Source organism: Citrus clementina, unplaced genomic scaffold (assembly GCF_000493195.1).
Source record: "Citrus clementina cultivar Clemenules unplaced genomic scaffold, Citrus_clementina_v1.0 scaffold_3, whole genome shotgun sequence".
NCBI classification, from domain to species: domain Eukaryota; kingdom Viridiplantae; phylum Streptophyta; class Magnoliopsida; order Sapindales; family Rutaceae; genus Citrus; species Citrus x clementina.
This window is the reverse complement of record NW_006262339.1, coordinates 46,937,063-47,060,790: the sequence shown is the minus strand read 5'-3', so window position 1 is coordinate 47,060,790 and position 123,728 is coordinate 46,937,063. Positions and strand designations below refer to the sequence as shown.

The 123,728-nt window shown below is 35.8% G+C and overlaps 19 protein-coding genes and 1 non-coding gene across 34 annotated transcripts; 9 read left to right on the top strand and 11 right to left on the bottom strand.

Annotated features, from left to right (window-relative positions):
• Positions 1–3,102: 3,102 nt before the first annotated feature.
• Positions 3,103–4,559, bottom strand: LOC18048514 (acyl transferase 4). The gene is made up of 2 exons (XM_024189222.1): positions 4,100–4,559; positions 3,103–3,997 (listed from the first exon to the last, which is right to left on the bottom strand). Exons 1-2 carry the CDS (start codon positions 4,527–4,529, stop codon positions 3,132–3,134), a joined length of 1,296 nt encoding a protein of 431 aa, XP_024044990.1. The 5' UTR covers positions 4,530–4,559; the 3' UTR covers positions 3,103–3,131.
• Positions 4,560–6,298: 1,739 nt separating this feature from the next.
• LOC18048513 (two-pore potassium channel 5) lies at positions 6,299–8,146 on the top strand. Of its 2 annotated transcripts, none has more exons than XM_024187623.1 (2): positions 6,299–7,449; positions 7,695–7,812. In XM_024187623.1, the coding sequence occupies exons 1-2, from the start codon at positions 6,314–6,316 to the stop codon at positions 7,714–7,716; spliced, it is 1,158 nt and encodes a 385-aa protein (XP_024043391.1). In that variant the 5' UTR covers positions 6,299–6,313; the 3' UTR covers positions 7,717–7,812. The 2 variants fall into 2 exon arrangements, with proteins under 2 accessions (XP_024043391.1, XP_006444607.2); XM_006444544.2 differs by having other exon boundaries at positions 6,300–7,449; positions 7,687–8,146.
• A 6,052-nt stretch (positions 8,147–14,198) lies between these two features.
• LOC18048512 lies at positions 14,199–17,223 on the top strand. The gene is made up of 4 exons (XM_006444543.2): positions 14,199–14,511; positions 14,640–15,223; positions 16,212–16,727; positions 16,818–17,223. The coding sequence occupies exons 1-4, from the start codon at positions 14,268–14,270 to the stop codon at positions 16,941–16,943; spliced, it is 1,470 nt and encodes a 489-aa protein (XP_006444606.1). The 5' UTR covers positions 14,199–14,267; the 3' UTR covers positions 16,944–17,223.
• A 2,833-nt stretch (positions 17,224–20,056) lies between these two features.
• On the top strand, positions 20,057–23,593 carry LOC18048511. Of its 3 annotated transcripts, none has more exons than XM_006444542.2 (3): positions 20,057–20,127; positions 20,591–20,960; positions 21,206–23,593. In XM_006444542.2, exons 2-3 carry the CDS (start codon positions 20,614–20,616, stop codon positions 23,130–23,132), a joined length of 2,274 nt encoding a protein of 757 aa, XP_006444605.1. In that variant the 5' UTR covers positions 20,057–20,127; positions 20,591–20,613; the 3' UTR covers positions 23,133–23,593. The 3 variants fall into 3 exon arrangements, with proteins under 3 accessions (XP_006444605.1, XP_024044676.1, XP_024044677.1); XM_024188908.1 differs by lacking the exon at positions 20,057–20,127 and adding an exon at positions 20,282–20,327; XM_024188909.1 differs by lacking the exon at positions 20,057–20,127 and having other exon boundaries at positions 20,869–20,956.
• Positions 23,594–27,698: 4,105 nt separating this feature from the next.
• On the bottom strand, positions 27,699–29,713 carry LOC18048510 (protein RADIALIS-like 3). The gene is made up of 2 exons (XM_006444540.2): positions 28,522–29,713; positions 27,699–28,121 (listed from the first exon to the last, which is right to left on the bottom strand). The coding sequence occupies exons 1-2, from the start codon at positions 28,806–28,808 to the stop codon at positions 28,094–28,096; spliced, it is 315 nt and encodes a 104-aa protein (XP_006444603.1). The 5' UTR covers positions 28,809–29,713; the 3' UTR covers positions 27,699–28,093.
• A 3,866-nt stretch (positions 29,714–33,579) lies between these two features.
• LOC112100018 lies at positions 33,580–34,161 on the bottom strand. Its single transcript, XM_024187587.1, has one exon. It carries the CDS (start codon positions 34,159–34,161, stop codon positions 33,580–33,582), a length of 582 nt encoding a protein of 193 aa, XP_024043355.1.
• A 4,340-nt stretch (positions 34,162–38,501) lies between these two features.
• On the bottom strand, positions 38,502–43,369 carry LOC18048509 (peptide chain release factor 1). The gene is made up of 12 exons (XM_024187635.1): positions 43,151–43,369; positions 42,938–43,029; positions 42,707–42,805; positions 42,335–42,518; positions 42,150–42,198; positions 41,989–42,067; positions 41,703–41,777; positions 41,557–41,634; positions 41,256–41,414; positions 40,473–40,568; positions 40,178–40,386; positions 38,502–38,912 (listed from the first exon to the last, which is right to left on the bottom strand). The coding sequence occupies exons 1-11, from the start codon at positions 43,311–43,313 to the stop codon at positions 40,192–40,194; spliced, it is 1,269 nt and encodes a 422-aa protein (XP_024043403.1). The 5' UTR covers positions 43,314–43,369; the 3' UTR covers positions 38,502–38,912; positions 40,178–40,191.
• Positions 43,370–46,843: 3,474 nt separating this feature from the next.
• Positions 46,844–53,788, top strand: LOC18048507 (chaperone protein DnaJ). 7 transcript variants are annotated; one of them, XR_002906399.1, is made up of 11 exons: positions 47,150–47,236; positions 47,804–47,834; positions 48,121–48,232; positions 48,960–50,346; positions 50,444–51,130; positions 51,222–51,305; positions 51,492–51,567; positions 51,675–51,991; positions 52,133–52,352; positions 52,810–53,068; positions 53,167–53,235. XR_002906399.1 is itself a non-coding variant. In XM_024188060.1 (9 exons), the coding sequence occupies exons 4-9, from the start codon at positions 49,009–49,011 to the stop codon at positions 52,322–52,324; spliced, it is 2,694 nt and encodes an 897-aa protein (XP_024043828.1). In that variant the 5' UTR covers positions 47,150–47,236; positions 47,804–47,834; positions 48,121–48,232; positions 48,960–49,008; the 3' UTR covers positions 52,325–52,525. The 7 variants fall into 7 exon arrangements, 5 of the variants coding, with proteins under 5 accessions (XP_024043829.1, XP_024043832.1, XP_024043830.1 ...); XR_002906400.1 differs by lacking the exon at positions 48,121–48,232; XM_024188060.1 differs by lacking the exons at positions 52,810–53,068; positions 53,167–53,235 and having other exon boundaries at positions 52,133–52,525.
• A 529-nt stretch (positions 53,789–54,317) lies between these two features.
• LOC18048505 lies at positions 54,318–57,778 on the bottom strand. Of its 2 annotated transcripts, none has more exons than XM_006444535.2 (3): positions 57,318–57,778; positions 55,646–57,062; positions 54,318–55,557 (listed from the first exon to the last, which is right to left on the bottom strand). In XM_006444535.2, exons 1-3 carry the CDS (start codon positions 57,610–57,612, stop codon positions 55,362–55,364), a joined length of 1,908 nt encoding a protein of 635 aa, XP_006444598.1. In that variant the 5' UTR covers positions 57,613–57,778; the 3' UTR covers positions 54,318–55,361. The 2 variants fall into 2 exon arrangements, with proteins under 2 accessions (XP_006444598.1, XP_006444597.1); XM_006444534.2 differs by having other exon boundaries at positions 55,646–57,008.
• A 2,676-nt stretch (positions 57,779–60,454) lies between these two features.
• On the bottom strand, positions 60,455–64,578 carry LOC18048504 (pto-interacting protein 1). Of its 2 annotated transcripts, XR_002906415.1 has the most exons (9): positions 64,344–64,578; positions 63,484–63,595; positions 63,066–63,316; positions 62,842–62,968; positions 61,959–62,232; positions 61,436–61,568; positions 61,204–61,290; positions 60,827–61,088; positions 60,455–60,743 (listed from the first exon to the last, which is right to left on the bottom strand). XR_002906415.1 is itself a non-coding variant. In XM_006444533.2 (8 exons), exons 2-8 carry the CDS (start codon positions 63,566–63,568, stop codon positions 60,960–60,962), a joined length of 1,086 nt encoding a protein of 361 aa, XP_006444596.1. In that variant the 5' UTR covers positions 63,569–63,595; positions 64,344–64,578; the 3' UTR covers positions 60,455–60,959. The 2 variants fall into 2 exon arrangements, 1 of the variants encoding a protein (XP_006444596.1); XM_006444533.2 differs by having other exon boundaries at positions 60,455–61,088.
• A 2,446-nt stretch (positions 64,579–67,024) lies between these two features.
• On the top strand, positions 67,025–73,632 carry LOC18048503 (squamosa promoter-binding-like protein 1). Its single transcript, XM_006444532.2, has 10 exons — positions 67,025–68,500; positions 68,665–68,846; positions 69,494–70,017; positions 70,103–70,177; positions 70,264–70,371; positions 70,498–70,615; positions 70,741–70,882; positions 71,012–71,162; positions 71,759–72,394; positions 72,983–73,632. The coding sequence occupies exons 1-10, from the start codon at positions 67,914–67,916 to the stop codon at positions 73,424–73,426; spliced, it is 2,967 nt and encodes a 988-aa protein (XP_006444595.1). The 5' UTR covers positions 67,025–67,913; the 3' UTR covers positions 73,427–73,632.
• Positions 73,633–77,253: 3,621 nt separating this feature from the next.
• LOC18048502 (glucan endo-1,3-beta-glucosidase 13) lies at positions 77,254–78,585 on the top strand. The gene is made up of 4 exons (XM_006444531.2): positions 77,254–77,701; positions 77,894–77,946; positions 78,056–78,314; positions 78,422–78,585. The coding sequence occupies exons 1-4, from the start codon at positions 77,473–77,475 to the stop codon at positions 78,448–78,450; spliced, it is 570 nt and encodes a 189-aa protein (XP_006444594.2). The 5' UTR covers positions 77,254–77,472; the 3' UTR covers positions 78,451–78,585.
• Positions 78,586–79,032: 447 nt separating this feature from the next.
• Positions 79,033–81,691, bottom strand: LOC18048807 (S-adenosylmethionine synthase 1). The gene is made up of 2 exons (XM_006444530.2): positions 81,586–81,691; positions 79,033–80,627 (listed from the first exon to the last, which is right to left on the bottom strand). The coding sequence occupies exon 2, from the start codon at positions 80,616–80,618 to the stop codon at positions 79,437–79,439; it is 1,182 nt and encodes a 393-aa protein (XP_006444593.1). The 5' UTR covers positions 80,619–80,627; positions 81,586–81,691; the 3' UTR covers positions 79,033–79,436.
• Positions 81,692–88,204: 6,513 nt separating this feature from the next.
• LOC18048806 lies at positions 88,205–99,868 on the bottom strand. Of its 3 annotated transcripts, XM_006444529.2 has the most exons (21): positions 99,719–99,868; positions 99,314–99,618; positions 99,129–99,231; positions 98,907–98,989; positions 98,488–98,711; positions 98,283–98,403; positions 97,320–97,402; positions 96,315–96,524; positions 95,682–96,038; positions 95,179–95,350; positions 94,801–94,992; positions 94,019–94,225; positions 93,821–93,913; positions 92,505–92,719; positions 91,747–92,322; positions 91,569–91,649; positions 91,381–91,466; positions 89,972–90,700; positions 89,305–89,458; positions 89,017–89,179; positions 88,205–88,459 (listed from the first exon to the last, which is right to left on the bottom strand). In XM_006444529.2, exons 1-20 carry the CDS (start codon positions 99,837–99,839, stop codon positions 89,095–89,097), a joined length of 4,197 nt encoding a protein of 1,398 aa, XP_006444592.1. In that variant the 5' UTR covers positions 99,840–99,868; the 3' UTR covers positions 88,205–88,459; positions 89,017–89,094. The 3 variants fall into 3 exon arrangements, with proteins under 3 accessions (XP_006444592.1, XP_024044007.1, XP_024044008.1); XM_024188239.1 differs by lacking the exons at positions 88,205–88,459; positions 95,682–96,038 and having other exon boundaries at positions 88,788–89,179; XM_024188240.1 differs by lacking the exons at positions 88,205–88,459; positions 95,682–96,038; positions 96,315–96,524 and having other exon boundaries at positions 88,788–89,179.
• An 80-nt stretch (positions 99,869–99,948) lies between these two features.
• On the bottom strand, positions 99,949–100,021 carry TRNAF-GAA. The gene has a single exon. It is a non-coding gene; the product is annotated as a tRNA-Phe (tRNA).
• An 89-nt stretch (positions 100,022–100,110) lies between these two features.
• LOC18048805 (autophagy-related protein 8i) lies at positions 100,111–102,338 on the top strand. The gene is made up of 5 exons (XM_006444527.2): positions 100,111–100,213; positions 100,337–100,392; positions 100,549–100,601; positions 101,762–101,880; positions 101,989–102,338. Exons 1-5 carry the CDS (start codon positions 100,174–100,176, stop codon positions 102,096–102,098), a joined length of 378 nt encoding a protein of 125 aa, XP_006444590.1. The 5' UTR covers positions 100,111–100,173; the 3' UTR covers positions 102,099–102,338.
• Positions 102,339–102,842: 504 nt separating this feature from the next.
• Positions 102,843–107,415, bottom strand: LOC18048804 (E3 ubiquitin-protein ligase HEL2). The gene is made up of 7 exons (XM_006444526.2): positions 106,884–107,415; positions 106,006–106,305; positions 105,484–105,692; positions 105,326–105,374; positions 105,122–105,211; positions 104,914–104,976; positions 102,843–104,778 (listed from the first exon to the last, which is right to left on the bottom strand). Exons 1-7 carry the CDS (start codon positions 107,049–107,051, stop codon positions 103,156–103,158), a joined length of 2,502 nt encoding a protein of 833 aa, XP_006444589.1. The 5' UTR covers positions 107,052–107,415; the 3' UTR covers positions 102,843–103,155.
• A 2,217-nt stretch (positions 107,416–109,632) lies between these two features.
• On the bottom strand, positions 109,633–111,915 carry LOC18048803. Its single transcript, XM_006444525.2, has one exon. The coding sequence runs from the start codon at positions 111,818–111,820 to the stop codon at positions 109,856–109,858; it is 1,965 nt and encodes a 654-aa protein (XP_006444588.2). The 5' UTR covers positions 111,821–111,915; the 3' UTR covers positions 109,633–109,855.
• Positions 111,916–115,644: 3,729 nt separating this feature from the next.
• LOC18048802 (short-chain dehydrogenase reductase 3b) lies at positions 115,645–116,524 on the top strand. Its single transcript, XM_024187586.1, has 2 exons — positions 115,645–115,658; positions 115,747–116,524. Exons 1-2 carry the CDS (start codon positions 115,645–115,647, stop codon positions 116,522–116,524), a joined length of 792 nt encoding a protein of 263 aa, XP_024043354.1.
• Positions 116,525–118,556: 2,032 nt separating this feature from the next.
• On the top strand, positions 118,557–122,149 carry LOC18048800. 2 transcript variants are annotated; one of them, XM_024188690.1, is made up of 8 exons: positions 118,557–119,016; positions 120,517–120,550; positions 120,685–120,921; positions 121,032–121,121; positions 121,270–121,335; positions 121,449–121,540; positions 121,620–121,667; positions 121,762–122,149. In XM_024188690.1, exons 1-8 carry the CDS (start codon positions 118,676–118,678, stop codon positions 121,877–121,879), a joined length of 1,026 nt encoding a protein of 341 aa, XP_024044458.1. In that variant the 5' UTR covers positions 118,557–118,675; the 3' UTR covers positions 121,880–122,149. The 2 variants fall into 2 exon arrangements, with proteins under 2 accessions (XP_024044458.1, XP_006444584.1); XM_006444521.2 differs by lacking the exon at positions 118,557–119,016 and adding an exon at positions 119,684–120,286 and having other exon boundaries at positions 121,762–122,148.
• Positions 122,150–123,728: the final 1,579 nt, after the last annotated feature.

Genomic DNA, 123,728 nt, shown 5'->3' with positions numbered 1-123,728 from the left:
AAAATATTGTATAATAATATACTTATGAATATTTTATAAATAAAATAGAGTATAAGGTTCTCAGTGAAATGTGACACTATTTCCAAGAAAACCAAAGGAGATTTGCCCGTTTCTCGCAAAATCAATGTATACCACCACTTACTCCCTATTATTTTCATAATAATCAATAAACCCTCAACAACATAATATTATATAGCATTACCTTTATTTTCAAATGCACTTATATTTATATTTACTATGAATTAAATAAATCATATAAATAGAAATTAAAATAAAAAATTTAAGTACTAAAAATAAAAATTATATGTGTTAGTGTGAAAAAAATTAATAAATAAGATATTTTTCTTGTATTTCTTTTTAATTTTAAATATTTTTCTTATATAAATATATATTTTATATTTCCGAAATAAATTATTAAACAAATGGCCTAGTTATTCTTCTTTTCCAGTAAATTTTTTAGTGCCAAAATTTATTTTAATATTAGAAAAATAAAATGAGGTAAATAATTTAAATTAATTTCAGTTTGGAGCCATAACAAACGGTGGGCATATGGCATAACGTCCGCAGTACAGTCGGATCCCAGGCAATAGGGGCTCGCAAGTAACGTATAGAGCAAGGAAAAGGAATTAATTAATTATTCTTGTGTGAAAGTCACAGCCTGCAGGCTTTTCAAAGTTAGAATAGTGGACATGGAATTGTACCTCATGCAGAAAGCCCGCAGGCAATATTTTGGTTGTTGTCGTTGATCTCCACGCAGCCTCGGAGCCCCAATCGTTTGTTGCCCGTCATGCGTGTAGAGCACGGCATGGTTTTTCTTCTAGAATTTTTTTTTTTAAATTTTATTTTTAGGAAATTGTAAAAGCATAAATTTGATTGATTCCCGGGAGGGCCGGATGACGTTGGAATTTAGAAAATATTTGATGAAATCAAAACATTCGGAACTCAACAACTTCGGGGACCACAGTAAGAAAGTTGTTAATGGTGTCATATCATTTTTAATTTTTTTCTTCCAAAGTTTCAATAGGTGGAGAGTGGGGCCACACACAAAACACATTTGCCAGAAATCTTGCGCCCTGCGCCTAACTTTTCATCATCAAAGATCAAGGTCGAGTGGATATGCTTTCCACTAACCCACCAATGTTTAAATTGATGATGACAGTTTGACGAGAAGTCGAGAGGTGGGTAGCTCGGACTCGGAGTGGGAGCTGGATGGAACTACGTTGAACTTTCTGTAGTTGGTGTCGAAAATTCAAAATGCTAAAAATGGGCTGAGAGTTGGGCTGGGCCTTTGAGCTTGGACTGGTCCAACTTTATCTATTTTACGCGGAGTTATGTCCGCCAGTTAGTATAATCTGCGTCGACACGGTTGCTTTGTTTAAATTTTTATTTTTGTGTTTGGAAGGAGAGAAGGAGAATTATATCACCATCCATTCTCAATATCCTTAGCAAATATCGCTTTAAAAAAAAATTAAATAAAGGAGTTGTGCGGTTCTACTACGGCCTGCTGCTAACCCCCTATTTACATCCTGAAAGTTAGTTTGAAAATCCATGACTATGATATTCACAAAACAATTGGTTAATAAAACGAATGATGATGATGATGATGATGTTGATAAAATAGAAACGTAAGTCAGGCATACAATTCATTAACCCTTTGAAATTCTCAAATCGTGGCACAAAATCATATCAAACAAGAGCAACAAAGCAGAAGAAGAAAGGAGTGGAAGAAGATGATTCTTAATGAATTAAAGGGAATTTGTACTTATTTGGACGTGATGAAATTTATTGTGGTTTAAATAAAACATAACAATACTAGTGTTAGGTTTGATTAAAATTATTTTGGCATTAGAGAGGGTGTGTAGAATGAGATTGATTTTTAAATTTTGTTAAATGAGTGGAGAAAGTAGTAAAAGGTCCTCATAGTATCTTTTTTTTTTTTTTTAAAGGGTCAAAATCGCTTCACCTATTTTGTATTTTCACCTTTATCTTAAAATAAAATTGCTCAAATCTAGTTAATTAAATTCATACATTATGGACCAAAGGGTCTTTGACTCAGTGGAAGAGCCATTGCACTTATAACATTAAGAGCAAGGGCTTGAGCTTCCATAAAAGTATTATGAGGGTTAGTTTTAGTCATCTTTCAATTATTAAATAATTAAATAGAGATAATTTACTCCACTCACGAGAGGAGGTCCCAATCATATAATTTATTTATAAATATTAATTGTAATATATGATGTAATATCATTAACAATCTTGTATAACAGTTTTTCTAAAAAAAAATTCATACATTATGAGTTTGTGACAATTTATAACAACTTGGGTCGTAAAGGGCCCAAAATGAGTGGGCTCAAATGATATAATCATCAATCGTTGTACATATCAAGCCAACAGTTTATTTAGACCGGGACTATTGGCACCCTTTTAAAGTTCTAATAAAACTCCTCTTCTAAAAAAAACCCATTAATTAATTAGAAGAATTAATAATTTATAAGAATATATATGTTCTTCCAAAATTAGCCCTAATTCAATCTTTTTTCATCTTCTTTCTTTATGAAAGATGTCTTTTTCAAAAAAGAAAAAAGTAATGCTGCATTAACAGAAAATATTACGAGAGAGAACTACAAATTGCATAAGCTCATCCCCTAGCCAAATACACGACTAGCTATCATTTCAAACACCCCAAATTTCTTATCAACCTTTTCCTTAACAAAAGCAACGAGATTAAGCATGTTTTCATAAGTCGAGTCATCGACATCTACCAAGAAGTTGGCATGAACATTTGAAATCTCCTCTAGAGTCTTGATGAAATTGAGCATAGGTTAAAAAGATGACTCCCTAATTGGCTGGAGCATCCCCTTAGGGAAAATTTAGTTTTCTTATAATGTTCTTTTTATTTTTTTGATGAATTATTAATTTAAAAAAAGAATTTGTTCGCAAAGATAAAGAATCGATTTACTGGAATTGATATAGGGGCAATTTTGAAAGAATATAGATATGCTTATAAATAATGAATTATTTCCATCAGTAATGGAGTTCGTTTAGAAGAGGGGTTTTATCAAGACATTAGAGGGGTGCCAATAGTCCAACTCATTTATTTATTTTTTCAGTTTTAACTTTTAAAGAACGGGTCAAATTGAATTTGTGATGAGATCGAGGAGGGTTTTGAGATGGGCTTCCCTAACACACCACGTCATCAAACGGAGGCCAACTTTGGGCAACGGCATCGAACCCACAATGCCAACCGGAATAATACTCGAGCCTTGAATTGGTACCACGTGGACAGGAGGGCCCCACCCATAGTCAATCTGGTTGAATCCCAGTCGTCCCCACTCTGATATAAACAATGTTGTATAAGCCAGAGGTGGGGCGAATGGGTCCTCACCGTTCCTGGTAAAATCTCCATTCATGTACTTAGCAAATTCAACAGGTAGCTCGGCTTTTGCTTCTTGTATCAGTTTCACAACATCAACATTCGTCGCCTGTGTAAGCCAATCACTTGTTGTAGTAATAGTCACAGGAAAGAAGCAATTGCCGTAGAAGCCTTTAGGCAGTGGAGGGTCCAAAAGTTGACGGCAATTTGCAAAGAACACAAGCTTGAGTTGGGTGTTTGGCCCGAAGCTTATTGCTCTTGTTCTGTGCCTCCACAAACTGGCAGCTACAATTTCAAAGGCAGAGCATTTTAGGCCTGTTGAGTCGTAAAATTGTCGCTTGAGCTGGTTGATTTGATCCATTGGAATGTCTATGTTGGCATGCTCTAGCCGGTAACTGGGCATCGGTGGCGGTAAGTAATTGTGCAATAGTGTGGCATTTTCCAATCGAGTTTGAGGTGTTGATGGAAAGAAGTCCCTGTGCCACACTGGTGCCACCCTGGGATGTTCGAGGCCTCGAGCTAGCTCCCCAACAGCATTCAGAAATTGTGCAGCTCCTAGTCCATCACATATGCTGTGGCAGAATGTCAGCCCAATCACAAAACCACCACATGCAAATTGGGTCACCTGGAAACACGAAGTTACTTAATTTTGCATCAAATATTTTTAATTATTTGGCTTTTGCAGAGTTAAAATTGATATTTATCGTGGCTAGTAACTAATGCGTGCCTGCATTTGAACAAGGGGTTCGACGTCGCCGTCGGTTTTCGGAACGGAATCAGGAAGGAGCTGATCATAGGGAATGGATGTAACATCATTGAAGTAATCAACAGAATCCAGGGTACAAATAGCAGATGCCTCAACAAACCATGCACCGTCTCCAGAACATTCAACTTGAAACTGGCCTTGGCTAGACTCCTTTAGCCTTCCTGCCAGAGGGTAATAAGGAACCAATGCCCTAGACAAGGCTCCTTTTATAACATGTGCTGCTGCTTCAGGTTCAGGGCCACGTCGTTTAAACACGTGCAGTGTTCGAGCATTGCATCTTAGAACTGGTATTTGATCAATGGATGACAGGTCCAGCGTGCCAGATGGTGTTGGTGTGTGCTCGGCTGGCCTTACGAGGCTTCGGTTTGATCTGATTACGGGGAGAGCCATGAGGGAGCTTATGCAATAAAACTTTCTGATTCTGACCACATCGTTAGAGCATTGCTTGAATTCTTTTATACGGACCATATGCAGAGGATAGTGGAAGTTAATATTTTAAATAGGTGAACTTGACTTTAAAGTCTAATTCTGGTTTGGTAGTGTGAGACGATAACTTGGCAATGTAGGATTCCGTATGACTTGTGTTAGGAATTTTGTGCACGGTTATACCATCATTGGATTGAAAATTTGAAATGAATTATGTTCATTGTTTAGTAGTATTTTGGTGAAGACGGAATTGGTTGTAAACATAATTTTATTTTTCAAATTTAAAAAAAAATAATAATTTAGCTATCATATATAGATACGTTTATTTTATAAACTAATATTATTGAACACGTTGAAATTAGAATTACTAATTAAACAATAAAAAAACTTATTATTTTAGTAATTAAACAATCTCATTTTAAATTACAATGTATTTACTTATTAACTAATGAAACTTACTTATTAAATAATAAGGAACTAAACAAAATAATTCGAATGTCAATAAACTCTCACACTTTTTTCCTTGAAGCAAACAACCCCCTTATGTTTCAAATAGAAAAAGAGGAAATTATAAGTCAATAATTGCTTTCATAAACGAGAGAACGAACAAAAAAAAGTTAAATAACTGCTGCGCTGCAAACGTCATAACTCATACTGTATTTTATTTTTCTGCTAATTTTTTTTTTTTTTTTTTTTTTGGTTCCCTATATAAAAAGACATAACAGAGCAAGAAAGGATTTTCCTCTTACCTCTTTTTAATATGATTTTTCCCTCTATTATGCATATGGAACAATGACAGATTGTTTACAACGAAAGAAATGAGACAAGCAAAGCTAATAGAATAACCTGAAAAAGAAAAGAAAGGGCAAGGGCTAAAAATAAAATAGGGAACTGTCTCCATGAATTGGCTTTGTCGTCTTCTCCACCCCATCTCTGAATCTGATATTTTTTATTCCTTTTACCGGATGCTTTCCCTTGGGGCGCTCCTTTGGTCATTGTCTATCTCTCTAATGAGTATGTGACTGACATTCAAACATTCAAACGAGGCTCTATATGTACGTATAAACGGAGGCCGCGCTAAGAGTAATTTACATAAACTTAGAGATTGCATTTAATAACCTAAATATTGTTTGATTTAATGGTTGTCTTAAATTATTGAATATAACTGGTTAATGTGTGTATATATAATCTTTCTCTAGTCTAAGTGTCCTTATTTTTCTTTTTATGCAGATACATTTTTAAATTGTGAGATTTAAAAATAATAATTTTTAATTTTTTAAAATTGCATAGTGTGTTAACGTTAAAAAAAAAAAACGAATATATGCACTTGTGAATGATTATATATATGGATCATGAATATAGTAGGCTATGATGCACAACAATTCAAGTGGCTACATCTACATGGCTTGTGAACTGTCATGTGCCAATCAATAATTGAGCCGAGTTAGTATCTTCGCGTACGACGTCAGCTTCAAATTACCGTTTGGAATAAATTTTCAAGGCTTAAGCCTTAACGTCAAGATACAAAAAAGCGCAAATATATAATTTTTGTTTCCCTTATCAGTAGTTAGTTATTGGGAGAAAATGGCAAAACTCAGTCCTCAGCAAGATGTGTACCCGGGGAGAGGCGAGAGCCACCAATGAACTTGTCATGTTCACGGACCCACACCCACATCAATCTTATTTTGATGTGGGTGTGGGTCCGTGAACATGATAACCTGGCAAGAATATGATAGGGTTGGTGGCTTATGCGAACAACCAAAGCAACCAATCGTACTCAACATCATCAACCACTACCGCACACCCATCAGGCTTCTCGTTTAACCTTCACCACCTTCTCTTTTTACATTTTCTCTTTTTCTCGGATGGAACAAGAGCCTTTTCTCGGCTCCCAAACTCGACCCCAACACCAACTCGAAGCCATCCTTGAAGAAGAACACGACCATGACACGTTGCATACAGTCCCACAGTCTCTCTCCTCTCCACACATCTTCAACGAAATCGAAAACTTGGACCAACCACAATCACAAGCACCGCCTGAATCCTCAACAACCTGGAAACCCGGTTCGCTTCACCGGTCCAAGACTGCCCCAGCCTTGGTTGTTTTACGTGATGTGCAACAACAGACCTCCCAAGTTCCAAAGCCGAAGTCAGAGTCCAGTTTCATTATCAGACAAGCTTTTGTCTTGCTCTCTATTTACCTTTTTGTTGGTGTTGTTATATATTCCTTTAACACAGATCACTTCTCGGGTGTTGAAACTCACCCAGTCGTTGATGCTCTTTACTTTTGTATTGTCACTATGTGTACCATTGGTTATGGTGACATTGCTCCTTTAACACCGGCTACAAAAGTTTTTGCTTGTCTATTTGTATTGGTGGGATTTGGGTTTATTGATATTTTGTTAAGTGGGGTTGTGAACTATGTTCTTGATCTTCAAGAGAACATGATTTTAACTGGCATACAAATGGGCAAAGTGAAGGAAGGATTTTCAGCAAGGGATTATATTGTTGACGTGGCAAAAGGAAGGATGAGGATAAGATTGAAAGTTGGTTTGGCACTTGGCGTGGTGGTTCTGTGTATTGCTATTGGAGCTCTGATCCTTTTTTTTCTTGAGGATCTTGATTGGCTTGATTCGTTTTATCTGTCAGTTATGTCAGTTACCACGGTTGGGTACGGGGATAGGGCATTTAAGACCTTGCCTGGAAGATTTTTTGCTGCAATTTGGCTTCTGTTTTCCACCCTCATGGTTGCCAGAGCGTTTTTGTATTTGGCAGAGGCGAGAATTGATAAGAGACACAGGAGAATTGCTAAATGGGTGTTGCAGAGAGAGATCACCATTGATGATTTGCTTGCTGCGGATATGAACCATAATGGCTTCATCAGGTCAGGATTCTGAGCTTTTCTGTCTATAACAAATTTTGATATGTGATTGCTTTTCATTTATGGAATTACATACGTAGTTGCACGTTTATTAACAGAGGAATTTAGTGTATTCGTTGTGAAACTTAGATAATAATAATAATAATAATAACTAAAAAAAAATGATCTTTTAAGTAGCTTTTGTAATTAAATTTTTGAAAACTTAGGTCCATTGTTTTTTAATTGAAAATTTGTTTTCAGCAAATCAGAATATGTTATCTTCAAGCTTAAAGAGATGGGAAAGATTGGAGAGAAAGATATATCACAAATCTGCAATCAGTTTAACAGGCTTGATCCTAACAACTGTGGAAAGATTACACTGCCTGATCTCCTGGAGAATCATCTTTGACATGGGATGAATTATTTTTCGTTTATATTCTTTCCTGGAAGAGACATTGAAGTTGCAATGATCTTCTCGCCAGAAAAAGTAGATGACAAAAATTAAGTGTATAGTATTTAGCCTCTTAGGATAGGGGGGAAGATTGTAGTTTATCGACAACAAATTGCAGCTGGCTGCTGCATGAGTTGGTCATTGAAGGAGTATATAAACCTTAGTAATTCTTTTTAAGATAGTGCACCTTTTCGAAGAACAAGGAACTTGTAGAAACTGAACATTAGAAGAAAATATAATCCCATGGCTTCTGGGGAATTCTGATTTTAATTTAAATGATTTTGTGATCGGTGATATATGATACATGTGTCAATACTGTAATCACATACGGTGAGAAAATTTCAAACCTAGACAATGATCATCTTTTCTCTTCTTTTGTTATTGTATCTATCGGTAATTGAACTTGATAGCTTCAGACTCCAGTGAGAAATAATGCGTGAAAAGGAAAGAGAGGGACGTCTGTGTATTTTATCAGGTCCTTCATTGAGCGTCTGGATAAGAAATTGACGTGTTGCAGAAAGTAATGTTTGCTCTCTCTCGAACGTAGTCATGGTTTTCCAGAGCCACTAAGGATTTCGCTAGTAAATGATCACCTGGGCCTTTGTTTTTTTTTTCTTCTTTTAAAGCTTTAGTATTAAAATTAAGGAATATAATCAAAGTTTCTTGATATATAAATTCGCCATTAAAATTTTCTAACAATTATATTTTATTACTTAATATTTTGACTGTTACCATTTTACCATTCAAATCTTGACATTGTTAAAAAAATTTTGCGGTCACGAGGATGAGAATATTTGAGAAATTTCAAATTGAAGTTTTTTTTTTATTTCTTGTTTAAATTTTTATTTTTTCTCTAGACATCTGATTTAAGAGATTTTTTTTTCAGTAATTAGAATTTTGTTATATTAAAATATTCTCAAAATAGAATTTTAAGTTTTCTAATAGAGTGACGATTAGTGAAAACTATGATCATACATTCATAAACAAAGTAATTCATGATTAGTAATTTATTTTTTTATTTATTATAAAAACAAGCCAAAAGGAACAAAAAATAACGGTAGGGGTGTCAAAAACTTTATGATAAAGATTTTTGAGGCATTTTTAAAAATAAAGAGACAAAACGAGTACTAACCTCAAAATATAGGGATTAAACGAATTTTTACTTATTTTAATAAAATGAAATTCTAATAACTGAAATAAAGAAAAAACTAAAAAAAGGCTTGGAAATCGGATGTCTATAAAAAAAATTTTAAAAATTAAAAAATAATTAGGAAAGTAATATTAGCTGAAATTTCTTAAATATTCTCGTAACCTTAGCAAAATTTTAAGTTTTTGATGAAAAATGGTAACAGTTAGAATATTAGATAGTAAAATTTTAGTAAGCCAAAATTATTTGTTCTTTTCAATTATCATATATCATCTTGCCTTTTCACGTTTTGTTATACAATAAGAGAAGGTAGTAGTTGATGTAACTAAGTAAGCATAAGCAGCAAGTAGTCGCAAACATTGACGCTATGGATCACTCACTATATTTGGCTCCTAATCTGTGTTCGGGTCTTTAACATTATTCAGTCATAAACAAAACTAATAAAGTCGAATAATCTGCACAAGCCGATCAATTTCATTTGCAAGCACAGGCCAGCAAATATAGCCTGCAAAACATGCAATTTCCAAGTAGAGATCGCCTGCCTGACAACGATAACTCAGAATGAATCTTGAAAGCATAACTAGTGATGACATTATTGACAAGCAATTTGAAGAATTACAAACATAAATGAAATAAGATTTTACAAGTTTTGAATTAGACAAATTAACAAGTTCGATCAGTCAATCCAGTCGGTGAACAAAACAAAATTGAGCACAACGCAAGGGGAAGTCCGAAGGGACCCAAGTTTATCATTTATCAAGCCCCGGCGGCCAGCTTATCTTTCTAAAGGCCCAGTGATTGGTCGACGCTGACGATGACAGTTGAGTTGACTGGATGATCACGGCTCGAAAAATTAAAATGAGAATAATGAAATGAATCTGTTAGTTAATAGCACTACTCCGAAAATAAATGGCCATTACGAAGAGTACGACGGGTAATTTTTAAAAACTTCTCATGGTATTTGGACTTGTTGCAAGTAGATGGTGTGAATTTATTTATTTATAAAAAATTTTCTACCGTCAGTTAATTTTAACATTGACCGTTAGTTGACTGTACAAAGATAGTATTACCTTTAATAATAGTTTGTAGACAGAAATAACTAAAAAAAAATTAAAATTATTGACTATTTTACCCTCTTTAAATTATTGATATTTTCTTAAAATTCCTATAAAAAAGATAAAATTAAAAACTTGAAAAATTATCTTTAAATTATTGATATTTCCTTAAAGTTCCTACAAGAAAGATAAAATTAAAAACTTGAAAATGAAATAGTCATAATCTTTACCTATGATGTTATAAATCTTTGGAATTGACAAGGATAAAATTGTCAAAAAATAGGGTTTGTGTTTTTCGCGCCAACAATTTTAATTTTTTTTAGTTATGTTAGTCTACAAATTATATTTAATGGTAATATTATCTTTGTACAGTTAACTAGTGATCAATGTTAAAATTAACTGACGGTAAGAGATTTTTTACAAATAAATAAATTCTCGCCATTTACTTACAACAAACCCAAATCTCATGGGAGATTTTTAAAAATTACCTAGTGTACGACCCATTTACATAACATAGTAATGGACTAATGGCAATTTTCTGATCACATGGGTTGAGTTTGGGATGGAGAGGTAGGCCGAGGCCATGCGCCAAACAACTGTACGCCACTACGCGTGTTAATGATTTAATTATTTATAGGTACTTGCCATGCGTCTGTTCCCAACAAGGCTGGAGCGGTTGTCCTTGTCCACCTCTTCATAAATTCAACATCAAACCAAACGGAGGACAGCTGTTTTGATTCTGATTTTTTTTGTTTAAGGAGGAGGAATGAAATATTTGAATTTGAGATATACCCATCATCGAACATACGTAACTTATGAGAATTGAGGGGCGTATAGTTACAAATAACAACAAACATATGTAGCTTGTAGCACATACGGAGAAGTGGGTCAGAAGATTTCTCAACAACTTGAAGAATGGGCCGGGGTTTGTTGTTATTTTATATTATGTCGAGTGACTTTGAAGCTTTATTTTGCCCAGGGAAAGGCAGTCAAATTATAAAGCAACATCTGTATTGTATTTGTATCCTCTTCCCGACAAAAATAACACATTTTCACATGTATGTGGCCGCCGGTTTCATGAATATCCCAAACAGGGAGCTTGCTACGGTACAGTACATTATCTGTTACGTACTACGCACCCAATGGTGGAAGGACACGAATGCACAGGAGAAAGAAATTGCTTCCCAAATCCACCCTTTGTGGAGCTGGCTAAGGTGCAGCTGTTAGGTACAGCGTCTGCAACGTAGCCTTATCCCCCCAACACTACGTCCTTCTTTCATCATTGATATTCTAATGATTGATAGGTTGCCTAAGTTAAAACATCACGCAAAGAATTAAAGATTGCCCAGCTAAAGGGCAGATTTTTTTTCTCTCTCTCTTTTTTTATTTTCAATATATTTATTAAAAAAAAAAAAAAAAACGGTGTGTAAGTATCACATTCTGAATCGCTAACGAATTATTCCAATTTGTTTCGGTTTTTCTTTGCTGGTGAAAACAACTTTCTTTGTTAATCAACTAAACTAACAAAGTTGAGACTTGAGAGTAGGAGTCATATCAAGTAAATTCATTAGGAAGTCAGTGGCACATGTGTCGACCTTCTATTCTTGACTAAAAATTGTTTGCTCTACCAAATTCGTTACCAGTTCCATTATCAATTGATAATTATATAAGTCCCCCTAACGTCGTATGGATAGGTTCACATATGTCGGCTTGTTTTACAATTTAGATTATTATTATTATTAATTGTCAAAGATGTCAAACGGATTAAGTGAACTTATTTAAGGGTAAATTTCGGATTATTACCTTGTGAATTGACTATTTCTAAATCATTCCTTTTTATTTTTGAAAACTTCAATTTATTTTTATATTTACTCAAAAGATAAGAAAAAAAAAATAAAAGTGGGTTAATATTTTTTTTGTTTTTTTTTTCAAAAAATGGGTAAATTAAAGTTTTGAAAAGTAAGAGAGATTATTTAAAGATAATTAATTTATGAAGGAAGTAATTCGAAATCAATCCTTTTATTTAATTAACAGGTTTTAAAAACTCACCACTAGATACCCAAAGTAAGTAGAATACCAGATGTACTTGCGAAGAAATACAATAATAAATCAACAGGTGCAAGTAATTCTATACATATTTATTGGGAGTCCACTCCACACCAGAAGTTGCTTCACTGGTTAATTTGCACCCGGTTGCTTTAATCATATCACAAAGCATTTTAAATCGTTTTAAGCATGCTGGATAAATACTGGAAACAAATGTACTATAAGGCGAAATCTGCAGTTTTCAAAGGCACTCTTCTTGTAAATTAGGCCGACGTTAGTAAAATGGTAGAGCTGTTTTAACTTAAAAAGTCTTGTAACATGTCGTTAATAAGACAGAGACTACAAAGAAGTTGAATTTGGATTTGTAATGTTTCATCCCACAGTGTAAAATTCTGAATTAACTAACAACTATCTCCTCCAGGAATTGGTTAAATTAAATTTACCCAAAAACTAATTGTATTGTCAATAATTTTCAAATTTTCAGACTAATTGGGAATACATTTTTTTATATATATTTTTTCAAATCTTTTCTATATTTATTAATTTTATAAATAAAAGAATTAATCTTTAAGGATTTGATTGAATGACTTTTAAGTGATTTTATTTTACTGTATATCTAAATTTAAATATAGGATTTTAGGGTTATGTTCGGATGTTGGATAATAAAAGGTGGGGTTAGACTAATTTGAAGAATAAAAAAAAAAAAAATCAAATCTAGTGTCATATTTGACTGTCGTGACTAATAATTTAGTCCAACATTCATAGAATTATTAATGTCTATTTTTACATGGGTTTAAATAGGATTAAATATCTTATAATCTAAATTTGTTGCTAATATCAAAATTTTATTGCACAATTTATTTTTAATATTTTAAAATTTAAGATTAAACTATATTTATATTTCAATAATTTATTTTAACTAGTATGTAGTATATTAAACATAAAAAATATTCAATCATTTATTTACAATAATATTGAAATTTAAATATTAAATTTAACAAACAGTTATATGATTTAGAAAAATATATTATTTAAATATTATTTTAGATTCATTAAATTAAATTTGACATACCCCTGTCCAACACCATACCAAAGAAAGGACAATACTATATAATTCAATCTAATTAAAATTAATCTAATTTAATTCAATTTTATTTAATTTTAAGAATTAATTCAGTCTAATCCGACCTCCCAAAAATGACTAACGAGAACCAGAAATTGATTTGATTTTCAGTCGCTACGTACATAAAAGCTTTTTCCCGTGATCCGTGTCACTGCGTTTTAGGTCAAATGCCGAATGGCACAATTCACTTTTGTTGACCCCACACGGAACATAGTGCGAGCGAGATAGGTTGGGACCAAAAAAGCCCACCGAAATGGGGTGGACATTCTGTCATTGTTAATGTTAACTTCAAGTAAAAGTCAAACAATCAAACAAAACTACTTTCCCGGAAAAAAAATATCAAAATGATTCCAATTACTTTTACTTTTACTTTTATTTTTATTTTTATTTTTATTATAAAACATTATGCTTACAAAATTGCCAGATATTTATGACGGCAAACCTAAGAATGAATCATTTATATTTAGAATAAAATCATATAATACTTGGTAGAAATTAGAGAATCAACCTAACGTAACTGACAATGAAAATAATTTTTCATCCAACTCATAGTTGATATATTTTGAAAAAAAAAAAAATCGACCCCACAAATATATTTAGCAACAAAAATTGTATAAGGAAATTAATTTATTATCCAACTATCAGTCATCATATCTTACTGTATCACAATAAATGGAAAGTTGTATTTTCAATGATCAGTTTAATTACTAGGACAAATCTGTGGTACCACTGTTGTATGGTACCACAGATAGATCCAACCATTGGATCTAGCCCACAGTTGTCACCAGAGCTAGATCCAATGGTTGGATCCAGCTGTGGTACCATACAACTGTGGCACCATAGCTGGATCCTAATTACTAATACATTATCAATTTTAAAAATTAAAAATATACATGAGAAGGCCAACTTCACCTTACCTGCAGGCTGCAACTGAGCGAGCAGACCCACATACAGAATCTCCAGTTAGACACGTATATATAAATAACACCTTCCTCTGCCTCGCTTTTACAACAGAACACAATGGGAACGGCCATGGAGGAGGTCCGGTGGTTGAATTTGATGTTTCTCTTGCTAAATGTGTTCATAGTGTCGAGTGCTGCAAATGGTGCAACTGGAAATGAATTTGTCTCAGCTGTGGGAGACCCAGGAATGAGAAGAGATGGCTTGAGAGTTGCGTTTGAAGCTTGGGACTTTTGCAATGAAGTCGGCAAAGAAGCTCCTGGCATGGGCAGCCCTAGAGCTGCTGACTGCTTTGATCTTTCAAGTAAGCACAATCACCGTAGAAGAAAAATCACATTATAAAATTATTGGGTTCTTTCTTTTTATTTTTTCATTTATATTTATTACTGTTTTTAGCAAGTCTTGAATCTTTGTTGTGTTGGAATGGAGCAGGTTCTTCTTCTCTTGTGCACAGAGTATCAGAAGCTGATAACAAGCTTGGTGTGGGGATGGCATTTTCCGGCTTGAACCCAGAAGCCGTGAACAACCCAGACCTTTATGCCGCAGAGAAGGAGTTGTATTTGGGTTCATTGTGTCAAGTTGAGGACACCCCAAATCCCTGGCAATTTTGGATGGTTATGTTGAAAAATGGAAACTATGACACGAGGTCTGGTTTGTGTCCTGCAAATGGGAAAAAAGTACCACCTTTTAGTCCTGGAAGATTTCCTTGCTTTGGAGCTGGGTGTATGAATCAACCCATTCTATTTCATCAACCAACACAGCTCTTTAGAGATGGTACACTGAGAGGAAGCTTTAAAGGTACTTATGATTTGGGAGCTGACATCGAAGCCGGACTTGATGGAGTTTCCTTTTATGAGGTGGCTTGGGAGAAGAAAGTTGGTGCTGGGAGTTGGGTTTTTAAACATAAACTCAAGACTTCTAAAAAATATCCTTGGTTGATGCTCTACCTCAGAGCTGATGCAACTAAAGGGTTCTCTGGAGGTTACCATTATGAAACAAGAGGAATGCTCAAAACTGTAAGTATACCATTACTAATTGGATGAGTTAATCGTTATATTGATAATTCTACCACGGATATTGACCCATCTTTATTTCTTTTTTTCTTTTATTAATATGCCATTACTAATTAATTGTTATATTGATAATTCTATTATGGATATTGACCCGTCTTTATTTCTTTTTTATATTAATTGTGGCTCTCGTCAAGTGAAAAATAGATAGGTAGCTAGTCTTATTGCTTGTCTTAATACTAAATATGTATTCGTCTAATTGGCAGATATTGATAAGAGAAAGATTGTAAACTAGATAGTTAAAGCATATTCCTGCAACTCTAATTGGAATGATTTAAATTCGGGTGTAGCTTCAAAGATGGGTAAGTCATTAACAATTAACCTGTCATTATCCAGCCAGTATAGATTAATAACTCTTCCCAAATAAAGTTAATATGTAAAGCCTCAACAGATATTTATTCTTTCATATTCATAAGGAATTGTTTCCATAGACCTTGAATTAGAGTAGTGAAAGTCACAAGGTCATATTATTTATCTCTGTATGTCATAAAAGCCATACAGCTATGGTTGGAAGCTGTATTCATGTTCAGCCTTTTTGATTCCCAGGACTGCAATCTTGAGGTAGTCAAATCCCAACTAATTCAACCAAAAACTTAATATATGATCAATGGACCCATCTTCACTCATATTTCTGTAACCTTTAGAACAGGTCAAACTGAAACAGAATTTTAGATGCAGTTACAAGAGATACACATTACTTTCTTGGCTCCCCTTATGGTAGTTAGTTAAATGTAAATCACACAGTTAGATTACAAAACCTTGGATCAAGTTGGAGTGACCCAATTTTTGTAATCAAATGTCCATATTGTTCTGATTGCTTATGGAGATAAACTTCAATTCCGTCCAATTCGGTTAAGTTGAGTTTCTCTGTTGTCTTCTGTGTGTTGCTATATCTTCACGGTTGTGTGACATGAACAAAATGGTTGTTTTCCAGCTTCCGGAGTCACCTAATTTCAAGGTAAGATTGACTTTGGATGTCAAACAAGGGGGAGGACCAAACAGCCAGTTCTACCTGATAGATATGGGCAGCTGTTGGAAGAATGATGGCAGTCCGTGTAATGGGGACGTGTTTACTGATGTAACCAGATACAGTGAGATGATCATAAACCCTAGAACTCCAGCTTGGTGCAGCCCTACAGCTCAGAAGAACTGCCCACCGTATCACATTACTCCACACAACAAAAAGATTTATAGGAATGATACTGCCAACTTCCCATATGGAGCTTATCACTACTATTGTGCTCCTGGGAATGCTCAGCATTTGGAGCAGCCAGTCGACACTTGCGATCCTTACAGCAATCCTCAGGCACAGGAGATAGTTCAGTTGCTGCCGCACCCTATTTGGGCTGAATATGGCTATCCAACCAAAAAAGGACAGGGTTGGGTAGGGGATGCAAGAACTTGGGAGCTTGATGTCGGTGGCCTATCCAGTAGGCTATACTTCTATCAGGTTAGTGTTGCATAAACTACCTTAATGACAATGCATTACATTTCATTATCAATCAATTTTAATTTATGGAAATGGCTTCCTTCTATTTAGGATCCAGGCACCCATCCAGCTAGAAGAATATGGACATCACTCGACACGGGTACTGAAATTTTTGTTAGTAAGAAAGATGAAGTAGCAGAGTGGACACTTAGTGACTTCGATGTTATTCTAACATAATTCAACATTTTATTTTACCTTGGTAGCTCTAGGCTTTCTAGCAATGTCTTTCCATTATTCTAAGGAAAGAAAATCTTTATGAAGTAGGTAAGATTGCCAGGATTGCGATTTGTGAAGCCAGAACAAGCCCACAAGGGCAGAGCGTCCTCATTCCAGATGTTTACAGTCATTTGTATTATTACTAGTTTTCACTTTGAAAACTCTAAAGAAAGAATTTTTTGGTGACTTTATCAAAAGTAAAAACTCGGTTCTGGAGAGGCGGTGACGCCAAGGTTCTTTTAGGCAGTGCATTTATTTATTTATTCATTTATGTTTTTTGGTTAATGTTTACAAAATATATTAGAATCTGGGTACATTAGGAATTTAGATGCTCCAAAGTCTATTGAAACTTGATCTCGAGTCTTAACCTTATGCAATGGACAAATTTGATACTGTTGAAGGGACCGCCATGGAGTTCACATAATAACAAGGTCGATTGATAGAATACGGTGGACCTACCCACCATGTGGTTAGACACCAAACACGTACCAAATATTACTACCGTCGCTTCAAAACAAAATAGCAATAATATTTCTCTAGTAATAAAGGGACGAAGCTTCACGCCTCCACGGGATCCACTCCAGCAGCAAATTTTATAGTTAGTTGACACCCGACAACATCACGTAAAGCACAAGATGTCATGCTTTCCGACAGATTAATTAATTGATTTTGTTGCTTTTCCTTCAAATTGAGCCATTACGATTGTGAAATACGAACCTCTGTCCCCGCATTCCAAGTCCCATGGTGCATTTTTCACCGCAATGAGAATCTGGGCCTTCTTAGGCCCAATTGATTGTGAACGATTCCTTTCTCACCCACCCACATGCCCCAAGTTATAAAATAAATTTAGTGCCGTCGGCACCCTGGCGTCTTTCTCATCGAACTCCTTTTACTTAAAATCTTTTACGTCACGCGTATTTACAAGAATCAGGTTGGGTCAGGCCTTTTATTCATCAGTTCTAAGCTACAAACTCGTCAATTAGATATATTTTGTAATTTGTGCCCGCATGTTTAGCTTTGATGTCATGCGTCCATTGTTTACATAAAGTTCTAAGGTTCTTCTTATATTGAATTTGAGTGGGAATATTGGCACGCCTCCAATATCTCTTAAGACTCATTTAATTATTTTACAATTTTTACTTTTATTAAAATTACATAATAAGATGATTTCTAATTAAAACCCCACTCAAAATTTAAATAATTTTTTCTTTTTAAAAAATCTAACATTCTAGAAATTAAAAAAAAGTTGTTTTTTCCTCTAATTTTTTGGTGAGGAATTTACCACCGGTGATTGCAATGGAGAGAAGAAAACCGATTGTTTTTTGTTTCTTTTGAATTGAAGAAATCCTATTGTTGAAATGAGATTTAATAATGAAAATAAACAACAATTAGAGAATGTGGTTTACAATAATAAGTTTTAATTAAGGGTATTTTTGTCATTGATGGAGGTATTAAAAGAATTTTATAATTTTAAAAATATTTTAATGGGGTTAATAAAGAAAAGGGGTATTAAGAAATATTTATAGGGGTGCAAATTAATTTTTCAAGTTTTCACCTATCTCGTTTGATTTTTTATGTATGATATTAATTAATTTTATTATTGATTATTAACATGCACTCAATCAATAGATGACACATAAAATAAAACATTAATTATGATATAAATTAGGTATTCCCACAAAATAAGCATTATGTTACTGATGGGCTTAACTACAACCTTAGATATCCTGGGGATAAAACAATTAATAAAAGATAGGTGTTAGTAACAGTGTACTCTAAAAGGGGTAAAAAATATTAATTGAATTGATGTATTAAAAAAAAACTAATTAAGAAGTCTAAAGTACAATTTTTTAAATTAAAAAATATTAAATGAATTGATGTATTAAAAAAAAACTAATTAAGAAGTCTAAAGTACCTCTAAAAATGATTTTAAAATAAAAATATCATCAAATTTTTAAAATGCAAATTCCAACATTATGCAGACACATCATCTCTCATGTTTTTTTTTAACTATAAAAAAATTCAATCACAAAGATTTTGAAAAGTTCACTAGTTTGAATTTTCTTTAAAGAGGGTATTGTAGAGTATTTTCTAATAAAGCCATATTAAGGTAAAGTTGTTATCCATGAAATTCTCAAGTTAAAAAAAAAAGTGAAAAAAAGAAAATAGTTAGATTCATTAATTTTAATTGCATACTAGAATACTATTACGAGAATAAGTAAAGTACGTTTTATTGGATTTAAAGCTTTTGAAGTTTTACGTAGTATTTTCTTTTAAATATATTTTTGTTTATGTGCCTTGAACTATTTTATTATAATTTTACATGGCATCAATTGTGGTGTGACTTCAATAATTATTATGATTTACTTTTATTTTTGAAAAATTTTGAATTATATAATAATTTCAAGATATAAAATTTATTTTCTAAATGACTCTTTTGCATGAAAAAAATAAATAAATAAAACTCTTTGGGTAAAACTTTTTATGACAGTAATGTATATACTATGCAGCTCTCTTAAATGTGCTTATTTTATGAAATAAAGGCATATCTTGTCAATTTCTATCAAATACATTCCAAACGCAATGCTGCTGGGAATAAAAATATTTTTATCACCAAACTAGATCACATGGGTATTTAGCCACTAGGCTAACCCTAACCTCAATATTATGGGGTTTTAATTTCCTTCCTCAATTTAAGTGAATGTAGTCTTCTCCTTTTTAAAAATGTAGTAGACATCCTCGAATATTAGAGAATGTTATATATTAAAATTTGAGCCGTGCTTCATAAAAATTAATGTGTAAAATAATCTTAACAATATTTGATTTATAAATATAAGTTATAATTTCATGTAATGTGAGTTGTACTCTTAAGCAATAGTCTCATATAATAAATAAATAAATAAAGATCACATGGGTATTTTAGTCATTGCTGTAAGAATTAGGACTTATGTGATATAAATAGATAAATTATGTTTTGTTTGTAGAAAGTTCAGATATTAGGGACCATTAAATGTTATACCAAATTTTGATTAACCTCGTTGACGGGGGCTATATGCAATTTAGCCTCAATTTCACCATTGACCTCTTTCTCTTCTTCACTCTCGTCTCTCCTCTTCCGCATGTCGAGCTAGGGTTCGTGGATCAGGTTTGCTATTCTAATTTGTTCTTCGAATTTTACTTGTATTTTAGTGTTTAAAATCTCGTCAAAGTTGTTTTAAACAGCGGTGCTTAAAAACCCTTGATTGCGATTTGGTATCTAGGGTTTGGGGAGAAACAATAACTTGAAGAACCTCTAAAATTACCATTTTTATGGATATTTACATAACGCATTTTGCTCAATTGTAGGTTAGTATTTTTGCTTTCTTTTCCCCCTTAATTGGACCTGAAACAATTAGATTATTTTTCAAGAGTATGATATCAAATAGTTGGATACGTGAATTCTAAATCCTGCATCACTTTCTGCTGTGAATGGAGCTAATATTTGATGCAAAAGAAACTTGAATGGAGCATTGAGTGCTTTTAAGCAGTTTATGCCTAATGTGTCAGATTTTGATATTTGATGGAAAGTTTCTTGTATTATTGGACTCATTTGATGTTGGTTTTCACAGATATTGGCACTGGGTGTGAAGCTATGGGTAAGGGAAAACTTATTCTTATATGTCAGTCAGGTGGGAAGTTTACAACAGCCAATGATGGTTCATTGGTGTACTCGGGTGGGGATGCTCATGCTCTCAGTGTAAATAAAGAGAGTTCATTTGATGAATTGAAGTTAGAGATGGCGGAGATGTGGAAGTATGATCCTAATTCCATGATTGTCAAGTATTTCCTCCCTAACAACAATAAGACTCTCATCACAATATCTGGCGACAAAGATATAAGACGCTTGATTGATTTTCATGAAGATTCTGGAACTGTTGATGTTTATGTCATGGTTGGTGAGAAGCCGACAGATGATGCTTTGACCAATCCTTGCAGTAGGTAGTGTGCACTTGTTTAAGTTTGGATTAGCATAAAATTGTTCTGTCTTATTATGTTGTTTTCTTCATATGGTTCAGGTTCATGGTAGGACTCTTTAGTCCACTGGTCAATCATCAAGTTTTGATAGCAACCTGAAAAGGGTGCTGCTGAACTATTTGCACATTCAGGGCTCTTGGTCAGAGTTTAGCCAAGTATAGATAGTTGTCACTGTTGCTTTTTTATCTCATGGAAACTTGTTCTTGCAGGTCTAGCAGGACAACAGGGGCTGAGTCCGTCACTCCGTCTGACAATTTAATTCCCCTTCCTTCTGTTTCTGGAGACATGGTGCTACTCAACACCTTGTTTCCAGCTGCTTCAGATGCTGGAGATACAAGGCAGCTCAGTAACTCAGCTCCAGCTGGTTCCGATCTTAGGCAGCAGAAACTTATCAAATCATGGAAAAATTGCATAACTGGTGTACACCAGCGGTTCAATAATGTTCATGACTTTCGTGATGCCTTGTACAAATATTCAGTTGCTCATGGCTTCACTTACTGTTTTAAGAAGAATGAGGGGTTGCGTGTAACCGCAAAGTGCAAAGCTGAAGGTTGCCCATGGAGGATTCATGCGTCGAGAGTCCCTACAACACAATTATTTCAAATCAAAACAATGAATGGAATGCATACATGTAAAGCGGGCCCTGATCCAACAACTCGTTCCAAAGCCTCTAGGAAATTGCTGGCATCGATTGTAAAGGAGAAGTTGCTGGAGGCCCCAAAATGTAAACCAAAAGAAATTGCTGAAGAAATTCGCCGAGATTTTGGAATTGAATTAGGATATGTTAAAGCATGGCGTGCCTTAGAGAATGCCCGGGGAGAGTCTCAAGTTTCATACAAAGATTCTTACAATCAGCTGCCTTGGCTAGTTGATAAAATATTGGAGACAAATCCGGGTAGTGTGGTCACTCTTAGTACGAGGGAGGACTTGAGTTTCCATCATTTATTTGTTGCCTTGCATGCCTCATTATATGGGTTTCAGAATGGTTGCCGCCCTCTTATTTTTCTCGACTCTTTTCCTATAAAATCAAAGTACCAATCAAGTTTACTGACTGCTACAGCATTGGATGGAAATGATGAAATTTTTCCAGTTGCTTTTGGTGTGGTAGATGCTGTGAGTGATGATAATTGGCATTGGTTCTTGCTTCAATTAAAATCTGCACTTTCAACATGCCAATCAATAACATTTGTAACAGATAGGCTGGGGCAACTGAGAGCGTCTATTCTCTCGGTTTTTGAAAATTCGTACTATTGTTATTGCCTTCATCATCTGACAGAGGAGTTAAAAAGAGATCTGAAAGGCTCATATACTGAGGAAGTTGTTAGTGTGATTGTTGCTCACTTGTATGATGCCGCTCAAGCTGGCACACTTGACGAATTTAGCAAATTCATTGACAGCATTAAGAGTGTTTCATCTGAGGCCTTTGATTGGATTCTGCGTAGTGAACCTGAAAACTGGGCAAATGCGCTCTTCAAAGGTTCACGACACAACCAAATGACATCACACATTGCTGAATCATTTTATTGCTGGGTGGGTGAGCTTCCTGAATTGCCAATAGTGCAGATTATCAGTACCATTTGCCGTAAGATTATGGAGCTGATGTACAGCCGGAGGATGGATTCAAATCAGTGGTTGACAAAGTTAACTCCATCTTTGGAAGATAAATTACAGAATGAAATGCTCAAAACACATTCTCTCCAAGTTCTATTAGGACTGGGTAGTTCTTTTGAGGTCCGTGGTTTGGGTACATTCAATGTTGTGAACATTGATGTCTGGGACTGTAATTGCAGAGGTTGGCAACTGAATGGTTTCCCATGTGTCCATGCAGCGGCCGTCCTTCAGCATGTGGGTAGGAATTTGCCTGACTATTGCTCCAAGTTTTATACAACTGAAGCTTTCCGGTTGACATATTCAGAATCAGTAAATCCAGTCCCAGCAGTAGATCAGCTTTTGCAAGCTTCGCAATCTGCGCAAGTTCAAGTACCAGTTCAAGTTCGCCCCCCTCCGCTTCTACCTTTGACTGGGCCGCCAAAGAAGAGAAGAATAAGATGGAGAGGGCGTCCTAAGAGAGAATTGCATTGTAGCAAGTGCAAAGGAGCAGGGCACAACAGAAAAACATGCCATGTATATGCATAGGCGCGGTACATTTTATGAAATTGATGATTAATTTGTATAGCACCTGATGATATTGGTCACCTGAGTGCTAAGGCATGGTGTTGCAGAGACCAAGGAATGGAAGGGATGGAATATAGAGTTATTAACTCTTGACACAAGGGAATTGGGAGTGCTGGCTTGCCAAGCATTTGGGTACTACACTGTGTACGCCAGTGTTCTCTTCACTCTCCTCTCGCTGTAGGCTTTTATATGTACCTTTTAAAGTAGATTGTTATTGTATAGCCGCATTGAGGGTTTTATTGATTTGTATTGACTGACTCATGAGAATGGATTATTGTCTACTTGTTGAATTATTTATTTTGGTCTTGCATAATAATAATGCTCATCGATGTTAGTGGCATTCAATTGTATGGTAGTAGATTGGTGAATGCGCAATAACCTGTTGTGGACTGTTTCTGTGTATGTTATTAATTTTCTCAGCGTGCTGCTTAACTTTTTCTTCGCATTATCTCAGTACGACTGTTATGCTCCGGGTTTCGTAATAAAGTTATGTGAATTTATTAAGTGTTTAGTTCCTTGCACTATAGATTCTCTTAGCTGTAAAATTTTATTTAAGAAGCCAGGCCAAATAAATATAATAATGGACAATTATCAGATAATTATTCACCGACTACCTGTTTTTTTAGATTTTTTTAAAAATGCATATAACTTTTTTTTTAATTAATTTCCACCAGAAGTTATAAAATGTATCATTTTTTCATTGTCGTCTAAATTTCGTAAGAGAAGTTAACAAAATATTAACAAAATGATTATTTTACCTCTTAATGTAAAATTACTATTTCACCATAATTAAATAAAAAAATTAAATTGCTTCACTTTTTCTTTGCAATTTAGACATTAAATAATAAGTTAAACAAAATAATCTAGAATATTTTCACTTTTTTTTACTCTTTTTACCGCATTTAAATGACGTTTATTTTTGCTATGTAAGTGAAATGACAAATTTACCCCTATAACATCAGTAAAGTTACAACAGAATACAAACGGAAGTGGAAAAGTGCAAAAAAAAAAAAACTTTTAGTAGAAATCAACTAAAAAAAAATGTGTATTTTAAAAAAAAACTAAAAAAAACAAGTGGTTGGTGAATAATTTCCCATTATTAATTGGTTGGGAAATCCTTTAACAAGATTTACCGAATTATGGAAAGGGATCAACAGTGAGCTGTTAGCCTAAGCTGAAAAAGAAATAAGAAATAATTAATAATTAGTTTGTTAGTGAGAGGGAGAATAGTGGGAGTGGATGGAGTACCATCATAATCCATGAGTAGTACAAGAAAGTAAGCGCGGTGCGTGTGTAGTACATGGGGAAGTTTTAGGTGCTCCTCCCGATATTCAAAATCAAAACATTTATATGAAATTGGTAGTACACGGGCAGCTAGTCCACGGAGGATGCGATAGTACATAACATGCGTGTACTATTTAACATCAACACTTGTTATCTTCCTTTGTGAGCCTGAGCCTGAGCCTGAGCATTGTAGCCCAGGTAAGGTTTTTGAGGGAGTGAGAGCCGGACTCTGAGACGGCAATGGTAAGGGGGGTACGAGGTAATAATAACTCTTTGGTGTGTGCGTGAGAGAGAGGCAAGAAGCAAGAGACAAAAGACGGGGAACAGGCAGAGCATGGATGGAACCATTAACAGGTTCTCTGTTTTGGCTCCTCCCATGCACTGCCTCTTCCCTGGCTCTCTGCCTTCCTCGTCTTTTTCTCTCCATTTACTTTTTCATTTCTGTTGCCTTGCTGCTTGGCATTCATTTATTTGATGTTATCTGCAATTTTTACTTTTGTTATAACAGTGTGTGTGTGTGTGTGTGTGTGTATTTATATTGACATCTTTTTTGACAAATTTGTGACCTTTTTCATTGCTCAAAATCTAGCAACCTCATTAAAGATCATGCAGCAGAGGATGTGAATGCGGCTATAATTATTTAATTATGGCTTCAGCCCCAGCAGCACGGCGGCCGAAATACTTTCTTGTTAAGGGCTTTCTTTTGTAACAAATTAATAAATCGTGCAGCAGATTCTTCTTTTTTCTTTTTTCTTTTTTTCTAGTCAAATTAATAATTGTAGATCTTAAATTGTTTCAAACAACATAATAATAAAATGTATACATCACCAGAGAAAATTTTGGAATCAGCGTTCATATATTGTAAATTATTATATAAGTTGTGAGCGGATTTGCCATTTATCCAACCACAGGAAGAAAAATCTCTCTCCCTTGGTTGGCCGTCTTTCTAATTTTATAATTTTATTGTCCATCTTTGGTCACCAACTTCCTTGTCAAAATAATGATGTTCGTTGACGAGTAACTACCTTAACTGGACAAATCGCTTGAAAGTTTCTTTCGCGGTACAACTCTCCAATATAAATTATAAAATACAGCTTGCCCCTTTTTTTTTTCTTTAAAATATTTTGCACAATTTTGCTTGTATTACAATTCCAAATAAAAATATAAAGTTACTCATATTTTACCACCCATAAAACTATTGAATCCATTCTCTCAAAATTATGAAAGGAGTAAAAGTGGACCTTTTAACACCCCTCCAAAATTCTTACAACACTTCTTTTGAATTGTATTTCTTAAAATATTCTCAATTTAAAATAAATCATCTTTTTTTTATAAATTTTTACTCAGAAAAATATTTTTTAAAGTTTTATTTATTATAAAATACATACAAATCCTAAAATTTTAAATTATTTTCTTCATGTTTTATAGTTTCATTTTCATAACTCTAAACTCTTACAATTTTCTCAACAGAATACCTTATTAATAAAATTAAAATATAAATATAGATTTCAAAATGGTGTCATGTAAAATATTTGTTAAAAGAAATAAATTATTTTATTAAAATTTAAGAAATAAATTAAAAATACCCTTGATTATTTAAGCACTTCCAATTAAAATGAGATTTTATAAGGAGTTTTGAAGGGTGTAAAAGTTTTAAGTCAAGAAATAAATTTAACTTCTCTCGTCTTTGTTGAATGGCTTAATTTTCCAATGTAACTCAATTTAAGTATATAAAAATACATGGTTTGAGTCATTAGAATAAGATTTTATGAAACATTGGTTTAGATCTGCTGGAAAAATAGTTAGATTTTCCTCGTAGAAGACGAATTGCAAGGTAATGTTTGACAAATAGGACACGGTCGGTGACTCGGTGGTATTCAAACTAAGTGGGCTTCTTCTTCTTCAACCCAAGTGAAAACCCACAAGCTAAGGTGAGATGGTGATGATGCGAGAGCGTTTGCAAGACGTGTTTTGAATTCTGTATTGCTTTGTAATTAATGCCTGGTTCTACAGGGGAAAAAGGAAATTAAAAAAAAATAATAATAAAGTTTCTTTGTTCCCATTTTTTTAGATGTGTTTGAGGGAGAAGGGTATTGAGTATTATTGTCGTAAAAGCCAATTTTTGGCTACAGCCTACAGGAGTTAGTAAAATGGTGACGTGGGGGCCATTTTTATAAATTAACCAATGATTTAGGCCATTTCGAGAATTTTCCCTCAGAAGAATAAAGCACAAGTCTAGAATGGCAACGACTTAAAGCATTTGTTGCTCCTGCACTTGTGTTCATGCGCAAGGGCAAGGCCATTATTTTTTTCTTATTTTATTATTGTTTTCTAGTGTTAGCAGTTTTGGGGATAATTCAAACGTTAGAACTATTGCACGCACCCATATAAAGTCCGAACACCCTCCTCTACTTATACTTTTAATTAAAGCAAAAAAAATTATTCTGTAAACCCATTAAATGACTCTTTTGTTGTTGGTGTTGTTGTTGTTGTTGGAGTGGAGCTCCTATCAGACTAGTCTTTATAAAATTACATAAAAAATATATATATATATATATATTTTTATAATTTAAGCATTAAAAATGGAGTTTTTTATGATTTGGCCCCTGCAAAAATATTACTTTTAACGATTTAATTCAATAGTTGAATACAATTTTTCAACTTTATCTCGAATAATTTACTTTTATAAAATTTTTGGCCCCGTCAAAATTTTAATCTTAGCTCCGCCCCTACTCAGCCACTAATCACCAATATATATCTATTACTATTTCTTAAACTCTGGTGATCACAGACACAAAACACTCCCACGGCCAGCTGAACTACCTTAATAAAAAGTGAAAAAGAAAAAAAAAAAACATAGCCATTAAACTTTAGTAATACTCAAACAAAACTCGTTGGCATATGAAGGTTCAACTAAAAAAGCTAGTGCAGGAGCAGGATGTTATACACAAAAATAAATAAATAAATAAATAAACAAATAAGAAAAAAAGAACACACCGTATCATATTTTCTGTGGCCATTTGATTCTTGGCTCTCAGGGAATGGAAAACAACTAATTTGAATTTGATAATCTACTCTTCAATGCAATTTTTCATCTTACGTATTATTATGATTTTGATACTGCTCATTTCCGCTGCTTGAGACTGCCAATAAATTGGAGAATCAAAACATTGGTTGCTTTGAGCTTAAGATCAATGAGGTTTAACCGCAACTTGATGTTTATGATGATGTTATCGGGTAAAAAAAAAATCAAAATCAAAATCTGGGTTTAAAAGTTAAACTGAAGTAGGCAACAAAATAGGTGTCGTTTTATTTAATTATATGTTTCATTGTTCCAAATGGCAGTAAACTGCTTATGGCATTTCAGTTATAATCAGCTAGCAACCAAGTCCAAGTGGGAAACAAAACACTATCAATAAAGCTCAAGAACCAAAGATATTTACGGCTAGGAAGGTCAAGCTTTACGGCATTTCATGATCACTTCCAAAGTTCCAATCTACTAAGTTGAGACAAGTTACCTTAACAAACCATAGATAGATACCGTAGAGCTCTGGAACTCCTGCACTCTTAGCTTTGTTCATTCTTGCATCACTAAGCCAGAGCTTTGATAAAAATCAATCTGCATGCTTTGATAGAGATCAATTTATGTCCAATTGAAGCAGCAGGCTGCAAGCAGAAAGATATAATAAGTATCAGAATTATAAGGGCAGAGCATAAGTCTCCAGTATCTAACAGCACCTGTAACAACAAAATTCACAAGCTAAAAACAATTTATCACAAAATTTATTCCGACGAAATTATAGAACCAATTTTAAAATCCCCCCAAAGCTTATTCACTTTGTTCAATCAACAGCCAACAGCAGATCGATAAACCCGATACCAGAATAAAAGTGAAAAGATGATAATAATAATAATAATAATAATAGAATTAAAGCTTATTCATTTTATTGCTGTTAAATGTCTCCCTTAATGTCTTTTGAAGCATCAATAGAGAATGCTTTTAGAAAAAATAAAACGAAAAATTAGGAAGCAAAGGAAACAAAAAGCAAAAAAAAATTTGACATACTTGTTATCCTCATCTGTCCAGCAAACAGATTGAGTACAGTCAACATGAACGCTAGGCTGAAATTCTGCAAGTTTATGGTCCAATTTACCAGACTCAATGAACTGCAAATCCTCCAGAAGAATCACATAATGTTTCTGCACATCCTCAGCACTCTTAGTGCCACCAACCATAGCTGCAACAACTTCCCAGCGATGTGGGTCTTGTTCATCAACAACTGCTAAAGCAAGCTCAAACAGCTTGTTCTCCTCCCAGCTCCACCCACAAAACACTTTTGGGAAATCTTCCATGTCAGCGCACACACTTCGGCCCTTTTTGAGTTTAAAAAAAAAAAAAAAAGACAAAAAAAAGGCCCTTTTGTCTTATTTACATTCTAGAATAATTCATCAACGGAGAAAATAAGAAAAAAAGAATCTTTCAGGTATCTTGTTTGATCCTCTTGATCAAATTCTAAATAACACACCCCCAGAGTTTCGGGAAGAGAGGCAGAGATGTGTTCCTGAACTGCAAATCTCTCTCTCTCTTTTTTTGTCTCCTTTATGGTTTGTGTCAGAACAATTTTGCTCCTGCTTTAATTAGTTGAGATCTAACTACAAGTGCCAAAAACAAATAACAAAATTAAAAAAATCAGCTTAGAAGAAAACTATTGTCGATCCTCTTGGTCCAAAACGGGAAACCACATGATCATAACTCCATAAGCGAACAATACCAAATATTTTATTAACCATTTGTTGGAAGACCCGGAATGTCTTTTTATTTCTAATTGTAGCATCGGATTCCAATTGGTATTAGATCCGGAAATACAGTCACGTATGTATAAATAAATATAAATGATGGCTTAATAATACTATTCCGAGTAAAAGATTGAACCGACAGATTTCATCTTAAACCAATCGAAGCCTTTTTCAAAATTTCCCAAATTTCAGCCTTGCAAGAAACGAAAGAGACTTTTGTGGGTAGCATTACACGTTAGCAGATTTTTGTTTATATCTTGAAGCAATCACAATTCACTGCTGGCTCTGGAGGGTCATTTTCAAGGACTTTTTAACGAAGAAAGAGTTGGCTGCAAGATGATAAGGGGAGTTGGATGCCCAAGCCTCACGAGATAAATTTGGAATAGACTTTGTAGGTCTTATTCACATTATCTTATCTGCTCTAAATAAAGTTCCCTTCTACTTCTAGGATGGATAATGGATTTCCTTTACTCTTTAACCAAGCGAAATTTCTTTTTCTTTTTCCTTCTTTTAAGTTTCCAAGGGCAGCTTTGCTTTTTGTTTAGATATGTAATATGTTAATATGTCTCCTTCAATCCGGACAGTTTTGGGACCCATGGGATTCTCACCATATCTTCGCTGTTCAATTGCTAGCCACACAATCTTTGTTTCAACATATATGAGGGCCCGATTCAAATAATTTTTCAGTTGAATTGTGGCTCACGGCCTTATATTAAATCTCCTCAATATTGTGGGATCATATTTAAAAATAAATAAAATTAAAAAAGAGACCTGAAGTTATCCTCGAAAATACAAAAACTATATAAAATTAATGAGTAAATCACTCTGCCTAATGAAAAAAAAAAGAAAAAGGGAGAAGATTATATGGGTTAATAAAATAATTGGAATACATCAACTAAATTTGCCGATCTTTCTTACTTTATTCTTCATTTTTCTACTTCTACCGGGAGACAGCAAATGTTGTGAGAAAAAGTGGAGACATTTTTTTTTAATTTTTTTAGGTCAACGTTGTAATTTAAACCTTCACCAAATAAGAGCTGAGAAAGAAAAGCGCCCCCGTTGCCCCACAGACACAGAGAGATGACAGAGAATTCTCTTATCGCGCCAAGCTTTTTCTAGGCATTGTTTGTCCGAATCAAGATTACAGATCCAGCTGCCATGCACCTGGTGCGTCTACCCTCGACTTTGTCCTTCTGTGGTTCAACCATCAAGCAGTTCAATGGGAAGGATGGGTTTAATTGGTTTTCAGCATTGCAGTCCTTGTTGTTGGATTTAAAATCATAAAAGCTGAGAGTTTCAAAATTTTCACACAATTTCAGAAATTTTAATTTTTTTTTACACATAAGTGATAAGTGCATGACCAGTTGGACAGTTAAAACGAATAACAATACAAGGACATCAAAGCATTCTTACACAAGATCTAAAACATATGAAAATTGACACGTGTTAATAATATATATATTTTTGATTACATGAGACTATTGTTCAGATTACAACTCATATTACATGAGAGTATAACTGATATTTACAAACCAACTTATATCAATGCTAATGAAGCTCTGCTCAGATTTTAACCCTTACAAATATTCGAGGAATATCCACTCCTCACTCATTAGTAAGGAAGAGGAATGTATTCACTCAATTTTTAATTGAGGAAGGAAATACCCCTACAATACTTTTGTGGGGGTTCGAACTGCTGCCCTCCAAGTTGGAGGGCAGCAGCCCTGACCACTCGGTCAAAGGCCGAGTGACTGAGTTAATAATATTGATACAAAGTGTTTGGGAGAAATATTGGGATATTAATTTATACCAATGGAAGTGACACGTAGTGGTGGAGGATAAAAGAGAAGAAACTTCCACACCATAGCTGGATAGCTTAGGACAAGTCAGAGGAACACCTTTAAATGATAGATAGCTCCTGTAAAATTACCTCAATTTGAAGGGGCAAAATTAAAATTTATATATTATATTCAAAGCCCTCACATGTTTGTGTTGCATGCCAGTAGAATAGAAAAAAGATAAATATATTTGTCCATTAAGCTAAAAAAACAAGGGCCACATAAAATCTTGTGTGTTTATTATATTTATGCTTGTTTTTACTTATTACGATGATGTTGATGCCTAGATCGCATTTCATATACAAGCTCACTTGAGCTATCTCTCAAGCTCACCTAAGATACATCTTAGTTCACTTGAATTTCCCATATTATTAACTTCTATAAGCTCCACTAAGCTTCCCATATTATCACCTCAGTTCACTTCTCAAATCAACTCAGCGTCAGTATCGCTTGCACAAAATTAGAAAAACACACCTAAGCCCTTATTAGGCTAATTTGCTCCTGAAAATAATTTTACTTGTTTAAATTAAAATTAACCTAAATCTGGTGAGAACAACTACTAAATTATTTAAATTAGATCCTAATAAAAAATTAATTAAAATATAGAGTAAATAATTTGAATGTGCAATAAAAGTATATTAATTTTCTTCATTTATTTTTTTGATCAACTATATTTGATTAATGGATGAATAAGTTTGCCCCTTATTTAATCTAAACTTAATAGACAGACAAAAGTACACTTAAACTTTAAAAAAAAATTACACGTTTCTTTTTTTTTTCTCTTTTTAAATTCTTAATTCCTTAATCATAAATTTAGAAAACAGTCCTTTTTTTTTCCCTCTGTTTGGAGGCACAATTAGATTATGCATATGCACCACAGCATTTACCACCATTGTGAATCCTTAAGAGGGGTCTAGTATTTATTTTTTTTTTTAGAAGAAAATAAAATTCATTCCATAAAAGAGTTTAACAAATTCATGACTTCTGAGGGGTACGAACCTACCCAAACAACAGTTATACTTTTCTCTAGAGCTAACTTTGCTAGAGAATGAGCAATGGCATTACAAGACCTTGGCGTGTGCAGTGTTTTCCAAGAACAAAACTCCTTCAATCTATTCTGAACTTCCAAAATTAGCCACTGGATCTCTGTTCTGCTACTCTTCCTGTTGTTAACATAATCTACAGCTTCGAGAGAGTCTGATTCAATGATTATGTTTGCCAGCCCTGCATCATAAGCTACTTTCAGTCCCCAGTTCATTGCCTCTGCTTCTGCAAAGGTAACGCCACTGTACAGCTTTGTATTCTTGATTGCAGCAGCCACAAAATTCTTGTTAGCATCCCGTATAACAATTCCCAGCCCAACTAAATAATCCTCCAGATTTACAGCTGCATCCACATTGATCTTACACCAATTTGGAGGGGGGGGGGGGGGGCTCCAGCATACATGATTCTCCAATGTATCTCCAGTATGGGCCATTGTCCCAGTACTTTGGATCCTTCTAAAAGACTCCACAACAACCTCAGCCTTAGCTGCTGCTATGCCAGGGTCCTCCCTCTTCCCTTTGAACAAGCTTTGATTTCGAACACCCCAAATTACCCAGAGAAGAGCAACCACCAACTCTGTATCTGATTTCCCCACTCTTTTCACCAGCACATGCAATATGCCCAGAATGTCATGGCCACCAATGTGTTTAAGCTCAGCATCAAACTTGGTAGTTTTCCAGATTTTGCGAGCAGATTTACACTCCACCAGTGCATGACCAACAGTTTCCATGCTGATTCCACAAATTTGGCATTCGGGTTGTGGCACTATTTTCCTCCTCCATAAGTTCTCAGCTGTTGGAAGTATGTTTTTTGCTGCTCTCCAGATGAAGATCTTGATTTTTTCTGGTAAGGACATGGACCAAATAATCGACCATTGGTTGGCTGGCTGCTCTGAACAGGAAGGGGTATCCGAGAAATTAATCCTCAGGGCCACTTGGTATCCGCTCTTGACAGTGTAAATTCCTTTCTTATCATAGTGCCAAAGAATTTGGTCAGCCATTGGTGTGCTAGGGAGAGGAATTCTTAAGATTATGTCAGCATCCTCTCTCAAAAAATGTTGGCGGATCATATCCTCATTCCATTGGTTATCCTCCTTGACCAACTCAGCTACCCGTGTGTCACTTGGTAAAGATGGAGGGGAAACTGGTTTAAAGGACGTGGGCTTTGGAATCCAGTTCCCTTTATAGATTTGAACTTGTTGACCATTCCCGATCCTCCATCTAATCCCCTTATGAATCACTTGTCTCCCCCATAGTATGCTTCTCCAAATGAATGAGGGCTTGGAGCCCAATTTTGCAGTAAGGAACTGGTTATCCTTAAAATATCTCGCTTGTAAGACTCTTGCTACCAGGGACTCAGGGAACTGAATAATTCTCCAGCTTTGCTTAGCTACCAATGCCTGATTAAAGCTTGCAAAGTCTCGGAATCCTAGCCCTCCCCTCCGTTTAGCTTGGCTTAGCCTCTCCCATTTTGCCCAGTGAATGCCCTTTTTTCTCTATGTTGCTGCTCCACCAAAACCTCGCAATTGCTCGCTGAATATCTGTGCAAATGCTCATGGGGATTTTGAATACACTCATAGCGTATGCTGGAACCGCCTGAGCTACTGCCTTTATCAATATCTCCTTCCCTCCGCACGAAAAGAACTTGTGCTGCCAACCCGCAATCTTGCTGGACACTCTCAGCTTAATGTCATTGAAGAATCCCGATTTTTTCCTCCCGACCATGGATGGAAGCCCCAAATATTTTTCATGTCTAGAAACTACATTCAGTTGGAAGATGTTCTTAATTGCCGTAATGACCCCATTGGTTATGTTGCCGCTGAAAAACATGGAGGATTTGTCGTAGTTAAAGAGCTGACCTGAGGCAGCGGCATAACACTCAAAGATTCTTTTCAGGTGCATACAATCATTTTCTGAGGCTCTTGTGAATATAAGGTTGTCGTCGGCAAACAAGAGGTGAGATATGGTGATATCTTTGCTGAACTTTAGCCCATGGATGACTCTTTTTTCTTCGGCCCTGTGCAGCATGTTCGAGAATGCCTCTGCACACATGAGAAATAAATAAGGGGAAAGATGGCAGCCCTGCCTTAGCCCTCTTTGCGGGTAAAAGCTGTCCCATTGATAATAATAGAGAATGAAGATGTGGTAATGCATCTCATGATCAAGTTGACCCAAGGTTCCGCAAAGCCTAGCTCGAGCATTACTTGCTTTAAAAACAGCCACTCCACCCTATCGTAAGCCTTACTATTGTCTAGTTTCAGAGCTATAAGGCCATTTTTTCTCCCTTTACTGTGCCTAATCTTATGAAGGCATTCATATCCTATAATAATGTTGTCAGTTATGAGTCTATCCGGTATGAAGGCACTTTGGGATGGAGAGATCACTTTGTGGAGGTGTTGTTTTAGCCTATTTGCAATTGACTTTGTAATGATTCTGTAAATTACATTACATAGACTTATGGGTCTAAACTCAGACACTTTTCTAGGCTTATTAATCTTTGGAACCAGAGCAATGTAAGTGTGGTTGAGAGGAGTGATATTACCTCGCTCATTCAGGATATGGAGACATGTGTTGACCACACCCGTATTAACTGTGTTCCAGTGCTTCTGGTAGAAGGCCGCTGGCAGTCCATCGGGCCCTGGAGCTTTGGTAGGGCACATCTGGGACAGCGCCTCCACAATCTCCTCTTTCGTAAATGGCTGCATCAGTTGCTCATTCATCTCATCGGTGACTCTTGGCTTCAAATCTTCTAGGGCTGCATCCACCTGCTTCTGGTCTGGTCTGGAGGCGGTGAACAAGTTAGCAAAGTAGCTACAAAATTCTCGTTCCACCTCTTCCTCTTCCTGCATCCAGTTACCTTGACTGTCCTCTATACCCCAGATTTTATTTTTTCGTCTTCGAGATGATGCTTTGGCGTGGAAATACTTAGTGTTTTTATCACCCTCCTTCAGCCAATCTGCCCGAGACCTCTGCTTCCAATAAATTTCTTCGTCAAGCAAGATGTTCTGGATCTGACTTTTAACTCTCTTAATTTCCTTCCCGTCACTATATTGCACACCATTGTGTCTCAGCTCCTTCAGTTTAGCTGTCAGCTTTTCTAACTTTTGCTGCCTCCCTTTAAATTCCTCGTTACTCCAGTTATTAAGCTGAGCCATCGAAGACTTTGTTGTTTGTTTAAAGAGCCAAACCGGGTCAGCACATTTCCAGTTGCCATGCCTCCTCCATTCCTTATCAACAATGTCTTTACAGCCCTCATAACTGCTCCATGCATCCTCATAATGGATTCTTGAGGTCCTTTTTGGCGCATAACTTAACGCACTACCTTTAGCTTGCACTTCCATGATGATAGGACAGTGGTCTGAGGTCCACGTCTCTAGATTAACAGCTGCACAGTCCACATACTTTTCTCTCCATTTCTTATTACACAAAAATCGGTCCAACCTCTCCTCTACAAAATGCTGGCCGAACCTACCATTACTCCATATGAAGGGGTACCCTTTACAGCCCAGATCAATCAAATTGCATTCACATAAAGCTTCTCTAAACTCACTAATCATGTTAACATTTCTATCATTTCCTCCTAGTTTTTCATTCGGGTGCAGAATCTCGTTAAAATCACCAAAGCATAACCAGGGAATATCAAACAAATCTGCTAACCTTTTCAGCAATATCCAAGTGTGATGTTTTTGTGACATCTCAGGATGTCCGTAAATGCCAGTGCATCTCATCCAGCTACCATCCTCTCTCTGCACCCGGGCATCAATATGATGATTGCTGTACGAGGTGACATGCACATTAGCCTCATTATACCATAGCATAGCCAAACCCCCTCCCTTGCCGTTTCTATTCACTGCCAAACAGTTATCAATCTTAAGCTTCCTACTTGTTTCATACATCTGCTTAGCCGTTAATTTCGTTTCACAAACAAACAGAATTAACGGCCTTTGTTGTTGGAGAATTTTTTGAAGGGCTAGAAACGTCCGGGAATTCCCCAAACCCCGAACGTTCCAGCTGAGGATTTTCATGGCTGTCGGCGGGGCTGGCCACCAGCCTCCGCCGCTGCGTCTGTAGTTTTTGGGGTTGCCATCTCTAACTCCTCTACTGACATCGTTTCCCATGCTAGCTTGAGCATTACTGAAGGTGAACTCTTTTGCTTTTGGTTCGGCATTGGCTTAGTCGGGCTAGCCATTCTAAGTTTTTTCTGGTTTGGGCTTATTCCATATTGTTCATGACATGGTCTCTTCTTTAAGTATGTCTCCAACTTCACTGCACCTTTCTCGCATTTAATCCGAGCCTGGCGCTTCCAATTTTTCCCCTTGGGCTTTTGACGTACTAGCTCTGGCCCATTTTCCATCCCTTCCTCTTCTTCACCGCTATTCTGGGCCTCATACTCTTTTTCCAACCTCCCAATAACCAAGCTCCTTTCCCGGGTTAAATTTTCATTTTCCCTCCCTTTTTTGCTTGCTGTTCCCGCTCTGTTGGTCAGAGCTTTGACATGTGTCTCATTGCTAGCTGTCATAGCTGACTGGTTGCAGTCCATTTGTAGGTTTCTCGATTCCTGCACGACAGGCATTAATTGATCTTCCCCCATCTCCTTAGCAATGCCTTCTTGGCTGACTGCCACGTGTATGTCCTCTTGGTTGGAGCTTGGTTCGCTTGTGGTTTCACTGGCCTTGTTCCATTGAGAGGGCTTTTGACGTTGAGGGTGAGAATTTCCCCTTTGCTCCTGGTACCCTGTCTTTGTTGGGTGATTGACCGGTTTGCTACTACCATGTTGCCCTCTTTCATAACTGCTGTTAACTCTGGATTTTCCATACAACTGGACTGCCTGCATCCACACCCCATAAGCAAGTTCATCCTTCGTTTGCCCTTCGTACTTATCACATTCCTTATATGGGTGTCCTATCCGACCACAGCAGAAGCAAAATTCTGGTAGCCTCTCATATACCACTGGAATCGGAATTTCTTCTCCCCCTGCATGCTCTAGATATATTATCTTTTTTAGAGGCTGCGTAATATCAATGGAGATCCTTACTCTGGCAAATCGGCCAATGCATTCCCCTTCTTCATCAGCATCAACTTCTTCAACCTTTCCAATGGTTTCCCCCAGCATTTTCACAATTTCTTGCTCCATACATCCAACTGGTACATTGTGTAATTGCACCCAAAAAGCTGACTGTGTAAAGGATTGCTTTGCTATTTATTACTAGTGAAAGCACACGTAGATATGTAAAAGGTCATGTTAGCAATTAAAACAAAATTAATCAAGATAAATAAGTGAAAACATCCATGTAGTAACAATAGTAACGAGTAGAGAAAATAGAAATGCATTGAACTAGACAGGCGAACCCATATTTTTTTACTATAGGAAATCTTTGATCTCTTTTCGCTTTCTATGGAGATAAGAACATTGAAGCACTGGCCATGGCAAGCATTGGTTGGAAGAAAAAGAAATTGAAGTTGTGTTGGCTCTTCCTCTACTGTTGTTAGCAAGATGAGCGACAAAGTTTGATGCGGAGGTTGCATTAACAGCTGCGACCATAACTGACATCGTTTTAGGAAGAAATTTGTTGGATACACCTCTCGGAGATGGAAGTGGAAGGATTTCAGGTTGAGATATAGATTAGCTAATAGTATGGTGTACAAAAATGAGAATGAAAGGAGTAAATAAAGAGTAAGTTAAAGTTAGTGAACACAATTTTTACATGTTTAAGCAATACCCTAGCTGTGATATTGCTAAAAAAAATCACATATACTACTTAATGCTTTTAGGTTGTTATCAATCTTCCTAATATACTTCTCATTAAGCCATTTCAATTTCATAAATCCAATTCTTTGCTAGCTACGAGATATTTAAAAGTTGCATTTAACACTTAGAGTACATTTGGAATTGAAATTGAACAGTTATAATTTCAAAATTATAAAATTAAAGTATTTAATAAACACCAGCTACTGTAATATAAAAATTATCTGCAATTAAACAACTGTAACTTCTTAAAAATTACAAGACTAAAATATTTCGTAAACACCAATTGATGTAACTTAAAAACTATATTAATATGATTTTTTAGTTGTATAATGAAAAATCTATTATATATTTAATAATTTCATAAAAATTATTATTTAAAATTTATATTTAATACATATAATTAACTTTTATTTTATAATTATAATTTTTTTCTACAACATTAATTCCAAACAGGATCCCATAATTAAATAAATAAAAGAAAGAAAGTAACTCCATGAAATTTAGCAGTAGTACAATCACAAAAGTCAAAAGGTGAGGATACTGTATGACGGGGGACCACAGCTTTGTCCTCAAGATTACACAACTAATCATAATTTTATCAAACTTTATTATTATATTAGACAACTTATCATGATTTTATCATCTACATAAATTAGTAAATAATTTGCGGGGTCCAAAGGATAACATTTATAATCTAATCTAATTTTATCATCCACTTGGACATGTGGGCCGATAATTGTCCCAACGAGGCGAGAATGACGATGAAATAACTCTCCATCCGCGCTATAGTTCTGTGGGTCGTCATTACTTAAATAAGAACGTAAAGTTCAAAAATAATAATCATAAATACTATACGAAGAAAGTAACTTGTAACTTATCCAGTAACCAAGGCGAGGCACTTAAGCCAGTAGTGCGCTGTGGAGATTGAGGCTTAAATATCATGTATTGTATCAAACATCTCTATTTGCTGACTCTGCAATATAGGCCTGATAAAACGGGTGCCAATGCTTTCCTAACCTGCATAACCTGCCTGTAAAATTCACGATTCATCCAAGAGCATTTGCTTAGTCTTCTAAAACACACACACACACACACATGTATAAATGCTTTGACATTGATTTGAGTCACTACAGTAACATACGGTCATATGTACTAGTAAGGAGACAGATGTTGTTGAAAAATGAGACACCGCTCTTCTAGAAGAAGGTACACCCAAAGTATCACACGGCCTGCCATTTTTTGTGGTGCCGCAATACTTGAAGAAGAAAAAAAAAATAGAGACACTGTTTTGACAAAGAAAAAAAATATTAAACTAATAGCCAATTTTGGCTATAAATAGAGGGGCTCACCCCTTTATTTTATCATCCCATTCTTCAATTCTCAATCCATTTTGTGAGAGAAAAAATTAAGAATTGTGTGAGAGATTAAGAGTTCTAGTACTCTTGTGTAATTAGTGAGTGAGGAATTAAGTGTATTGAAGTTCTAGAAGTGGGCCAAAATATTACAATATTTGTAATCCTCATATCACTAGTAAAATATTTTCCTTCTGTCTTCGCCCGTGGACGCAAACTAAAAGTCGAATAACGTAAGTGGTACCACTGTTGGAAAATGATTAGGTGAAGTAGACACGCAACTAAAGTAAATTTGAGAAATAATGAGACAATAGAATCACACAGAGACACCAGAAGTTACGTGGTTCGGCTTTTAGCATGCGTCCACGGACGAAGACATAAGGAAAATATTTTATTAGTGATATGAGGATTACAAATATTGTAATATTTTGACTTGACTCACTACCCAAAACTCTAATACACTCAATCTCTCACTTACTAAATTCAGAAGAACTTTATAAGTTTAAGCCCTTAAAATCACTCAAGCTCTCTGCTTTCTCTCTCACAAAATTGAATGCCTAAAATGAAATGGGGAGCTCCCTTTTTATAGCCAAAATTGGCTATTAAAATATTAATTTTTTTTCTTTGTCAAAACCGCGTGCCTGCATTTTTCTTCTTCAAACTTCTTTTTTCTTTTTTTCTTCTTCAAACATTGTGGCACCACCAAAAATAGCGGGCCATGTGAGACTTTGGGTGCATTCTCTTCTAGAAGAGCAGTGTCCCATTTTTCAACAGATGTAAGGTCAGAAAAGTTCGACAAATCTTGAAATCAAAAGTAATGAAATATTACTATGTTACTACAAACAGTATAACACTAAATAGTGAAAACTATTTGAAAAATAAATTAATCTACAAACAAGAGAACCATGAGCAGTACCACCAAAAGGAGGCCTCAGTTACAAACCTTTTTGAGTAACATCACTGAGTAGAACCGAAGGATGCAATTGCATCCATTTCCTGCTGTAGAAGAAGAGCATCAATGAAGATATCTAAATTTTCTCCTTCCATCATGTCACTTATTGCATGATGGGTGATCCCAACACGGTGATCTGTGACACGCCCTTGAGGGAAGTTGTAAGTGCGGATACGCTCAGATCTATCTCCACTCCCAATCTATTTAAGGAGACAAGAGCTCTATATCATCCTGACTCAAAATAACAGTATTAAAATGCTAATCTTCCTCTTGTAGATGCTTTTACCTGCTCTGATCGAAGTTTTGATCGACTCAAATGAATTCTAGACCTTTCCATTTCATACAGCTTTGCACACAGCACCTTAAGTGCTTTGGCTTTGTTCTGTAAGAGAGATTCAAAAAGCAAAAAGAGCAAGACTTAGGGAAGAAAATCAGAAACAGATTAACACAAAGCACATAGCTTGCAGATTACCCTTGGTTCTTGAAGTACTAACACAGCTTACTGCATATATGATATTACAAAGTGGCAAATGGGTAGAGAATGTAAGGTTCGAAGTTCCATAACCACATACAACTGATTGTGCGTGTAAGGATCAGATGCAAGGATAACAGAACTACCAAGTCCTTGATTATCTCATTTTTTCCCTATGGACCAACCCAAAAAAAAAAAAAAAGGACCTGAAAGACCTGAATCAGTTTATGGACTTGGCTCCAATCTTTAATGAAAAACTCATCTCATTAGAGACTTTGCGAGAGGACAAAAATGTCAGGAAAATCTAACACTGCAATATAGGCCTTACACTGGCTATTACATAGTACAGAAATATGACTAAAACTGTTGATCAAAAACATGAACAAGCAGTTGTACTTTAATCAATTATTCATCAATAGATACATTCTTTTCTGCAGTTTGATCATCCGGTCCAGAAGTGAAAATGGGGAAAGGATCAAGGGATGCAAATCAAACAAATCTGCTTTATCTTGAAAATTATACATGGTGAGAAAGGGCAGTTTAGTTACAAACTTGAAGTTAGAGGACTCCATGAATGCAGAACTAAGAATCTTTTACCATATGTTGAGATCGTTCATCTTGGATGGAAATAGTCATCCCCGTTGGGATATGAGTTACTCTAACAGCACTATTGGTGGTATTTGCATGCTGACCACCAGAACCTCCAGATCGATAAGTATCAATCCTCAAGTCTTCATTCCTCAACCGGACATCAACCTGAAAGATCCAAGAACCGAAGAATGGTGATATTGAACATCATAAAGCATTATAGTAGTCCCAATACTACACTAGTGACAACTGAACAGAAACTGTATCAATTATTGTGATTAAAGAAAACCTCAATCATGCAGTTTATTACCTCATCAGCCTGAGGAAGGATGGCAACAGACACAGCACTCGTGTGAACTCGTCCAGACTTCTCTGTCAAAGGAACACGCTGTCAAAGGAAAATTGTCAGAAGTTCTGCTATAAATCATTAGTAATTGGGATAGTTGGTAATGCAACCTGAACTCTGTGAATTCCACTCTCAAATTTAAGTTTCCCATAAACACCAACTCCAGAGATTGCCGCACTAGCTTCCTGGCAAGAAAAAGTACACCCAGGTAACTTGATAAACAAGAAAATGGGAATTCCAAGTGTGGTAGAAAGATATAAAATATCAATTATGCCATATATAGGTGGTAAATCCTCCATACCTAACTATTGAACAGTGAACATTAACCATCTAATAAGATGGAGGGATGAGGTACAGGAGGAGATACTTAATATCCATGAAGAATGGAAGTCTTACCTTGTATCCTCTGAGATCAGACTCTGTCACACCGACAACTTCAAACTTCCATCCCTTCTTCTGTGAGTATCTCTCATACCTGTTATGATTCATATTCTCAATAAGGAACTTGATATGCAAGACGTATGACTGAAGTTGCTAAACAGGCAGTGGAAATTTACATCTTAAACACGTCTACTGCAAACAAAGAGGCCTCTTCCCCTCCAGTTCCTGATTAAAAACAAAAAGGAAAAAGAGTTACCAAAAAGAGGGGAAATGCCAAGAAAATTAGGGTGCCTATCGACGTCAAAACACAGGAAGTAATAAAACTCGTGATCTTCCAATTACTACTATCGTTATCACTTACCAGCTCTGACTTCCAAAATGCAATCCCTTTCATCAGCATCGTCCTTAGGTAGTAATGACTTGAGAAGCAGACTTTGCAATCTTTTCTCTTCATCAATTGCTAGGCACAATTCCTCAGTAGCCATATCTAGCATGTCTTTATCTTCAGAACATTCATATATCAGGGATTTCAACCCATCAATCTCCTACACATTACAATCCAGATAGATGACTCAAATAGCTTCATTAACCAAACATTAGCTAAAGTAATACAGCGCCTGCCATATCATACTTCCCTAATCATTTTCATAGAGAAGCAACAGTATTTTCTTCGATCTTTCCCCCATATATATAAAGCCAATAGCTCAAGAAAGATGCACAAGAAGTAGTTCACCTTTTGTTTGGTCCTCAACTCACTTATAAGTTGCATGGAATCCCTGAGTTTCCGCAGCTCTTTATTAGCCTTAGAATACTCTGCTGGTGAGGCTTCTGGCTATCTTGAATCAACACCGCAAATTCTTATTAAACTTAAACCCCACGAAGTGCAGTGCACACCCCACTCAATAACCATTTAAATGTATGCAACTAATTTTTTTCAAAATTAAGGAACAATAATTTTAATCACCTGGTTCACCAGATTCTCAAGACAAGCACTTCTCCGCTCAATAGCCAATACCCTTTGCTCCATTATCTTTATAAGGTCATTCGATAGCATTTCTAAAACAATAATAATAACAATAATCCATTTTTAATTTCTCAAAATTATCACGTTTAAGTTTTAGCCAATTACACTAAAAACAAAAATTAAAAAAAAAACAAAACTGCAATACTCGCTCACCGGTTGAATAAGAACGAAAATTGGAGAGCGAAGGGGTAGCGGCTGCTCTTTGGACAAACCATCTCTGATGTAATAAAGGATTCCTATGTGAAATTGAAGAACTAGATTCCAGTTGCCTTAACGCTCCTAGATGTAATGCAATTGCCCAGTTCACTTTTCTCATTTCTTTTTCTCGATTCTTTATTTTTCTTCCTACTCTATCAAACCAAGTAGTGCACAAACGATATAAAAAAGCGGCGCTTAGTACAGTTAGATTTATGGTCTGATTAGCGGCTTTTAAAATAATTACAATTAACTGTATTATAGAAATAATTAATTATAAATAAAATTAATTACATATTTAGTAATTTATTTTTCAAAGTGATATTGTTTTAAAGCAGTATCGTGTGTTTAATAAATCTTTGTTAAAATATTGTAAAAAAATAAATGATGGAATTAGAAATAATATTAAATAAAATTTATTTTTACATTTATAAATGTACACATACATATAATATTTTTTATTGTGTATTTATAATTGATAATTAAAATAAATATTTTATATTATTAATTTTATTTTATATTTTATTATTTCAATATAATTGATAGTACTGTTTTATTTCTTAATTAATAACGATAGGTTTGAATTTTTAAAATATAGATGAGGATATATTAATTATAAATTTAATTTTTAAAATCATATTTTCAAAATCTGCTCTTTTCCTGTTGCTGAAAATCTCTGTCATTTTACTAAAAAAGTTTCTAAATGAATTTATTAAATATTTAAAATTAACTTTTAATTTTTTTAAATCACTTTTCAACCTCCCATAACCATAAGTAATCTCAAACCCCCTTAAACCCTTTTACTTTTATTGGCAGTATTGAACGATTTCTTCATCTTTTTCATTTTCTAATTATATTTTGGACGTGAAAGATGAATGAAGTTAAATAAATTCAAAAGACATGAGTAACGATGTAGTACAGAGTTTACAATAATTTTCAACATCATATCCACTCCGTACATCACTTATTGAGAATTATAAAATTATTTATATGATGAAAACTTCTCCTAATGATGATTTTAATACACACACACACCATATGACGCTTTTAAAGAATTATGGTTGTAGATAGCAATATGAGTTATTTTTGAATCACTTTCCGTAAAAATGATAATTTTCAAAACATTTTTAAATTGTTATAAACCTCAACTTTACCCTTTATTTTTATAATGAAAAATAAAAAGTTATCAATCCACTCTTGTTTTTGTTTATGTTTTAAACATCATAAAATTTACAATAATTTAGGAATATTTTAAAAGTGATCATTTTAGGATGGAGTAATTGGAAATTTACGCCAAGAATATTTGTGGTGGACAGTCGACCGAAAAAGAACTATTAAGTCGGCTTTTTTTTGGTGGTGGTGGGGGGGGGGGGGGGGGGGGGGTGGAGTGGTTGTACGATAATGGAAACGATTTGACCAAATATATATATATATATATATATTGTTGCCGATATGTCTTACATGCTCTTGTAAGCATACATATATATAGCAATGTTGAATTTTGACGATTTGGGTTTCGTGCCTCACTTCACCCTCGCTATATTATATATATAGTATATAGGAAAATGAAAGGAAAATACTCGTGAACAGAGTGTAAGATAGTATGGAACTGACATGTGTGCCGATCATTTATCTTCCTGAAGCAATGGCGAAGCAATTAATTGTAGAGCTTCAATCTTGTCAATGATTCTAACACTCCATTTCATCCTATCCAATTCGAACAATCTCTGTACGGCTTCCTGGGCTCTTAGGATTATAGCCTTGACTAGTTCCTTCGAGTCAGATGTAATTTGCATTATTGAGGGTATGTATTAATGCAGGTTCCCTCTTGAATTCAGTTTTTTGGCGCACTCACCGCCCGTTTTGGCTGTGGAATTTTCTGTGTCTCGTTTCCACTACTCCCGTTGCTTTGAACGAAAGCAATGACACCAACAACGGTACCTACCACAAGGACGAATGAAAACACCGAGACAACTATTCTAGTTAACTATTCTTATATTCTTTCAAATGTCCCACTCCGATGAGAGGTCCTAATTAACTAAAAAAAAAAAAGGATCAGAGCAATTAATGAAGAGACACCTAGCTAGCTAGCTAATAATTAATTAATTAGATAGAGTTTTTCCTCTTTTAATTAAAGAATTAATCAAGTTTTGTTAAACTAATTTTCCTTGATGCCTAATATTAATTGTGTTTTGCATACAGGATTTTATAACATAATCTTTTTGCTAAAATAAAACTGGATCATGTTTCGTATGGAGTACTGAACTTGAGTAGCTACTCATACAAAAAAAGTAAAATTAGTGGATGTGGGCAAAGGTTTAAAAACCAGCAGACCCTAAAATTATTTCTAACATTTGAAGATTTATGGATGGACCTGACTTTCAACTACTTTATAGTAGTGGATGAGTCGGATGTTGGTCAATGTTGTAGCTGGGGGTAAGCATGCGACGTAGAAACAATACACTCTATAATTAGTTCCAAATAGCTTCTTATTCAGTGAAAGTGGTCATTCCTCCCATGTTAAATTTAGAAGCCATGCTTATTAGATAGCTGACATTAATATGCTAGCTAGCCATCCTTTATTAACCAATTATTTAATTTACTTCCACATACTGAAGAAGGTGTTGTGGAGTGTAAACTTGAAGTTTATCTTATTATTTAGGGTAAAATTTAAATTGCCCTTTTATTTTTTAAAATCTTAAGTTATTTCCCAAAATTTATTATCTTTTCGTTAATTTTAATAGTTAAAAAGAGTAATATAATACCTGTACAATTTGAAACAGTTACGAAGAAGTCAAAATTTTTATTTTTTTTTCACTCTTATATTATTGTATATGTATTATTAGATGAAATGATCATTACCCCTTATATTTTTACTTTGGAGGACAAAAATGCGCTTTAACATTAATTTAATTTAACTATTTCAAGCACTAAAATTTTTAAAATCATTAGCTACTGTTCATTCATCTTCATCTAATAAGACTCACAGGTTCTTGTTGTTCATTCATCCTCGTTTAATAAAACCCACTTTCTTTTGCAAACAAATGCAATACAACTTCAATATTCTCTCTCCCAAAATTTTTTGTCAACAAATAATTTCAAATAAACTACCCGTAAATAAAAACTAAAGTAAAATTAAAATCTACCCGAGTTTTACAATAATCCAATTAGTTTGGAAGTCAAAATTCCAGATTTGAATTCTCTGAATAGTTATCAATTACAGTTGCTTATCATGGTTAAGAAAATTCTCAGAACTCAAAGGCAACCAAACCCCACCCATGGCTGCATGCAGCCATAGATACCAAATTAACATATGGCATGTCACACGTGCAACTAATGCAACTAAACCCTTAGCCGCTCAACTAAACCCATGGCTGCCCGTGACAAAGACAACCAAGTCCTTTAGAGCGTAGCCATGCCAACTAATTGAAATCATGAGATGAATTATGAGTATTTCAATTAGGGTTTAGTGTGGTTCTAATTTTAGAGAGAGGAAATTGGGAAGACAATTTTATTTTTTCCAAAATTATGACCTCAAGTCACCTTTATTTGACTGTTTTATTACTTCAAATAGTATTTTTCTAGTGTTGAAATTGTTAGTTATCTAAAACGGTTAAAAAAGAGATGTTTTAATACCGTTTCACCTGTGATGTCGCTCAAGCAGCAAGCACACGGGGGAAGCCCGTGGCCTGTGGGGTTGATATACATATATATACATATATAGTTTTTCCAAATTTGTTCATCATGAATAATTTATGCCGACCAAAAGCCAATGTGGTCGACGAGCAGACACACGCATCTTCGCATACACACAACTACTTTCAACTTTAATCTTCGATCACCCACTAGAAATTAAACACTTGTCCGAGAAAGCGTTCACACCTAAATTTTTTTTCAAAATTTCAAAATTTATTCAAAAAATTTAAAGTCCAAACTAAATCATGAGGCATTTCACAACCCGAAAGAAATAATAGAAATATGCAGGGCGATGAAGCCAGGGTTTTGCTAGGCTTCCCCCCAAATTCTCGCCCCAACGCTTCTCAGGTACTTTTATTTATTTATTTATTTTCGTTCTTTCAATTTTGATATGATCATTGATCTTCTTTGTATTTTATAGAAACCGAGAACATTAGGGTTTACGTTCTAAGTCTGATTGGTCATTACGACCAATGAATCAATTGGACTCACTCTACTATCAGTTTTGATTAGACTTGTTGACCTTGAGTCGAATGGACTGGTTTCCTGGACTTTGATATGGTTATGACCGAGCCAGCTTTTTGGTGTTGTGGTAGGTTAAAGCAGCCTATAAAAGGAAAGTATGGGAGTGTCATCCCGATCTCTTTCCAGTTGGGAGAAAGACTGATGCTGAGTCTAAGTTCAAATTGGTATGTGGCTAGTTGCTTAAACTGTTTTGAAAGCATTATGTTACAAGATTTAAGATATAATCTTGCTCCATTATAGTTCAACTAAGGGTCTGATTTGGCTTCTTAACTGTAGTTTGTTTTCGTATTTTCAAGCTGTGCATTAATTTGTTCTGAATATCATCTATATTATATGTTTACTTATCTAACGCCGGAGGGAGTCTGACTCTGATATATGTATTTGCTGCAGATTTCAGAAGCTTACACTTATCTGCTGTCTGGTAATTTTCATCTCTTCACATTTTTGTGAATATTAATAGAAGTAATCCAGAAAATCATGGTTTGCAAACTCACCAGTGGACTTCTAGTGTTGCTGGATAATCATTCATGCCTGATTAGAATTGCTGTCTGGATCTTCAAAGTAGTGAATTTATGATGCTACATGCATTCTATGTTGAAATGACCTTGAATGTTTTGTATATGCTATGCTTTTGAGCTGTCTGTTTCTTGACTAATGTCCTGTTCTCAAGTTATCAACTTACCTGTTATTGTAGTTTTGGTAATTAGATCCTGCTTCATTTGATTCTTCCGAGGAATACATACAAGGCAGTTCCGTCTTTGTGGGGGCATGTGACAAGTGATTTGCACTTTGCAAAAGGTTTCCTGTGTTTCAAAACAGGCAAGTTAGTGTACATCTGAAAGTTCTTGAGTCCCTTTCATCTGCTTGAATTCTGCCACTGTCATTTTTTACGCTTGTGAATCTAGGAAAAATTAGTGGAAAGCATTTGATCACTTTTACCTGTGACAAGTTGAGATGTGGTCACTCAATTAGTCAGAATTCGTGCAGTTCTGATGGTCTTCATTTTGGGAAAGTTTTCTTTGATAAATAATGCAGTTCTTGTATACTTATGTGAGTGTTCCTTAATAAATATTTCGAAGATTTCAATCAAGTGGGAGACTCTTTTGGTCTGATCACGACTGGAATTCATGTAAAGAGATAATAGTCGAAGCTTTAGTGATTGTACTATGAGATAATGTTGTCCTAGTGAATATCAGTTTGTGTCTCTGTGTGTGTGTGCGCATTCTTTATTTTTATTTTTATTTTTTTTAATAAGGGAAACAAGACTTGTATTTATGTTAATAACGGTATGGGATGTAAAAATAGCGTACATTGAATGCTTTAAATTGACAGATGTTTCGAAACCAACATTGTTTGGCATGTCTGATAAATATAACACGAAATGCCATGTCAAGAATTTTTCTTTTTCATTTACATCCATGTGCTGAAAGCGTATGACGTCTCTTGAAACTTGAATACTCTTTTCTATTTTTCTATTTTTTACACTTTAAAAAAAAATCTATTTCTACGTTTACTTAATTTAATTTTTCTTTCAATCATATAACAGCCAAATAAATAAAGTTTCTGTTGCAAGCTGCTTGTTATATGATTGAAGGATGGCCCCACTTCGATCTACAGGATATGTTGACCCTGGATGGGAACATGGCATTGCCCAAGACGAAAGGAAAAAGAAGGTTAAATGCAACTACTGCGGGAAAATAGTTAGTGGTGGAATATTCAGATTGAAGCAGCATCTAGCCCGAATGTCTGGGGAAGTTACTCACTGTGAGAAGGTTCCAGATGATGTATGCTTGAATATGAGAAAAAACCTGGAAGGATGTCGGTCTGGTCGGAAACGAAGTCAATCTGAAAATGAACAGGCTTCTTTAAGTTTCCACTCTAGTGACTATAATGACACAGAAGATGCACTTACAGGTTATAAGCACAGAGGCAAGAAAGTGATGAGTGATAAGAACTTGGTCATAAGATTTGCTCCTCTTCGATCATTAGGATACATGGACCCTGGATGGGAACATTGTGTTGCCCAAGACGAAAAGAAGAAAAGGGTAAAATGCAATTATTGTGAAAAAATTATTAGTGGTGGCATAAATCGTTTTAAACAACATCTGGCAAGGATCCCTGGAGAAGTTGCATATTGTGATAAGGCACCTGAGGATGTGTATCTCAAAATCAAGGAGAACATGAAATGGCACCGCACTGGCAGAAGGCATCGGAAACCAGATACCAAGGAGATATCTGCCTTCTACATGCAGTCAGATAATGAGGATGAAGAGGAAGAGGATGACAATAGGTTTTTGCAATGTGTAACCAAGGACATAGTGGCTATTGATGATAAAGTTTCAGATACTGAGGTCAGATATAATGTCAAGGGTAGATCCCCTAGTAGCAGTGGCAATGGCACTGAACCACCTGTGAGAAGATCAAGACTGGATTCTGTGTTCCTGAAGTCACTCAAAAGCCAGACATCACCCTACTCTGGGCATGTGAAGGCAAAGACGGGTATTGAGAAGAAAATCCGCAAGGAGGTGATATCAGCTATCTGCAAGTTCTTTTATCATGCTGGAATTCCTTCAAATGCTGCAAACTCCCCATATTTCCACAACATGCTAGAGCTAGTTGGTCAATATGGCCAAGGTTTACAAGGACCTTCAAGTAGATTAATATCTGGTCGATTCCTCCAGGATGAAATTGCTACAATTAAAGAGAACTTAGCAGAAGTTAAGGCTTCTTGGTCCATTACTGGTTGTTCAGTTATGGCTGATTGTTGGAATGATGTGCAGGGTAGGACATTAATAAACTTTTTGGTCTCTTGCCCTCGTGGTCTATATTTTATATCTTCTATGGACGCCACTGATTCAATAGAAGATGCTGCTAACATCTTCAAGTTGTTGGACAAAGTGGTAGAAGAGATTGGGGAGGAGAATGTCGTCCAGGTAGTTGAAGTTTTCAATTTTATCTATCCACAATTCAACTTTTTAGTCTACTTAACTAGCCACTTTTTAATCTGATATCTTCAAACTTCTATCACAGGTAATTACTAAGAATACTGCTAGTTTCAAGGCTGCTGGGAAAATGCTTGAAGAGAAACGAAGAAATCTATTTTGGACGCCATGTGCTGTTGATTGCATTGACCGAATGCTTGATGATATCCTGAACATAAAGTGGGTAGGAGAATGCCTAGATAAAGCAAAAAAACTTACCAGATTCATTTATAATAGTACATGGTTGTTGAATGTTATGAAGAAAGAATTCACAAAGGGACAGGAACTTCTTAGGCCCGCTACAACAAAGTTTGCCACTAGTTTTAACACTTTACAGAGTTTGTTAGACCAAAGGATTGGTCTTAAGAGATTGTTCCAATCAAACAAATGGCTTTCTTCCCGCTTTTCCAAGTCTGATGAAGGTAAAGAAATGGAGAAAATTGTCTTAAATTTAACGTTTTGGAAGAAGATGCAGTATGTGAAGAAATCTTTAGGACCGATTGTGCAAGTTCTCCAAAAGATAGATAGTACTGAAAGCCGGTCAATTTCATTTTTATATAATGACATGTATAGAGCTAAGCTTGCCATTAAGGCAATTCATGGTGATGATGCACGAAAATACGGACCATTCTGGAGTGTGATTGACAGCCAGTGGAACTCATTGTTCCATCATCCTCTTCACGTGGCAGCTTACTTCCTCAACCCATCCTATCGCTATCGTCCTGATTTTATTATGGTATGAAAATGTTGAAATAACGGCTTTCTAATGATCTTTCTTACCCTGCACCCTCTTTCTCTAATCTTAATTTTCAACTATTTAACTGTAGCATCCTGAGATAATTCGTGGTCTAAATGAATGTATTGTTCGTCTGGAAGTGGATAATGGGAAGAGGATATCTGCATCCATGCAGGTTTTTTATTTATATTTTGGTAGTTTTTGTTTTCCTTTGATATGGTATTTAATGTGTGATGCTAGAGCAATTTGGTTACTTGATGTCTCAAGGTGAAAATGTTCCATGAGCATCAATAGATTGCCATAGAATCAACTAAAAGAAGTCTCTCGATATCTTGATGATGATTGGCCATTATTTTACCAGATACCTGATTTTGTGTCAGCTAGAGCTGATTTTGGAACTGATTTGGCTATAAGTACTAGAAGCGAGCTTGATCCAGGTGATTCAATGGGGACTCCATGAACTTATTTATTGAAAAATTTGTTAAAGGCAGTACACCAAATTCATGATGATATAAATGTGGACTGTTTATTATTATCTTATTAGCTGCATGGTGGCAACAACATGGGATAAGTTGCTTGGAGCTACAGCGAATTGCCATACGCATACTAAGCCAGACATGTTCGTCTGTTGGGTGTGAACATACTTGGAGTACTTACGATCAAGTTCACAGCAGAAGGCGTAACTGTCTGTCTCGGAAGAGATGGAATGACCTTACTTATGTTCACTACAACTTGAGACTTAGAGAGTGCCAACTGGGAAGAAAATCTGACGATGCGATATCTTTTGACAATGCCATGTTGGAAAGCATATTGGATGACTGGCTGGTGGAGTCAGAGAGACAGACCATACAAGAAGATGAGGTATATTACATGATTGCATGCTACATTTTTTTCTTTTATGGGGGATTGGCCACAAATTATCCTGCTTGTATTTTTGCATGGGTTCTCCTTGGAATGATTGCGATGTTGAGTGGAATTTCTTGTTTCTTTCCCCTTTTATAGGAGATCCTCTATAATGGGATGGAACCATTTTATGGAGATGAAATAGATGAGAATGAAAATGAAGAAAGGAGATCTGCCGAAATGGTTGCATTGGCTGGTTTGGTTGAACCTTTGGAGGTTAATCCTGCTGCTGGAGGTGTTACCACCGATGATGATGGTCTTGATTTTCTTGATGATGATTTGACAGATTAGTTGATTGAGAGGGGTCATCATAGTTGAAGTAAGCAGTGAGATAAGATTCTGACAGTAAATAATTGTTAGTGGAAAGTTATTTGATGTTGTCAATTTCTTGTTCTTATCTTGTAATCTGTTGTGCAATGTCTCATAGTAAGGTGCTATTTGTATACTGTCTATTGACCTTGAGCTATATGTTTCAATTTCTGATTTTCCTTAGATATTCGTATCATGTCATCAGAGGATCAGCATATTCTGCCAATAGTCTTAAAGTTGATCCTATCTTGCCCATACTTCCTGTTTGTACTTTGAACTTTGGATCAACTGAGTTGTCCCTGTTAGTTTGCTGCTGCAAGTTTACTTGTTATCTTTTATATCAATAGAAAAATGGTTTCACTTGGTGTTGTACAGTAACCACTCTCATCCTGTGACATTTATATTGTTCTTTGTTTGAAATGTATGGTAATTTCTTGTCTTAGCTTTACGAGTTATTGATTTTGTAGGCGAGTTATGGTTGCCAAGGACAATACAGCCTGCAATGCGTACATATGTATGCCTATTTACAAATCTGAAAGAGAGAGAAGTATCTTGGTTGGAGTCAGTTATTGGTTGTCCAACCTACTATCCAAGTCCATCCCGATTGAGTTTGCAAACCATGATTGGAAACTCTGATTGGTTATAAGATGTTAGAATGCTAATATTTTGTTGACATCCTTGTTTTCTCAATCTTCACAGGTGCAAAAAGAAATGGTCCAGCCTCAGGTGACTTCTTTAATGAAATTCTTTTGAAATGCTTATTCTTCTGGCTATATTTTTTCTGTCTTGTTCTGCCTGTAGATGTAATATTATTTCTTGGTTAGCTACAAGCGTTCGAGTTGTCAGAACTGGAGTACCAATGGCAAGTGGTGGAAGAAGAAACCATCCTTTGATTGGAATTCCCTTCCTTTTTATTATCTTGGGCACTGTTGGACTCGGGGGATTCAATGCTGCCAGGTGATTAGCAGTATCAATCTAGATGATGATGATCTTTTGTTTTGCGTAATCGCGTTAGAGGATTGAACTGGTGATAAATTATCTTTTTATTGTTTCTTCTCAGGGCTTATAAAAAGCAAAAAGAGGCATATCCTTCTCACAATCCATTCCTTCCTTGATCTGAGACTGAGAAGGTTTCAGTCAATAAATTCTCTTTTCCATGCAAAAGGAAAAGGCCAGGTTAAATCGGTGCTTGATCTGAGACTGAGAACAGTCAATAACAACTTCAGATTGTACCTGTGATACAGTATATTTTTGCAGTATGACGTGGGTTTGTTATCGTCCAAATTGTTATTATACCTTTATATGGTTCTTAGATGTTAGTAAATACATGTAATTTTCTGAATCTCTCTTTTCTAATGTCTGTCCCCGGAATATTTCTGGTTATCGTGATTTCAATAAGGTTACTTGGGGCAGTAGTAAGTGTCTTGTCCCAATCATCGGCCCTAACAGTGCTTTTATGTAATATAGAATACCGGTTGTTTTATTTTATTTTTTTGATGGCAAGCCAAAAAAGAAAAAAAAAAAAAAGAAAGAAAGAAAAGGTTCGTTTATGTCCCACTAATATCATGTACTAATTAACATGCTCATGCTTTGGGGTGAAATCTAAGCATAAACCCAGTATCCATTGACGTGGTTGAGAGGTAGTGTGGACAGTTTCCTCTAATTTCCAGCCGAAGTTAGCATCGCTATAAATAATTGATTTTGAACAAACGACGCTTCCTACTATTTCATCACCAGAAGAATGGCACATCTTCTGTAGTATTGACGTTATAACTCTTCTACTCGAGGGTTTTGATGTTTCATGAAGTATCAGCCGATAGATTACATGCTTTACCAAAATGGATGAGAAGTGATACAATCATACAAATACGAAGAAGAGAAACCGCCAGCCCCTCCCCCATCGTATTGACTATTGAATTAATAATAATGCATAGAACTCAAACGTTAAATCACTAACAGAGCTGAAATAATAAGATAAAGTAATCTCATTTAGAGAAGCATACCATATTAGATTTATATAATACAGTGACCCAGCCATAATCTTTTAATCCATAGCTACAAATTTAAGAATACAAGCATTCCCAAAGTTGAAAAACCATCCAAGTTTACGCGATAAATATGTTCTATCATCATAGTAGATATGGACCCGACGACCTAGAAATCAAATGTGCTTTCAATGTCACCAACAGGACATTTCCTGATAATCATCCCTCAACATACTTCAATACATCTCACCAACAGGTTATACATTCTTAGAACTGGTTTCCAACACGTGTACTTCCAAGAGATTCATTTTCGTCGATATTGTCATCTGCTTCAATCTCTTTTCTCTGTTAACTTAGCACCCCAAACATCACATATGCTGTTGAATGCCTCATTGCATTACTAACTGACCAATTACAAGTCCACATAACCTGTTAAGTCCATCTTGAGCAAGACTTGTCTCATTTTCCGCATGGACTGGGCTAATAACACATCCGCATAACATAATAATTCCAGCAACACAGCAGATTATGTGGACTGTCTGCAGTAACAGCAACTACATAGTTTGCTTATAAACCTAAGAATTCAAATTAAAGATCTCCGTTATTTCCTAGCAGTGCCATTCTAAGCACAAGCTATTGTGCAAAGATAAAAGGCTTTCGCTTAGTCCAAAGATGGATGGCTGTAGTAGAAAGTCCTCATAATCCAGCTACTCACAACTTTTGCAGCGTAGATCTAAGTCCAGAGCGCAATTTACTACAGCAACTCTGTCCCTGAAGAATTTCAAATTCCTGTTAATAGCCAATCATACATGTGTGTAGCTTTCCTTCCCCCAGCATACATCCATCAGAGATTCCCAGGAAATAGGAGTAGAAAAGAAAAAAGGAGTCGATACCTACTTGTTCCATGATCTGCAAGAACCGTTTACCGTAACTTTTAAGACACTCAAGACAGCAGCTAAGTGGCCCTAACATTTTTTATAATTTACTTAGCAGCTACAACCATTTAGAGCCAGTTCTGGTACCAAAACTGATTTTTAATTTGATCCAGAATCAATTTCAGAACCACTATCACTTTTGTACTCTGCAAGGGTAATAGTTACTGGTTGCCATCCTGACTGATGGTGAATAATCCATTTCTTGGGAGTGATTACCATATTCAAGATCTTAAGAATTTCACCAAGTGCAAGCTCTGGCAAGCATGAATTTTTAAGAATCAAAGCTGCTTCATACCTGTTAAGCGCACAAAATTACACTTCCAAAATTGTTTTGCCAGCAAAATTACAACTATAGGAAAACTAGTGTTATTAGACAAACTTACCTGCATTGAGAGGCCATTATTGCTGATCTTCCAGATGAGGAAGTTAGAAACTTTTGTATGCGATCCCATACCTCTTTTGGGTACTGATTAGGATTACCATATAAGTTCTCGCAATTCCATAGTTTCTCATTTTTTGGAACATACAACGGCAATGCACCGAGACTTCGCTTTATAACCATATGTTGCTCAATTGCACAATTCAATGCTTTTCTTACGTCCGTATTGCGGTGTTTAGGTTCTCCATAACGTATGCAATCAGTTATGTTTGCTTCACTCGGCACAACTCTCTCAATTTTCAGGGTGTTTAAAGCAAGTAAGATAACCCCAATAAGGCCTTGTACATATTCAGAAGGAGTCAAGCGTCCCTGAGTCCCCCAGCCGCCATTACTAGAAGCAGGAAAAGTTGTTGAGGACGATGATGAGGGTGGACCTTCTGGACCACGGGAATGCCTACTGTTTAGAGAATCACGGTTACTTGCTTGGCCACCAGGCATGGCATGGCCTTTTTGTGGTACATTTAGGCTAGCTGGATTTGGGGACTCAAAATAGCTTGATTTGAGTTCTTCTCCACTTTGAGGATGGAAATTAGGACAATTTTGAGCATAGTTCGGATACTCAGACATATTTAGCTTACCAATATCAGGCAAATTTGCAGGTGGGGCTGGAGGGAATCTAGGGCCATTGGAGCTGGGAGGGATGGGACGAAAACCATGGTTTTGAGAATTATGAGGTAGAAAATTATCCTGAGGAAAATTTGGTTGCATAGGGAAGTTATTTGGCCTCAAAAGATGCTGATTCCGAAAATTTCCGGAGAAATTATTTCCATTGCCCCCTGAAAGATCGGTATGGCAAGGGAAGAAATTAGGATTGGACCTGGGCTCACCAGTGCCACCAAAGAACTCATGTGGGGCTTTCTTAAACTGCTTTTGTTGTGAATGTTCAAACTGGTAAGAATAATCATTGTTCTTACTTTCTTGCATTGGAACTGGTGCACTTGCAACTCTGGATATGCTAGGCTGATTTGTGGGCTTCTTTGTGTACTTCCCTTTTAATTTTGTATCACTAACTCTTCCAGTATTTGAGTTTCCCATTGGTTGGCTTACTTGAACAGGTTCATCTTCAGGGTTAAAGGTACCAAAATCATTAGTATGAAGCAGAGATTCACCACTAGCAAGTGGGGGTCCTCCAGCTACAAGGCTTGTCCAAAGCCATACACTCTTAGCTGCTGCAACAAGTGGTGCCGATGCCTTGTGTGGCTGTGCCAAAAGAATATTATACCTCCTCATTCGCAATTGATGGAGAGCATTAGAAAAATCTCTATCTCCGGAAATCAGCAGATAATTCGAGGGAGCAGGGTTGTCCACTGCCCAAAATAGCATGTCAACTAAAATCTTCTTGTCACTTGCATCTTTAACACCTATATTTTTTTCCGTTCTTTAACACGTAAGTTAACACCATACAACACAAACTAAAAAATTCAAAAAAACAAAACTTTGAATCGATTAATTCTAAAACAAAATCAAATATCAGGGATCAATCAATCAACAAATAAAACCGATCTTTTTTGGTATGAAATTCTACCGTCAAAGTGAAGATTCATCATCGAAGTCATATTCATAAAAGAATAAATAAATAAATTCTCAACACATAAAAAGGGTGAAAAATGATATACCAGCAGGGACGTGATTGAGAGCAATGCCAGTACTGGAGAGCGCGTGCTGCACAGACGCGGGGATCCGATTGGTGTCGCCGTAGGCGGAGATAGAGACGGGACCACAGTAGTTCATCTTGACCAGGGCGGAGCTGATGTTCTGCGCTATCGTGTGAGGATCACAGTTCTTCGGCACCTGGCAGTTCTCTATGTCCCACCACACCGACGTCTTCGCAGTCACGTACTGTCGCTCCGCAGTAGACGCCATGGGCGCAGACACGGAGGCGGTCACGGTTCCGGTCACATCTCCTCCCATCTGTTGCGGCGCACGATAGCGTTCTGACAGGCGTAGGTTAGCATGAACCTTTCGGCCTTTTTCTTTTTTGCTTTGTTTTGGACTTCACATGTAACTTCTAGGGCAAGTACTTAAGAAAAGCGCGTTCAGACGGTCGAACGGTAATTTAAAGAGAGAACTTTTGTGCTGACTTACGATTTTGCCCCTGAATGTTAAAAAAAAAGAAAAAAAAAAAAGAAGATCCTTCGTCGGATAATTGGGCTCCGTTTGACTGAGTGTTACAGCTAATGCGGCACTGGCAATGATATCATCATGGAGCAGTTGTGAGTGATTTTACAGGCACATCCAAGCTGAAGAAAAATGAAAAAAAAATTTCAACTTAGCGTCCTGACAAGGGCAATTAAGATGAATTTTCCTTCTTCTTTTTTTTTTTTTTTTGATTGAGGTGATCACGGTGCTAATTGTTGACTTTTACCGCAACTGACATGTATTACGCAACTGGGAGAATGCTACGGTACAGGTTATGTTACTTACACATCCAATGGGATGATTGCACGTGTCCTGCAGGAGAGAGATAGAGCATGCATTTGGTTTCAAAGCCCTTTAGTAAAGGTAGGTCTGTAAGTTACAGATTCCTACGCAACTTACTCGCATCCGTGTATTTAAAATGTTATGAAGTATGTTTGATAGCAGTCATAATCTTTTAGATTTCATTTTGAATGAACGTTGACTCCCAAGTCCTCCCGATTTCTTATGAGTGGTAATCATCCCTTTATTGGGTCAAGCTCTTTGGTTTCAACAATTATGTTATGGACAACTTTCTTACGATTTACGAAAGTCTTCAATTTGCATTTTTAAGGGATAAAAAAAAATAATAAAAAAAAAAAAGAAAAAAGAGAAAACATAATTCGTAATTAGAATTTGAAGGTCGAAAGTCTATTTTATTTATAAAAAAAAGAAAAAATTATTTGTTTGATGTCTACCTTTTAATTTAGAACATTATGATCTTCATGCCTGATCAATTTAAAGGTTTTCTCATATATTTCACGTATAATATGTATGATGGACTAAGGCAGCGTTTACTTTTTGGATTGGATTGGGAATCTTAGGGAGTGGGAATCCTAGGATTGGGAGTGTGGAGTAGGAGTGGGAGTAGGTTGTTTACTTACACTGGAATGGAAGCATGGAATGGAGATCAAAATCTAATTTATGTGTTTACTTTGTCTTGGATTGGGAGTAAATAGTTTCAAATTACAATTTTACCCTTATTTAAAGAATTATAATTTTTAATTACAAAACTAATAAAAAATATATTTAATGAATAATATTTATTTTATTATATTTGTAAATTTATTATAATTATTAATATTCTTAATTATGAACAATAAATTATTAATTGTAATTTTAATATAAAATAAAATGTTATTTTATTTTATTTAATATAATTATATTAAATTTATTATTATATAAAATAATAATATAATATTATTTAGTACAAAATTAATATTTTCTTAGAATAAAGTATTTATTATTATTATTAAATAAATATAGTACTATTATTTTTAAAATAAATATAATAATATTATATTTATTAATTTTCTATTAATATAATAATATTATTTTAAAATAATTTTAACTTAGAATCAATGTAAATTATTATTTAGTTAAATATAATATTATTTATTTTATTTTATTAATTATAAAACATAAAATAAAAAAAGGGTAGAAATGGGAGAGGTGGGAGTGGATTCCCACTCCCACTCCCCACTCCAAAAATGAGTGGAGCCCACAAAGTGGAACTCCCAATCCCTCTCCATTTTAAGTAAGTAAACGCTGGAGTGGGAGGAATCCACACTCCTCACTCCCACTCCAGCAAGTAAACACAACATAATTGTGATTATGTAAATATGTTTCTTGAGGAAAAAAAGAAATAAATATTTTTGGAAGATAATTTCTTTCCCACGTGCTCTGCTGTTAATGATAGTTTAAAGTCTTCAACTTTTCTACATCTTTGCTTTAATAATGGCTGTTGTTTGAATTCCAACTCAGGACCTGTCTATGGTACAGATTCTGTAACAAACATCTCCCGTCATCTCACCATCCGATTTTTTATTGTTTAGTTTCTCACTCCCAATTTAACCACATCCAACGGCTGATGCTGCAGTCTGTACCTTACAGATTCTGTAAGCTAGTCGAGTCCTCCAACTCAATAAACTAGTGTGAGATGACGCATAAAATGGAAAAGTAGACATCTACCTAATAACCTAACACCCAGCTTTTAGCTTTTAACATGGATATTTTCCATCTGTAAACTTGTCTTTGTTAGTCAGCATGAAAACTAGTCGAAAATTAGATCATGGACAAGTGAGAAGGAAGGGGCCAAAAAAAAAAAAAAAAACGGAAAAAAATACACAAACACACGCGCGCACATAATAAAGGGGTATAGAGCCCACCAACTGTTTGGTCGGCGGACCAAATATTTAATTTTCTCCACACAAGCACATGCTCAAGCTACGTTATGTGTGAATTAGAAGTCTCCCCGTAACTTGTAATAAAAAGATGCTCAGCCAAAGGTCATAATATTTCTTCGTATAAACTATAAGGAATATGGTATTTACTTTAGCCGGCATAAGTAAAGGAATTGATCCTTTGATTTCAAGTGGGGAAGTAGATTGCCGATTTCAACCAAGATGAGAGAGACATTCTCGAGGAAGGAAACATATTTAAATTTGTATCTGCATTTAAACCAGGATAAAAAATTTATTCCACCTTCTGCAGTTATTACTTGTTAGCATTGATATTATTGGACACCTACAAGATAACTTTCTTTACATGTGCTGGTGGATTCATAGAGAATTTGGGTAAAAGGAAACAATGAAAAATGTCTACCATTCATTTATTCTTGATAGCTTCACTCTTTCTAAGATCCTTAAATGGGACTGCGTACTGATTCATAGAGCACTATCAGCAGGGATTTCCCTGCCCAGTTAGTATCAGTATTAAATTTTATACTCAGGCGACCACCTGGATAGGATTTAAAAATGAAGAATAAATTGAAGTTAAGATGCCGACCATTGCAGGCATGAAGGTCAAGGTAAAGGACAGAATTTGAAGCCAACAATAAGCATTAGGGGAAACGCTAAGGCAGCCAGCTGTAAGAAAGAAACAATCTCACATACTATGAACAAAACCAACCACAAAAAAAATTACAGTGTATAATGGAAGGATTTCGAACCTTGCTCAGATAATCTACCAGTGCTACTAAACAATCTCTTTTTTTCTTTTTCTTTTTTAATAGTTTGCAAGCCTGCATGTGTGCGCATACTTGCCCACACACAAATGGGGGAGAGAGAGAGTCACTAGCTTGACTAGCTTGCTGATTCACCAGCAGGTCCAGGCCGTGCATTTAGCAGGGGCTGGAGGGCTTTGACAACAATGCTCATATTTGGACGGAAATCAGCTTCATACTGAACACACAGAGCAGCAACTGCAGCCATCTGTAATCAGGCGATACAAAAGCCACAGATTATAAGATGCTAACATTCATAAACTATTTCTCTTTGATCTTCAACCACAAAAGTGAAAGAAAAAGAGAAAAAGCGGAACAAGTACCTTTGCAACTGCCTTGGGAGGATAATCTCCTCCTAGTCTTGCATCAACGCATTGCCTAACCTTATCTTCACTAAGTTTCGGTGTGGCCTAACACATAGTGAAAAAATTCTCAGTGGCATCAAAGTTTTCACGTTCTTAGAAGAAGAAAAATAACAGATAATTATGCATCTCAGTAGCTTGAAATCAAAGCATGTGATAGGAATAGAAACTTAAAACAGCATCAATCTAGTACCCATGTCACTAGACTCTGCTGTCCACGTGGTAGTGTATGATCGACAGGTTTTCGACCTGTCAGAAGCTCAAGCAGAACAACACCAAAGCTGTATACATCACTCTTTGCATTCAACTGTCCAGTCATTGCATACCTGCAAACCACAAGAACCAGATGTTTATATTATTGAGATCAAGTATCAAGGTACACATGCTCACATAGATGCTATTAAATTAAGAATCCTTTAGAATATTACGGCGGCTCAGATTGGAGGGTACAGGGAACGATACACTGAAAAATAACATTTAATCTGGGTGCACAAAGGTAAATTCAAGTTCTGTATTTCTTCACTGAAATATCCTGACAATTAAATGGAGCATTAGTATATATTAGGTTCATTCATAGAATATAGTTATTGAATGAAAACTCAGAGAGCCAATCCCATGATATTCTCTAGTTGCCATAATTTTTAGTGTAAACAAACGGATCTGTGATATAGCACAAACATAATATGAAAGCCATACAACAGTTATATATAGCTTACTCAGGAGCATGATAACCAAAAGTTCCAAGAACACGAGTAGAATGAAGGCGAGCTGCCATATCAGGAGCTTGATTAGATAAATCAAAGTCGGCAATCTTTGCTACATCATCATCAAAAATTAGTACATTGCTGGACTTAATATCGCGATGGATAATATGAGGATCTGCCTTCTCATGCAAGTATTCAAGCCCTTTCGCAGCCCCTACAGCAATTTTCACTCGCTGTTGCCATGACAAAACAGGACCAGGCTGAGCTCCTTTTACACCTTTCCTCCCTGCATTAATAATAAATAGGTAATATCAATAATTAAATTTACCACTTTTTTATCATTTTGGTGAATGAACTAAGCCAAGCAGGGAGGGCAGTGAGGAAAGAATTCTCACTGCAGTCAATCAAGCACTATAAATTATCTTGGCCAGTAAAAACTATCCCCACAATAGCAAAGACAACACTGCTTAACTGATTGACAAATAAGCAAGTAATATAACAATTCAGAAGCATTACCGGTAAGTCACACAACAAAGTCCAAGTGGGGATTTGCAAGTCCAATCATTCAATATCAGAACATCAAAATAAAATTCGCAAGGTCACACCATAATGCATCCAAATGAGAAACATGAAGATATATAATTAACATGGCAACCATCAATTTGTATAACTAAATGAATCTATGCTCCTTAGAACAGAACTATATCAGATACTGAATTGTGAGGCGGAACTAGGAGAATTCCTTATTTGAGCATACGGTGATTTTATTTTACTTTTTTTCCCATAAACATATAATTATATGAAGTTTGCCAGAGAATCAACTATTATTGCAGCTCAAAATGTCAAATATATAGTAGCCTCTCATCTTGGCAATCTGAAGCATAATTACACATACCATGAAGAATATCATGAAGAGATCCATTAGATGCAAACTCGTAGGCAAGCACACGGGAAGTCCCATCAACACAATACCCGAGCAGCTGAACAAAGTTTTCATGCTTCAACCTTGATACCATGGAAACCTGCAAATTTATGCATCAATGGATGTGTCAATCCGAACATATAACACAACGCCATCATTAGTAAGTAAATAGAAAAAGTTTTGGTTGCCATCTAAACCTGTGCTAAAAACTCCTCATCAGGTTGCTTGCTGGCATCCAACTTTTTTATTGCTGCAGCATGTCCACTTTTAAGAATCCCATAATATACTCTTCCATATGAACCTTCTCCAATCAAAGCATTAGTCCCAAAGTTCTCAGTAATTTCCTTCAATTCATCCACTGAAATTGCTGGGACTTCAATGGGCTGGACTTTCACAGCTTGAGCACCCTTAGGTGCTGCTTCAGATGCATGATAGGCTCCATCAGTTCCTGCTCATTTAAATTCAACAGAGGTTATACCAATCACCATGCTGAAGTAAAAAATACAGCAGTAAACAGCTAAGAAATAACCACTGAGCAATGCTCTCATAACAACAATGTGCAATAAGTAGTCTTGCTATATCATCCTCCAAGTATACTTGAGATGAATGGATTACCTGCTGAACTTTTAACCATGTATGCATTGCCATTGTCAGCAGCTTTATGCATATCATCTTCTTCACAACAGCCGAAGCAGCTCATGATTCACTGCCACAATAATGCCCCTCTCTGATTCCAAAATTTCCAATTTAATTTAGTTAGAAGCAGCCGAATAAACAATTTGAAGATGTTGATGATTAGATGATGATCATTAAACCTTTTCTAACAGAAGACCTCAACAAATATTCAATCATGCTATCACCAAAAGAATGGATTATATCATCCGATTAGAGTGCGTAAATCATTTGATTGAGTTGTGAATAAAGTATTCCCACCGTTTCAAAATTCTGAAACTAATTGGAAATAGCTGTAAGTTCATTACCAACCACATTCTCGCATATACAACAATTTGATGGGACATCCAAACATGCCATGCATGCTTATAACTCTTAACGAAATCTATGTACACAGGTAAGAAGGGCTGATCTATGTAGAAGAATACGCAATAGTGGCAGCCAGGTTAAAGCAAAACATGGCAGTATACTTTTCAAAATCTAAGCAATGGAAATTGTGAATAGTTCACGTTATCAAGCTACAGTTCAATCAATCCAATTCAGCCACCATAATTCTAGATCGAACCAATAACAAAAGCATATTAAATAAAATAATATTCAAAATTACAGTAGAAACACATAATTCAGTTGCAGCCTCCCGTGAATTAAAAAAAAAATAACATTAATTTTTTGAGCATAAAATTTTCGTAGGGCATAAGCCGCCACTAGTTAATTTCAGATTGATGGCCTGAATGTTGCTCAAATATTGCAAAACTTAAAAAATAAAAATACTCATAACAGAAGTTCAATTGATGGATCCGTACATGAAAGCTAGCTGAGATATAGAGAAAAGCAACGAGCTGGATATTTTGAATGAATCACTCTGGAGCCGGCGTGAGGTGCGCAGGATAAGACGACGATAGGTGCGCAGGATGAAGAAAAACGTATAAAGCGCTTTTTGACTTCGGGTTGCTGTCTCGGTCCCGGAATGGAATTATTAAAATGGCCTTGGTTTAATGTTTAAAAATAATTTTCAGTTGTAGTATTTTTTGTTTCTAATTTCATTTCTTGTTTGGCTGCGTTAGCCCAGACTTGACTCTTACCGTTCAGGTTGATTTTTCAATAAAGCAGTAATTGTAGGGACTGGAGTCCACCGGAATTGATTACGTGTCAATGTCTCACTGGTTTCTCTAAGGTAATGTCGGATGATGTTGAATACTCTGTCTTAAAAGCAACGTAAGTAGTGCCAGGTCAGCTATTACAGTTTTTTTTTTTTTCAATTTTATTGATTTTGGTTGGATTTAATCTGAATCGGAAGCTATATGGTAAACTTCTTATCCTTTTCCAGGCACCTTCCAAAGTCGTTTGTCTGAACGCCGAAAGTTCCATGCTCTATATTATCACTCTCAAATCTCAATTAGTTCATATTACTCCCTGTATCCTTTTCCTTTTTTGAGTTTTGCACACCGCCGAAAGGGCACACACACACTGTATCAAACCCGCCGACACAGCCCAATCCGAATTTAACGCTCATCTGACATGTTTGTGCCGATAACTCATTTGGGCTGATACAAGCATCTTTTGGCCCATTAAGAAACAACTTCTAATTTGTTTTTTTTTTTTCCTTTTGATTACATATAATGATAGTTTAATTTTCTCGTTATAAGAGCGAGATTTGAACCAAAAAAAAAAAAAAATCTCTTAAAAAGATTTTTACTAATTGGTCCAGTTAGCATTCACACTAATAATGTTATGTTAGTTCATTGATTGTAAATTATTATTTAAAGAAAAAAAAACTAGAAGTCTAAAATGAAGAAGGTTGGTTTGGTTGATGTACCTACAAATCATTGGAAAAACAGCATTACTCTGTAATTAGTAGTATGAAATGGACAACAAATCTATATGATTTTGATTAATAATAATAATAATAATAATAATAGTATGATTGCAGCTATTTATTATTCTAAGCAACATGTTCACAGGAATCATATTTGTCAAATATGTTATAAATTTGTTTGCTGACAATATGATTGGTCTTACCAATTTCGAGTTTCCTGAGAAACAAGAAAGGTTGTCAGGTGGGAAGGGATCAAGACAAAATTGATGCCAACTGCTGCATTCTTCACGATTGTGGAGTGTGCTTAACTGAACAAACACATGAATTTGTATGATCTCTTCTATTAATTATTAAGAAAAGGCCTTTGAATAATTCAGCAAATTATAAAATGTTGCAGTTCTGCTTGTATCTGTGAGTTGCACTCAGGTCATGTGGGTGGCTGTGGACATAACCAAGTGCGACTGGTAATATACAGGTTGGAAATAAATTGAAGGACGATTGGCGTCTCTTTTGGTTGGATTCGTGGGCTCATGTGCCCACTACCAACCCATAAACCCGCCCTTAATAAATATACCCACGCCATTAATCATATCATAATTACGAAAGACGAATCAAACAAGATGATAAAATAATAATAATATTAACAAACAATCACCGATAAATTCTGTTCTTTTTGGACACATCACATGACGAGTGACGACGAACTTGTTCGGTACAAGGCCATATCTAATTATCTAGTATTAAAAATTAATCAATTATACGGTTATACGATGCATTAGTCTGATAAGCAAGTGGGACAAGAAATTTGCTCAATGTGACTGTCAGCTGGGGTTGGGGATATCTCGCGATTTATGTCAATTTCAATTTAGGCAGCCTGCCCTGCGGTCCAAGATATCGTATATTTTGAATTTTTTTTATTACTATTGATATTCTATGCTATCTAATACGCCCATATTGCATTAACTCATAACTTTATGTTTGTTTATGGGATTATACTTCCGTAATATGAATGAATCCAGAGATTAACCCGGACCCGGTTCCAAGTGGGTTAAATTTTGGATCTGGGTATGATTTAATTGGACCGCTCCTTCATTTCTAAACAAGACGACCACCTGCGGACTCTTTGACTGAAGAATGGCTCTCTCCTAACCCAAAGTCAAAGATTAAGTTTTGTTTGTTTGATTTATGATATTCGGCGGTGTTTTCTTTTCTTTATTTTATTTTATTTATTATTATTATTATTATTATTATTTTAACAAACATTGTGTAATGCCTGATGCATTGAATCCAAATCGCCTTCTAATAATTTGCCGTTCGTATTCGAACAATAATATCCCGTAGATCTCCTTTACTTGTTTCTTTCGTTGTTTCTGTAAACGGCTTTATTTTAATTTAATTTTTAATTTTATTTTTAAAGATCCAAATATATAAGCCTAATTTAAAACTTTAGAAAAATATTACTTTTAAGTATAAGTCTAGTGATCCTAGTAAACCGGTTAGGAAACTTAGGAGAAAAGAGAGAGGAGTTATACTAGGTAACTAAGAAGGATTCGTTATCAGTTATCGCACGTTGTCTTTTACCAGAGCCAATAGTATTATAAATCATTAATCCAAACTAATAGAAAATAAAAAAAAGACTTGCTTCAGTGTATCCCATCATAGGGTAGCGTCAAGAAACTTTCCAGAAGATGTGTCTGTTGTCACGTCGTCAAGTCAACTGTTTAATCCCCAAATCGTCACGACACGATAAGAATCAGCATATCGACTTCATCAACGTCCGCGAAGCACTGGAAAAGAGCTCTGCAAAGGGGTAGCACGGAAACAAAAGCCGAGGGCGAGGGGCATCTTTTTTTCCTTGATAATTATGGTGAGGTCGAGTGAGACACGCAGCGTGGGAGTGGACCCACCCATTTGTGTTGGTTGTGGTGTGTCGATTAAAATATAATCTCTTATGAGCTGTGTGAACGTATCATATCATCAAATAACCAAACTGAAATGAAATGAAATGCAAATAACACCCAACCAAAAACACGTTTACATCACCATCAGCGTCGTCCTACAAAATTTCATCCACTTGCTTCGCCGTACGCGACACTCTCCGGCAGCTCCGGCGTTTGTTAACGTCCGTCCCGGCAAGTGCTGCTATTGCTCTTTTTTGACCTTTTCTTTTTTGTTTGTTTTATTAGAGGTCTTTTATGAATCTGAGTGTTGGATTTGAAGAGCTCAAGTGTGTTTTTAAGCTTCGAATTCCATGTGTAGGGAGGTTAAATAGCTGGTTTTGAAGAGTTTAGTGGTTTGATTTTCAATTTAGTGGTATGTGGGTTGCTCTTAATTGGAATCATGGATGTGTCGGTGTACTATTTTTGGACTTTTGGGGAAGAAGTGAAGCTGATTAGATACAGTTAGGGGGTTTAATTATTTTCGGGGGGTTTTAATCTCTGGTCTGTGACTGAAAAATTAGGTGCAATTTTCTGGGGTTTTTACTATTTTTGTTTTATACCGAGCTCAATTGCTGGATTTGGATCTTTTGTTTGTATTATCTGGGTGGGTTTGATCAATGGAGACTAGATTTAGAGGTGAAGCTCACCATTTTTATGGTATGAATTCCATGGATTTGCGAGCAGTGGGTAAGAAAACACTAGAGTGGGACTTGAATGATTGGAAATGGGATGGTGATCTTTTCATTGCCAGCAAATTGAATCCAGCACCTAATGAAAACATAGGCCGGCAATTTTTCCCTCTTGCAGTTGGAAATTCATCAAATAGCTCCTCCTCTTGTTCTGATGAAGTGAATTTAGGAATTGAGAATGGGAAGAGGGAAGTGGAGAAGAAAAGGAGGGCTGTTGTTGTTGAAGATCATAATTCGTATGAGGTGGCAGCAGGTGGACTTTCTTTGAAGCTTGGTGGGAATGGCCATCCACTTAGTGAGAGGGAGATGGGAAATTGGGCAGGAAGTAGTGGGAAGAAGACTAAGTTTGGTGGAGGTTCTTCAAGTCGTGCAGTTTGTCAGGTGGAGGACTGCGGGGCTGATCTAAGCAATGCCAAGGATTATCATAGGCGGCATAAGGTCTGTGAGATGCACTCTAAGGCTAGTAGGGCACTTGTGGGAAACGTAATGCAGCGGTTTTGTCAACAATGTAGTAGGTGAGTGGTTGTTTTAAATGTGCTTTTAATTTCATGTCCTGTTAAGTATAAGGAATTTACCTTAGCTGCTGATATAGACAATGGAAAATATGAAATATGCGCAAATTTCTGTTGATACTTCGGCTTAAATCATTAGATGACATTTTCTAAAAACTTTTTGGCAGGTTTCATGTCCTTCAAGAGTTTGATGAGGGGAAAAGAAGTTGTCGCAGACGTTTGGCAGGCCATAATAAGCGTAGGAGGAAAACTAATCCCGATGCTGTTGCTAATGGAAGTTCACCTAACAATGATCAGACTAGTGGCTATCTGTTGATAAGTCTCTTGAGAATACTTTCTAATATGCATTGTAAGTATTTCCTCTCCCCCACCCCCCCGCGATAATTTCAAAACCTAGTTCTATGTAAGATATTTCTAATTTCTTGGTTTCTCACTTTATTACTACCTTGAATTGCCTGTTGGTGTCATGGTATTTCATGGTTGGTGTTTCTGCTTCGGTATCTCTCTCTTCAACCTGGTGGGGTTACATTGAGATAAACTTGTGTTGTCATATTGGGAAAGATAGAATCAGTTTACAAAAAGGAAGAGATGTTTCCTGGATTCAATGCATGTGAATGAAGCACAAATGTTGCTTTGATCCTCAATAGGATGAGAGGAGTGTGTCTATGGCATGCTCTGATTGGAGGTTATATTGTAGATTGTTTAATTTTCTAGATTGTGCCAATATGATCAGATAGATCATGGACTAGCATATTACTGTGCAATTCCGATCCTTCAAGTTCCAATCTCTATGAAAGACTCTCTGTTGATAGTTTTCCTTTTCATAACCAGTTAGCTTTTCTTCATTTTTTTTCTTGTTTGTGGGGTGGGGTGGGTGGAGTGATGTAGAAGTGCGGAATGACATGATTTTTTGTGTCTCTTGCTATTTTCTGCCTGGAAATTTTCGAAAAGAATTGCCGCAATATATTGGGTAAGTAATTTTTCCTTGCATTTCAGCCAGTAGATCAGACCAGAGAACAGATCAGGATCTGCTGTCTCATCTTCTAAGGGGCCTTGCAAGCCCTGCTGGTGAAAATGGGGGAAGAGGCATCTCTGGCCTCTTGCAGGAACATCAAGATATGCTGAATGAGCGAACTTCTGCTGGAAATTCGGAAGTAGTTCAAGCTTTTCTTGCAAATGGTCAAGGCTGTCCTACTCCATTTAGACAACAATTAAATGCAACTGTATCTGAGATGCCACAGCAAGTTTCACTGCCCCATGATGCTAGGGGTGCCGAAGATCAAGATGGTAATGTTGCGCAGATCAAAATGAATAATTTTGATCTTAATGATGTATATATCGACTCTGATGATGGCACAGAAGACGTAGAAAGATCACCTGTCCCTGCAAATTTGGGGACTAGCTCCATTGATTGTCCTTCATGGGTTCGACAAGACTCTCAACAGTCAAGTCCACCTCAGACAAGTGGGAACTCAGATTCAGCATCAGCTCAGTCACCTTCTAGTTCAAGTGATGCTCAGGTATATTTTTTTCTGAATGTACCTGTTATTTATGAAGTGCTTGAAAATTTAACATACAACATTTGTATTTCTTCAACCATTTCAGAGCCGTACAGATCGAATTGTGTTTAAGCTATTTGGGAAAGAACCAAATGATTTTCCTCTTGTGTTGCGAGCACAGGTACAATTTAGGACTTAATGAAGTGCAATCTTTTGGATTTTTCCCATCTCAGTAAGTAAATTTATGTAGAATTCTTGAACTTGCAGATTCTTGATTGGTTATCTCACAGTCCTTCCGACATGGAGAGCTATATTAGGCCTGGTTGCGTCATTTTGACAATTTATCTTCGTCAGGCTGAAGCTGCATGGGAGGAAGTAAGCATTGACTGCATGAATTTATGATCATGAATCTGTTACTTTTTGTTAAACTTTTAGAATGGTCTATTTCTGAGACAATATTCCCGGCCTTACAATTGCAACTGTTGCTTGCCTTCTGCACAGCTTTGCTGTGATCTGACTTTCAGTTTGAGTAGGCTCTTGGATCTCTCGAATGACTCTTTTTGGACAAGTGGATGGGTTTATGCTAGGGTGCAGCATCAGATAGCATTCATTTACAATGGTCTGCTTGCCTTTGATTTTTATATATGTCTTTCCAAATTTTGTATTTTTGATTTAACTAATAATTCAAACTTAGAGAATCATTTGCAAGTTAATGCCTTTTTACCAGCTATTTCAATGCTGCAGGTCAGGTTGTTTTGGACACGTCATTGCCTCCTAGAAGTAACAACTACAGTAAAATATTAAGTGTCAAACCAATTGCAGTACCTGCATCAGAGAGGGCTCAATTTTTTGTTAAAGGCATCAATCTGGGTCGGTCAGCTACAAGGTCTCCATTGTTCATCTTAGAATGAATGTTTTTGCTTAATATGATATAGATTTGCTTTATTGTCTCCTGCGGTCTTGTTGGTCTTTATGCTGTTAAACACCACTGGTCTTGCCGACACCTATTTTGCAGGTTACTCTGTGCTGTAGAAGGGAAATATATGGTTCAAGAAGCTACTCATGAGTTACTGGATGATGTTGACGGCTTCAAAGAGCTTGATGAGCTCCAGTGTGTCAACTTTTCTTGCTCAATTCCTGCTGTGACTGGAAGAGGATTTATTGAGGTGCTCTTTTTTTTTGTTGGGGGGGGGGGGGGGGGGGGTTTATATATTGCATTATTTTTTCCCTTTCCCTTTCATTTTTTTTTTTTTTGAATAGCAGTAACTCAGCAGCGTCTAATCATTATTTGATCTGTTTAGAGTAGGAAACTTAGGCACCATGAATACAGGATAGATGGTCTGGAATTTAGCAGCTGCCCCAACTTTTGTTAATTTCCTTGTTTGCAGTTATCAATTTGTAGCAGAAGGGAGAAATAGTTGAAGTATCAGTGTTTCTTCTTTTGCTGTCTCTCTATTTTGTCACTCTCTGTACTCTTTTCATGGAGTGTAGCAAATAATATACTGTGATATTTCTCATAATTTTGATTATTTGTATAGTCTTGTGCACATTTAGTTTATTAGTTCTGGAATTATACTAATTCATTTTAATCAGACATGATCTAATTCCGTTTCTGGTGAATGCAAATTTCAAAGTTGGTTCATCTTGTTCTTTATATGTCTGCATAATTCAACAGTACAAGCAATGCTGTCTACAGAAATCTACTACTTTCTTTCGAGTGACTTCTGTAAGCTGAGTTTAATGTCTGCTTTGCTTTGTCCAGATTGAAGATCATGGTTTTAGCAGCACTTTCTTCCCGTTTATAGTTGCAGAGGAGGATGTTTGTTCGGAGATCCGTATGCTTGAAAGTGCATTGGAGTTTAACAGAACTGATGCAGATGTTGAGCGATTTGGAAAAATAGATACCAAAAACCAAGCTATGGACTTCATTCATGAAATTGGTTGGCTCTTTCACAGAAGTCAATCGAAGTCTAGACTTGGGCACTTGGATCCTAATACAGACCTCTTTCCTTTACGACGGTTCAAATGGCTCATTGAATTCTCCATGGACCATGAGTGGTGTGCTGTAGTAAAAAAGCTCCTACATATACTGCTTGATGGAACCGTGAGTTTGGGGGAGCACCCATCTCTGGACCTTGCACTGACAGAGCTGGGACTTCTTCACAGAGCTGTGAGGAAAAATTCTCGTCCTCTGGTGGATCTCCTTTTGAGATTTGTTCCGCTAGAAGTTTCTGATAGATTAGGATCTGAAAACAAGGCACTTGTTGATGGTGTCCATAAAGGCTTCTTGTTTAGACCTGATGTCATTGGCCCTGCAGGTTTGACCCCAATTCACATTGCAGCTGGTAAGGATGGCTCTGAGGATGTACTGGATGCATTAACTGATGATCCTGGAATGGTAATTTCTCTGCTAATTTTTTTCCGAAAATAATAAAAAAACAATTGTGAAATTAGTTTTCATGCTTTAAAGTTTGAGTCTGGAACATACTAGTTTGTTTATATGTCTGAAAACCTTTTTATGTTTCAAATTTCTGGTTATTTGGGGCATTTGTAAAACTGTTGTGAAGGGGACAATACTAGTGACATAGGCAACTTAAGCTTTAGAACTGCAGGCGCAGCTTTACCTTTTGCACTCTGATACACGAGTGTTATCTGCAGTATCTACCTTTTTTTTTTTTGGGTTGGTCCTTTTCTTTTCTTTTGTTGAATAGGTAAGGAGGGCAGGTGGGTAGTTAAATGGATTTCAGAGTGAGCATAACTAATCTCCTCATTACCTGTCTAGTGTGATAGCTGGATCTTTGAGCTTCCTTACTTTCCAAGTTAATATTATTGGTTGTCCTGTTGCTTCCAGAGAATAAATCCCTTATTTTCTCGGGTATTTATTCCATAGATTGGGAATCAAAATCATCTTTTTATCTGCAGTTAAGAATATTGTGAAATTGATCTTATCTTTTCACAATATCCATATTGGTCTTATCTGTTTCAGGTGGGAATTGAAGCGTGGAAGAATGCTCGTGACAGCTCAGGCTCTACACCCGAAGATTATGCTCGTTTGCGTGGCCACTATTCATACATCCACCTGGTACAGAAGAAGATTAATAAGAGACCAAATGGTGGACACGTAGTAGTGGACATATGTGGTGTTGTTCCTGACTCTAACATATACCAGAAGCAAAATAATGAGTCGACTGCCAGTTTTGAGATTGGGCAGACTCCAGTAAGACCCACGCAGCATAACTGCAAGCTCTGCCATCAGAAGTTGGGTTATGCAACAGCCAGCAGATCTCTTGTGTACAAACCTGCTATGCTCTCAATGGTGGCTATTGCTGCTGTCTGTGTGTGCGTGGCTCTTCTATTTAAAAGTTGCCCTGAAGTTCTGTATGTGTTCCGTCCATTCAGATGGGAAATGCTGGACTATGGAACAAGCTGAATTCCATTTCCAAGCTGAATTCCATCAACTCCTAACTTTGATAATAACAGCTGCTTATAGGTGTTTGTGTACTTGTATGCGATTGTAAGATGTAGATTGGAGATTCTTATATAACCAGGCTTGTAACTGATTTCGGAGTCGATATTATCCTTGGCATATTATTTATATATATTTAAACTTACTAAGGAGAGCTAGCATTTGTAACATTCCGAATTTGCAGCAAAGTTTTCAGATTAACCAGTGCTTGAACCTATGACTGTTAAGCCCATCGGTGAATTGAGCATTATTTGAGTATTACCATTTGTCCTTAAGGAGAAATTTTATGATATAACAGAGGTTTTGAAGTTTGAAAAGTTTTTTTTTATTATTATTATATGAGATTATTACTTAAATTATAATTTATATTTTATGAGATTAAATTTTTATGATATATTAGAGGTTTTGAAGTTTAAAAAGATTTTTTTTTATTGCATGAAATTATTACTTAAACTACAATTCATATTATATGAGATTAAATTAGATTATTATTGAAATTAATTTATATCAATATTTATAGAGTTATACCCATATTTTTAACTTTCATTAAGATTCAAACGATGTTTACTCCATTCACACTTAATAAGTAAGAAAGAAGACTAACTTCACTCATATAAACGAATTACCCCCGCATTGCGCTCGTTATTTGAAAAGTTTTGAAACAAACTTACGTTCTACCTTCATTTTGTTATCTGTCCAAAATTTTCAATTTTTAAAAGGAAGGAGCAAAACGTAGATGTTCCTTTCTCACACTTGATTAAGGGTGTGTTTGGGATTGAGGTGCTGTACCTTTTGAGCTACAGTTGCTGTATAAAAAAACTGTAATTATAAAATAAAAGTTAATAATATGTAATAAATATAAATTTTAAATAATAATTTTTACAAAATTATGAAAAATATAGTAGATTTTTCATCATACAAGTGAAAAATCATATTAATATATTTTATAAACTACATCAGTTAGTGTTTACCAAACACTTTAATGTAAAATTAGTAATATTAACCCCCCATCAACAGCCATTATTTAAGCTTTCTCTTCTGCTAGCTTCATGGTGAATCCATTAAAACTCTTCATGTAATTACGAAGAATCAATTCTGGACTTTTACTGCTAAAATTATTTACGTATAATACATAATCAATAAGTATTGATATCTTTTGAAAAGGACCAACTATTTGCCACGAAAATTTATCTTTTTTTTTTCCCTTGTAGGAGTTAATAAATACAATTAAAATAATCTATAATGAAATCTAGTAATCTACAAGTTGCTGCAGCAATCAACAGTTTAATTTAATTTGTCCATAAAAAAGTTTAATTTATTTAATAATGCCACCAGTTTCAAAAATCATCTTCTTCTTCATCAAAAATCTTCTCCTTTGCTTGTAGTGACAAAAATCGGCTAAAATCTTCTTCTTCTTCATCATCTTGTTTTCAAAAATGGCAGCCACAACAGCAAAGATGTTAGATGAAGATTTGAGAGTGAGATAAAAAGAAGAAGATTGAGTTGATTAAGTGTAACATGAAAGTACGGACTAATAATAGCTGGATACATGGTGATATTGAAAAATAAAAATTTAAGTTTTACTTTTCTCAATATTGCTTCAAGAGTTGACTGACTCAGTGCTAGTGCTAGTTTAAGGAGACACCATCCTTTTTTGTTTATTATTTTTACGCATACAATTTATGATGAAAGAAGTCCTTATTGGTCATGCCTAATTACTATATTATCATTTCATTCAATTTTTTTTTTTGAAAAAAATAATATTCTTTTAAGAAATGAAATTGACTACAATATTTGTTTGACATGACAATAACACCCTTATAAATATTTCTCAATCGAAATTTTATTTTTCTGAGATAAGACCAATACGCCATTATTATTTTTTTCACTTCTTATTTTAATCCCTCTTGTTTATTATGATATTTACAAATAATTTGAAGTTAATAAATCCTCTTAATTATTATTGGAGTAAATTTAACTAATTTTGAGTACTTCGAATAATTGATTTAGGGTTTGTATTATAAATATCACTACTTTTGTCAAATAATTTGATGACTTACAGTGAAAAGTCATTTTTACTTGTATAATTTTTTCAATAAATTTAATATAGTAATAACTCTATATTTTTATTCATAAGCCTCTCTCTTTTTTTGGTTAATTATTTGTCTCAAAAAATAGATTAAACAAATATATAAAGGACGCTTGTGTTATAAAGGGTATTATCGATGATCCACACTAATTGCAAAAAATGAAACTATAACAAAAGCCTTTAATCAAGCAAAAAAAAACAAAACCGTGACAGAACCAGGACAAAAAGCAAGAAAAGGGACACTTGTCCCCTGTAGAAGCAGCGAGCAACTTGTGCTAAGCACTGCTCTATTTCTAAATAAACTCAGCTCTCCCTTGCACGATTCAAGAAGCAATCTCCAATCCCTAATGCCTGCCAACCACCCAATCTCAAGTCCTATTTTTGGGATAAAAAGGAAAAAAAAAATTCGAAGAACTTGTGACCAAAGCCCTTGTGACAACTATCCAATTTCTTTAATAATGAGTTTGTTGGCTCTGTTGAATTCATCATCACAATTCACAAATAATTATGTCAAGATGGCAACTTGCTTTCTCATCTTTCCATTTAAAGCCTAGTTGGCAGTTGCGAAGGATCTATTGGCCGGCGAGTAAGTGACGAATGGCAGTTCAGCGGCTGGTTGACTGTCGATGCGACGGCTCTGTACACAGAGAGATAGAGCAACGGGAAATTATTTCTTGTTGAAATTGGGGCTATTGCATTTTAGTTTTTTTTTTTTTAATTATTTAGTTAATTTATATTTTTTTAAAATTCAGCCCAAATTTTTATTATTAAAAGTCAAAGTAAGACCTCATGTGTTACGAGTGAGAAAATTGGGAAAAAAAATGTAAAAGCTGTTAATGAGAATAAGGGTAATTTTAGTATTAAAACAAATATAATTGAAAAGGAAATTTCATAGGAAATTAAGAATTTTAAAAAGTGTTGGAAGCTCAACTCTTCATTAAAATTGCATTTGCACTTTGAATTCATGACTTTGATTTGCTTCACGATATGGGAGCATAATAATAATAATAATTCTACAGCACTGGTTTTTGAATACCATTAAAATAAAAAAAATGAGTTTGTTTATGTTCCGGTAATCCTATAGCACGCATAACTATGATATTATTTATACGATCTGATTATATTAAAACCATTTTAAAATAATTATTACTATTCGTGTTTTATTTTAAAACAGTTCTTAAATAATTGTGGTCTTATTTATATTATAATATTGTAGAATATGCCATACGATCAAATATCATCTTTCATAATTTTATGGCCCAATTTCCAAAGACTCCATCTGTTATTCCAACAAAATTACAAAAGGAGTAGGCCCCTAATGGTTGGAGTACATGAAAGAAATTAAATGTCAATGAATCTGCTGGAGTCCCATCAATTATATCATGAAACCCCACTTCTACGTGCTATTCACAAAAAAATTCTAAATCCCAATTTAAAAAAGTTAAGTTTGCATGAATTGAATGTATAAACCTATCAAAATTTTAAAAAATTTTCTGTTATATGTATATTAGTAGTAGTGTATAGATAAAATATATTTTTATTTTTTTTTTTATTTATAAACTACTAATAGTAATTGAGTTATTTATCAGTATATCATCGAGGGAATTATGATTAACCAGTGAATCATGAGTTAGTGAGTGAGTGTTCATTGTATTGGTGTTTGCTAAACAGAAGAGAAAAAACAAACAAATGAAACAAACAGTCACGGACTGAGAGACAGTGGCTCTGCATTGGAAAGCTGAGTCTGGACTGAGAGACAGTAACTCAGAAGCTGCATGAATGACAACAAAGCAAAAGACAGCTGTTACTTATCTCAACGTTTAGTTATCCGTCCATCGTTTTTCCTTTGATGATAAACCACGCATTAGCATAATGCAATGCGATTAATCCCTAGAATCTCCCCCAGTTCTTATATCCGTGAATGTTACTCAAAGGGCATTGTTTATATTTTATATATTTTGTACCCATCTCCATCTGTAATGCACTCTCTCGTTTCACTATAAGTACCAATCTCCTCAATATTTACTTGCACATTCCCCAGCGAGGTAGGATTAGGCACCAACGCAACACAACAATGGAGGGCACAAGACACGCTTTGGCGTTTTTCCTTCTAGCATTAGCTTTGCTGTTCTGGTTTGCGGATTGTTCAGGTGCGTTTTCTTCGCCATTACTTTTCTTATACACGCTTTAATATTTAATTTCGTTAAGCAATGCTAATTAATTAATTAGATGAAATTTTTTAAAGCAGCAGCTGCCTAGGCCTAGCTTTGTATGTTTGTATTTGATTTTAGCTGCAGTTAGCCTACTCAACTTTTAACACTACATGGTAAATGTGGGTTTAGGGCATGCGGAGTTAAGTAGTACGCATTCTAATGGAAGAGTCCAAGAAGAGAGGGTAAGTCTTCCACTGTTCCAAGCATAATTGGAACAGCAATTCTTCTTTTTTTTTTTTTTTGGGGAGAAGGGGTTGGGGTTAATTCAAATAATGTTTAATTTAATTGTAGAGAAATGAAGGCGTGGTGACCAGCTGGTGCATTGCTAAGCCATCAACAGACGATGAGAGCCTCAATCACAACATTGATTACAGCTGTCGGCAGAAGGGAGTGGACTGTAGGCCAATTCAGCCAGGTGGCAGCTGCTTCAATCCAGACAGTATCATATCGCATGCTTCTTTTGCTATGAATCTCTTTTACAAGTCAGCTGGCAAGAATTACTGGAACTGCCACTTCAATGGCACTGGTCTCATCGTCACCCAGAATCCATGTTAGTGTTTCGCAACTGCATATGGACACAATTGTTTCTACTTTGCTGGCAGATGTTTGGGCTGTTACTGACTTTGATTTTTTTCATTTTCATGTGTATTTTGGCAGCTTGGGGCACCTGCAAGTATCCAGCATGATCAAAGACACCACAATTAGGAGACGAAAGAAAGGCTAGCTTTTCGTTTAAATTAATCAGACTATCTCATTTGTAGTAACCAGTTTTAATAGTAGTAATTTGCAAGTCTCTCGTGTTTTCATTATCAATATCAAATTCGGACTTCTTCAGTTCTTTGGGTGTCCTTTTCCAATGGAAAGGAAAGGTTTTCCAGCTTTGATTTGTTGGTCGTGAATCCACCAATTTATCGTTTGAAACGGTGATGCATCAATGACATGTCATTGAGGATTAAGAAATCACCATAAAAATCTTTTTGCATGGTTAAAAAAAAAATATGGTTTTGCCTACTTGCAAAGCTACGCATTACATACACCAACCTGCCATTTTGTTGCATAATGCGCTTTAAAATAATGCCAACAAATTTAAGCAGACAAGACTGTTGAAAATGGAAGATGAGGGGGGTAAAGACTAGAAGCCCCGCAAGAAAAAGGCAGCCAACCGTTAGCTGTCTAGAGGCATACTTTGGCTTCTTCTGGAATTAAGGATTGAGGCTCTATTGCGCCGTTCAACCGACAATGATCAATGAGACAAGAAGAAAAAAATGTTTAGGCAAACCGCACACACATAGAGTGATATTAATAAGCAAAACAACTATTGGCTTTAGCCAAAGTTACAAATTAATACAACTCGCTGCTGCCTTCATTCTACATTCCAAAAATAGTCGTAAGCAAAAGGAAGAATTTTACTAATTCCAGGCACCAGTTGAGCAAAATTCTCAATCGATATCACTACACAACAGTGGTGACATGGTACATTAAACCAAAACCAAAAAAGAAGTGGGGAAAGAAGAAAAAGAAAGGAATTGAATGGGGAACATGTATGAGTTCTGAACACAGGAGATTTGCTTAGTATTACAAAGCAGCAGCAAGATAATATTCAAATTATTCATCCACTACCAATAGAAGCAAACTTGAACAGCAGGGATAGTTTTCACTTTTCAACTCAAATTTAAGCTTGAGGCTTTTCCCACTTGAGGGGCTTCACAACTTCCCAAGTGAAGTCTGGGTCATCCCTGCCAAAGTGTCCATAGGCAGCAGTCTTCAAGAACCTGCCATTACCGCCCCTTTTGAGATCCAAATTGATGGTCATCATTCCTGGCCTGAAATCAAAGCTTTCCTTCACAATTTTGAGGATCTCCTTGTCAGGAATCTTGCCGGTTCCATATGAGTCCACAAAAACAGACAATGGCTCAGGCACACCAATGGCATAGGAGACTTGGACAATGCACCTGCGAGCAAGCCCGTTTGCAACAATGCTCTTAGCAGCCTGCCTAACAATGTATGCACCACTCCTATCCACCTTAGTAGGGTCTTTTCCAGAGAAAGCACCGCCACCATGGGCTCCCCAGCCACCATAAGTGTCGATGATGATCTTACGTCCAGTGAGACCAGCATCACCATGAGGCCCACCAATGACAAAACGACCTGATGGATTAAGGTGGAAGATGGTCTTCTCATCAAGGTACTTCTCGGGGATGACAGGCTTAATGACGTGCTCCTTAAGGTCAGCAGCAATTTCATCATTTGTGACAGTCTCATCATGCTGGGTTGAAATGAGGACCGTGTGGACACGGACTGGGACCATGGCACCATTGTCGTTGTAGTACTCAACAGTGACCTGGGTCTTCCCATCGGGCCTTAGCCAAGAGCAGGTACTATTCTTCCTAACCTCCGTGAGACGAGCACCAAGTTTGGTGGCAAGGACATGGCTCAAAGGCATAAATTCAGAGGTCTCATCAGTAGCATAACCAAACATATGGCCCTGGTCACCAGCACCAATGTCCTCAGGGCGCTTTGTAAAGTGGCCATGAACACCCTGGGCAATATCCGGGCTTTGTTGCTCAATATTGACCAGGACTTTGCAGTGATCGGCGTCAAGACCCACATCATCAGAAACAAATCCAATGGAACGGCAAGTGTCGCGAACAATCTTCTCATAGTCTACCTTGGCCTTGGTGGTAATCTCTCCAAAGACCATGACCATGTTGGTCTTGGTGCATGTCTCACAGGCAACCTTGCTCTCAGGATCCTGCTCAAGGCAGGCGTCAAGCACCGCATCAGAGATCTGGTCGCACAACTTGTCGGGGTGACCCTCGTTCACAGATTCAGAGGTGAATAGAAAGGTCTCCATCTTATCAAGCTACAGAATAATAATAAAAAAAAAGCATATCAGAACACATCGTATAATTAATAACAGGTTCCAAGTGAAAAGAACATCATTGGTGCGGTAGATGATAGGTCTTGATATCTTAGAATACAGAATAAAGAATAGAAAGAAGTATAGTCAAGATTGGATGAAATTCCTCAAACATGGAATATTTTACAAACAAAGCAAACCGACTAACAAGCACTGTCATTTACTTTCAAGGGCAAATATATAATTAAAGGAATAACGCACTCACACCAGATTCCTTAAGCACTCAATGACATAAAGTTGCAAAGAAGAAGGAATCAAGGAACAGATTGATTTTTATTTAAAACAATGTCAACCGCAATAGCCTCTTATCATCAATCACTTTCTAGATGATGAGGAAGAAAATTCTACTGGTATTAAAAAGTTAAACTACTCAAACAAGAAAAATTAGAAAAGTGTACGGTATATAACTCCTCCTCCACCTAGTTCATTTAAGATCCCACAAACTCTCTTTAACACGTTCGAGCACCTGCTAGACTTCAATTACGCGAAGAGGTCCAGCAGTCGATGCAATGAAAATGACATAAGCATCCAGTAATTAAGCATTTTACAAATCACATGCTCAAAATAACGACAAGCACCAGATCCATTAATCAAAACGTTCCATTGCATCAGATCTACAACTTCCCAGTGTGTTACGTCCGTAAATCTAGTAAAAACAACAAGTTAAACTCAAGTTCACGGAATTTCAATTAAACTTCAAAATCTCAGATCCTTAATTCATGAATGTGAGTAGGAAGTTAAACAACTATTAGATAGAGTTCAGATCTGGAAAGCATTGAACTCAAAAATCAGGAACTCAAGACGCTTATTAATGAGCAAAATGAAACAGAAATAAAACGTGAAAGGGACGGAGAAAAATTATTCTAACCGAACCGGGGAAAAAAAAGAAAAAAAAAAACACCTGTGGCTGGCAAGTGTTTCGGCGCAGATCTAAGATTCAGACTTAAGACCAGACCTCAATAGCAAAGCGGAACTCAATTGAGTTTGGGCGAGTCTTTGAAGGCTTGAACGCGCTATATTTATAGATAAATGGGCTTACTTACCCGCTACCGGACTGGGTGGTTAGGATTCTTGGTGAGAATATAGGCCCGCTGGTATCTCTATCGCCGTTCGATTTGATGTCAGGATTATTAGAGACGTTGTTTGGTGGAGTTGGTAGGAAATAGGACATGTGGCTACCAAGCTACACGTAGTATTATTTTTTTCAAACCGAAAATAGCCGGTTATTCACCAACTCTTGTCGGTTGATGGCTTGAGGAATCGTGGGTGATTGGGCTTATTCCAAGAAAAATTGGTGAACGGTGGTGATCCGATCCCCCTTCTACTTGGATATTGGTTAGGTAGGGCTACTTGTTCATCCGGTAGCCCACACAAACGATTAGGTGCGGTTGGTTGTCCTTAAGTTTTAGATGTGCCGTCTACTACTTCGTTTTTTTCTTCTTTTTTTTAATAATTTTTTTTCCTTTAAATATGGTTTAGATGTGCAGTTTAATTGATGAACATGGGACCAGTAAATAGTTGATCAGTTCATAACAGCACACAGAAATTATATTTCAGTTTGTTATAATTTTTATATACCCACCACAAATGTGAAAAATCCTAACTTGTCATAATGTTACTACATAAATTATATTTCAGTTTGTTATAATTTTTATGCTGTAGCTTTTCAACAGTGTCGTGGGTTTTGAAAGAGTTTATGTAGCGTTTATTTTTTGGATTGGAGTGGAAATCCTAGGATTGGTAGTGTGGAGTGAGAGTGAGAGTAGATTGTTTACTTACCGGGTGGGCACAAGAATCTTTCTTTTTCTTCCTTTTTAAGGGCATATGAAAGAATCAAATATGAAAACAAGAAATCAAGAAATCAAATATGAAAACACTATCTTACCCTTTTTCGCATGGTTTGGGTAATGATGCTTCGAAGGGTATTTTGGTCGGCGCAACGAAACGCTGCCGACAATTTTAGGGGCATACTGTTCTCACTCTGGAAATGTAACGGAGAGAAATAAGTGGTGCTGTTATGTAATAATCAAATATTTATTAAGATTGCTACGCTTCAACCCCATTTCAGATCTTAGCCGTCATGGTCAAGTAATAGATCATTTTGTCAAGTTATTTATCTCTACATAGTGATGAAATCAAAAGATATGGCACGTAGCCATTAGGCTTGTACTAAGTTTATAAAGAGGCAGTTGACTTGTGGTCTGTTAGTCTTCAAGAACCTCGGTGTCTTTAAGGTCGCAAGTCATTGTAAAAAAATGAAGGGGGAAAAGGAAAATCGCAGCACTCTTTATTTATTTACCGATAACGCAAGTTTGGGTTTAGGGTACCGACCAAACAAAAAATATTTTAAAATGAAACAAGAAGCCATGAGGTGAAGCCAAGCGGAGAAGCAGCGAAAGCTGGAAAGGCCCAAAATGATGTGGCAGCAACTTGAAGCCTAAGGGGGAAAGTGAGTGCGAGTTGGGGGGCAGTTGGGATTCAATAGGGGCTAATATTAGTGCGTTCTCACTTCTCACGCAAATAAATTCAAAAAAGCAATTAGCGCGTATTACTCTTTTTAATTAATTTATTCTTATCAAGGAACTCCCAAAAGGTTGGGGCATTGTGTCTGCGGCAGTGGCACGTGCCAGTTGCATGTGGAATGGGGTTGGTGGGATGTGATGTGATGCGATGCGATGTGATGACTTATCAAACAATCAACCAAAACCCAAAGCAACTATGACTGGATGAAATTCAATAATCTCGATGGAAAGGCAGAACAAAATTTAGAACCCAAAAGTTGCTTCTTGTTTATTAAGTGAATTTATTAGTGAGAGATCATTATTACATGCAGCAAAGTTATAGTACCTCAGTTGTATAGTATCACAACTGAATTTAATTATTGGATCTAATTTACAATTGTCATTAGAACTGAATTCAATAACTGAATCTAATTGTGGTACCATAACTGAACCCCATTATTACCCCATGATCACTTCAAGTGCATGTAATTTTAAAATATGTACTTATATATGTATATAAAAAGGAATGGTGAACCAAACGCTGGTCTGGCAGCTGGTGGATTGATCCACGATCATAATGGGAAATGGATTACGGGCTTTGTTATGAATATAGGATCTGCTCAGTTACGGTGGCGGAATTATATGAACTCTATCATAATTTAAACAAAGCTTAGCAGTAGGAGCGAAAATGAATAATTTAATTATAGGGGCAAAGTGAATAATGTATATATAATTTTGAAATATTTTTTAATTTCTATTATAATTTAGGGGATATCATGTATATTTAAAAAAAAGTTAACCTTTTTACAGGGGTCATGGTTCACTGTAGTCTCTATTAAGATATACCCCTACTTGATAGCATGGTATTTGGTAGTTGATTGTAGAAGTTGATTACTTTTGTGTTACTCTGTTGGTTAAGAAGCCATTGAAAGCTGCTGATGAGTATTCTCCTCTTATCTCCTCCATTAAATACCTCATCAAGCGTGATTGGAATGTTGCCGTTAATTATTGTTTAGAGAGGCTAACTTTGCTCCTAACTTTTGTGCAAACTATACCTTCTCTGTCCCTCAAGTGTTTCATCACTTTTCTACCTCCTCTTAGTGTGGAAACTTTTATTAATCATGACATATATGAATTCTTTATTCCCGTTTAGTTTTACTTTAGCTCTAATTAGAGCTCTTTGTATTAATATATGTGTGTGTGTGTGTGATATTTATAGTTAAATTTAATATAATTATTATTTGTAAGATAATTTTTTAAATAAGATATATATCATTTATTTGTTATCTAATATATTTCTAAAGAGAGGGCTTAAGTTACGTTAATTTAGCGCATGCTATTCCAAAATCCTCCGTCATCGTAATTAAAAAATGGTCCCTGATTCACACAAAGGATAATGATTTATGAAGAAGAGGAGCACATGGCAGCATGGGTGCCTGTGCTGCCTATTGGCAATATTAATGGGTAATTTTTAAAAATTTCCCTTGAGGTTTGAGGCTGTTACAAGTAGATGGTGAAAATCATTTTATTTGTAAAAGACCCCCTACCGTTAGTTAAAATTTTTATTGACTAACTGTTGACTTTGAAAAGACAATATTACCCCAAATATTTACAATTCTAAATTTTTACAATTTCATAAGTAATTAAAACAATTATTTTCACCATGATCAAGTTATTGATATTTCCTTAAAATCTTAAAAAAATAAAATTACAAATCTTAAAATAATTTTTTTTAAGTTTGTAATAAAATTACAAATCTTAATTATTTGATATAAAAATATAATTTTTTTTAAATTTGTAATTTTATTTTTTTTAAGATTTTAAGGAAATTTTAACTGATGTAAACTATTATTGGGGGTAATATTGTCTTTTTAAAGTCAACAGTTAGTCAATGAAAATTTTAACTAACGGTAGGGGGTCTTTTACAAATAAAATGATTTTCACCATCTACTTGCAACAGCCTCAAACCTCAGGGGAGTTTTTTAAAAATTACCCCAATATTAATTGATTGTCTTCTTTTCATTTGTTCATTGAAGCTGAAATCTATGGATTCCCACAGAAAGATCATCGATTAATTTTTTATTATTATTATTATGTACTTCAGCAATTTGCATTAATTGATTGTTATCTCTAATTTAACTTATTTATTTTATTTTAATAGGGTGAAGTGAAGATCTTCCAGATACTTTATATGGAGCACGCTACACGCCTTCAGATCAGGAGGCCGGGGTTCTGCTGTGTCTTTCCTGTTGCTTGTCGTCACGGTGGTCGTTGGTTTTATTTTTTTTGGGGAAAAGGAATTAATATATTCTTTCATGCAGCGCACTTCTAATTATGTTGGTGTTTTTTTAACAAGTAAATTCGTTTTTGGGATGGATAAAATGTTTTATGAATCTTATTAGCACAGCTTAATTCATGAACCGCACACATGATGCATTGACTTGACCGAGGATCGATGACCATTTGATTTTTGTCAACTCATCAAATGGGATGGTCCAATGCATGCTCTCAAAGCGTAACATCCGATTCTGATCTGCAAATTAAATGACTATATGTACTACTATTATAATTTATAACCAACAAGCGCGTAGATCAGCTGGTAAGGGGCTGTTCTATCTTAACCAAGGTTCTCGGTTCGAGACTTGAGAATACAGTTGCGTTAAATATTTATTGGGAGAAGTTTACCGCCTTAATGGTCATAACCGGCTCGAATCTAGATCAGCCGAGACTCAATGTGATTTTCGGATACCAGATGGTTTAATATATATATATAATGCGAATTTATAAATAATTAAGCATAACATTGCGTAATGTGTTTTGTCTATGTATAATATTTTCGATCAGGATCCACGCTGTAAGTCGCATTAGCAATAGCAAGCAAATGAAGAGAAAGCATTAGGCATGCATGACTGGCTTGCTGCTTCAAACCCTCGCATATAAGATTGTGGCTTGATCGGGAGAATAAAGAAATGAACACCGACTTTGACCATCTAATATCTATCTGTACGCGCATCTCGCTCTCACATGGGATATATACGTAGTGATCAACACGATTGACCCCAAATCTTTAATTATCTCAAGCTGCTTCCTGCTTGGAATCTATGTATATCTACTGCTTATGTAAGGGTATCGAATATTGATCCACTGTGGTCTGTACACACTAGACACGACGAATTATATATTCAATTATTTTCTCACTTTATTACAAAATAATCAATTAAAATAATTAACTCAATTATGACAGTATTACTCTAAAACTTATACACACTATCTAACGCTATTAACATTGGCAAATGAGACTCAAATTAAGATTTAAATATTGAGATGCCTGATATTATTCTCTTTTCCTTCCTTTCTTTCTTTTTTATTTATTTTTTTTTTCTCTTTGTTTTCAACCAAAAAAAAAGAAAAAAAGATTGATATTTGCCTAGCAGCATCTATCCTTAATTATAAGAGCAAAATACCACTACATTTTATAGGAGATTCAAAAGAAAGTGTGTTGCTGATACTTTTCGAAATAAAAAAACGTTAAAGATCCTAAATCTAATGATTCACAGCAAAGATAAAGGATTATGGAACAAGGAAATACTATTTTCAGTTGTCTCAATAATTCGATCCGAATGAAGAGTCCAAAACTTGATTCATTTGGAACAAGACAAACAAAAAAGGGCTTGAGACTGCTAAAAAGGATTTTTCATCTATTAAATAACACCTTTTAAAAATTATGTTTAATAGCGCTCACGAAGTGAGTCCTAATAATAGAAAAGCAAAGATCTATAACCTTATGCAGTTTTATAATAAAATAGATTCCTAAAACCTGTCTTTAATTAAGGTCAAATAATAATTAAAATAAAAATGATAATTGGGGTCTAATGAGATTGTTAAAAAAAAAAAAAAAAAAAAAAGGTGGGGGCAGTAGCTCTGTCCTAGCCCTAAATCTAGAGTTCATTAAAATAGACAGCCGAATAAGTAGAAAAATCACAGCCTGGGTGTATGACTATTAGGCCTCGTTTGGTTGCTGGATTAAAAGAGGGGATTAGACTCTTTTTTTAAATTTTATCCTTGTCTCATGTTTGGTGCTATCAAGTATATTGGAATTTAGTTATCCTGGGCCCATAAACTAATCTAAATTTTGTAAAGGAAATTATCCCAAGGGGAGCTATGGGATTAGTTAGTATTGGATTATATTGATAACTCAATTAAACATAATAATTTATAAATGTTAAAATTATAGTAATATGTGATAAATGTAATAAAAAATATTGATTTTAATAATGTAAATAATAAATTATACTAATAATAATAACTTGTAAATTATAATATTATAATATAAAACATGATTATTTATAGTCTAATCCAATATTGCACCAAACACAACATAGTATTATATATAATTCAGTATTATCTAATCTAATCCTATCTTATCCAATCTAATCTAATCCAATCCAATCTGGTATACCAAACGAGGCCTTAGGGTGTGTTAGTAGTGGGATAAAAAGCATAGGATTGGACTATTGCAAAACAATATTATACATAATCAATCATAGATCCTCCGTAACAAACGTACCTTTAAAGTGCAATCTTTGGGCCATTTTCACAAGTACACCTAGCTCACCATTTTCTTTTTTGGAAATACCAGAAGAGTAGAGCTTTCCCCACCCCTCTGAAATAAATTCTTAAGAAAACTGTCTTATATTTACCATTTTATCCTTTATTAAATTACATATTTTAACATACATTTTCATACACCCTGCAGACCATAACCATTATTCTTTCTCCTCTATCATCCCCTTTGGATTTTAAAGGTCAAATAATTGAGACTATCATACCGCTTCATGTAAGAAAAGAGCGCAAGTCGATATGGATGCCTTTATGCGTATGCATCAGGGAGCTCCCTATCGCAAGCCTCATCGAGTTTTCTTCCTTCATTTATAAAAGACTATGGTTTTTTAAGACAAGACAAAGATGTTTGCATTTAGAGATTTTTATTTCTCGAAACTTTCTATGAATTTTGGGTTTTTATAATGTATTTGAATGGGTTTTAGCCGCTACAAACAATTGGCTTTACTTTCATCAATCAATTGAGATTTGTCTAGTCATAAATTAATGGTTATCATCTTTACCTTAGAGAACTTAAACACGGTTGTGACTTGAGCTTTGAATGTTAATTTCCCAGGTCCTACAAGAAGCGAATTTCTTCTAGATTGGCACGCAAGATGCATCATCATTGGGGAACTGTTCGTGAGCTTCTTTTACCTTCATCAGGACCGCAGGCTGAGGATAATACACAAAGATTTGCAACTTATAAATAAAAACTGAAAAGCTGATGATATAATTTAATAAGGAAACAACAATTCTTAGTGTTTGCTAGAAAAAGTGTTATTTCTGGAACTAAGGTGGCTGTGATTAGAAATATTTTGTTTTCATATAATTTGGTTGCCGTATACTTAGAAGATCGGTTTGACAAAGACTTTGGAGGGGTGGCCGCAGATCGATAGCAGCATAAGCCCGCCCAAGTCCTAACCGTTGGATATTCTTATAATCAGGAAAAAACGCCCCCGGGGGGGGGGGGGGGGGGGGGAGAAGAAACTGTTGGATAATCTTTACTTGCGACTGCATCTTTTTATTGACAACACCAACCCTCGCGTAACAGGAAACAAGAAAGAAACTGTTAATCAGGCTGAGTCAACCCCAGAACTAAAAAATTGGTTGACCAACATGCGTTAACAGACATGGATCCTATCTGTGACTCTTTCTAATGTCGTACTGCCGATGATGATGACATTCCCCTTGAGCATCATGTGAAAGAGTTTAAAGCAGCAATTGTACACCTGGTTATGCCGAATAAATTGAATTTCTTCTTGGATGCTCGAACATGGATCAAAATCACAATCACCAAAGACCACTTTTTATTGTTCCTCATCAATGTCAGTCGATGCGTGGAACTCAACCATTTGCATACCTCTTCCAGCTACAGCAATTTCATAGTGGTTCCTGCACAAGGAATAAAGGATACACACAAAAAGAGCGTGGAAACAAAATTCAGAATCATATGTTTATGATTTTGTCACATGGGACTTTCCTGGATTTGTAGTCAAGTATAATGATGCTTCACTCACCTGCCACAGGCTCTGGCACTCAATGCTTCTGGCTCTGGCACACTGACAACTAAATGAGCATGCTGACTTAGAATACTGTGTTCCTCTAGGAGCCAGAAACGGATACGCTGATCAAGTCCAGTAGAAAACACCCAGGTGCCATCCGTCCAAATGCCTTCATGTACAGAAACCCATTTGTAATTCATCAAAAGCAAAAAAAATATTAGCATGAAAGACCTTGCTTTAAACCCCCCAAAAGAAAAAGGACCTTGCTCAAACATTATTAAAAGGCCTGTATATTTGTTCTTCCAGGGCAGCATGTCATTTGAAAGGAATACAATCCTAACTAGAAGATTATACAGAAAAGATTATTTATAAGATGATCATTCATATTACATAATGTTTGATAGGAATAATCAGTATATCGAGTAAATGAGTCACAAAGGTATCAAATAAAATACCAGCAACACACACAAGGGAAAGGAAGAAGGAATTTCAGTAAGACATGATTATGAGATTATGAGAAAACCAAAACCTCTACTGGAAAGATTTTAGCAATAGATGGTAAAGAAACTGCAGGAGAAACATAATAAAGCTAGTACCGTCATTTTTTTTCAACCATGAAAAGCAAGAACACTAGACCAGTCAAAAGATAAATGATTGGATCACGAGATTAAGTTATTTTCACCTTTTATGGCAGAGCTGTGAGCAGAGGTGGCTCTGAAATAATTGTAAAATCTGATTCTATAATTTTGGTTCTGCTCCTGCCCATAATAAATTAAACTCTTCACATCTTCAGATTCAGAGTTTGAATTTATGACATCTGCTGCTATAATCTCAGAATCCGGACCTCTTGATAGTAACGATAAATCAACTCTTAGACAATGAATTGCTTGATCATCGCCCCCACTTACAACATAGAAATGGAAACCACATTCAGTACTCCAACAGTTCTTTATCTTTGAAACATGAAGGCAATTAACACCAGATTGATGAGCATTATTCAAAATATGTATTGGCCGAATTTCAGAAGTCTCAGAAGTTGAATTGACTGCATTTAGTTCTGGCTCACAAGAAGCAATTTGTCCATCTTCAACAGTGCAGTTTTCCGTATCATTTACCTTCGCAGACACTCCACATGCATCATGATTTTGTACTCCCCCTTCAGTTCGCACACTAACTATACTGCTGCCACTTTCTTTATTAGGCCTGGTATGCCTTAAATTTCTCCACCATCGTCCACCCTGGCTTCCTCTTCCTGTACGTGGCCGTTTCTGACAGTCTATGAAGTTCTCAATATGAAGAGTAGACACTTGCTGCACAAAAGTTTCAACATGCCCAGTCACGTCCCAAAAGGCAATGCTTCCATCAGTGGCTCCACTAATGACAAAATATGAGGATCCAATTTGAACATTCTCTGTAAGAGTAGTTTATAACATTTAATGACCCAACGCAAGAAACGAAAGACATTGAAATGCCAAAATGTGGTACGAGTACATAAAAGGCTTCAATTATATACTAAATCCACAATCACTTGCCCTAAGATTTAGTTTCATAATAGCAACACCAAAAAATAGCACCCATAAAGAGCCCATTCAGTCCAGATTATACTACTGAAGTCCCAGCAAATAGCCACCCTTGAAAGAAAAATCAAGATAATGGAGAAATAAAATTGCACTTAGTTTCACAAGGGGAAGCATACCCCTCATGAGAAAGAAGCCTACTCAGAAATCTCTTAATATCTGAATTTATAATTTTTGAATGTTCAGGAGTGCAGATGAGACAAAGACTTGCAGGTCATCCAAAGATACTACTAATTAGACAAGGGTTAACAAATTACGTGTTGCTGGCTAAAACCAATTAGGAATTTAGGAGAAGGCAACCTCAAGACAATCAAATTGCAAGATTTCTGAAGCACCATATGTGTGTCACTCATAACAAATATGATTTTAAAAATATACGAAAAAATGACAAATATATACCAGAAGGGCAGTCATTGCTGGAAGAAAATTTTCATATTTAAAGAGTCTTTTAAGGATAAAATACTATACTGGCACTATTTTTAACACAACTAAAGATTTTTAATGATCAACTAACCCTTAGAAGGAAGATGTATAGGCATGATGACATGCTGCAATGCTAACACTGGTGATGACAGGGGAACCAACATAGCAACTTCAAACCTGGGATGAGGTAAGAAGAAAAAGTTAACACTAAGCATGACAGGGAGTGAATGACTGCAGACTTATCGAAAATCCTAAGTAAATTAAATTCCGAGAGCCTACCATAACCGAAGCGGTAAAATGAGTGCCCGTAAGGCAAGTGTGGCATCCGAACAGGCAACAACAACAAAACACACAGTTAACCTGACAGGAGACACATAAGAGAAACTTTTCACATACCAGGATTTAGGTACAGTATAGAACATATCAAATCGGCAGCACAAAATGAAGTTTGTCTGACCTGGAACCAGGACATTTAACAAGAAATGCAGTGACAGCCAGGTATCTCCAGTCATCTTCATATTTATCTCCAAGGAAAGCTTTTGCCTCTCTCTCCCTGCTTTCTGAAGAAATCGATCCAGTCTTTGCATTAGCGTTCATACTAGCAATGTTTCTGGTAATGTGATCCACTTTCTTCATGTCTTTCTTTTTCCCATGAGTGCTGGAATTCTTGGTTGGCATGTCAGTGGAAAGCCATTGGAATGACAATGATGAGGATGCTCCCAATGAGAGTTCCAGGTCATTTCCATTTCTATTATATTTACTTTCAACAGTTGTTTCTTCCATCTCGTCTATCCCCCTGTGTCTCAGCAGCCACGAAGTTAGGACCCGCTTTGCTCCAACTGATATCAACAAGAATGGATTCTCTTTGTCCTCTGCAACACCATTTTGTCTATTTATCTCTTCAGATACGTTGTCCACAACTGCAGAAATTTGGTTTATTTCTGAGACAAAACATATAGACCTCACAGCTGACCCACCAACATGCTCCCCAAGCAGTTTTGATGAGGACCAATTCTCAAATCCAGGAGAATACCTAAGTAGAAAAATAGGTAACTATGTTAAACTTCCAGATCACTACAGCTGTAAAAAAAATAATGTAATAAAAAAAGAGAGCTGGTAAGTGGGGAGTTAAAACTCGGGTGATGTTAAAACATCAAAAAGTTAAGCACATCCATTTTATGTCAGATTTCTGGTGGAAAATAGTAAACAGCATACCTTGTCAACCTCACAGTCCCATCTTCACATCCAGTTGCAATCCAACTCGATTTATTCAAAGCACTCTTCTTCACGTTTGCTCCAACTTGAAAATTTTCAGACACAAAGCATAAGGTGTGTATTTCTCTACCGTGAAATTGCATATGCAAATTCTTTGGGAACATCTTCCTCTCACCATTTGATATCCAGTGTCTATGAATATGGATAACTTCATCCTTAAAAAGAAGATTGAATGAGGGGTAGGAAACAAAAATGAAAACGAGAGAACCATAAGAAGTGCACTGAAAGATGACAGATGAATCCATACAGGAAAAATAGCCACAGGGTCATTTCAAGGCCAATTTTGACAGAATTGTAGCTTAGATACAGTAAGATTGGGTTAAAGGACCATTGAAATATCATGGGTTAATATTTAAAACATTAGAATATGATGAAGAGCCCGATATGTTGGTCGTAAGAAGTTCAATGCAAATCCATGCTACCTTGTAAAATTCTTTTGAAAAAAAAAAAAAATGAAAGCACCAAAGATCATAAGAATATTGAAGAGAAAAAAACACAGAAAATGTCAGAGTCTATAGTTTCATAAGGAAAAGGACATAAGATCATAAGAATATTGAAGAGAGAACACAGAAAATGTTTATATAGTTTCATATTATGTAGGTCCTGATGAAGAATCCACCATATTAAACTACATAAGTCTCTCAATCGCCAAAGCTGATTTGCCTGTAGTCCAAAGTGTAGAACATTGTCACCATTCGTTCTCAAGAAAGTAGGAAAAAAAGGGCAGATGGAGGCACGGTTTAAATAAGGATAGACATGTTAGCAACAAATATATCATTAAACCCTACTACAGTAAGTGGGGCAAAAGCAAGGAGGATAACCAAGAAATTTCTCCAAATACTGCCGCAGGAAACACCATACAGATGTTACAATATCTGATTAAAATGGAACTGTCGGACATGAATGAAAAGATTCAGCTAGAACCACAGTCAATACATTTTTGTTTGACTTTACCAATGTTTAAAGCAGATTTACCCCACTGTGCCTATCTGGCAACAAATAGACCCAAATTCAATTTCATTGGATAATCCCTAATTATATATTCTCTCATTATGCATATGATGATGTTCTAACTGTGACATGTTGTACAAAATCAATTTGTAGTGTCTTTGGTAGCTAACATTACTAACTATTTTATAGTTCCCACTTCTAAGCGTGCAGTTGCCATGCAAGTGAATCAACAATTGTTATCTTGTAATACTTGATTTCCTGACTTCACACCAAAGAAATGTTTGAACTAGGGTAAGTAAACTCACCTTGACATATGCAAAACAGTTCTTTATCTCTGGTACATCACCAAGAAAGTAAGAATGAGGGCGCCGCCATCCACCACATGGAATTTGCACAACCTACCTCAACATCCACCCTAAGGCATCAAAAGTACTGCAACAGGACAATAGCAAAGCTGATTTTTTTTTCTTTTTTCTATTCAGCAGAGGGACTGAGGAATTTACCTTTGCCTCAGTTATTAAGTTCCATATTATGAAATCTGTTGATGCAAAACCAGCTGCGTAGTTGCAACTTGCCAAATCAATGGAATTGTTTTCAGCAGAGACAGATTGAATCAAACTCAATTCTTTCACTTGCTTCATCCCAATAAATTCTAGACTTTCACGATCCTTGTCATATTCCAAATAGCATATGCAACCGTCTCCCCCAGTCTGAAAAGGAAAAGTAAAGAAAAAGACATATGGAAATTCTCAATCACATATTCATATCAGGAAGTACGCAAAAATGCAGGCATGCACACATTTCCCAGATAGTGGATTGTCAATTCCTTAAAAAAATGCCGGATGCTGCCAGTCAAAGAAATGACATCTGTGTGACACTCTTCTCACATCTTTTTAGTTATGTTCTTTACGTTTCTTTAACCCCTTCTATATTGGTAACTAATAAATTCCTCAGCTTGTTATCTGGGTTTGAAAATATCAATTGGTTGTTGGGAACTTGATGGGATAGATTATCTAGGCAGTCAGTCCCAGAGAGATTTGAACCCATGACCACTTGATTGGAAATGGAGTCATACTAATCAACCATCCCATGGGTTATTTCTTTTAATTATGCTGATTTTTGTACTACTTTCTTGATGACATTCTTTTTCCATGTCTCTAATTGATAAAACAAATAACAATAATTGGGAAGTATTACAATAGTTTTCCTTCTTAAGAAAAATACTTAACAGCAACATTTGTGATTGATTCGTTTGCATATCTGAAAGGTTGATTTTGGGTCATACCGAGCGTATTTCAGTTTGATTGGATCTCAATTTAGCAACTGAAAGAGTAGAAACAGTAGATATGCCATGAGCTCCTTTAAAATAATTTAGTGGAGATACTTCCACATGTAAAGCAACAGATTTGTCGTTCAAGAGGTCCCTCAGCAAAGGGAACAAAACCAGATTCCCACGTAAATCTCCACAAAACAGCACCTGCACATATTCAAATACTCTTAACCAGTAAACAAAATTCTCTTTGAGAAAGAGAAATGCATCAATTGCATGTATGTACAACTGAACAATCAGGAACAGTGTTATTCATTTAAGTATTTGAGTTACAATTCCTATCTTGTACCTAATGCAAATGAAATCAGAGAAAGAAATGAGACAAATAGATACCTCATCCTCAAAGGACGCATCCAAACACATTATTCGTGCCCCAAAACAGGAAGAAAATTCCGCAACCAGAAAGACATTGTTAGTCTTTGAAGATTCATAACAAACAGATGAGAAAGGATCACATAACTGCCAAAGCTTCAACCTTCCTTTAGGATCTGCAGTGAAGATAAACCTACAGTACATGAACTAGTGTCTTGTTAATACCTTGAACTTATCTAAAAGGAAGCAAGAAGATTCAGATATCTCTCATTTAAGAACAGGCAGGACTTACAGCATGGCATGGAATTGTCACTTAGAAACTAATTGAACAACACCACAACCTAAATGTTCTTTTGACCCATCAAAAGAAATAAAAGCAAAGAGGCAATTGATTGATCAAATGATCAGTTTAACATTGGAACTTAGTAATTAATGGGGCAACACATTCAAAGCTATCCCACCTATTCATACTAACCAGAAAACCTTAATTTGTTATCTTGATAAGGTGAAGAAATAATTAATACCTATGTCCCAGTGACTTGCACCAGTAGGTTCCCAATAGCTGTCTCTCAATGCCAGCCGACCAAGTAAAGGTGAAGCTCAATTGAGGAGTATGAACATCACCAACTACTCTAACAATTGTCATATTTCCTTTACCGTCTCCAAGAGCAACCCAATCATCAATTCCACAGGGATACTTAGGCTCATTTGACAACAGATCCATACAAATAATTGGCATCCCTTCACTAACTTGCAGAATTTTATTCCAGTTCACACTATCCATGTCACATAACTTGGTATGGTACAGATAACCATGGTTTGTGGCAATATAAAGGGTATCTTCAGAAGTCAAATGCAAACAACGCACATATTCACTTTTGCTGCAACCACAAAGTCAACAGTGCACAGATTATACACAAAGATTAGAACACTATAAAATACCAAGTAGACATGAAGGGATGAGGCATCGAGGAGCATGAAAGTTTGTGAATTTCCAACTTGTTTGTTCACACATTGAAGATGTCCAAACAATACAACAAGTTGAGAAGTCCACACCATCTATATCTTTGGCTTGAGGCATGGAAAATAGAATATATGGGTAATTAGTGATGTAGGAGTCAACGTCTGAGATTTCCAATAATAAAACACAGGTTTACCTGTCTGTAAGCCGAATCTGCTCTGAGAAATTTGGGATTTTTATGCTGAATATTTCAGTTCTCCCATTAAACTCTTTTGCTTCAGGATGTGACTCCAAGCTTCCAGGCAAAAAAGCTTGGAACTGATGCACTTTGATTGCAGAATCAAACCCAGCAGTAACAAGAAGAGAAGATAATGAATCATACAAACATCGCCATATGCCTCTTCCTCTGTGCAACAACAAAGCTGTAAATGTCTTCCATCTATTCTATCATGACATGGATACTAAATTACAAGTTAGATGAAGACTAGCCCCCTTTATACTTGTTGGTTAAACAGGTAGTCACGAGTCACAGAGGCTGGCAAAGTCCTAAGTACTTACAACCACTGACTAGAAGAAGAAGCTCAAGAAAAGTTCCTATTTTACTTGCCAGGAAACCAGTCCATATAGAGCAAAGAAAGCACATATGCAGATACGCTACATTATCTGAAGCACCAGCAACAAGAGAAAATTGAAACCAAAATCATAGAGTTATTGTGAAGACAGTATATGTCAAAATGCTTGAACTCCATGATGCACTCCATAAAGGATCTTAGGGTACAGCAAAAGAACCAAAATTCCATCATGGTACCACTCAGTGTATTATGTTCCCTTCCGTTTTCATGTTGACTTTATCATCCTCATGGCAACTAGAAGATTTTAAATTACCAATAGAACCCCCTCCTCCAACACCCCCCCCCCCCCCCCCCCAAAAAAAAAATTAAAAAATTAAAAAACTGTTATAGAGCATAGGGGCCTACAAGTAGGTCATGCTCTAGGTAGTCTAAGGAGAGTCAGAATCTGGTAGACACCCATATAGTTCTTCCTGAGATACTTCTATCCAGCACCCGGACTACATGGTCCAAAGATGTAATAAATGTATACATCAAACTTATGGTTTTAAGGTCATACATCACGAAAACTAAGCTGTAAACACCCATTAAATCTCAAAAACAAAAATTAAGAAAACATATCAGCAACTTACATGTGCTCCTTAATCATCTTAAGCTGTTTACCATCTGATCCCCACACACGACATGTACAATCCTCGCCAGCGGTGATAATGAACTGAAAAGTATGCAAGAGAACTCAGCAACATATCCTAAAGTTCATATCTGAATAAAAAGAGGAAAACTCAACTTTAAACATTAGTTCCAAAATCTTATTTGAAATTCAAGAAAAAGACGAGATGATGACAACCACAAATGGATCTATACCAATAGCACATAAGAGTAGAGCATTCGCAGCATATCTCCAACAAGAACCAGCCGGAACATAAAGAAAAGACAACCATCAACAAATTGCATGGTCTCTAAAGTTACCTAGAATTGATACAGGCGACAAAAGATCTTATAGTTCATAACATAAGTCCATATTTATTAAGCCAAAAGAAGATAAACACTTCCAATTAAATAATTCCATGACGGAGTGAAAGGAAACATTTTCAGCTATACTTAATTTTCTAATGGAAAGTCATTCCACAGACATGGAATATTTTTTTTTTTTAAATCGACAAAAAATCTCAAGCATTTAAAAACAAAAAAAAAGACACTGCCATCGAATAGAGCTTAGAACAAAGAGACTGGTGAATGCTGCATATACTTGTAATAACTTGTTCCCAATAGTAAGCATGTTTATTCCTTTGCCACACTATTTTCATGCAACTTGTCTGCTATGCATTATCTAATGTTATTTTCAATTATTTATCTACCTCATAAAAGCCCATCTGGCCATTAGGCATGGAGAATTAACCATCTAAAAACATAACCACCAAGCACACCAATATAAATCCATCATAAGCTAATGAAAAAGGTGACAAACCAAACAGTGGTGCACATATAGAAAGGATTTAAACCATTTTAAAGAATATAATTGGATCAGAACTTCAGATCATTGTGAACACCAGAAAAGAACACCACATAAGTGTACTGAAAATTACAAGACTTACAGAATCAGTTAAACAGCAGTCCCAAACTCGAGCATTGTGACCATATAGAACAGAGCTGCCAACCTCCTCTATGCTATCAGAATCTTTCCAATATTCAGCACGGACTTCCCAGATACGAGCACTGTGTGAAACAAGCACATGATGCATCGAATCACTCCAAGAAAGGAGTAAAAAGAAGGATGATAGTACTTGGAAACTTATTCACCTACGATCATCAGAAACAGAAACCAATTTTGATCCACAGGACGACCATTCTATTCTGAATATAGAACCTTCATGTCCAACAAGTCTAAATAAATTCACTGCTGTATGCTGCTGATCCTGAAGTTTGAAGCACTTAAAGTCTGAACTGCTTCCATGAGCATGGTTTCCCTCAGGACTATTAAGAAGAGGAGCAACATGTTCCCAATCCACTTTCCACACAATAATCTGCAGAAAGTAGACCATTCCAAAGATAGCTAGTAACTCAATGATCAAACTGAAAGCAACAACTCCAATCTCTAAAGCTTAATACCAATGCCATTCTTGTTGTATGGAAATTTTTTTTTTTTGGGTTTTTAAAGGAAGTGTCTATGAGTGATAAAATGGAAATATAGAATAACAATCACAAGGAAGATTAGCCACCTCATTATAAATGGTACCAGATGCAATTCGGAGAGCTTCAAGATTGTCACCCCATAATTTCATCGAGTACAGAAGGCACCTCTCTACATTTAAAACCAAAGGGGCAAAAAAAAAAAGGCTAAATGAATAAATAAATTTTATCACAAAAAGAAATTGTCACGCATTAAAAAAAATAAAATAAAATAAAGCCAGTTTGAGGAGTAGAACTAAAATTAAACGAACCTGGAGAATGAACTTCAAGAATGATACTAGAGTTAGAAATATCCCACACACGTATAGAATTGTCACTACATCCTATGGCTAGAGAACGGTTACCGTTGCAGACCTAGCACCCATAGAAAGGGAGCCGTTATAGCTTGCAGCACTTCAAAAATAGGTAAGAAATATACATGTTAGACAATGAGTACCTTTAAGAAGCAAACATCGAACACCCAATGACTTAACCTCGGCAGTGACTGAACTAAACTCAAATTCACACATGTTTCTGGTTGATATTGAGAATTCGGCGACAATTCAAAATTTAATTCAAACAATTTCACTCTCTTTTCACCAAATAAGGCCACTTCAAACGTGACCCTCGTAGAAACTGATCCTTCAGTGCAATTAATAAAATTACAAGAGATGCCGTGTAAACGAATCCCATGAAAGACTTGAAACGGTCTTATCAGTGTTCCCGCTTCCAAGTCATAGAGCAGCACTTGCGAACCAGAACCTTTTTAAAGAACATAAATTAATCTTTGAAGTCAAATAAGAGAAGAAAAAGCGTAAAATCCAACATTTGATTTAGAGAGAGAAATGAATAGAAAAAGTACCGGCCAGGAGAAAAGGAAGTGAAGAGAGGTGAGAAGGGAGATGGACAAAACAGAGGGCTGAGATTTCTCCGAGGTATTGGCCAACGTCTGGGCGCCATTCACTGAGATCCTTCTTCCCCATGGCGATGTTCGCGGCATGTAGTCTATGTTTTTGATAATATACGACGGCGCGGGTCTTGAGAGTTCATGATGTCACCTTGAAATTTAATTTTTTTTAAAAAAAAAAAATTTGCGGTGAGCGTGGATCGAACACGCGACCTTCAGATCTTCAGTCTGACGCTCTCCCAACTGAGCTATCCCCGCCCGATGATAAGATCTCGTCACTTTTTTAATATATTAATAATATTTTATTTATTTATTAAAATAAATAAAGATTTATCCAATTCTATCTTAGAGTTGACGGGTAGTTCAGCCGTTTGGGTTTCTCTTTCCTTGAGAGTTGAGACGATACGGAGATGGGAAAGATGCAATCTTTCAAGGACGAGTTCACATTCGGTTTGTTCCATTCTTCTTTTGCTTCTGATATCTATAACACAACCTCTATTTTAACATATTTTCAGTGCACCTGCTGACTCTCTATTTTTCTTTCTTTTTTTCCTTTTTAACAAAACATTTCAGAGCAAAGACTTGAAGAATCGCGCGAAATCATTGCGAAATACCCCGATCGAGTCCCCGTAAGTCCACGCGTTATGAATTTACTAATTCATAGGCTCTGATCATTTGGTTGGTGATCAACTAATTAGCAACTGCGAACTATTTACGGCCATTATTTTGTAATTGATTAGAAATGGGGAATTTTGTATGTTATAGCTTTGTTTTTATTTCTGCAGGTAATTGCGGAAAGATATTCAAAAGCTGACCTTCCTGATATGGAAAAGAAAAAGTAAGTTTTAATCTCTAGTTTAACTTCCCATAGCATTTTCAAAATAATTATGTACGCCTTTTTTTATATTCTTTCTGTTCTCCTTTAAAAGAATTGATCTTTGCTTATGTCTACTTTAATTATGATGATGATGCTCTATTGTGCTTTTACTGGTTTGTTGGTATCTGTTACTATTGGCATGACAAAAGTGAATGAGGCGAATAATGGTGATATTCGTGTGAACTTGAAACTTGAACTTGGGATATTTTATGAAAGCCGGATATTGAAGAAGAATCAATCAGTATTATTATTGTGATATCTCGGAGTTATTAACATTTTTCTTGAACTGATTGAGAATTAAAATTTTCTTCCAAAGTTTTGACTTTTCATTGGCCTCTTTTAGTAACACAATCATGGATTTTACTGCTGTGAGAGAATGTGAAAAACATACTGATCAAGATTATGGATCTGGTTTGTTGCATGGGTACTAAACACAATCAACTTCAGTGTAAATATGAATAACCCCATATATTTTGACATATGTTTGTGTTTGGGGGAGTGCGGAATAATTGTGTTTAACTGCCCAAAAGAATCTGAGTTGTGTTTGACAAAATACTTAGCGGTGGTCAATTATGGGGCTTAGTCTGTTATGGTGCACAAGTTCATGTTAGAACTACTGTTTCAATAGAGTAAAATTGCTATTGAAAACAATTTCTGGACCTAAATTGTTATTGAATGTCCTGGGGCCTATCCCAATGGTTAGAGTGTTACCTCAATGGGGCTGGAGTAGCCAAACTTTTCTCTGGGGATGGATGAAGGCACAGACAGAGCTGAATTGCTTCAGAAGGAACTGACACATCGCTGCAAAAAATTTTCAGAAAAATTTGTTTGTGAAATTTCTGTGCTTTTTCTTTACCAAGAGTTTCTAGAGAAGACTTGATCTTGTTATTTAACTTTCGGGTTACTTCTTCAGGTTTTCACTTTCTGTGTACTTGAATGCTTTTTTCTTTTAATAAGTTTACTTATTTATTAAGCTAAAGAATAAAATAGTGGATGGAGCATCGCATGCACTGATTAATATTTCCTTTCATGATCTTTAATCTTTTGTTTATTCTTCAGAACTACTCTAACTTGGTTTAGATGGTCTCCATAACTTATTTCTGTTGGTTATTTGATGATAGATTTCTGGTTCCTCGGGACATGTCTGTTGGGCAATTTATTCACATTTTAAGCAGCAGGCTTCACCTGACCCCTGGAAAAGCTCTCTTTGTATTTGTGAAAGATACTTTACCGCAAACAGGTGAATTTCTGGAAAAAATAAAATAAAAAATTCATGTTTTTTGAATATTGTATGGAGCTATCTGAGAGAATATCTACTGATATGTTAATCTACAACTATTATCTGCAGCGACTTTAATGGACTCAGTCTATGAATCCTTCAAGGATGAGGATGGATTCCTGTATATGTGCTACAGCAGTGAGAAAACCTTTGGTTATGAAAGAATTCAGACTTGTTAATACTTGAACTTTGTTCATGGCTGTGTGCTACTGTGCTTTACATGCCACTCCTTGTTGTGAAATGATGTATATAACTCAGCATGGCCATTGATGTTGTATTATCTGTCTTAGTTTATTCTGCAGATTGTTTAAACATCAGAAATGTCTCGTGTGTGGATATAACTTGCGTGTGGATATAACTTATGATTCCATCAACCTGCTTTGACGTTTCATATGCAATCTATTTTTTTTGGGCAATTAGTTTCAGTACTCTATAATTCCATGTCTGAGAATCATTTGTATTGCAGATAGTGGTTGAGGATGTGCTTTTTATTTATATATCTGTCTCCTCTTAGAGTTATGTGGGAAAAAAGAGTGAAAAAAAACACCAAAGCTCATACAAGTGGAGGGAATACTGTATTTCGTTTGGGTTCGGAGGGAATAAAATAATAAATCGCCAACGGAGCTCAACATCTACAATGTATTGTTTAGTATTCTGATAAGCTTCGCGGCCTGGTGTGGGATTTGCGTGGGCCAACAAATTTGTTATTATATTTTATATATTTAAAAAAGGAAAAGAGAGAAAGGGGGAGAATAAAATGTTACTTGAAAACATGTACATTTGAGAAAAACAAAAAAATCAAAAACAAAAGGAGTTGGGCGGGCGAGAATGAGAGTTCAATCACTACGATTCACCGCACCAGTTCGCTACCTTCGGAGGTCATCATATATTTTCCGAAAATAAATCCGGTACTTTCTATGAAATACACAAATTTATTGCATTTAATTATAAGAAAAACTCGTACAAATTATATCAAACCCAAAACACAAGACCTCAAATTTTGTAGTATATTCTTATTTATGTAGTGTATATACACACTTTCATATGTGATGATGATACTTCGATGAAAGGCAAAGAGCCCATTCAAGCAACAAAACTCCCTCGCCGACAGACTTAAAACGGCTTAAACGCAGATGCCAAAACAACTTGAAAATGACGAAAAGCTTTAAAATCCAAGGATCGATACAAAACATATTCCCACTTTCCAAAAATTTCAGATTTCATATAACCATCACTTTAAGAGAAGAGTTTGTGACCTCCACCCCTTTTCCAAACACCACGCACAGGGACTGGTAATCCTTCAGCTGGATTCTGGTTGCCATCTAACCTGCTGTCCAATGGCTCAGGATCAGGTCCAGTATCAGAATTTTTTAGATCCAAAAGTGCAGCCATTGAGCCATCACCAAGCCGTACTCTGTGGAACTTTGAGGTTTTCTTCCGTTGCTTTCCCCCACCACCCCTATCCACAGAAGTTTGACTAGATCCACCCCCAGCAGATGTCAAGTCATTCTGACCCCTAAGCTGCTCATCCACCATTGGTTTTGATTTTCCTTTAGCACCACGATATCCATCCTTAGACAATACCTCCTCGTCTTCTTCTGAAGGTTTGAAACTTGATTGCAGTTCCCTAACAGTGCTTAAAAAATTATTCGCTACTGCATGCTTAGAATTACTGTCATTAGCCACGGTAGATTTCCCTTTATCATTTTTACAGGCTTCAGTAGCCACAGACTTCCCTTTGCTTTTTTTGCTGCCATTAGTATCTTTCGCCCGGACACTGATGTGAGCCCAATCATTGTCTAACTGATTATTCCCTTGCAAAGTAGCATTGTAGGTCTCGATCAACTCTTTCTGTTTCAGAGCATCAGGACAGAGCCTGGCCAACTCAAGAACTAAATGTGACAAGCCATATTGCTTCACATATTCCAGATATTTTCTCGTGTCAATCAAACCTTGCCGGTACTGTGCAGTTATGTCTTTAAAAGCAGTATATTTGTCTTCATCATATTCAAAAGCAGCACGCATCCTTTCTACCAAAGATCTGTTTGCAGCTTGAATATTCTCAACACTCGGCGCAGGCTGGCTTATCGAAGGCATTTTGTCAGTTCTCATTGCAGAAACCGGAGGGAAATCAGAAACAGAAGGTTCTACTGATCCATTTGCAAGATTTGGAGCTGATGCAGAGTGGGTTATCCTTCTGATGTTGCCTGAGTTCCTTGAAGAAGCAGATGAAACTGCTGTTGACTGGGCCAGTACCTGAGCCTGAGCAGAAGCTGCTTTACACGACACAGTACGGCTACCACTAGAACTTTGTGACACAGCAGATCCAATGTTTGCTGCACGCCTAGGTTGGGTTGAGTTATTAGATGATAGCACAGGCCTTTGACTTGCTGATGGCCAACCAAGGCCTGCATGGAGAACAGTTACATTTCTGTTATTTTTGCGCCGCAGATGTGCTGCCATGCTATTAGGCAAACCTTCCGAATTACTTCTGGGATTTTGTTGACTGCTGCTGGAAGCCATGGGAAGGGGAGGAAAAGAAGACTCTTCCAGAGGTGCTGTCCTTGAGTTTTGACCCAAGGCTTGAAGGTATCTTGAAGCTAATTCAGAATCGGTTGTTGCCAATGATTCAAATGGCTGAATGAGTGTATCAATATCTTCTGCATCTCCATGATCAGAGACTAGTGATCTGGAAGATGATGGATCATAAGAAGTGCTATCAGCACCAACTGTCTCCAGGCTTGCCTGAATGGCCATAGAAAGTTCATTAACATCAGATGACTCGCGATGAAATGTCCGTCCCCTTCCACGACGATGTTCTTGTTCATTATTTCGACGATAACGAAAGCAAATTGGGATCTGATACACAAAATTTGTTAAAAATAAAAAATAAACAAGCAGGGAAATAGAGGATGCAAGAATTCAACTGCAACAACAAAGATAATTACAAAGGATCAGATCCCCTTGCATTTACAAATGGAAGAGAAAACATGCCTGAAGAGCTGCATTACGTTTAGCACGAGACATACGCCCACCATGTTCAATTGCATTATGCCTCTGGAAAAGAAGAAAAAAGTCAAACCATGTTCTAATGTGGTAAAAGATCAAAAATGAGATTGATAGGGTTACACCAAGAACACACAGAAGTAACCCGGCAAAAAAAGCATACAACCTTCAATATTCATATGGTCTAAGAGGTTACCTTCATCTCTGCTTCAGATTGAAAGACGACAAACTTTTTGGCAAGACACGCTTCATCCTCACAGAGAAAATGATCTCGACGAAAGTGAATCTGTGCCAGTCAACAACGCTTGTTAATAAGGCGCTCTTAGTTTGAAAACAATCACGAAGCAGCATAAAATTTTAATGCCATTCAGAATCAAAGACAGAAGAGAATATATCTCGCCTCTAGGTCATCATAATTCTTGTAATATTCATATTGACCTGGATGCTGCCTGCATATAACAACAAACAATCACAGAAACAATTTAAAGTCCTAATGGTTCTAAAATGAATATTCACAAAGTTTTCATTAGGAGGAGAGAAAAAAAGGGCACACGTTACCTTTGGCATATATGACAAGTATAGTGTTCTGTGGACATATGTGTATACAGCTCATTATCCCCATAGAACGGGGTTCTACAAAATTCACACATAGGATGCCCCATAAAGCCGCCTCTTTCACTTTCAGTTCCATCAACCACCGAATCACCTGAGTTTATATGTTGATTCAATTGAGCTCTAGTATATAATTTTTGTTCACAAATAAATACCTGTATTGTTCAAATAAATTGGTGAGACAATAATGCTTTAAACAGAAGGAACATAGATTTAGTTAACTAATACATGCAAAAAAAATATTGAGACCATGCAACCCAAGGCCAAAATTTTATTTTTTTTAAAAAAAAGGTGTGTGGCCATATTTTCATTAAGACAGTAAACAAGGAGCCAAGTGGCATCAATTTTGAGGACTATTTCTTGGAAAAATAACACTAAATAGATATATTTCTAACACTTCTGTAGGGCAAACACCCAAAAAAAAAAAAAAAAATTCCATGAACAAGATGCCAGACATATAAATCTCACCTTTCGTCCTTCCAAACATAGACTGCACATAAGCAATTTATGTCGATGAAATAAATGGCCCTTCAACTGCTCAATATTTCTAAACCTAGCCCGTCGCTTTGACCCATCATTTGGTCCCTCCATGTTGTCACACACACTACATGAAAGCCGGCACATTGCCTTGATCATCTTGTAGTGATCAACATCATCAAAAAATGCCTGTGTGTCCTCGTGATACCAGTATGAACCTACTCGGCCTTCCCTCAATTCAGTTGGCAAGACTGAGAAGTCACTGATCATCCTGGTATAGTCACCTAAAGCCTGAAAAGAAATCAATCAGAAGGGAAGTTCGTAAATTAATCAGTACAAATGGATTTCCATCAACATTCACCAAACTAAACAGAAATTAGTTGTCTAAACATTTAAGTTTAGTAATTGACATCAGTAAGAAAGTCATACAAACATCAAATTTTAATAACTAATATAATGCCACAACACACAACTTCTCAGTATTAGTAACGTGTTCTATTGGCACATCATTAAGCAGAGAGAGACGCACTTAAATCAAAGCTCAAAAGCCATCATATCACGTTCATCATTTCAAGGGAAATCCAGTGCTTGGATTTACAATATCTAGCTTGTATATGAATAACATTAAGATTTGTGTGTCTTCAAATCTATAGCACACTTTTAGAGGGCGAGTTACAACTACTCATACCTAGTAAATACAACACAGTAGCATAGCAATATCAATTCGAAAAAAGTGAACGCCGACAAAGACATTGACAAGATACAATATTGCAGCCGGGAATTACAGTTGAAATAATGTATAGCAGAATTATGATGAAATCTATTTGTTAGTGTTGACGGTAATTGAAAGAGGGAAAACCCTAACAGACCTTGGTGACAAAAACGACGTTGTTTTCGGTCTTGCAGATGCAGCAACGGCGGTCCTGGCAAATGAATCGGAGCCGAGCCACGCATGTCGAACACACTTCTCGATGACCGCACCCCCCGTACGCAACCCATTCCAAAGTATCGGCACACACCGCGCAGCTATCGTCCATCTTCTCTTGATCAAAACCTAATTTCACCTTCAAAATATAGATGACAATACAGAGAGGATACGTATGGCAAAATCTTTATAGACGCGGTCGGATGATGATTTCAGATGAATCTGGAACGATGGTAGATTTTTTCGATGGCGATGTATACAAATATTAGTCTCCGAACAATAAATAAAAAGGGGCTGTTGGGGCTCCGCAATAATAATATACTTGCCTTTGCCTAGGGGAAGCCCGGAAATCACCTTTATTTTGGGATTAGAATTTATTATAGATTTATCAACGTAATTGTGGACCGGGATCAAACCAATCGGTTGACTCTATAAGTGAAGGCTGAGGTCTTTCTTTCTTCCTTTTTTTCCCTTTAAACGAAAGAAGTATCAATAATTGTTTACATACGGGTCCATGACTGTAATTTTGACATGAGAACCAATTATATACAATTAGCTATTTAGACAATCATAATCCTATTAATTATTTAATAAATTATACAATATTATCTAGTTCTATCCAAATATATTAGTTATGGTTAAAATATATATATAAGTAGAACCTTGATAAATTAATAGTCTTAAAATTATTAATTTAGTCAATATTAATATATTGGTAAATTAATAATCATTAATTTTTATAGAGTAATATCATGTTCCTACTATAAATTTTTATAAAATATAGAGGTAGTGCAATTAAAGAATATAGTGATTCTATGAAGCTGTATGATACGATTATAATTTAATCTTATATAATTGAATGAATCATTCACTTACTAATCCTTTGGCTAGACCGTGATTACATAATAACTTATAAGAGAAGACTTTTTGGAGCCAAAATATTAAGTTGATTCTCTCTCTTATTTCTCTTAACATAGCACATAGAATATAACAATAGCTTCTCATCTGAAAGGTATAAAGAAAGTAACAATGACCAATGAAATGCGTAAAGCATTATACCAGTATGACACATAAAATCATTGATAGATTATACGTATTTAGTTTCAAATTAGTTAATTATTAATTTATGTATTATTTGAGGCCTGTTAAAAAAACAAGATTTTTTTAAAGTTATCATTTAATAAACTTATCAAATTATTAATTTACCATGTTAGCATTAAGTTGAGACTATTAAAATCTATCATTTAATCGAGCTTATAAATTTATCAAGTATCAATTTAACGAAGTTTTCTAGAGAGCTTTTGTGACTGTTGACGTGTCCCCTGGAGCGAATTTAGGAAATTGTACCCTACGTTTTTTTTTTAAGCAATAATACTTTTCATGGTTCTAAGGAAGAATACTTGCAAAACGACACAAGAAAGAAAGCTAGAGAAAAATATGTTAGGAAAATATATAATAAAGGGATCACACCCGAGGAATATGGTGCGGGGGCTGGAGGACCGTCCATAACAAAAGGCTACTCTAATTATTATTTCTCTATAACTTATTAAGTTGTTATCTTTATATGAATCACAATCCCCTTATGTGAATTATAGTTCAATCATTTCTCTACTCTTTATATCAATAATTATTGACTCCTTTTTAATACTCGTTGTCTCTACATATATAAGTTTATGTGTCTATGATTCAAGTTTGCATTAGTGAATTGAAGAGTCACAATAGCATGTAAATTGTGATATTATCTTTTAAATAATCAGATAGTGTGTGTGTATATACACACACCCCCTCCCCCACCTAACAAGATAGTAAATAATTACAAAATGATGATCATCATTTATGCGATATATATAATCTTAGAATTTATTAAAAGAGTCCTTAGTTATGTTAAATATTAAAACTTAAACCCTTGGCTAATTATATTATCCAAAAAATCATGAGCCCATATCCCCCAAGTGGATTTAGGCCGTAATAATTTTATTAGATAATTAGCTTGGATCGCTCTCTTATCTTCTATATCACACCTCTCACAGTGAGTCTTAAAGGAGTGGCTTGCATCCTCTTGTACTGCACGAGAAACACATTTATCGCATGATGAGTGACATGATGTAAGGCATATATCATGTATATGCTTTTGTACGACATCAATAGCATGAAGCATAATGCCTTAATTTTTTAATGTATGACCATCACATGAATTTAATGATCCCATAAATCTGTTTTGCATGTCCTCTGTAAAATAGGAAAGTATTTTAGCTAGCTTGCATGTTTGCACGGTGTGATTCTATACATGTAGAATGTTACGCGGCAATTCGCACGACAACTTTTTTATTAAATTGGTAATGAGTCTTAAGTATGTTCATTAGGCCTTATGGGCCTACTAGTCTCGTCTGCCTAATCTTTGATTAGAACTTATTCTTATTTTACCTTATTTTTGGACCTAAAACCATGGACATTTGCTAATTTGCTTGTGCATTTTTGTGTATATCCAACATTATACTGTATGTAGTTATATTTTAACAAAAAATTATTAGAGTCTGACTGAGTAAACATAATATACTTGAATAGTGAGAGATTCAAAAATATAAAAATAAAAAATAAAAGTGGTCTAGTAATTACAAATTTTGATGTGTTGGGAGAAAATATATAGTACATTAGAGATAAACAATTAATTGTTACATGTGTGACATGTATAATTGAAATCAAATATTTTAATATTAATGTGGAACAAAATAATAGAGACAACAAGCAGCCATTTATTCAACTATGTTTGTACGCGTACAAACATTATATTTCTTAATCTAAAGATTATTCAATTTAAAGCGTACATAAATTAGCGATAATAGACAATACACAACTCCAATGAAATGAGTTGTACTCTCGATATCGCAGCGAACATAATGGAGGTGAAAAATAGGTTTAAAAATCACAAGAGATCCAAAGTGGCTCATCAAATTGGCCCCTCAGTTTATCTCCAATGTCATCCTCGAGACGCAATTTCCCCAAATCTAGCTGATTGCCTGGATGCCACGCTGGCGTTCCATTTTCATATCCGTTCCATGTCAGCCTCCTTAATCCACTGCCATCCAATTTGACCACATATAGGTCTCCATATGGCTGGAACTGATTGGGCCACGACACCGGCTCAGCCATCACTGCTCCCAGATTAGCCGTGAACAAGAGCCACTCCCCATCGGCACTAAAGCAGACGTGATTAATCCTCTCCCTGTCCACGTCACCTGACCCCTCAGGGCCGGCCACATGGATTCGCCTTAGACCAGAGCCGTCAGGTTTAATAACATATAGACTGAACGCTTCAACGTTATCTGGATTATGCCTGTTGGAGGAAAAAGCTATGAGGTCTCCTTTAGGTGACCAGCTTGGCATTGTATCAATCCACGGCCCATCAGTTAACTGACGAATGTCACCGTTAAACTCGCCGTTGACAGCGTCAAGTACGAAGAGATTCTTGTGACCGGACCGTCCTGAGCGAAATACGAGAAACTTGCCATCTGGCGAGCACGAGGGGAAGGCATTATTTCCTGTTTCTTCTTTCGTAAGGATCTTTACATCACATGGGATTTCTTCCCTATTGTTATCATCGGAAGGGTCAAGTTGAAACGAAACTCGTGCAATCTGGACCGTCGCTCTTTCTGACTGAAAAATTGGACCGGTAGATGTGTAGATGACGTGTTTCTCTGTGGGACTCCACGAGTTGTAGAAAGCTGTACGGTCTTTGATTAGAGTCCATCGTTTAGAACCGTCAGATTTAGCGATCTTGATTCCAGCATTCAATTCAAAATCATGATTGAACACAATCAAACCACCGTCTGGGGAGAAGGAAGGGAATGAGCCGTTGAGTCTAAGCATTCGAAGTTCTTTAACCGGAGACGCTACCGGTTCCAAATGAGGAATGGTTGACTGGCCTTCGGTTGACTCACCTCGAAATCGATGGTAGCCGATGAACTCTGAATTAGCAGAGACAAACGGGTTGTAATGGTGGAAATTCGGGTTGAGTGTCTCAGTCACCGGGTAAAACTCCTTTGATACGCGATCATAAATCTCAATGTGTCGAAAATTCCTATTTTTCCTCCGAGTTGCAACGGCGAGTCGTTTGCCATCGTGAAAGGCGGCGGGAGTAAAGCAGTGAACACCCGGTGGTGTCACACGAGTAGGAGCTATCGGGAAACCAAGAAATTCTAAATTTTCCGGGAAGCTAACTCGGAAAATGCTCCACCAGCCATCATCAGCTTGGCGGTGGAAGTAAATGGTGGAGTCACCAGACCAGGTGGGCCAGCCGCCTCGTTCGCATACAATCACTCGCTTATTCGGATCAGATTCTTGAAAAACAACTATATCCGTATTAAGCTCGTGGAATTCACCAGGCCAAGGTCGAGACTCATAAGAGGCAACGGTTATAAATTTGCCAGAGTAAGAAACACTAGGACTGTAGTCGACAACTCCATAAGGGGTCAATCTGGTAAATTTGCTTGCCTTAAGGTCGGTGGAGTAAAGAGCAGACCAGCTCTTGAAGATTTGGTCGGGCTGCTCATGGGCTGAAATGAAGAAGAGCTTGTCGTTTCTTGCAACAGGGCGATCGTGAAAGAGGCTGCAGGGAATGGAAGGTAACAGCTCCGTTTTGGACGATCCGGGTCGGGTCTGGTAAATACGGGGAGAACCGGAACGCTCGGAGATGAAGGCGATTGTTTGATCTTGTCCGTCGACAAACTGGGCGTTGAAATTGATGGAAGTGCCATCGGTGAGGCGATGCTCGTGGAATTTTGGTGCATTGACGAATGGCGATTTGATTGAGAAAACGTCGAAGCCGTAGTAAGGCCTGCCTACAGTGGTGAAGACGATAGTGCCTTTCGGTTCCATATACATTTGAACCGATGACTGTTCAGTGACTGTTGGTTTGAAGATGGTGGTGGTTCTATGGCTTTTTAATAAGCGGCGAAAGTGGAGTAAAGATAGACCGACTCTATCTGTTACCTGGGTTGTGCGTATGTAGTGACGTAGCATTTTTGTTCTTTAGCATTTAGTTTGACCCTCTGAAATTAATAATTAAGAAGCCAAATAGTCCATTACTTCTTGCGCCAGCTTTGAAGATAAACTCTTAAAAAATAAAATTTGAATATAGAAGGTTTTTTATTTTCTTTTTTTTTTAAATTCTTGTTTGTATACAAGATAAGATTAGAGGTATGTGCAATGTCCCGTCAAAGCATTTGTAAGTCGTTAAAACATACAGTAATTTAAATTGTTACATGTATTTAGGAATATCATGAAATACATCAAAGAATTAAAAAAAAAAAGAACTTTTAATACCCAAATCAAGATAAAAAGGACCACATGAACACATAAAAAATCAAATAAAATTATATAAAGTATAGATATGAGCTATAGTTTAACCCAAAAATATAACAACTAGCATCACGTTATTATTAACAGAGTCATGTTCTCAAAGCTCAAATAAGACAAAAAAAAAAGATTATAAATCTAACGATTAAAAACAAAGCATAAAGATTCGATAACATTAGATCTAAATCAAGATTTCCGGCCAAGTCCACCTTTTCAGCTTACAAATACATGCTAAAATGATTGAGGAAGGACTTTTGACTATTTCATCATTAGCAAAAAAGAAAATCAAATTCGGATTTACTAAAAAACTCATAGAATACAAACTAATGAGAGCGTTGGAGTGCCCTCCACGGTCACATTCGAGTTAGCTTTGCGGAGAGAATATTAAAGACAAGAACAAGTAATCAAGTATATTCTGAACTGTTACTTCATTAATTACATGTTCTGGATCAGTGAAGGATTTTTTATCCTTCAGTTTTGATTGACTAACTTTTAAGTGGATAAGCAATTTCATTTTTAAAAGAAGCAGAGAAGAGGGCTGTAAACTTAAATTGGGTTCTATCTCCTGTGTTAAAAATTAGAAAAGAAGTTTGTGAAATAAAATATTAACTAAATAGGCATCAGCAAGCATATAGGGTTTTATGGAATTACCAATATAACTATTCAGAGTTCCGATTTGTTCTACCAAAGTCGGTAACTCGGGTAATAAAAGTACAACCCACAACGTCATTGTTTCTTTGTATGCTCGTTTACTTTAGATAAGAAAAAAAAAAAGACACTAATTATCGGCAACCGAAGAAAGAAAATCCACCCCCCAACCCCCATTAGGAAATCTAACTTGATCCTCTATCCATGGCGAAGGCGACCATTTTTTTTTTTTGGTGTCTGCTAGGTGTAATTAAATTGCCTATTACAAAAGATAGTGAAATATATGAAGAAGACTTTGGAGAAGCTCAGGTTGATTAATGCTTCTGGCTGCGAAATACAAGTATATTCAAGACTCGTCCTTTTTTTTAAAAAAAAAAATTAATATCGTTCTTGATAATCGATTTTTATGGCCCATTTTGTTTTGTTGTGGTCATGCAGGCGGTGAATGTAATAGGATCCCTCAGGAAGAAAATGAGACCATGTCACTTGACGAAATTCATCGAGATTGTCCACATCTAAGGCCTTTGAGTACATGATTATAGTTAATCCACATTTAGTTCTCCTGAATCTCAGTATTAATTTTTCTCTCATTTCAAATTTATTGGCAAACATTATTTTTCATTTTAATTTAGAAGAATTGTTATAATTATAAAAATTTGGTCGACACAAATTGCAGTAACGAATATTGTGTTCTTATTGTAGATATTTCACAGATCGCTGCTTCATCAAATCTCACAATAATATTCTTCGGGTCTTCTAATACTTCTAGAATATATTTGTGGCAATTTAATTATTAAATTTAAAAAGGGAAAACTACTAACAAATTTTCACAAATACTAAGCCATAAACAAACAAGTATGTTGTTCAATTTGAGATATTTTTTTTTCCTTTGTACATATATTCTAATAAATCATAAATTTTTTAAAGGACATTATGACGTAAAAAAAAAGAAGGTGGGGCTACTTATACTCTAAAAAAATACTCTTAACACTCTAATTTCTATAAAAATATGTATTATAAAAATACTCATCATATTAATTACTATTAAGGACAATTTATTATAAATTAATATTACATAATTACTTTGAACACTTATATAGCACATTCACTATTCAATTTATTATTCTCGTACCTTAAACCTAATTTTTTTTATTTTCCACATCTTAATTAATATGTTGACGAACAATGAGGAAATCAATTTTGAGAATAAAATTTGACTATAAAGCATGTGTGGTATTTTCTATTTTAAAATAATAAAATGAAAAAAAGGTAGAAAGTGCTGTAAAAGAATTTTTTTTTTTTGCCTTTGACCTTTCTTCTTCATCTCTTTTCTTCTTCTCCTCCTCCTTTTTTTGTTTGAATTATTTATAGAATATTTTTTATTACAATGTTCTCATTGCAATTTATTTTTGGTGCAAAATTTAATATTGGAGAAAAATAAATAAGAAATTAATAACTAAAATTATGTTAAACAATTTATCTATAACTTGACCTAATTATATTGTTGTAAGTGTATATTAAGTCTTTTAAAATTAATGTGCTAAATAATTTTATTTGTGTTTTAAGTAAATAAAGGTAAGTAACTTAAATAGTACAAGTAAGGATATTTTTGAAATTTAAAAAAATGTACAAAGTAAAATTTGATTTTTTTTATTAATTATTGTATGGGTGTGGAGTTATAGAATATTTAAAATAATATTTAGAGTGTAAATATCCCATAAAAAAATATATTTAATGCTTAACCGAGACAAACTTTTTATTTCGTTGCAACGTCCTTTGCTTCATGCAATCCGCTAACAAATTTGGCCCACATCACAGATTTGTATTTTGTTAGGGTTAAAGTGAAATGCTTTACGAACTTGAATCCAACTTCAACTAACGATGACAGTAGAGGTTGGGGACAAAAAGATGAAAAAAAGAAAACGATGTGGGTGGTAAGGAAGTGCGAGTTCAAGTAATTCACTAAATTACTTTCCTTTCTGATTTTCTGAAGTTGTTAAAAAAGTAAAGTAACCAGTTGAGACAAGGCAGTAAGTAACAGTGGAAAAGTTTCAAATATATAATTCAAGGATTATATATATATACAACAAGGTGTCCGGACGATCCCCTGATTTGAGGACCAAATAATTAGTGCAGCTCAAAGCTCAATGCTGCACAGTAATTTCTGCTTCCTGCACAGGAGGTATCTACTCTCACAGTGCGCTATTGCTAATAATAACGCTAACTCGAGCGCCGCAGCCTAGCTACTTAAATCCAATATTAATATGCAAGACAGATGAGCTTGCATGTTAAAGCATATATTATAGCTAGCTATATATACGTGTTAATTATATGAAATTTTCTGATGATGAGCATACAATATGTTCAGCACTGCCGCTATAAAAGTATAAATTATGTATAGGATTATTCCGATTAGTTTTTACAGTTACTTCAGTAGTCCCATTGACTTTAAATGAACGGCTGATTGTGCTCTTGCTCTTTGTTTCTGAATTTTATTATTTTTATTTTTATTTTTTTTAAAGCAAACAAACAAACTTATCAAAGTTTTTGCACGGTCAAATATCTTCAGCTCAGTGCGACATTTTAGAAGAAGAGATTATAAATTTGAGGGAACACGGCATAAGGCAACATTAACAGCAGATCCAAGAGATCGACTTTTAGAATTTTGAGAAAGTTCATCAATAAAAGCAAGAATTCCACCAATGTCTAACCCAAGGTAACCATCTATTATTACTTAATTAACAACCTCAGATCTCCATTAATGCCTTTTCTGTTCATACGATTTTTATTTTTTCAATAATTAGGATGGAGGGTAAGGTGGCGCTTATCACTGGTGCAGCTAGCGGGATCGGCGAGGCAGCAGTGAGATTATTTGCTGAGCACGGAGCCTTTGTTGTTGCTGCTGACGTCCACGATGAGTTAGGCCATCAAGTTGCTGCATCTGTAGGCACAGATCAAGTTTGTTATCACCACTGCGATGTCCGAGATGAGAAGCAAGTTGAAGAAACAGTGAGGTACACATTGGAGAAGTATGGAAAGCTTGATGTTTTGTTCAGCAATGCTGGAATCATGGGCCCATTAACAGGCATCCTAGAACTTGACCTCACTGGATTTGGCAACACCATGGCCACAAACGTCTGTGGAGTTGCGGCAACCATTAAGCACGCAGCTCGTGCTATGGTGGATAAAAATATCCGTGGCTCAATCATTTGCACTACGAGTGTTGCCTCTTCGCTTGGAGGAACAGCTCCACATGCATATACAACATCGAAGCATGCTCTAGTTGGTTTGGTCCGAACAGCGTGTAGCGAGCTTGGCGCTTATGGGATCAGAGTCAATTGCATCTCCCCGTTTGGAGTTGCCACGCCTCTTTCATGTACAGCTTACAATTTGAGGCCAGATGAAGTTGAAGCTAATAGTTGTGCGTTGGCTAACCTGAAGGGCATTGTTTTGAAGGCCAAGCACATTGCGGAGGCGGCATTATTTCTTGCTTCTGATGAATCTGCTTACATCAGTGGGCATAATTTGGCTGTTGATGGAGGCTTCACGGTGGTGAATCACAGTTCTTCTTCAGCCACCTAAATGTGTGCTGATAATAGTAAATGACTCACAGGTTGCAAGTAGCCTTTTTTTTTTTTTCCGTCTCCCTCTTCTTTAATGTTATAATTGGAATTCATTTATTTCTTAGGTGTAAAATTTAAGTGATTTTGTCGAAGTCAAACCTTGTTACCAGCACTTGGCATGTGCAATTTCCTTGTAATCTGCAGTGTTATCTTCCATCTATTTTCCACATCATAAAGTTCATGAATCCTGTCCGCCCACGTCTTATGCTTAGCAGACCCTCAACACCTTGTCTTCATCTTGCTTGTAATACAAAGTATAGACCCTAGAACAAAGGAAAGTAAGCGATTATAATAGTCTTAAAATCCGGGCAACTTATTCAAGACATGCAGGTTTCTTTCAAAAAGCATATAGTAAATTCAAATAAAAGTTGAAATATTTTAATACATAACTTTAAAATTTGTAATAATGATAAAGTTTGCCTAAAAATTTACCCTAGTAAAGTTAACGTGCAGTTCGTTAATGTGGTGCATATTTTTCAGTAGTGTAGCGTTTTGGTTAACTAGCTAATTGTGAAAGCTCCTGCAAATAGGAATATGATCCTCTTATGATCTGAACTCTATTGAGTTTTTAAAGTTTTTTAGTTATATATCTTTTAATGGTAGTATATATGTAATATTTAACTTCTTTTATTTTTTTATTTATTAACTACCAATTAATAATTGAATTATTTGCTCATGACATGATTAGATTAGGAGAGAATCGTGATCATTGCAAGTAATGTTCTCGTACTTATTGAATCCTTTCCATATTTAATTCTTGATATATATCTATTTATTTTAAAAGGATCTTGGAATCATGTGGATAGCATTAGGGATGAGCAAATAACCTGATATGACCCGATCGTATCCAAAAAAATTGAGTTCGGATCGAATGTTAATGAGCTTTCAACCTGATGCAATCTGAAAATTCAATCAGATTGACACTAAATCAAAAATAAATAAATAAATATTTTAGATATAAACTTAAGAGTGAGCAAATAATCCAACCCGATCCGATATGATCTGATTTGATAGTAGTAGTCTATTTTAATTTTTATTTATTTAATTTCATGGTAGTTGTTTTTTATTTTTTGTTGAAAATTGGTATAAAAAAAACGAAATTGGGATAATTGCATTAAACTATCTTCTAATAACTAAAATAATTTGTAAAACAGCTCAAAACAAAAAATAAAAACAAAAAACAAAAAGCCCAAAATTTTGATCCGGTCCAACCCAATTCGAGTATAGTTTGAATTGAATTACAAGTTCGGTTTGAATTCAGATCACTTTTTTCTAACTCTTTCAAATTGAAACCCCATTGGGTTGATTCAAACCCAAATTTGCCCACTCTTAGCTAGCGTCCAATGCTGCTGTTTTTTTTTCCTTTTTTTTTTTTGTTTTTAATAGGGGAGCAAATAAAGCCCAAATATAATATGTTAATCAAACAAAAAGACTGAAAATTACTTGATCATGCCCTTCCAAGCCAATACAACTAATAAATCTGTCGGTTTAGCTCTTAGAATAACTTGGGAGACAATTTTATGTAGTTTCTAGTGTCCAATTAGTAGCCGAGCTGGAATCTCTTTCATGTGGGTTTCTAGTTTCAAGGGACCTGATGTTCCATGCAGATGCAATATTAAACCAGTGGCCAACCCAAGTCGCTGCCCAAACCTTTTGACACCGGATCTAAACCCATTCTTAATAATGAACATGCCAGGCTATTATTGGAAATACACGCGACCGCCTAGTGAAACTGGAAACTTGGAAAGCACGTCCGAGAAACATTTTAAAAAATTTGGATTCCACCCTGATCCCACTGTTTGTGATTTGTCAAAAACTCACAATTATCCTTTAATTTTGCACACTTAATTTGTCACCACCTGGGGGTCAACAACATGACAATTCCTTAACGTTCACGTTTCGAAAGCTAATTAAACCAGACAGTCAAAACTAATAGTCCTATGTCAAGCCATCACCTAAAAGTATTTCTCCTCTAAACATGTGTTCAGATGTTCTAGAGTTTAATTATACCCAAAACCAATATCAATTTCAGTTCCTCTCTTTGAAACAATCAGATCATTTTTTCAATTTTCCGATTTCAGGACCAGTGCATACTGGTTGAAGCCTTGCCATGGCGTTAGTGGTGTACTGGTACGATTTTATTTGTTTTGGCATTGTGGTTGCTGCATATATAGGCTCCTTATGGATTCTCTGGAGGAAGGAAGGTGCCTCCAGATGCGATGACAATACCATTTATGAAAGCCTGCTAGCAGCTCAAGCTGACGGTGATGGGTTCGTACGTGCCACCCATAAGGCTCATGTTGGCTCAAACCAGCTTTGGTCTAGTTGCTGGAAAGGGGTGCACCCTGGCTGTCTCTTGCTGACTCGGTTCTTGTCATTTGTAGCCATGGCTGTGTTTCTGTCTTGGGATATTTTGGATTGGGACGCCAGTATCTTCATCTACTATACCGAGTAAGTTGTTATTTGTTACTGTGTGCTGTTCTTTTTATTATTATTATAATTAAGAATGAGTTTCATGTTGAAATTTTTTCCAATCAATCACGATTCTAGCTAACGAGTATAGACAGATAATTCAAATAAAAAATGAGAACAAGATAGAAAGGTTGGTTTTTAAACTAACGGCATGTTTAGAATTGTGATTGGGCTATAATTCAAAATTTATAATATAAAAATGTTTGGTAAACACTTGAGATTATAATTTGAAAGTTATATTAATTTTATCCAATGCTTGTATGATTAAAAAAAAAGCTATAACATCTTTATTATTTTTTCGGTCAAAATTATTATATAGGAATCATATAATTACCGTACATTATCAACTTTTAAATGTACCTCAATATTAAATAAGGCCTACACTTAATAACTAATTGATAATGTTCTGTTTACAAAAGATTAATTTGCATACAAAATTTGACTCTGACGGCTTATGAACATATTTATAAACTAAAAATTGTTAACTAATTACTTATATTATTCGTCCGTTGTCACGTGATAAATTGTTGGAAGGTCACATTTATCCCACAGTCCACATTCTATAAAGTGTAGCAATATACATAATAAATAATGCATAAATCTTTCATTAATGAATGAACAGTAATGGCAAAAATACTCATTTGCCCAACCAAGAACAGCAAAAGTCAAGTTGTGTTACTATGCCAACAGACAACTGTGTGATTCCCGTAAGTATAATTTTGGAGCCAATTCTGTCTCCGAAATGATGGCTAAAGAAGCATCCTATGAGGCACGCGCTATCCTTCTTAGTTGCCAATTAAGACTTTTTAAAGTCACGTGCAACTTGCTCTCTGGGAAGTCAACGGTTCTGTGGAACAAGAAACAGAGATCTTTCATTAGTCAAACAAAAATGCAGAAAGAGATCATAAACCTGTTTGAAGATCTAATCTCAATCTCCCTTTTCGATTCTGCATTGTGTTGTTAATCTTGATATGTCAAATTCAGATAAGGAAGGTCTAGCGTACTGGCTTAGATGGGAAGTGCCAGTATGTGCACTGATAATCTTAGTCCCAACTTCGTTAACTTCGTGTTTAATCAAGAAAGCAAAAGCAAAGCCTTTGTTTTTGGATGATCTTTGGACACCATGTTGGAGAAAGCTCAATCCTGTCTGGCTTCTCATCTATCGAGCTTTTGCTTTTCTTTGTTTGGCTTTTATGTTTGAGGCGGCTGTTGCTTTAGACGGAGCTTTTGCCTTCTATTTTTATACACAGTGAGTTCATACCTGAACTCCCTTCTGGGATTGCTTTTGGTTTGCTCAAGATGAATTCTTTCTCACCAGCGTTGTTCAAAAGCCAATACATGCATTTGAATTAACAAATACAACAACAATGGGATCTTGTCTAATAGATTCTAATTTAGCACCATGGATATTAATTGTTTTTTAGTTTTCTGTTTTGAGATGACAATGTGTTTCATTCATTTGGTTTAATTGATCTGCAGGTGGACATTTACATTAGTTATGGTCTATTTTGCGGTACGTAATTCCCTTCGCCATGCTTAATACACACATGCATATATTTGACATATGGTAACTTAAAAATCATTTTAGTTTCTACATTAAGCTGCCACTGAATGACTGAATCACACATTAATGTTTCTTTTGTGCAGTTGGGAACGGTGATATCTGCATATGGATGTTGGGTTTACACAAAGGGACATCCTTCCGCAAATGGGGTGAGGTACGAAATTCTGAAAAGATACATGGAAGAAAATATAATTACGAACGGTATGACATACAGAGAAAAAGAAACTAAGGGTAACATCAAGTTACAAAGCCACTATGTTGAGGAGGAGATTCAACAAAGAGCCGGGTTTTGGGGATATCTTATGCAAACGGTCTATCAGGTCATTCATCAAGATACTAGCCTCCAAACTAATAATTTGCTAGCTAATTTTAATTTGTCTCTTCTTAACGGTTGAAGTTAGTCTTCATATCATACTTTTCTTTTCTGCAGACTTGCGGTGGCGCTGTCCTCCTAACAGACATTGTATTTTGGTGTGTTATAGTACCATTTTTATCAGATGCACATTTAGGCCTGAACACAGTGAGTGTCCACTTCTCCCGATCTGTCTCTGTATACCTCTTTCATATATAAAAATTCCTAATCTCTATAGCAGGGTTCACTTCCGTATATTTCTTCCTGCGCTTGTGATTTAAATTCTCACAAAAATTTATGGATCTGTTCTTGGCAGTTGATCGCTTGCATGCACACATTGAATGCCGTTTTTGTGCTGCTAGATACCGCTCTCAACAGTCTTGTAAGTAGTATACACTTAAGTGGAAAGAAGGTCGCCTGAATTTGTTCTGCCTTTTCTGCTATACTCAATACACTGTACGATTATAGTTACTCAACTACCATCTTGCTCTTCAGCCGTTTCCTTGGTTCCGGATTGCATATTTTATCCAGTGGAGCTGTCTCTATTGTGTATTCCAATGGGTCATTCATGCCTGTGGTTTTACATGGTAAGCATAATTAATAAATCTTGCCCTGAAATTTTGTATCAAATTCAAGAAGTGATAACATATCTGAAGCATTTCTCAGGTGGCCGTACCCTTTCCTTGAGCTTGATACACCCTGGGCTCCTTTGTGGTATATTTTTTAACTCCATTGTTGTCCATTTCGTTTTCAGCTTGAACATTATACTCTTTCCGTTTACCAGCTAAATAATATTTCCATTCTGCAGGTATTTTGTTCTGGCCCTGGTCCACATACCCTGTTATGGCCTATACGTATTGATTGTCGAAGCTAAGAATTCGATTCTTCCCACTTTGTTTCCTCGTGCTTTCATAAGATCTTACTAGTATATGGTTCATGTAGTCCATTCTGGTTCTTGTGCATGTGAAGAAACCAGTACATCGGCCCTCTAGAAAATGTTGGACATCTTAAATTTTGCAAAGAATGGGTTATTTGAACTCATTAAAATCTTCTCCACTCCACACCCACTCTTGAATATATTTTTTTTAAAATTAAGATATCCCATACTTGAAACTACTATGTTAGTCAATTTTTTTTAAAAATTAAAATCCTAAATTGTTGTTTACTCTCTTTGAACCCTACGCTAATCATCCTCTTTTTTTTTTTTTTAATAAGAGGTGAAATAAGTAGAGCATAGTTTTTGGCTCATTTCTCTCCCAAATATTTTGAGTTTTTTTCTTCATTTCTTTTCTCTGTTCGAATATTCCTCCATGCTCCCAAATATTTTGAGTTTTTTTCTTCATTTCTTTTCTCTGTTCGAATATTCCTCCATGCTCTATTGTTTTTTGTTCGTATCTTTTGCGCAAGTTAATGTGCCCCTTGAAATAATTTGAGATGAAAGTTTATAATGAGATTATCTTCTAATTGACCAAAACCTAAGAGAGTTGTTGGCTGGGTTTCTTGCATTATATCACTTCTCCTGATCCAGGCTTTTAATACTGATAATAATATTTGAGATGGGTAACATAATAATAATACTATTTGAGATGGGGTAACTTGTTTTAATGTTTGCATTTGCTGTTCAATCAAATTCAAATATAGTTTTTTGTTCAAGTATATTTTCTTTCCAAGGAGAATGAATGGAACTTTGAGATATAAGGTAATTGGGATATGAAAAAGATGAGAGAAAAAGGGTTTTAAAATAATTTTTGTAAAGTGAATTTATTTACTTATTATTTTAACATAAGGGTATATTGTGAGTTTACTTAGTGTTTTCGCGGTTTTCAAATAGCTCCACCCTTTTGAAAAATATGTTTTCCCATTCGTTCACCCTCTGCCTTTCCAGAATTGTTCTAATTCTTCAATTGTATCAGAACTTTCAGTAATATATCATATTAATATAGGCTGTCCAAGAAATTTTGCCAGACAGATAATTTGATAGTTTGGGAGGTCATAAGAAATCATAGGATCCTTTTTAAGGGAATGAAGTCATGTGATAACAAGACGTCCAGCAATTGTTGTAAAATATGAAATTAAATTATCATACTTGCACTAAAACAAAATGGGTAAGATCAATTCTTTTCTTCTTGTGGAAATAATGTAAATAGTCAACACTCAGCTAATTCTGGTACTCTAACAATTGGTAATTGGTACAAAAAAAAAAATATTATCACTAGTTGTACATCCAAGGCATCTTTTGTTCTTATGAGGAGAAGTTTGAGCACTATATGGGAAATTTTACAAATTAGCCATTAAAATTTTGCATTTTTCACTTTTAACCCCACTAACTTATTTCTATCAATATTAGCCAAACAACAAACTTTTGGACCATAATACCCTTGCAATCTCACCCAAAGCTCACCAAAGCTTGAACTCACCTACACTTCTCACCAAACGGAAGCACCATAGAGAGCCAAATCGGAGACCATCATCGGCGGCAATCTCACCGGAATCCCGTTCAGCAACACAAATTCCACCAAAATCACGTATAATAGCAATCAAAATCTCCAAGATAACAGTTGAAGTTCAAAAACCCTAGGTTAGCAATTTCAAACACATGCTTTATATTGTTCTTGTGTTGTGTTGTGATTGTGTGTTGTTGTGATGATGTTTGTGGTGGTTGGTGGTCTATTGTCGGATTGTGTTGGAGGCAATACGTTGCAATGGCTGTTGACCAATTTGTGAAAATTCAAATTTTTTGTGCGACAGGGTCCCGTCGCACAAAGTTTTGTGCGA

Excerpts from the sequence above, each read along its gene's own strand:
- LOC18048502 (XM_006444531.2), top strand. The coding sequence starts at position 77,473 with ATGTTACTCAAAGGGCATTGTTTATATTTTATATATTTTGTACCCATC. Across the intron at positions 77,702-77,893 it reads CTGGTTTGCGGATTGTTCAG|GGCATGCGGAGTTAAGTAGT; the intron begins GTGCGTTTTCTT and ends ATGTGGGTTTAG. Across the intron at positions 77,947-78,055 it reads GAAGAGTCCAAGAAGAGAGG|AGAAATGAAGGCGTGGTGAC; the intron begins GTAAGTCTTCCA and ends ATTTAATTGTAG.
- LOC18048804 (XM_006444526.2), bottom strand. The coding sequence starts at position 107,051 with ATGGACGATAGCTGCGCGGTGTGTGCCGATACTTTGGAATGGGTTGCG. Across the intron at positions 105,212-105,325 it reads AGAATTATGATGACCTAGAG|ATTCACTTTCGTCGAGATCA; the intron begins GCGAGATATATT and ends TGACTGGCACAG. Across the intron at positions 104,977-105,121 it reads AATCTGAAGCAGAGATGAAG|AGGCATAATGCAATTGAACA; the intron begins GTAACCTCTTAG and ends CTTCTTTTCCAG.
- LOC18048807 (XM_006444530.2), bottom strand. The coding sequence starts at position 80,618 with ATGGAGACCTTTCTATTCACCTCTGAATCTGTGAACGAGGGTCACCCC.
- LOC18048504 (XM_006444533.2), bottom strand. The coding sequence starts at position 63,568 with ATGAGCTGCTTCGGCTGTTGTGAAGAAGATGATATGCATAAAGCTGCT. Across the intron at positions 62,969-63,065 it reads ATGAGGAGTTTTTAGCACAG|GTTTCCATGGTATCAAGGTT; the intron begins GTTTAGATGGCA and ends ATAAATTTGCAG. Across the intron at positions 61,569-61,958 it reads TTTGGTTATCATGCTCCTGA|GTATGCAATGACTGGACAGT; the intron begins GTAAGCTATATA and ends TGTGGTTTGCAG.
- LOC18048513 (XM_006444544.2), top strand. The coding sequence starts at position 6,314 with ATGCGAACAACCAAAGCAACCAATCGTACTCAACATCATCAACCACTA. Across the intron at positions 7,450-7,686 it reads AACCATAATGGCTTCATCAG|CAAATCAGAATATGTTATCT; the intron begins GTCAGGATTCTG and ends ATTTGTTTTCAG.
- LOC112100018 (XM_024187587.1), bottom strand. The coding sequence starts at position 34,161 with ATGCTGCACAGGGCCGAAGAAAAAAGAGTCATCCATGGGCTAAAGTTC.
- LOC18048512 (XM_006444543.2), top strand. The coding sequence starts at position 14,268 with ATGGGAACGGCCATGGAGGAGGTCCGGTGGTTGAATTTGATGTTTCTC. Across the intron at positions 14,512-14,639 it reads TGACTGCTTTGATCTTTCAA|GTTCTTCTTCTCTTGTGCAC; the intron begins GTAAGCACAATC and ends GGAATGGAGCAG. Across the intron at positions 16,728-16,817 it reads GTAGGCTATACTTCTATCAG|GATCCAGGCACCCATCCAGC; the intron begins GTTAGTGTTGCA and ends CCTTCTATTTAG.
- LOC18048505 (XM_006444535.2), bottom strand. The coding sequence starts at position 57,612 with ATGGGAGGAGATGTGACCGGAACCGTGACCGCCTCCGTGTCTGCGCCC. Across the intron at positions 57,063-57,317 it reads TCTCAATCACGTCCCTGCTG|GTGTTAAAGATGCAAGTGAC; the intron begins GTATATCATTTT and ends AAAAAAATATAG. Across the intron at positions 55,558-55,645 it reads ATAATGGCCTCTCAATGCAG|GTATGAAGCAGCTTTGATTC; the intron begins GTAAGTTTGTCT and ends TGCGCTTAACAG.
- LOC18048803 (XM_006444525.2), bottom strand. The coding sequence starts at position 111,820 with ATGTATATGGAACCGAAAGGCACTATCGTCTTCACCACTGTAGGCAGG.
- LOC18048805 (XM_006444527.2), top strand. The coding sequence starts at position 100,174 with ATGGGAAAGATGCAATCTTTCAAGGACGAGTTCACATTCG. Across the intron at positions 100,214-100,336 it reads CAAGGACGAGTTCACATTCG|AGCAAAGACTTGAAGAATCG; the intron begins GTTTGTTCCATT and ends AAAACATTTCAG. Across the intron at positions 100,602-101,761 it reads CCTGATATGGAAAAGAAAAA|ATTTCTGGTTCCTCGGGACA; the intron begins GTAAGTTTTAAT and ends ATTTGATGATAG.
- LOC18048510 (XM_006444540.2), bottom strand. The coding sequence starts at position 28,808 with ATGGAAGATTTCCCAAAAGTGTTTTGTGGGTGGAGCTGGGAGGAGAAC. Across the intron at positions 28,122-28,521 it reads TGGACAGATGAGGATAACAA|CCTGCTGCTTCAATTGGACA; the intron begins GTATGTCAAATT and ends TTCTGCTTGCAG.
- LOC18048800 (XM_024188690.1), top strand. The coding sequence starts at position 118,676 with ATGGCGTTAGTGGTGTACTGGTACGATTTTATTTGTTTTGGCATTGTG. Across the intron at positions 119,017-120,516 it reads ATCTTCATCTACTATACCGA|GTGGACATTTACATTAGTTA; the intron begins GTAAGTTGTTAT and ends ATTGATCTGCAG. Across the intron at positions 121,541-121,619 it reads CATGCCTGTGGTTTTACATG|GTGGCCGTACCCTTTCCTTG; the intron begins GTAAGCATAATT and ends AGCATTTCTCAG.
- LOC18048507 (XM_024188060.1), top strand. The coding sequence starts at position 49,009 with ATGGCCCCACTTCGATCTACAGGATATGTTGACCCTGGATGGGAACAT. Across the intron at positions 51,306-51,491 it reads GGATATCTGCATCCATGCAG|ATACCTGATTTTGTGTCAGC; the intron begins GTTTTTTATTTA and ends TTATTTTACCAG. Across the intron at positions 51,568-51,674 it reads TAGAAGCGAGCTTGATCCAG|CTGCATGGTGGCAACAACAT; the intron begins GTGATTCAATGG and ends TTATCTTATTAG.
- LOC18048806 (XM_006444529.2), bottom strand. The coding sequence starts at position 99,839 with ATGGGGAAGAAGGATCTCAGTGAATGGCGCCCAGACGTTGGCCAATAC. Across the intron at positions 96,039-96,314 it reads CAGATTCGGCTTACAGACAG|CAAAAGTGAATATGTGCGTT; the intron begins GTAAACCTGTGT and ends TTGTGGTTGCAG. Across the intron at positions 92,323-92,504 it reads GGGACTGTGAGGTTGACAAG|GTATTCTCCTGGATTTGAGA; the intron begins GTATGCTGTTTA and ends TTTTCTACTTAG.
- LOC18048509 (XM_024187635.1), bottom strand. The coding sequence starts at position 43,313 with ATGAGAAAAGTGAACTGGGCAATTGCATTACATCTAGGAGCGTTAAGG. Across the intron at positions 42,199-42,334 it reads CATTTTGGAAGTCAGAGCTG|GAACTGGAGGGGAAGAGGCC; the intron begins GTAAGTGATAAC and ends GTTTTTAATCAG. Across the intron at positions 41,635-41,702 it reads GTGGAATTCACAGAGTTCAG|CGTGTTCCTTTGACAGAGAA; the intron begins GTTGCATTACCA and ends TTCCTTTGACAG.
- LOC18048503 (XM_006444532.2), top strand. The coding sequence starts at position 67,914 with ATGGAGACTAGATTTAGAGGTGAAGCTCACCATTTTTATGGTATGAAT. Across the intron at positions 68,501-68,664 it reads TTTTGTCAACAATGTAGTAG|GTTTCATGTCCTTCAAGAGT; the intron begins GTGAGTGGTTGT and ends ACTTTTTGGCAG. Across the intron at positions 68,847-69,493 it reads AATACTTTCTAATATGCATT|CCAGTAGATCAGACCAGAGA; the intron begins GTAAGTATTTCC and ends CTTGCATTTCAG.
- LOC18048511 (XM_006444542.2), top strand. The coding sequence starts at position 20,614 with ATGGGTAAGGGAAAACTTATTCTTATATGTCAGTCAGGTGGGAAGTTT. Across the intron at positions 20,961-21,205 it reads TTGACCAATCCTTGCAGTAG|GTCTAGCAGGACAACAGGGG; the intron begins GTAGTGTGCACT and ends TTGTTCTTGCAG.
- LOC18048514 (XM_024189222.1), bottom strand. The coding sequence starts at position 4,529 with ATGGCTCTCCCCGTAATCAGATCAAACCGAAGCCTCGTAAGGCCAGCC. Across the intron at positions 3,998-4,099 it reads ACCCCTTGTTCAAATGCAGG|TGACCCAATTTGCATGTGGT; the intron begins CACGCATTAGTT and ends CGTGTTTCCAGG.